The 144,179-nt window shown below is 42.0% G+C and overlaps 3 protein-coding genes across 5 annotated transcripts; 1 reads left to right on the top strand and 2 right to left on the bottom strand.

Annotated features, from left to right (window-relative positions):
• Nucleotides 1-25,054: 25,054 nt before the first annotated feature.
• On the bottom strand, nt 25,055-27,184 carry RPL15 (ribosomal protein L15). Its single transcript, XM_047769144.1, has 4 exons — nt 27,119-27,184; nt 26,371-26,552; nt 26,034-26,170; nt 25,055-25,409 (listed from the first exon to the last, which is right to left on the bottom strand). The coding sequence occupies exons 2-4, from the start codon at nt 26,540-26,542 to the stop codon at nt 25,104-25,106; spliced, it is 615 nt and encodes a 204-aa protein (XP_047625100.1). The 5' UTR covers nt 26,543-26,552; nt 27,119-27,184; the 3' UTR covers nt 25,055-25,103.
• Nucleotides 27,185-27,361: 177 nt separating this feature from the next.
• NKIRAS1 (NFKB inhibitor interacting Ras like 1) lies at nt 27,362-56,616 on the top strand. 3 transcript variants are annotated; one of them, XM_047769153.1, is made up of 5 exons: nt 27,363-27,515; nt 28,612-28,742; nt 35,650-35,760; nt 43,299-43,540; nt 56,052-56,616. In XM_047769153.1, the coding sequence occupies exons 3-5, from the start codon at nt 35,667-35,669 to the stop codon at nt 56,292-56,294; spliced, it is 579 nt and encodes a 192-aa protein (XP_047625109.1). In that variant the 5' UTR covers nt 27,363-27,515; nt 28,612-28,742; nt 35,650-35,666; the 3' UTR covers nt 56,295-56,616. The 3 variants fall into 3 exon arrangements, with proteins under 3 accessions (XP_047625112.1, XP_047625109.1, XP_047625106.1); XM_047769150.1 differs by lacking the exon at nt 28,612-28,742 and having other exon boundaries at nt 27,364-27,515; XM_047769156.1 differs by lacking the exons at nt 28,612-28,742; nt 35,650-35,760 and having other exon boundaries at nt 27,362-27,515.
• A 2,983-nt stretch (nt 56,617-59,599) lies between these two features.
• LOC125120641 (ubiquitin-conjugating enzyme E2 E1) lies at nt 59,600-138,056 on the bottom strand. The gene is made up of 6 exons (XM_047769140.1): nt 137,904-138,056; nt 136,644-136,828; nt 132,564-132,614; nt 63,368-63,500; nt 61,378-61,525; nt 59,600-60,386 (listed from the first exon to the last, which is right to left on the bottom strand). Exons 2-6 carry the CDS (start codon nt 136,793-136,795, stop codon nt 60,289-60,291), a joined length of 582 nt encoding a protein of 193 aa, XP_047625096.1. The 5' UTR covers nt 136,796-136,828; nt 137,904-138,056; the 3' UTR covers nt 59,600-60,288.
• Between the last annotated feature and the right edge of the window lie 6,123 nt (nt 138,057-144,179).

Genomic DNA, 144,179 nt, shown 5'->3' with positions numbered 1-144,179 from the left:
CAATGTCAGATCCTTTGACCCACTGCACCGGCCAAGGATTGAACCCTCAGCTCTGCGGCAACCCTAGCCACTGCTTCGGATTTGTACCCAGCTGTACCACAGCAGGTACTCCACCGGGAGTTTGTTTTCTCTGTCTGTGAGTCTGTTTGTTTTGTAAATTCATTTGTATCATTTTTTTGCAGATTCCATATATAAGTAATATCATATGGATATATTTACTCTTTTGCCAAGTGCATATTGCCAGTAAGTAGATAACTACAATGTGCCATCCCCTCTAACTGAGACAGGCTGGGACCTGAGACCTGGGACCTTTTGCTGCAGTGGCTGCAATACTTGCACCTGGACAAACAGCTCCTCAAGCAACAAAATACACAGAAACTATAAGGGACTAAGAATAACTGTGTGCATGTGCATTTGGGCAAATTATGGGCAGGAAGACACAAAAAGAACAAAAACCCGTCTGCAACTTCTGAGGAACCAGAGAGCAAAAGCAGGAAGCAGGGTATTATGCCTGCTCCCTTCCCACACCACCACCAAAGAAGCGGACAAACAACCCATGCCACCCCTGGACCCACCCATGCCCTCACCCCTTGTAAGGCACCCTCTTGCCAATGCCCCCTCAGCCAGCAAGCAAGCAAGGGAAGCTTGCTTGTTTTCATTCCCCTTGCTGCAGTAGGGGCCCCAATAAAGCCTTGCCAGAATTTCTTGGCTGGCCTGTTAACAATTTCTATTTATTAAGGAAGGCCAAGAACCAAGGTTGGTAACATAACCACTTCCCTGGTCTACCACGATTTTCTCTGTCCTGACAACAGCTTCCTAGTTGATCTCTCTGCCTCTACTCTTGCTCCTCAACAATTCATTCTCAGTTATTTTTTAAAAATCTAAATCAGGAGTTCCCATTGTGGTTCAGCAGTTACGAACCTGACTAGTATCCATGAGGATGCAGGTTCGATCCCTGGCCTTGCTCAGTGGGTTAAGGATCCTGCGTTGCCGTGAGCTGTGATGTAGGTCACAGAGGCAGCTGGGACCAGGCACAGGCTAGCAGCTGCAGCTCCTATTTGACCCCTAACCTGGGAACTTCCAGATGCTGCAAGTATGGCCCTAAAAAATAATAATAAATAAATAAATAACCTAAATCAAACTATGTCCCTTCCCTGCTTAAAACCCTCCAATAGCTCTTCAGTTCACACAGAACAAAATTGAAGGTCTGTGCCATGGCTTCAAAGCTTTCCTGTGGCTTCAAGTGTCCCAAGTTTTGAGGGATGGATAGATAAATGGATGATGTGTAGAAAGAGCTATAATGGAAGAATGAAACAAATGTCATGGAAGGGTCAGAAATGCCATCGCTAGAGGTATCCTGTGGTTGCATGGTGAGTAGAAATTTAGATGGTGGGGGCTGGGCAGTTGAGAAGGGGGCTGAATGGGAGAACAGAGATGAAAGAAAGGTACAAGTGATCCTTAAAGATAGTCTGTGCAAAGTTGTCTAAATGAGAAAGAAGGGAGCAGCTTATTGAGTGGAGAGAGTGCAATATGGTTGACACTTAAATGGTTTCAGGCTCGATGGTTAGCTCAGGGGGTCAGCCCACCCCTTAGGTGGTGTTGTGTGCAGGGGGTAGGCATAGTACCCTGCTTTTGCCACCAACACCCTGCTTTTGCTTTGGGTTCTTCAGAAGTGGCAGTTGGGTTTTTAGGTTTTTTGTAACTCCTTGCCCATAATTTGCCTCAACTGAATGAACCCTGTATGCACTTATTTTTAGTCTCTTATATTAGGGTTTCTTTGTATTTTGTTGATTGTGGAGCTGTTTGTCCAGGTGCAAGGACTGCAACCATTGCAGCATAGGGTCCCAGGTCCCAGGTCCCAGACTGTCTCAGACGGAATTCAGGTTTTCATCAACTGACCTTAAGGAGATTAGCCTGGATTATCTAGGTGAACCCAGTGTAATCGCGAGGGTCCTTTAAATGAGAAAGAGGGGGGCAGAAAGTTCTCATAAGGCAGGCTGAGAAAGACCAGACCCGCCATTGCTGGCTTTGAAGATGCCGGGAGCCACAAGACAAGGAATGGGGGCAACCTCCAAAAACTGGAAAAGACAAAAACCAGATCTTCCTCTTGATGCTCCAGAGGAAACGGCTGCTCTCCAATACCTGGATTTTATGCCAGCAAGACCCACTGTAGATTACTGACCTCCAGAACTGTAAAATAATCAATTTGTATTGTGTTATAACACTAATTGTGGTAACTTGTCACAGAAGTAACAGAGAACAAATACAGGCACCAAAAGGTCACTCCAATAAGATGAGAGAAGGAAAAGCAAAGCTCACAGCTTGAGTTTTCGTTCTGGTGGATAGAAAGGCTTTGATAAGCAGCAAAGAGGCTAGGTTCCATTTTCAGAGTGCTGACTTCACCCAGCTCATCTTGGCTTGCATAATTTCTAAGAACAACATGGAGGATGGAGAAATCTTGAAGATCACATTCAAGGTACAAAAGAAAAAGTGAACGAATTTGGGAGCTCTCTTGTGGCACAGTGGGTTAAAGATCCGGTATTGTCTCTACAGCGGCTTGGGTGGCTGCTGGGGTGTGGGTTCAATCCCTGGCCCAGGAACTTCCACATGCCAGGGGCACAGCCAAAAAAAAAAAAAAAGTTAAAGAATTAGATTGGAGTGGGTCCTGCTGGGCACTCAGCACTATTTTACCTTGCCATTCTTCCAAGACTTAGAAATCATTTATTACATGCATAAGCAATCCCTTACTGATTTTTAGAAAATTTGTTAGAAAATGTCTTCTGATATTCTGATTTTTTTAAAAGAAAGCAAAAATAGATGATTTTGTTGAAAAAAGGGGAATAAAATCGCTAAAGAATGTTTTATTTGCTCAGGAAGATAGGCAAGCTGTGAATAATCACCATTTTGGTAAGCACTAATTCTTGCAGAGTTGGTCGTTATAGGTCAACCAGATCCCTTTCTTTTGCCTTGTAAATTGAGCTGAAATCGGTCCTGCTGACCCAAGAGAGTGCTGGCTGCCTGCCCAGAAGTGCCACCCCTGCAGGCACCGTATAATGAGGCAATCCACAGGGCTGATCTCAGCATAAATAAAAGTTCAAGCTGGAACTTAAATTTTTAGCACATTTGCAGTATGAAAGCAAAATAGCCAGAGGAACTGCAACAGAATGACATCACTTAAATAACTAAATAATCTTTTAATCATTCAAAAAATCAGTATCACAAGTGTTATTATGACAGCATGGCCCAGAGCTGCCTAAGACACATGCTTCTTTGTTAATACCCATGACAAAACATAAGGATACAATTATGTCTAGTGTTTGGTTTGGGTTTGTTGGAGTGGTTTGTTTGGAGGTGAGGAAAGTTAAGATGTTCATTTTTCTTCGAAAAAAATTTCTTCACATAAGTGATGGAAGGGAGGAGAGAACAAATGATACACACATGATATCAAGTCCAAGTTCATACTTGCCCCACACAGCCCAAATAAATAGAAAGATGATTTGTTGGGGCAATGAAATTTATTCAGAAAGCCAGCAACCAAGATGATAGTGGATTAGTGTCCCAAAGAACCATCTTGCCTGAGTTAGAATTCAGGCTTCTTTTTTTCAGAGTGTAAAGTCAAAAACTTTTCCCTGTTCACTCAGTCTCCAGAGAGGGTGTGTTAATTTCTTCCTTCCTGCATTCATTCACAAGTGGACCTGGTCAGGATATTTCCTGTGAGCTAAACAAAGATATTTTAGCTTAAAGCTCATTACCCTGGAGGCAAGTTTCCTAGAGATGGGCCATTATGTATAATTTAAGCTTATAAGCAACATCCCTTTAGTGATTAACTTGTAAGAGAAATGGATCCAATATGGAGTCAGGCTTGTCATTCCCTAGTACACACACACAAACACTCCCCTTTTCTTTTGGACTAATATATAAAGGTCATTACTTCGCCATTTTTTGAGCTAACTTTAAAAATCTCTCTTAAGCATTGTTACTATTATATATATAAGTGCATTTTGAAGTATTGCTTAACAGAAAACAAAAAGTATTATGTGGTGTGAAACTGAAAATATTCTTTTAGAATTTTAGGTATTTGTGGTTCTATATTCATTACTGTGGCATTCTGCTGGATTTTCCTTCTTCAAATTAATGGCCTACCCTAAGAAAAATGAAGAAGAGACAAAAACAAGAAAAACGTCTTAAATTAGAGGTTAGCCGATGAACATTAAATTTGTACATCATCTTGTTTTGGTTTTTTGCTTTTTAGGGCCGCACCTGCAGCAAATGGAAGTTCCTGGGTTAGGGGTTGAATTGGAGATGCAGCTACTGGCCCACGTCACAGCCACAGCAACGCCAGATCCGAGCTGAGTCTACGACCTACACCACAGCTCACAGCAACGCCACATCTTTAACCCGCTGAGTGAGGCCAGTGATCAAACCCAAACCCATGGATACTAGTCAGGTTCATAACCTGCTGAGCCACAAAGGAAACTTACATCATCTTTATGTACATTTTTAAAAATTCACAAGCATGCACTTTTTAAAAAAACGTTCTGGCTTCCCTGCAGGATGTAGAGTTCCCAGGCCAGGGGTTGAATCTGAGTCACAGCTACTGCCTATGCCACAGCTGTGGCAATGCCGGATCCTTTAACCCACTGTGCTGGGCCAGGGATTGAACCTGTGTCCTGGCACTGCAGAGAGGCTACCAATCCCATTGCATCACAGTGGGAACTCCAAGCATGCACATTTAAACATTAATTTACTAGCTTACAAAAACATTTATTCATTATCTGTCCTTTGCTTCACAATACAACTACTCTAATAGTTTATGGGTAAGTTTCCCTTAAACCTTAGCAAAAAAATATTAGAAAAAACAGATCATTATTGGAAGGGATTGATGTTACATTTTAGTATAAGGCAGTGTTTCTCAAACTTTTTTCATTGTCATTCACTTAAGGAGAAAAAAGTTAAATATCATTTAAATTTTCTATAATGGGAGAAATGAAGTACCAAGGAATAAAATTTTTGTCAGGGGGTTGAATTTCAGAGGACCAGAAACTATTGTAATATCTGTATTTCTCCCCCCTCAAGAACCAATTTTCATCCCCTTGGGAGCAATATTATCGTACCCCTTTGAGAATTCGTGGGATAGGTGTTCTCATTGTGGCTCAGCAGGTTAAGAACCCGAATGGTATCCATGAGAATGTGAGTTAGGGATCTAGCATTGCTGAAAGCTGCAGCGTGGGTTGCAGGTACAGCTCAGATCTTGCTTTTCTATGTCTGTGTTTGGGCTGGCAGCTGCAGCTCTGATTTGACCCCTAGCCTGGGAACTTCCATATGCCCCAGGGGCAGCCCTCAAAAAAAAAAAAGAGGAGTTCCCGTTGTGGCGCAGTGGTTAACGAATCCGACTAGGAACCATGAGGTTGCGGGTTCGGTCCCTGCCCTTGCTCAGTGGTTTAACGATCCGGCGTTGCCCTGAACTGTGGTGTAGGTTGCAGACGTGGCTCGGATCACGCGTTGCTGTGGCTCTGGCGTAGGCCGGTGGCTACAGCGCCAATTCAACCCCTAGCCTGGGAACCTCCATATGCCGAGGGAGCGGCCCAAGAAATAGCAACAACAACAACAACAACAACAACAAAGACAAAAGACAAAAAAAAAGAGAGAGAGAGAGAGAGAGAGAGAGAATGCATGGGATACATAAAGTAAGACTCCCCCCTCCAAAAAAAAAAAAAAAAAGGCAGGGAGAGAGAGGGAGAAGAGGGGGAAAGACACAGAATATTTTGAATTCAGGCCCTTATACCCCCAACCCTGTATAGTATACGAATAAGCCGATATATACAGTGAGTAGGCTTTTCTGCTGGAGTGGTGCTATTGGCATTTGGGTCTGGGTAATTCTTTGTTTGGGGAGGGGGAGTTTGTCCTGTGCATTAAAGGACAATTAGCAGCACCCCAGGTTTCTATCTAGAGATGCCATCAGCAAACCTCCCAACCCCCAGTTGTGGCAAAAATCTCTCTAGTCATTGCCACATGTTCCCCTGGAGGACAAAATTGACTTCATCGAGAACCACTGACCTAGAGTGACTCACCAAGTGGCCACAGTGGGGAGAAGCCGGGTTCAGGAGGTGGAGGATGGGATCGAGGATGATGATCCATACAGACAGCAGAGCAATATACTGCAAGAGCGTCTGAGTGCCACTGCAACCTGTGACCACAAACTTAGTGGCTCAACAAAATACATTTACCACTTGACAGTTCTATAGGTCAGAGGTCTAACTCCTCTCTCTCTGGGTGCAAATCAAGGTATCAGCAGGGCTGCAGTTCCTTTCCGAGGCCTCCAGGGAGGAATCTGCTTGCTTCCCACAAGTCTTTGGCTTGTGCTCCTTTTCCATCTCCAGAACCAACAAGGTCAAGCCAGGAGTTCCATGATGGCCTAGTGGTTAAGGATCCAGTGTTGTCATTGCTGTGGCGAGGGTCAATCCCTGGCCCCAGAACTTCCGCATGTCGAGGGCATGGTCAAAAAACCCCCACAAAACTCAAACGACCCCCCGCAAACAGTGCCAGCCCAAGTCCTTCTCACTGTGCCCTCTCTCTGATACTCACACTCCTCTGCCTCCCTCTCATATTTAAAGGATCCTTGTGATCAGACCCTCATGATCAGACTCTCCCCATTACACAAGGTCAGCTTGTTAGCAAAGTTATTCCATCTGCAACTTTCATCCCCCTTTGCTTTGTAATGTAACATATTCACAACTTTCGGTTGTTGGGATGGGACATCTTTGGGAGAGGATGTTATTCTGCTTTCCACCAAGAAGTGAAAGTATGGAACCACCAAGAAGTACAGACTTAGCCCATGAACAGTGGCATTATAGAAAAAGCCCCCCATTATTGAGGAAGAAGTAAAAGTGGAACGCGCTAGTTCCTGCTATTCCCAATGAGAGGCACCTGTAATCCTTTTGGCCCCTTTCTCTGTAAAACAAGTTATGTTTTGGCAGATGATAATATATTGTCCTCAATGGACTGTAAATTGTTTCATTAAGGGTGTACTCTGAGGATGAAATCTCAGATAAAGACAGGAACCTCCTTGGCGTTCCCTAGTAGCTCAGTGGGTTAAGAATCAGGCATTGTCACTGCTGTGGCTCTGGTTACTGCTGTGGCATGGGTTTGATCTTTGGTCCAGGAAGTTCTGCATGCCATGGGCATGGCCCAAAAAAAACAACAAAAAAACAAAAAACAAACAAACAAACAAAAAAATGGACCTCCAGGTATAATTTAGTAGCGTATGGAAATGACTGGAATTTTCATTGCGTAATTTTTGTTTATTGAATACTTTTTTTTTTTTGTCTTTTTGCCATTTCTAGGGCCACTCCTTTGGCATATGGAGGTTCCCAGGCTAAGGGTTGAATCAGAGCTGTAGCCACTGGCCTACGCCATGGCCATAGCAACGCCAGATCTGAGCCGTGTCTGTGACCGACACCACAGTTCATGGCAACGCTGGATCCTTAACCCACTGAGCAAGGTCAGGGATCGAACTCGTAACCTCATGGTTCCTAGTTGGATTCGTTAACCACTGAGCCATGACAGGAACTCCTGAATACTCAATTTTATAGACATTCAACAATAGCTATTATCTATTTACTTATTTATTTATTTGTCTTTTTGCCATTTCTTGGGGCACTCTCGTGGCATATGGAGGTTCCCAGGCTAGGGGTCAAATCGGAGCCATAGCTGCTGGCCTACGCCAGAGCCACAGCAACGTGAGATCTGAGCTGCGTCTGCAACCTACACCACAGCTCACAACAACGCCGGATCCTCAACCCACTGAGCAAGGCCAGAGATCTGACCCGCAACCTCATGGTTCCTAGTCAGATTTGTTAACCACTGCGCCACGATGGGAACTCCAATAGCTATTATTTAAAGGCTGCCACCTGTGACTAACTCAAAACACTCCTCAACAGTTCTGCCATTATCTATAATCACTTCGGACACTTCCATTTATTTGTGAGGTTTGGAGTCCATAAATTCCTCACATTATAAAGAGAATCAAAATCTGTGAGCTGTGCTATTTCTAACCATCTGTAATCAATTGGCTTTGGGGTGTTAGAATTTATGGAGGTTCCTCCATATCTCTCTCCTCAAAATTAACTTCTCAATTCACAAAAGCTTCAAAATCAGTGGCAGGCCCCACTGACCAAAAATAAACATCACCGTGCCAGGCAAAGACTAGGTAGAACGCCCTGTCTCCACCCATTTCCCAGACATATCAGAGTCTTTGGGGCCAGGAACTAACACCCAATGTGTTCCTTTTTTATTTTTTACATTTAATTTAATTTAATTTATTGAAGCATACTATATTGATTTACAATATTACGTCGGTTTCTAGTTTTCAGCAAAGTGATTCGCTTTTACATATATACAGTTTTTTCATATTCGTTTCCATTATGGGTTTATTACAGGATGTTGAACATAGTTCCCTGTGCTCTACAGTAGGACCTTGTTTATCTATTTTATATATAGTAGTGTGTATCTGCTAATCACAAATAACTAATTTTTCCTTTCCAAATCCCCTTACCCCTTTGGTAACCATAAATTTGTTTTCTTTTTTTTTTCTTTTTTTCTTTTTAGGGCCACACCTGCTGCATATTGAGTTTCTCAGGCTAGTGGTCCAATCAGAGTTGAACTTACTGGCCTACACCACAGCCACAGCAATGCCGGATCCGAGTTGCATTTGTGACCTACACCACAGCTCATGGCAACGCCAGATCCTTAACCCCCTGAGCAAGGCCAGGGATCAAACCCCCATCCTCATGGATTCTAGTCAAGTTTTTTACCACTGAGCCACAATGGGAACTCCTTTTTTGTTGTTGTTGTTGTTGGCTTTTTTTTGGTTCTGTAAAGTTTGTTTTCTATGTCTGTGAGTCTGTTTCTGGTTTTGTTTTGTTTTGTTTTGGGCTGCACTCACAGCAGCTTCCCAGGCCAGGGATCAAACATGTACAATAGCAGTGACAATGCCTGATCCTTAACCCAGTGAACTGCCAGGGAACTCCTGTTTCTGTTTCGTAAATAAGTTCATTTGTATCCTGTTTTCAATTCCACATATAAGAAATGTCATATGGTATTTGCCCAATATGTTTTTGAACTCACTGTGGGTAAGAAGATGAATCTGGGTCTCATGACCCCTTGTTACTTCCTGAAGCCCCGCCCTTCTCCCCATCCCTACCCACTTCCTTCCCCTTTGCTGTCCCTGTCCCCTTGCCCTTCCCTCTCTTCCTTAATATTTACTGAGCATTGCAGTGGACAAAACAGACAAGCACCTGACTGTTCCGGGCTTAAAGCCTCTGGGGGTGGAGAGTGGCCAGATAAACAATAAATAAATAAAACAGAGAATGTCAGATGGGGATGCTATGGGGAAAAACAAATCGAGGAAAGAAGAGGGAATGCCAAGGTCGAGGATGAGGGAATTTTTAATTTTAAATAAAGGGTCTAGGAAGTCCTCCCTGAGAAGGTGATGTTTCAGCAAAGTTCTGAGGGAGGTGAAGGGGTGGGTCATTGTCTGTATTTGGGGGGAGAGAATTCCAGGTAGAGAGACAGCCACTACAAAGATCCTAAGCTGGAGTGTATATAAGCCAATCTGAGGAAGAGCAAGGAGGTAAGTGTGGGCTGCAGGGGCGAGAGCAAGGGAAAATGTAGCCGGAAGTGACATCAGGGAGGCAACTTTGATCCATGGGTCAGAGCGATTCTCAAAGGGAGTGGTCCCTCCATCTCAGGTGCATTTTGAAAATTGGTGGGGGTGTTTTTGATTGTCACAATGATGGCAAAGGTGCTCCCGGCATTTTAGGGGTGGGGGCCAGTGATGCCAGAAACCCTGCCAGTGTTTAGGACAGTCCCACTCCCTAGGAAACTGTCATACGCTTAACAGCTTTCAAATATCTTGCTACATTTTCAGAGGAGGAAAAAATCTGTTTTATCATATGAGCCCAGAACTTCATTTCACATATAAGCACAAACTACTTTTTTGCACACTTTTAATATAGACTGTTTCCCAGGAGTATACCTGCCTTATAAATGAAGGGAAACTTGTTGCTGGTTTTGTTTGGAAATTTACCAAGTTTTTAAACCTGTCAGAAATTGGATCACTGAAGGCAACGCTCTTTATGGTATTTGAGTGGCTAATCCCAAACACACAATGTATCAGGTTGGATTTACAGTTTCGGTTTTTTTGTTTTTTGTTTTTGCTTTTTAGGGCCCCACTTGTGGCGTATGGAGGTTTCTAGGCTAGAAGTCAGATCAGAGCTGCAGCTGCCAGCCTACACCACAGCCACAGCAACAGCAACCCCAGATCCAAGATACGTCTGCAACTTACACCACAGCTCACAGCCAACACTGGATCCTTAACCCACTGAGCTAGGCCAGGGATCAAACCCACAGCCTCATGGTTCCTAGTTGGATTAATTTCCGCTGTGCCAAGACGAGAACTCCCACAGTTCTATATAAAGCTATAAATACCCTCTTCATAATACCTTCTGATCTAGTGGTATGCAGAAATTTACATATTGCAGCTCAATTGTTTGAAGATTATTTTTATTTTTCCATCATATTACAGTTTGGGCATTGATTTTTCTGAAAATATATTTGTAGATTAGTTGTATATAAACTTTTTATCAATGATAGTAAAGAGGGCATTATCAATTCCAATTATAAAAAGAGGGTGTTGGGTCCTTTCAACACAAAAATAGGGTTGAAAACAGCTAGTGTAGGGGTCTTATGCTCCTTCTGCTCTTTACAAAAATTTTTTTTCCTTATCTTTTACTCTGAGACTGAAAGTCACTGCAGAGTTCTGAGCAAAAGAATGCTATGATCTGGTTAGTTTCAGAAATGTAACTCTTGCTGCCTTGTGGAGACTAGACTTGGGGGAACCCCAGCCCTAGTATAGAGAGTTTATCAGGACCCTCATCCTGTACTGCTTGTTGGAATTGTATTCTTACGTTTTTATCCCTGCAGCCCACCCAGGCTATCAGTGTGACTAAGCCTCTCTGCCTCTCAGCTACTCCTTCCAGAAGTGGTTCTGAATGCTCCCTCCTTTCTGGATTCCCCTGTGTTAGCCTAGATCTGGGTTCTGTGATTCTCTACTTCTTGTTTTTTACACACACACACACACACACATGCATACACTCTATTCTATATACTTATATTTACTGTATATACTTATATGTGCGTATACATATGTGTGAATGAATATATAAATAGTACTTTATATATATGTAAATTGTGTTCTTCCTTTCTAATTGTCCAGGGAGAGCTTGTCCAAGTTACCTATTCCACCAATTTTTTTTTTCTTTTTTGGCATTTGGAGCTCCAGGGCCAGAGATCAGATCTGAGCCACAGTTGTGATCTAAGCCTCACCTGCAGCAACACCAGATCTTTAACATACCGTGCCAGGCAGGGATCGAACCTGCGTCCCAAGACACTGCCAATCCCATTGCACCACAGTAGGAGCTCCTCCACCAATTATTGATTCCACTATTATGAAAGGTGGAAATTCTATAATGTTTTTTAATTTAAAAAAGAAAAAAGAAACTGGAAGAAAAGAAACCAAAATAGCATGGTTCTGAAGAGTGGAATTCAGATAATTTTGATTTTCAGTATTTTTCAAATTTTTGGTAATTAAAAAAGATTATAGTTAGCATGTTTAAGAAGTTATCATGTTCGGAGTTGCCGTCGTGGCGCAGTGGTTAACGAATCAGACTAGGAACCATGAGGTTGTGGGTTCGGTCCCTGCCCTTGCTCAGTGGGTTAAGGATCCGGTGTTGCCTTGAGCTGTGGTGTAGGTTGCAGATGTGGCTCGGATCCCACGTTGCTGTGGCTCTGGCGTAGGGTGGCTACAGCTCCGATTTGACCCCTAGCCTGGGAACCTCCATATGCCACGGGAGCGGCCCTAGAAAAAGCAAAAAGACAAAAATAAATAAATAAATAAAATAAAAAAGAAGTTATCATGTTCAAAAAGACTGAGAGTCTTGCATATTGTAAGCATATTTAAAAATGGAGGTGTCCCTGTCCTGGCTCAGAGGAAGCGAATCTGACTAGTATCCATGAGGATGCTGGTTCGATCCCTGGCCTCAATCAGTGGGTTAAGGATCCAGAGTTGCCTTGAGCTGTGGGGAAGGTCACAGACGTGGTTTGGATCTGGCATTGCTGTGGCTGTGGCATATAGGCTGGCAGCTGCAGCTCCAATTTGACCCCTAGCCTAGGAACCTCCATATGCCCCGGGTGCGGCCCTAAAAAGACAAAATAAATAAATAAATAATAAAAATGGAGATAATTTTACAGATAATCTAGAACATGGTTTTTAGAGTTAATTTTAATCTACATTTTAAATATTCCCCTAAATAACATTGTGAAAAATTTAAAGCAGTTTACTATTCCTTCCAATATTCTCTGCACTTGATTAGCCAGTGAGTCAAACATGTTTACCGCTTATTTGAAATTAAAGGTGATTTAGGGTAAGCTTGTTAAGAACATTCTCACTCATTTTAAGATATGTGAGATTTTTTGGAACATCCTCAGCCTATAAATTAAAATATTTGGGGAGTTCCCTTTGTGGCTCAGTGGTTAACAAGCCTGACTAGGAACCATGAGGTTGCAGGTTTGACCCTGTCCTCAATTAGTGGGTTAAGGATCCAGTGTTGCTATGAGCTGTGGCATAGGTTGCAGATGTGGTTCGGAACCCACGTGGCTGTGGCTGTGGTGTAGGCCAGCAGCAGTAGCTCTGATTTGACCCCTAGCCTGGGTACTTCCACGTGCTGCAGGTGCGGCCCTAAAAAAAAAAAAAAAAATGTGGTTGACTATTAGAAAATCATTATATATAGGAGAGACTACATCTAATTAAATAATTATCGGAGTTCCTGTCGTGGCTCAGTTGTTAACGAATCCGACTAGGAACCATGAGATTGTGGGTTCGATCCCTGCCCTTGCTCAGTGGGTTAAGGATCCGGCGTTGCCGTGAGCTGTGGTGTAGGTCGCAGATGCGGCTCGGATCCCGCGTTGCTGTGGCTCTGGCATAGGCCGAGGGCTACAGCTCTGATTTGGCCCCTAGCCTGGGAATCTCCGTATGCCGCGGGAGTGCCCCAAGAAATGGCAAAAAGACAAAAAAAAAAAAGAAAAGAAAAGACAAGAAAAGAAAAGAATATTATGCCCCCACTTGAGGCTCAAATGTATTTTGAACCACCATACTTAAATATTTATCTAAAATTGGTTAGTTTTTTTTTAATGACCATATATAGAATTTCCCGGGACAGGGATTGAATCTGAGCTGCAGCTTCAGGACTCCGTATCCTTTAACCCACTGTGTGAGGCTGGGGATCAAACCTAACCCTTCACAGCAACCCAAGCTGCTACAGTTATACTCTTAACCCACTGTGCCACAGTGGGAACTCCTAAAACTGTTTAAGTTTTAAGAGCAGTTCCAAAACATCAAAGGCTAGTTTTTTTCTGTTATTTTTTATTCCTGCTTTATTTATTGATTGATTGTCTTTTTTAAGGCTTGAACCTGGGCATATGGAGATTCCCAGGCTAGGGGTCTAATCAGAGCTGTAGCCACCAGCCTACACCACAGCCACAGCAATGCCAGATCCAAGCTGCGTCTGCACACAACTCACAGCAACACCGGATCTGTAACCCACTGAGCAAGGCCAGGGATTGAATCTGCATCCTCATGGATACTAGTCAGGTTCATTAACTGCTAAGCCACGATGGGAACTCCCCAATTAAACTATAATTCGTGCAAGACTGCTTACTGACTTTCTTACACTTAAAATGTTGGCCAAAGAAATTATGGACAAGGACAATGCTTTCATTTAAAAAACAAAACCCAGTTAGAGAAATAGTGAAATTGCTGTGTTTTTGTGAGACAGACGTTGGTGGTAGTCAGCCAAATGTCTTTATTTATTTATTTCTGTATATTTTTTTGGCATGTACACATGGCATATGGAAGTTCCCAGGCTAGGGGTCAATTCAGAGCTGTGGCTGCCAGCCTACACCACAGCCATAGCAACATGGGATCCAAGCCACGTCTGCAACCTACACCAGAGCTCACGGCAACACTGGATCCTTAACCCATTGAGCAAGGCCAGGGATCAAACCCACATCTTCATGGATACTAGTTGGGATCTTTAACAATGAGCCACAATGGGAACTCCAGCCAGATGTCTTTAGATCTTGTCATTGCTCCTGTGTTTCCATCCACAGCTTCAGTGCGCCTGTGAGTCTCATGGGAGAACACCCTGGAGTCACAGGGGCCACTTTTTCAGCGGGTTTACATTCTCCTGGGGGCAGCCCCAGCACATGACTAGCCGGTGCAGGAGTGTGAAAGCCCAATTTCCTCACCATGTGTTGAGACAATCTCTGAGGCATAACTTCCACTCCAGTGTTCCCTGTGGGATCAATACTGAAATGACCCCCAGTAATTCTGAAACCACACTGGGACTCAGCTTCTCTTTCCCTGTCGACTTCCCCTGAGAGCACTTCTGTGATAAACTTCTAGCACAGGAATCCCCGATTTGGAATCCACTTTTATCTCATATTTCAACTTCCCTAGGGAAATATATTCATATAATTATTTTTTCTGGTGGGATGGATGGGAAGTTTGGGGTTAGTACTTGCAATCTACTGCATTTAGAATGGATAAGCAATGAGGTCCTATGGTATAGCACCGGGAGCTGTATCCACTCTCTTGGGATAGAACATGACGGAAGATAATATAAGAAAAAGAATGTGTATATATGTATGACCGGGTCACTGCTATACAGTGGAAATTGGCACATTGTAAATCAACTATACTTTAATTCAAAAAACCTAAAAACTCTTTTCTCATCATATCAGGATGCAAGAGGATTTGTTTCCTATAGAAGTCAATTATGAAATATATTGAAATTAAAAACATTTCACATATTCGGCAACTTAATGGTAGTTCACTAAGGAATTATTAGGGACCGGAGGGTCAGTGAAAACTTATAATATTCAAACAAGAGCATTTTATTTTTTATTTACTAAAAAAAATCTTTTTGGAGTTCCCAGTGTGTCTCAGTGGGTTAAGAACCCAACTAGTATTCATGAGGATGCAGGTTCGATCCCTGGCCCCACTCAATCGGTTAAGGATGTGGTGTTGCAATGAGTTTGGTCTGGGTTGCAGACACAGCTTGGTTCTACTGTTGCTGTGGCTGTGGCACAGGCTGGCAGCTGCAGCTCTGATTCAACCCCTAACCCAAGAACTTCCATATGCCACAGGTGTGGCCCTGCAAAAAAGAAAAATTTTTTTGGTTGCGCCCATGGCTTGTCTACAGCCAGGGATCAAACCCAAGCCACAGCAGTGACCTGAGCCACAGCTGTGACAATGCTGGGTCCTTAACTTGCTGAGCCACCAGAGAACTCCAGAAAAAGCATTTTATATCAGTGATAAATATTTAAACTGACAATCCAGATCTATGGTCTGCAGAAAAAGAGTTATTCCTGGTCCAGTTAGAAGACCAAATTGATTTTTTTTTCTTTTAGGGCTGCACCCATGGCATATGGAAGTTCCCAGGCTAGGGGTTGAATTGAAACTGTAGCTGCTGGCCTACACCACAACTATAGCAATGCGAGATCCAAGCCTCATCTTCACCCTATACCATAGCTCACTGCAACACTGGATCCCTAACCCAGTAATAGAGAGCGGGGATTGAACCCTCATCCTCATAGATACTAATTGAATTCGTTTCCGCTGCACCACAAAGGGAACTCCAGAAGATTAAATTGTTAAGTGGTTGCTTGGGGAGATGCAGAATTAGAGGGAAGGGAATTGGCTCTTAAGAGAAATTTCACTCAAGCCATCATAACCTAATAGATCTCTTTGTTCCATTATAGAAATATTTCTCTGTACAAAGTCTGACCTAGACATCTAAGTTCTTGGAATATTCCTTATCCCTGGGTAGAACAGGAAAAATACTGACAAACCCTGAGTGTATTGTTTTACCTGCTTTACAAAATGACAAAATTTGCACATAAAGGCTTGAAGCCACTTGCCCAAGATGGTTTGTCCAGGAAATGAGAGTACAGGTGTTTGCACATCCAGCATCCCTGCCCTTAGCTGCTGCCCCACTAATGCAGAGCTTTGTCTCTAGTGTTTATCATGGAAGGTACAGGCACAAGACAAAGAGTCTTGTCTGAGGCGTCAGAGTGGGTCCTAGGAGTTCCTGTTGTTGCTCAGCAGGTTAAGAACCTGATATAGTGTCTGTGAGGATGCGGGTTTGATCCTGGGCCTCACTCAATGGGTTAGGATTCAGCGTTGCTGCAAGCTACAGCGTGGGTTGCACATACAGCTCAGATCTGGTGTTGCTGTGGCTGTGGTGTAGGCCTCAGCTATAGCTCCAATTTGACCCCTAACTGGGGAACTTCCATGTGGGCAGCCTTAAAAAGTAAAAAAAAAAAAAAAAAAAAAAAAGTGTGGGTCCCAAAGAGTTTTCGTTATCTTGCAAAACTAGATTATTGGATAGTTGGATGTATGCCTTGTTCTTTCCTTCCTGTTACTCTCTAGATTCAATCAAATCCTCTTTAAATAATTTCTCCTGGCCCCAGCCCCACTAAAGAGCTTTAAGGAGAGGTCATTGGTGGTGGCAGTGAAAAGGCAAAGGAGTCTTGACTAGTCTAGCTCCCCAACCCCACTTGGAGCCTGTTCCAAATCTGCCAGACCCTGATATGAGAGTTTTATTTTGTTTTATTTTATTTTTTGCTTTTTAGGGCCACACCTGAGGCATATGGAGGTTCCCAGGCCAGGGGTCTAATTGGAGCTGTAGCTGCCAGCCTACACCACAGTCACAGTAAAATGGGATCCTTAACCCAATGAGCAAGGCCAGGGATCGAACCCACAACCTCAAGGTTCCTAGTCGGATTTGTTTCCACTGCACCATGACAGGAACTCCGAGAGTTTTATTTTATTTTAAAAAGGCAACGGTGGCCTTTCTAACACCTGGTGATACTCCCAAGAATAGTGAGAGGAAGAAAACCATTTTGAAACGAGAATGCTGTTGCTCAATGCAATACTTCAGAAGTACTTTACAAATCACACAAAAACAATCAATGATATGGTGGCTTTAGATATATTAGTTTCTACTGTTACATTGTAGGATGGGTTTCATTAGGAAAGCTTTTCACTTGGCAGCTCAGGCTTTTGTGGTGGTTTCTATCTTTGGGGTTGGCCCTTCTGAGGCTTGTCCTAGGCTTTGCTGTTGATGTGACCCAGGGGCCTCCAGTTCTCCTGGAGTGACTGACTGACTGGAAGAAGAGGGAATACTGAGAACAGAGGGGGGACATAGAGGAGTAAATCTATGAGCAGTCATTATACCAACATATCACATGCAAAAACCAGGGTGAATAAATTAGAGAACTACTAAATTGGGAGGGGGGCAGAGCATTTAATCTTCTTTCATTCTAATTGCAGTATTAATACTGGATGTGTTTACAGCAATGGATTCTAAGAGAATCTTCCCCACAGAAACCAGCAGGGAGCCAATGGACTGAATTCTTTAATGTGGGTGACCTTTTTTTAAAAAAAAAATTTTTATTTTTGGCCAACCGATGGCATATGGAACTCCCTGGCCAATGATCAGATCTGAGCCACAGTTGCAACCCAAGCCGCATCTATAGCAACACTGGATCCTTAACCCACTGTCCTGGGTCAGGGATTGAACCTCTGTCCCAGCAATTTCAAGACACCACTGATCCTGTTGCCTCCCAGAAGAGCTCCTGGATGATCATTTTTTAAATTTTCCTTTCTGATAAGTGAAACCTCCTGGCTTAGTTAATAGTAAGCCTCTGGAACCTAAATAATATGTTTATGGGACTTCCTGCTGTGGTGCAGTGGGTTAAGAATCTGATTGCAGTGCCCCAGGTTGATTCGGAGGAGCAGGTTCCATCCCTGGCCTGGGGCTGTGGGTTAAAGAATCAGGCATTGCTGGAGTTCCCATTGTGGCTCAGTGGTTAACGAGTCCGACTAGGAACCATTAGGTTTTGGGTTCTATCCCTGGCCTTGTTCAGTGGGTTAAGGATCTGGCGTTGCCGTGGGCTGTGGTATAGGTCGCAGATGCGGCTTGGATCCCCGTTGCTGTGGCTTTGGCGTGGGCTGGTGGCTATAGCTCCAATTTGACCCCTAGCCTGGGAACCTCCATATGCCGTGGGAGTGGCCCAAAAAATGGCAAAAAACAAAAAGAAAGAAAAAGAAAAAATCAGGCATTGCTGCAGCTGCAGCTTGGATTCAATCCCTGGCCCCTGGAACTTCAATATGCTGTGGTTGTGGCCATACAAATAAATAAATAAAATTTCAAATAAATAAATAAATGTATGCTTACAATCTCAAAAAGATTTCATGATTAGATGACTGATAATTATGTTACTCATCAATTATTGTTTCTAAACCAACTAGGACTGCCAAATAAGGAACTTGTCAAAATGACAAAGCCAACTGCAAGAAAACAAATTCAGGTGGTCATAGCATGCCAATTAAATAATTTATCAATGTCAGGGGGATGGTGAGTTGCCCTTTACCAGGATTTGAGAGTGAGCTCTGAAGTGTGTGTTCTAGATGCTTTAATTATATTTGAGTTCTTTGATAGCGAGTTTTAAAGGTACTGGCTAGAGTTCCCTGGTGGCCAAGTGGTTAAGGATCCAGTGTTGGCACTGCTGTGGCATGGGTTCAATCCCTGGCCTGGGAACTTCCGAATGCTGCAGGCAAGCCTCCCCACCCCCGAAAAAAAAAGAAAGGTACAGGCTAACTATGCTACTTCTGAAGATTCTTTTAAAGGAAACTTGATTAGTGTTTCTTACTAACGACCTCTATTTTAAGTCTATTTTTCCTATATAAAGATGGTTGAGGAGTTCCCGTCGTGGCGCAGGTTGTGGCCCTAATCCGACTAGGAACCACGAGGTTGCGGGTTCGGTCCCTGCCCTTGCTCAGTGGGTTAACAATCTGGCGTTGCCGTGAGCTGTGGTGTAGGTTGCAGACTCGGCTCGGATCCTGCGTTGCTGTGGCTCTGGCGTAGGCTGGTGGCTACAGCTCTGATTGGACCCCTAGCCTGGGAATCTCCACATGCTGTGGGAGCGGCCCAAGAAATAGCAAAAAGACAAAAAAAAAAAAAAAAGATGGTTGAGGAGTTCCCTGGTGGCATAGTGGGTGAAGGATTCTGTGTTGTCACTGCTGTGGCTCAGGTCATTGCTGTGGCATGGGTTCGGTCTCCCTCACCTGGGAACTTCCACATGCCATGGGTGTGAACCCTCCCCAAAAAAGTTTTGGTCCCGTATTTTTTTAAAAATGGTTGCAAACTACAAGTATAGCAATCATATTCACTGCAGCATTAATAACAATAGCTAAAATCTATGAACAATCCAGGAATTCCTGTCATGGCTCAGCGGCTAATGAACCTGACTAGTATCCATGAGGACTCGGGTTTGATCCCTGGCCTCGCTCAGTGGGTTAAGGGTCTTGCATTGCTGTGAGCTGTGGTGTAGATCAGTCACAGCTCAAATCTTGTGTTGCTGTGGCTTTGGCCTAGCCTGGTGGCTGCAGCTCTAATTGGACCCTGAGCCGAGGTTGTGGCCCTAAAAAGACCAAAAAAAAAAAAAAAAATCTACGAACAATCTAAATGTCCAGTCAACATTCCCAAGGCTGATCTGGAAGATGATGGGCTGTGGGAAACAGGGTGCTGGGTAAAAACTATCTGTGGGCTGGCCAACCTGTAGCTTGTGCCTGCATGTCATCTCATTACTGGAATGTCAGGCAGCTTGACACTTCCAGGACAAATCCAAAGAACTGTTTTTTCTCCAAATGAATATTTATAAAACTTGAGTATCCAGCAGGGCCAAATTGAAGCCAGTGGAAAACTAGGTCTTTTTAGACCAAAAGCTTTATTCTTAGAAAATGCCTTGTAGCAGTTCCTTCTTCCGTTTTTGTTTTGTTTTGTTTTGTTTTTTGTTTTTTTCCCCTGGCCTTGACCATGCAAATGGAAGTTCCTGGGCCAGGAATCTAACCCTCAACACAGCATAGACCCAAGAAAGCTGCTGCAGCAACAATGCCGGATCCTTAACCTGCTATTCCACAAAACAACTCCAGTTCCTTCTTTTCTTTTTTTTTTTTTTTTACAGTTAATACTGTTGGGATAAAACTCCTGTTAAAAACTTCTAAAAACCCATGACCAACGCAAAAGGAAGTGGTAATCACACACTTTAAAATTCTGTAGCAACAAATATTATTCAAATATGAAATCAAAAGTTTTGTATGGGAAAACCAGACTTCAGATGCCTCTATTTTATTTATTTATTTATTTGTCTTTTTAGGGTCACACCCGTGGCATATGGAGATTCCCAGGCTAGGGGTCCAATCAGAGCTTCAGCTGCAGGCCTACACCACAGCCACAGCAACATAGGATCCAAGTTGCATCTTCGATCTACACCACAGCTCACAGCAACGCTGGATCCTTAACCTACTGAGCAAGGCCAGGGATCAAACCTACATCCTCATGGATACTAGTCAGGTTTGTTAACCACTGAGCCATGACAGGAACTCCCCTGCCTCTTCTTTATATACTGAGAAATACCACAAGAAAAGGGAGAAAAGAATGTTAAGGGTTTAAAGCAATAGAACTTTCTGTGATGGCTGTCATGTTTTCTGTGCTGTCCAGTGTGGCGGCCAGAGTGGCCATTGAACACTTGAAATGTGGCTAGTGTGACTGAAAGACTAACTCTTAAGTTATTTTTAATTTAAATTTAGTTGCAGGTGATTAGTGGCTACCACAATGAATAGTGCAATTCTATAGTATTTTTCAGTAAACAGCTGTGTGGTTTATAGGAAAGAAGCTGTCACATAACCAAGTGGCAGATAAACTGGTCGCAGAGTTGTGTACAGATAATCCCATTTTGCCTAATGAGTCAACTGAACAAAGGGTTGCCTATAGAGAATTTAAAGACAAAAGAGGACTAAAGATCTGTTTTTAAATTTTGTCATATGCTGACAGTTCTAAGCAATATCAGTGATGAAGTCTTCTCTGCCAGTGTGGAAAGTACCGCTTCCCTGTCCCTCCTTGGTATACAAATGATTCTCCATAACATCTCAAGTGTGCACAGGAATAGAAGGAAATCAAATGGATTAGCTGTTAGGGATGTTCACAGGTATTCGCTTCTCCCTCTCACATAGTGAGATTTCACTTCTCTACACTTTGAATTCAGATATAGCCATGGGACTTGCTTCAGACAGTTTTCTGAGCAAAAGCTCTAAATGCCAAGGCATGCCGTACCATGCTCCACTTGTCATTTGCCATGGATGGCTGGCAATGTTTCAGATAGTGGCTCGTCCCATAGCCTAATTTCTGGAATGAGAACCATGACCAACCCTGAGGGTTGAACATGTAGTATGTTCAAGAAGTAAACATTCACAGTTCCTGTTGTGGCTCAGCAGAGATGAATCTGACTAGCATCCATGAGGTCAAAAGTTCAGTCCCTGGCCTTGCTCAGCAGGTTAAGGACCTGGCGTTGCCGTGAGCTGTGGTGTAGGCCGCACATGCAGCTTGGATCTGGCGTTGCTGTGGCTGTGGTGCAGGCCGGCAGCTATAGCTCCAATTCAACCCCTAGTCTGGGAATCTCCATATGCCCCAGGTTCATGCCCCCCCCCCCAAAAAAAAAAACCCAAAGAAAACCTTTAGGAGTTCCCACCGTGGATCCACAATGGATTCATAGTGAGTTAAGAACTACTGCAGCAGCTCAGGTCACACTGCACAGTTGGGGATGGGGCTCAGGCGTTGATCCTCTGCTAGAGCCGGCATAGCCGGTTAAGGATCTGGAATTGTTGCTGCAGCTGCAACTCTGATTGAGTCCCTGAGCAGAGAACTTGCATATGTTGTGGGTGTGACCATAAAATTTAAAAAAATAAAACTTTATTATTATTGTTGTTGTTGCTGTCTGTGCCCCCCTTCAAGTAAAAGTTCCCAGACCAGGGATGGAATCCGAGCTACAGCAGGGATAATGCTGGACCCTTAACCACTAGGCCACCAGGGGTCTCCTAACCTTTATTATTTTTATTTTTTATTTCTTTTGCTTTTTAGGGGCGCACCCGCAGCATATGGAGATTCCCAGGCTAGGGGTCAAATCAGAGCTACAGCTGCCAGCCTACACCCTATAGCCACAGCAATGCGGGATCCAAGCCGAGTCTTCGACTTACACCACAGCTCATGGCAACGCCAGATCCTTAACCCACTGAGCGAGGCCATGGATAGAACTCACAACCTAATGGTTCCTATTTGGATTCATTTCTGCTGCGCCACGACGTGAACTCCCAAACCTTTATTATTTTAAACTACTGAGATTTGGAGGGTGTTGGTGCAGCTTGAAGAGTGATACTTCTAGGAATTTATCCTACTGACAAATTAAGATATATGCTAAATTTTGTAAAAGCAAAGATTGAAAAAAAGTCTTAAAACATTCATCAGTGCGGGCCACATTAAACAAACTATGGTACATCCATATGATGGAATAACATGCAGTCATAAAAAAGAACAAGGACACTTCCTGACCTGATATAGAGTAAGCTCTGAAATACATTAACTACATGAAAAAGTAAGTGTGCTGAATTGTTTCAGTAAAAAGAAAACCTGTATTATGTTTGTACATTTATGAAAATAGCTTCTAATTGGGCGGAAAAAACCAAACTGATCACACTGATTGCCTCCAGAGAATTAAGGCGCAAGGAGACTTTTACTGCAGACCCCATTTTATCTTTTGAATGTTTAGCCGTCTATGTATTACCTAGTCAAAACCTAAGTTTATATGGGATATGAATTCAGACTGCCACTGTGATCTTAAACAAATGACTCCATCTCTATGCCTACTCATTGATAAAACAGAGGAGTTAAAATTAGAACCTCTGTCTTGTGAGGCTGCAAGAAACAGACTGCTCTGCCTCTGAAGAAAATTCCAGTAATTAATTGGAGTACATTGCAAACACCTGCTGACCTAGAAATGTTAAGCAGGAGATGCTGGGTGGTCAGGGAAAGCCCCTCAGGTGACACTTAGTATCTGCTGTGTTTTCCCATCATAAAGGCATTAGTATGCTTGGTGTCTGAGATCTGAGGAGCCTAGGCTGACAGAATGAGGACACTGTAGGGCATGAGATCACACGGTGGGAGAGGAAGGTCATGGAAGCTGTTGGTAAGACTTTTTAGTTTCCTGTGAGTCCTCCAAATGCTGTGTTAAGACTAAATAGCGTAGCAAGGGAAGAAGCAGGCCCTTCCGTGATATAGGTAATGCTGACCTTGGCCTGAATCCTCCCTCCTCTCCCCAAATCAGCATGTTTATTTGGAAGAAAACCTTAAAATGAACTTTTCTAATTCACATTAAGGACCAAGAACCAAAAGAGGAAAACTGAAGACTGAAGACTAAGCACCTTGTTTTCCCTGAAATTTTTTCTGCCGTTACCTTTTTGTAGATTTGACTTGCTTTTAAAGCACACTAGATGACAAAAGATAACAAAAGGTCCATTTGTTTTAGTGTAAGACATTTATTCTTATATACCTGAACCTCTACACAAAACATGGCTTCACTCTTTTGTTTTTGTCTTTGATTGGGAGAGTTTTGGCGTCAAGAGGTTTTGCAAGCTTTGTTTTCTGGAAACCATTTAAATGGGACTTTTAAAAGACTCCTGAAGAAATGATGAGAAAAATTGGTTCAGGGAAACCAGCAATTATATTTCAAAATTACCTACTGAGAGCAAACCCAGAACTGGACAGAATTGGGGTGATTCCTCTTCTATATTTCCTACACACTCAAATCCACCCTGGGAGACAGAGGCCTAGTCCACTAGAAGACAAAATGCCAACAGGATGTAGTGGTATGCCAAACACTAAGGTGGGCACAGTTAATGGCCTGGCTAGTGTGTGGAATGGTGAGGATCTTAAGGGGAGTTTGAGCAGGAATTAGAAAAATAACTGTAGACAACACATAAAGTTAGATTGGAAACCATGAACTTGTATTGACATCAACTACATAACTTTTCTCAGTAGCCTTTTGGGAATGGATAGTGGCTTTACCAAAGAAAACTTTAACACTGATTAGATTTAGCAGGTATCTTCCCCCCCCCCCCCCCCCCCCCCCCGTGGCTTAGAGAGAGTTCATAATAGTCACAAACTAATACTACAGATAAAACACTTAAAATTTTGATGTAAGTTTTTTCCTGTCCTCCAACACTTGAAAGATAGCTCATGGACACCAATTTCCCAATCCTACCTAGCATTACTAGCTTACAAATCTTAAGGCTAGTAACCCCAATCTCATTTAATGTTCAATTTCCATCAGTTTCAATGTATACCAGTGTAAATACCATGACTACTTTGCAGTATGCTACAGATCGGAGTCATGGGATTAAACCACAAATCCCAACTTCAATGGTTACCATGGAGGCCAAGGCAGTTTAGGTTTACCAGGATTCCTTTCATTTTTAAGAGAATCCTCTCGCAACAGATTTATTCAATTCTCTTAAAAATGCTTGCATTCTTTTACATTTCTCTCTTTTGAAGCAGCAGTTATATAAACAGATTAGATCAAGCCTAAAAAACGTGGGCCCCACTCAACTTTCATTATTTTTCTGCATATGACCATGATAAAGGATCAGGACATCCTTCACATTTTAAAGGAGAACTCAAAATTTACAGTTTGTCCTTGCCAAACTCCATAAATCAGCCACTTTTAGAGTAAACCAGCAGAGCATTGCATCACCCCCAATAAAGCTGTAGGTTTCATCACATGCACCAACAAATCTACACGGCTAGTTTCTGCCTCTTTTACAGAATTTTACACCTATTGTTCCAAACAGCATTTTAAACAGACATATCAACTCCCTAATAAAAGCAAGGCATTTCCCTTATTAGAAACAAGATACATCATCACTTAAGATCTTCAAACATTATTGCACTTTTAACTTTCAAAATTTGACAATGCATTCAATGAAACAATCTGCAAACAACTAGTTTTAACAGACAAATTAAAAAACACTTTTAAGCAGACATGAATGTCCTAAATTGTTTATTAGGTAAGAATTTTACAAAGATTACTTATTAGCGGTAACGGTGGAGCTGGAGAGTATTGCGCCTTCTCCAAGCTGCACGGCGGGAACCACCAATAGTGTGGTGGAACTTGTGGCCCTTCCCAAGGCCGCGGCTCTTTCTGCCTGCAGAAGTCAGCCCTCGCATCTCCCTATGCTTGTGGACTGGTTTGGTGATCCACTGGGTGTCAGGATTTCTTCTGATAGCTTTATGGAATGGATCAATGAGGATAACCTCAAAGAATTTGTATGTAGAATCTTCACCAACCCAGTAAGAATTCAGGACTCTCAGAGCCCCACAGTGGCGTCCAGCTCGCTCCTAGGAGGGAAAAATGGCCCAAGGTCAGCCTCTCACATACACTGGTAGCAAATTAGGAGGCAAGAATTCTCTTTAGTTGTGATCTAGAGGAGAGACTAAGGTTGCTCATTTAAAACTACTCAAATACTCATCAAGCATCTCCCCAGAGGTTGGGACCAAGTAGGATAAGGTAGACATACTGTAACAAATGTAAATATCCTTAGATACACTTTTAGCTCATGGAGGGCACCAGGCCCTTGTCTGCCGACCACTACTACAGAGCACAATTTAACTTACTTGCTAAGACAGACAACTTACTACTGACCACAGGAAATTAGTGACATGAATAAACATAACTTTTTTGACACCTGGGGAAATGTGCTCTTCAAGACAGTGTTTACTGCCATTTGAAAGCTTAGGTTCCACGGGTTCACATTAACTTAAAACACACCCCTTTAAGGGCACGAGTTCCTAATGAAAGCTGAAAAATAATGATATCAACTGTTCAGACTAATAAACTAAAAACATCAACCCCATTTTAAACACAATAGGGCTCACTTAGGTACAAACGATCAGAAAAGTTGCTCAAGTTCTCCTCCACCATCTCCAGGAGACCAATACAAGTGCTTCTCAAAAACCACTTACCTCGGCAACAGACTGAAGGCTTCGAGCAAACTTTAGCTGGTTGACACCATGGTGGACAGGCTTGCCGTAGGTGGCACCCTTAGGAACTGGGCGTTTGCGGCCACCGCGGCGCACACGAATCCGATATATGACATAACCTATTTATTTTTTTATAGAAAGAAAAAAAAGAGAATCCGGAAGTGTGAGCATTAGACTCAATGACTTGTCACTAATGTTCTTACATCAAATGTATTTCAGACCATTGGTCGGATTCTGCCAAAGCCCTATGTGAGAAAGGCTCCTTCTTGAGGACCCGGACAATTAACTATATCTAAGCCTCCAAGCGGAGAACACTCACCTTGCTTGGCCTTGTATCCCAGCCTGCGCGCCTTATCGGGACGGGTGGGGCGGGGGGCCCTGTGGAGAGCGGAGAGCTGGCGGTACTGCCAGCAGCGCACCCGGAGGAGAAAGCGCATGACGTCGGACTGCTTCTTCCTCCATAGCTCCTGGATGTACTTGTACGCGCCCATCTTGGCTTACCTTCAAAATGGATCGGGTGTTAAATGCACCATCCTTTTCAAGTGGAATGAGGATACCCCGGCCGCCCGTCCATCTTCGTTCCCCACCGACCACGAAGAGGCACCGCTGGTGACTTGGCTCTGCACCCACCGCAGGGCACCTATGCGCCCAGAAAAGGCGGCGCTCCGCAATCGTCTGCGGGACCAATTAGCGAGGCTGCCTCGGGAACCAAGGTGGAGGAGGACCGAAGCAGACAACGTCCCAGAGACCTCAGGGGAGGGTGGTGGTAGTGCTCCCTCCGCCCGCTTCGCCTGAGGACGCCCCAGGCCCGAGTCCCCATCCCTCGACCCCCGTGCCTCCCTTTCCTTTCCGTTTGGGGCCCACTCGAATTCCCGCCGCCATCGCAGCATCCCCCAACCCGTTCTGGGGGCCTCCTCTCCACGCCCGCGCTGCCCCGCATCTCGCTTGCACCCGCCCCGCACAAGAGGCAGAAGGAGCTCAGAGTACGCAGGGCTCCCGAGCCTGGATGGCCGAGGAGAAGAGAGATCAGCGGCGGATGGGGTAGGGAATAACACAACACAGCCTACCTGATGGCTGCCGACAGACGGAAAGGAAGAAGCTTTCTCCCACAATCCCTTTTGCGCTCCTCCCCCACCTCGGCGAGTCTCGTTCCGGTGGGAAGCGGCGGCCGCTCAGAGCCTCATGGGACATGTAGTTCTGGTCGGGAGCTGCCGGGCAGAGTTCGGCCGGGATTGGGCCCAACCTCCCCTAGGATCCCGCCCCCTGCTCCTCGAGATTCGCTATTGAGAGGCAGGGGCGAGGCGAAGGCGGAGTTTCGCGGCCGGGCCCCCCGTCTGGACCTCCAGCCGTGGGGAGAAGGCAGCTGGGGGCGGGGCTCCCGGGGCGAGTCTTGCAGTGAGGCTGTGCAGCCGCGGTGGAGCGGTGCAGTTGCGCTGCTCTCCTCGGGCTCGGAGGGGCGTGCAGGTCTGTCGGGGGGCGTGCGGCGGGGTCTCTGCGCTCGCTGGAGCCTCCTTCCCTGTGGAGCTGCTGCGCGCCGCTTTCCTGGCATGGCGCTGCCCCCGTCGCTAAATAGGGCGCTCGTGGTGCGGGGGCTTTGCGGCGGGGGCCCAGCTCCCAGAAATTTTGCCCCCAGAAGGGTTGGGGGGCGGAAGGGTGCGCAGGCGGCTCAGCGTCTTTCTTGGTCCGAGCCTCCCCTGCGTAAAGATTTGGTCCTAGATTTGCTACGTCAGAACCAGGGTTTTTTAGAAAAGCAAAATATTTATATGCCAAAATCTGGTCGGCTGGTGCGAGTATTTCGGTGGGGAGCAGGCGGGGAAGCCGAGAATATGCAAGCATTTTCTGTTGGTTTCTTTATTGACGAACAGTTTGCTCGCTTTTGTGCTTTTCCAGAATATTTTCATTTTTGATAAATCATATGGTTTAGTTCTCTTGCAAATTTTAAGTGTATAAGGGTCTTAGAGAATCATTTATCTTCTAAATTAGTGGATTCTTTAAACCTCATATCCTTTTTTTTTTTTAAATCGCAGCATTACCATTGTAAAAGCCCTCATGTGATTCATTGATCCATTCAGCAAACATTAGTGTTGTCCGTCAGGGCCTTATATGTACCAGGTTGTGGCCCAGCTATAGGGAAGGCAGCCTTGGTCGGTCCAGAATTTCTAGCTTCTTGAAAAAGGGGCGATAAACGTGAGATAAATATTATGTTCTGTATTAAGTGCTAAGGACAACCATTAAAGGACCAGGGGTCGGGGGTGGGGGTGGGGGTGGGAAAGGATAGAGAGGCTGGGTGTAAATTTTGGTTGGAATGTTCATGGTAATGTCACATTAATCGGGTCGCTGCTAGCTGCTTAGAAAATCAAAACTCAAACAGATGTTGGTAGAAAGGGAATCAGAATACAGGTAATCTGGGGAAGTAGTGGACTCAACCTTAGAAACGGCCTCTGCGTGGCTGGGAAAACTTTTAAAGGGAAATAACCTTGGTTAATCGTGGTGTTATGGGGTCAGAGTCACCCTGTCCCCCACTGTGCAAGCTTGTGGACTCCTGGTGATCCTTCTTTAGATGCTGTCTTGTTCACGCAGTTTGTTTGGAAGATTATTGAAGGGGAAGCTTGGAAAAAGAGCTGGTCATCTGTTAATTACTTACTCCTCATTTCCACTTTTATCCTCAGAAGAACAGACAAGTTAGATAAGGTTTTGTGTGATTAAAAGATTTGAATGGGGGCTTGGTCATTAGAGCACAGGGGAGCCTGGTTTAAAAGTTAGAATACAGCTTCGCTCAAGTGACAAGGGAAGGGGCTTCCTGCTGAGGGCCTTTTCTTGAAAAGAACTGCTTACAGTAAGTCTTGAGAAATAACATTTGAGAGAAGACCAGAGCCTTGGCGATGTGGGGACTGCTTTCAGTTAGCCAGAAAAGTGCCATGGCTGGAATATGCCTCTATTGATACAGGGATAGCAAAGAGGCAATGTGACTGGATCAACCAGAAGGGAACCTGGCAGATGACATCAAAGAGGGGAGGGTTTTTTTTGTATGTTTGTTTGTTTGTTTTAATTACTCAAATGAATTTATCACATCTGTAGTTGTATAATGGTCATCACAAGAGGGGAAAGTTCTTATGAGGACTTTGGGTTTTCAAACTTTCTGAGGTTGGAAACCATTGGGAGATTTTGAGCAGAAGGGTGACTATGTAGCCTACATTTTAAAGGATCATTTGAATTGCAACTTGGAGGCTAAAAGGAAGAAAGGAAAAGGGGACAGCAGAGAGACTGTTTAGGAGGTTGCATTAGTTTCCAGTTGCTGCTGTAAGAAATCACAGCATATTTCCTGGCTCAAGGAGTTCCTGTCGTGGTGCAGTGGTTAACGAATCCGACTAGGAATCGTGAGGTTCCGGGTTTGATCCCTGGCCTCCTCCTCAGTGGTTTAAGGATCCGGCATTGCTGTGATCTGTGGTGTAGGTTGCAGACTTGGCTCGGATCCTGCGTTGCTGTGGCTGTGATGTAGGCCGGCAGCTACAGCTCTGGTTGGACCCCTAGCCTGGGAACCTCCATATGCCGAGGGGAGCGGCCCTAGAAAAGGCAAAAAGACAAGAAATAAAAAATATTTACTGGTTCAAGACAGTGCATTTTTATTGTCTTATTCTGTGGGTGAGGAATCTCACTAGGCTGGGAGGCACTGGGAGAGAATCCATTTCCTTACCTTTAGCAGCCTCTGGAGGCCTCCTGCATTCCTTGGCTTCTGACACCTTTATCTTCAAAGCCAACAACATAGCATCTTCAGAGTCTGTCCTCTCACTTTCTGACACTCTTGTCTCCTCCTTATAAAGACTCCTGTGATTAAATTGGGTCTACTCAGGTAATTCAGGATAATCACCCCATCTCAAGGTTCTTAATTTAGTCACAATCACAAAGTCCTTTTTACTATGTAAAGTACAATATTCATGGGTTTGGGGGATTATGATGTGGACCTCTTTGAGAGATCAGGTGAGAAAAGATGGTGTCTTAGATTATTACTTCAGTAGTGATGGAGGTGGTAAGTGGTCCAGCAATGGATGTGTTTCAAAAGTAGTGGATTTTGGAGTTCCCCAGTGGCCTAGCAGGTTAAAGACTACTGTGGCTCAGGTCACTGCTGTAGCGCAGGTTTGATCCCTAGCCTGGGAACTTTTGCATGCCTTGGGCAAGGCTAAAAAAAAAAATAGAGGAATTATTGATGGACCGCAAGTGGAATGTGAGAAAAATTAGTCAAGAATGATTGACTACAGAGTTAGAGAAATCATTTAGAAAGAAGATTTTGGCAATGTGATTAAATCACTGTTAATTTCTTAATTAGCTTTTACAGCTTTGTTTCTTAATGTGCAGTTTGCAGTTTCTCATTTAGCAATTTTGCAAGATTTGGATTGGTATTTTCAATTGATCTGGAGGTGCCTGAGGGCAGGGATCATTTCTGGTTTTGCCCCAGCGTTGTCCCTAATGCCTGATATTGGGGTCAGCCCTCAGTAAATGTTTACTGAATGAATAAAAGAATGGTAAGCTTCAATCTGCTTTTTGTACCTTATTATATGCAATGGTTGCTTGCAAAACTCTTTTAATATATGTATGTAAAGTGTATTCATGTATATTGCACACACTCCATGTTTACATAAACAAATACACCATGTAGAAGTTTTCCTCAGGTGATGCTTATGTAAGATCTATAACATCTCTTTATGAAATTAGCAGTATTTCATATTAATATTTTTCTGGATGCATAAGAAAGTTGTGTTTTACTTTTTTTTTTTTTTTGCTTTTTGGGACCGCACCTCATGGTTTTTAGTTGGATTCGTTTCCACTGCACCATGACGGGAACCCCGTGTTTTACTTTAAAACTAGAATGATGTCCTTAGAAGATCAAAAGGAACAGAAGTACTAATAATACTAATAAGTACTAATAATTTGAAACACCTGTGTTTTTTGGGGTGTCCTTTTTATTTTTTTTTTGTCTTTTCTAGGCCACACTCATGGCATGTGGACGTTTCCAGGCTAGGGGTCTAATCGAAGCTGTAGCCACCGGCTTGTGCCAGAGCCACAGCAACATAGGATCTGAGCCATGTCTGTGACCTACACCACAGCTCATGACAATGCCAGATCCTTAACCCACTGAGCGAGGCCAGAGATCAAACCCGCATCCTCATGGATGCTAGTTGGGTTTGTTAGCTGCTGAGCCACGAAGAGAACTCTTTGAGACACCTGTTTTGATGGCTCTTCCAAGAGCGTATTGATGAAGCTCAGTCTTTCTACCAAATAGGTCAGATCATATTTTTATCCTCTAGCAACACTATTGATTAGCCTGGAAAGCAAAGCAGTATGTACTTAAGACTGCATTGGATTTTGCCTGTTAAGCACGTTCTTTTAATCATTTACTTTGGGATGTCAGGAATTAATAGGTCGCAGATTGAATTTTATTGTCCAGCAGTTTCCTAGGATAGGGACGGACATATAGCCTTAGTGACTGCTTTTTGCATTAACCTCATGTTGATGTAGTTTCTGGATAAGAATTTTCCACTTTCATAGTATTGCACCTTAAAGATTATCCAACTACACTGGAGCCTTTCACATGCTCCAAACCTGGATGTATGTAAGAGGCCAGGATCTATTCCTGTGATTTCCTGCCCTGTCAAACTGCTGCAGATGACCTTCTTTTATATTTGGAAGGAAATGGTGTTTATTGTTATGAGGTGTTGTGAAATATCATAGTGCTCATAGAATTAAGCTTTTAGGAAGTTTTACTTGTGAACTGAATATATATATATATATATATATATATATTATATATATATATAAGTGTGAGAACGACTTCCTTCTACATAGTGAGGGTCCCTACCATTGTGATCATATATAGAGAATAAACTATTTTGTATGTGTATTTAACATTATCCATTCTGAATCTTACATTAGGTATTTTTTAAGAAGTCATACTTCAAAAAATTAATTTTATGGAGGGTATAGTTGATGTACAGTGTGATATGAGTTTCAAATGCAACAACAGTGATTCAAAAATTTTTTTTTCTTATGTAAATCCCGGTTTGGGATTTTTATTTATTTATTTATTTATTTATTTTTTTGTCTTTTTGTCTTTGTTGTTGTTGTTGCTATTTCTTGGGCCGCTCCCGCGGCATATGGAGGTTCCCAGGCTAGGGGTCCAATCGGAGCTGTAGCCACCAGCCTACGCCAGAGCCACAGCAATGCGGGATCCGAGCCGCGTCTGCAACCTACACCACAGCTCACGGCAATGCCGGATCGTTAACCCACTGAGCAAGGGCAGGGACCGAACCCGCAACCTCATGGTTCCTAGTCGGATTCATTAACCACTGCGCCACGACGGGAACTCTGGATTTTTAATTATATTAAAACCTCGTGGTTCCCAGTCCGATTCGTTTACGCTGTGCCACGAGAGGAACTCCCAAAATTTTTAATTATATTCTATTTATACTGGAGTTCTCATTGTGGCGCAGTGGAAACAAATCTGACTAGCATCCATGAGGACGCAAGTTCGATTCCTGGCCTCGCTCAGTGGGTTAAGGATCCCATGTTGCTGTGAGCTGTGGTTGTAGGTCGCAGATCCGGCTCAGATCCTCCAATGCTGTGGCTCTGGGGTAGGCCTGCAGCTACAGCTCCATTTGATCCATAGCCTGGGAACTTCCATATGCTGCTGGTGTGGCCCTTATAAGACAAAAAAAGAAAAAAAATTCTTTTTTATATTTATTATGAAATACTGGCCATATTCCCTGTGCTGTACAGTATAACCTTGTAGCTTATTTATTTTATATGCAGTAGTTTGTACCTCAAGAATACTTTCAAATTGATGGTAAAGCAGGTCATTGATCTTCAGTTTTATGTAGTACTATTATTTCCCAATTGAAGACAACTAGGAATCTAGGTATGCTGGATTTGGGGGGGGGGGTGTTGGGAGGCACCTGTGGGATGTGGAAGTTCCTAGGCTGGGTATTGAACCCACACCACAGCAGCGAAAGCAGTGACCAGAGCCACTGCAGTGATAATGCTGGATCTTTAACTTGCTCTCCCACAAGGGAACTCCTTTATTTATTTTTTTAAGATATACTTTGATTAATCACATTTACCCTCTCATCTTTGTTTTCTTTTTAATGGTATAAAATATTTAACGTGATTTCTTCTGTCTTATTTCCTTATTCCTTTCCTTCTCTCTCCTTCTTAAAAGACTTGAAAATCTTTTTTTTTTTTTTGTCTTTTTTGCTATTTCTTGGGCCACTCCCGCAGCATATGGAGGTTCCCAGGCTAGGGGTCGAATCGGAGCTGTAGCCACCAGCCTACGCCAGAGCCACAGCAACGCAGGATCCGAGCCACGTCTGCAACCTACACCACAGCTCACGGCAACGCCGGATTGTTAACCCACTCACTGAGCAAGGGCAGGAATCAAACCCGCAACCTCATGGTTCCTAGTCGGATTCGTTAACCACTGCGCCACGACGGGAACTCCAGACTTGAAAATCTTTACCTACTGTTTGAGTTACCTCTTTCCAGTTACTTTTACTTTTTGCCTTTGATGACGTCTTCTCTAAAATGAGACACATCCCTCAGTTTATTTTATATACACACAAATACAAATGCATTAAAAATAATGCATATTTGGAGTTCCCATTGTGGCTCAATGGTAACAAACCCGACTAGTATCCATGAGGACTCAAGACTGATCCCTGCCTCACTCGTGGGCTAAGGATCCAGCGTTGCCATGAACTGTGGTGTAGGTTGCAGGCACGGCTCGGATCCTGTGTGGCTGTGGCTATGGCGTGGGCTGGGAACTTCCATGTGCCTAGGGTGTGGCCCTAAAATGACCAAAAGAAAAAAAAATGCATGTTTTAACAAACTTTATCTGCTAATCCTAACATTACAACTCATTAAAGTACGATTGTTAGGTACCACTTCCAAAGCAGATATATTAAGACTATTTCCAAAGGCTCTCAGGAATGTTTGGATTTCTCAGTTTCTCAGGGTTCTGTTGAAATCTTTATTTTTTCAGTTTGCTGCAGTCCCCAGCACTCACATTTGCCCCACTTTCACAGAGGACCTATTGCTGTTAATTATTGGGTGTTTTTTTCTTAAAACTGCTGCTTCACTCAACTGCAGTAGGTACCTGCCCTTTTAAAGGACTTGAGTTTGTTTTTTGAAGATTGGTATAATATGTATATATAATGGTACAATATATGTATTCTTGAAATTGGCCCCATTTAACTTGATTCTTTGCAGGCCTGGTTAGCAGGCTCTCTCACCGTCAGAATGAAATCGTTACAAGGAGGCACTTGGGGTGTGAGAGGCAGAGACTGGGATGGCAAAGGGGAACTGGCAGCTATGCTGGAAGTTCTGGCATGCTTCTTCCAGAATGCTCTCTGCAGTGTAAAGGGACTTATTTTTTTGATCGAACGGGACAAGGTGTATGGGTTGGTATGTAGGAATTCTCCCGAGCCTAAGATATTTTCAGAGGAAGGGAAATAACATTAGAAAAAATCAGAATTTATAGATTCCAACAGCAACCTTTTCTCTTGGCATATTTGTTCTGTGCTGCTGTCACCCTTATCCTCCAGCAAACTTCTTTCTTATCCTCTGGTCTTTCTTATCCATCCCTGGCCTCTCATTTGTTCCTTTAGAGCAATCATGTTACGAGTTTGCTGTATCTCTGCAGAGGTATAAGAATACCTGTATAGGTTTGTTTGTTTTCAAAAAGAATAAACACATTTTATACAAAGAATAATTCTTTTTTTTAATATTGTGGCCATACTCATGGCATATGGAAATTCTCAGGCCAGGGATTGAATCCAAGCCACAGCTGTGAGCTGTGGCAATGCTGGATCCTTTAACCCATTACACCAAGTTGTGTATCAAACCCACACCTCTGCAGCAACCCATACTGCTGCAGTTAGATTCTTTTTTCTTTTTTTTCTCTCTCTCTCTTTTTTTTTTTTTTTTTTGCTTTTTAAGGCTGCACCCATGGCATATGGAGGTACCCAGACTGGGGGTAGAATCAGAGCTGCAGCTGCCTGCCTACACCACAGCCACAGCAACCCCAGATCTGAGCCGTGTCTATGACCTACACCGCAGCTCATGGCAACGCCGGATCCTAACCCACTGAGCGGGGCCAGGGATCAAACCTGAAACCTCAGGGTTCCTAGTCAGATTTGTTTCCACTGCACCATGACGGGAACTCCTGGATTCTTTTTTCTTTCTTTTCTTTTTTTTAACCCTCACCTGCAGCATGTGGGAGTTCCCAGGCTAGGCGTGGAATCAGAACTGCCGCTGTAGGCCTACACCACAGCCACTGCCACATTGGATCTGAGCTGCGTCTGCAACCTACACCACACCTGTGACAACGCCGGATCATTAACCCATTGAGTGAGGCCAGGGATGGAACCTCCATCCTCATAGATACTAATTGGGTTCTTTTCCACTAAGCCACAAGGGGAACTCCTAGATTTTTTATATTTGAAATTTCCCCCTATGTTTGTATTGCTAATTGAATTTAAACATAGAAAGAAGAAGAAAAGGCTGATTTTTGACAGTACACAATTTTAAAGCTCTTCTTTTCTCTTCACAGTGGTAGCCTAAGAGAAGATGGGAAAGGGCTGTAAAGTTGTGGTTTGTGGCTTGTTATCTGTGGGAAAAACAGCAATTTTGGAGCAGCTCCTTTATGGGAATCATACTGTTGGTAAGATTCTTTTTCTCTAGGTTCTGGGACGTGCTCGGGCTAGTTTGTTGGTCATGCTAACCTGAAGATGAGTGATGGTGCCCCAAAGTGAGGTGTAATTGAGAGGGACGGGAAGGGTCATAGAGGTCAACAGAGACTGAGGGGTGGAAAATAGGGGCAAGGGAAAAAACATCTTTATGTTGTGAAATTCAAGAGTGCTTGCTGTCAGTTACAACAGGTAAGGAAAAAGTATGTGGTTTCCAGCGTATTTACATAATGAATGGCATCAGAGTAACTGACTTAAGACATTTGAATCATCTCTCATTTTCGTGTCACACATGACTTGCCAATACAGTTCTGCAGGTTTTAATAATGGAAGAAACAGGTGTTTGCTGCAGGATGACCTAATTTTGTGAATTAGATTCTCTCATTCATTGGTTCATTCATCAAGTTAAATACTGTTGAGTACTTTCTCTTTTTTGTGCGTGTGTCTTTTTTGTCTTTTTAGGGCCACACCCTTGGCATATGAAGGTTCCCAGGCTAGGGGGCAATCAGAGCTGTAGCTGCTGGCCTACACCACTGCCACAGCAACGTGGGATCTGAGCTGCATCTGCAGTCTACACCACAGCTCACGACAACGCCAGATCCTTAACCCACTGAGCAAGGCCAGGGATTGAACCTGAGTCCTCATGGATTCTGGTCGGGTTCGTTAACCACTGAGCCACTATGGGAACTCCTGAATACCTTCTCTATGATACAGGCTGTGATGAGACATGGGGAGGATTCAGAGGTGAAGACAGCATCTCTGGCTTTAAGGCAGTCACAGTTTAGTCAGGAAGGACAGACATAAGCAGATACAATGAAATGAGGCTTATCTTAGAGGGTGAAATAGAATCATAGATCTTTGAAGTATTCATCTCTGGCAAGAGCCTTGGGGCACATTTCTGTCTTTTATGAACCATTGTGATGAGCTCTGCTTCTCTCCCACCTTTCCAAATAATATTTAACAGTTTTGGTTAAGTTCATATTTGGTTTTATTATGATGCCTGTGCCAGAAGTTCTAAAACCTTTTTGGTTTCAAAAAAAAAAAAAACATCCCTCAGAGTTCCCTCAGGTAGCCCAGCGAGTTCAGGACCCAGTGTTGTCACTGCTGTGGTACAGGTTCAGTCCCTACCTTGGGAACTTGCATGCTGCAGGCGAGGCCAAACTGCACCCCCCCAAAAAACAGTTTCCTCCTCTCACAAATGCTGCACTGTTGGTTCTTAGTTTTTTACCTTCAGAGTCTATTTCATGCCTATGCAAAAAATAAATTATGCTCAAGGGGAAAAAAAGAATGCCTTTACCTTTTTAAAACCCCAACAACTTTTGTTTATGTAGGCTATATCTTTTGATCTTTTATTATAGAAATATAATTGAAAAATAATTATTTTTTCAAAAAAAAATTTATGGCGTTCCCATTGTGGCTCAGTGGTTAATGAATCCGACTAGGAACCAGAGGTTACAGGTTTGATCCCTGGCCTCGCTCAGTGGATTAAGGATCCGGCGTTGCTGTGAGTTGTGGTGTAGGTCACAGATGCAGCTCGGATCTGGTGTTGCTGTGGCTGTGGTGTAGGCCAGCAGCTGTAGCTCCAATTAGACCCCTAGCCTGGGAACCTCCATGTGCCGAGGGTGCAGCCCTGGAAAAGACAAAAAGACAAATAAATAAATAAATAAATAAAATTTAGTGAGAAGATGAGCATTGATTCACATTTTTGGAAATCAAATATCCAGTCTAATGGCTGGATTATCATATCTGCTTGCTTTGGAGTCAATCTGTTGTTACATGTTGTTTTAGTTGAACTATGTGAAGAAAATCTGACCTCACACAGATATGTTGCTGAAAGAGGTGGAAGTATTTTAATAGCTTTGCAGGTGATTGTGGATTTTCTTCTTTGGTATTTCAGTAAAACCAGTTTTAAGCTTAATTACTTAAAAATGATTGCAGCGTGGAATATGAAGCCACATCAGTGAATCCTATTTTGTTACATTAAGATCTCATTGATCTGTCTTGCACTTTGGATGGATTTTTTACTCTTTCATGGCTTTTTTAAACATTATGAATTGGTCATTTGGAAAATACTGCTTAACTGAGACAAGTAGCTCTTCCAAAGGACATTTATTAACATCATCACCAACCTCATTAGTATTGGAAAGCTATCAAGTTTATGGTGATGGATACGATTCTGATTTTTCTTGAAACCTCAAATTTTATATTAACAACAGATATGGTCAGTTGTTTCCCTTGAAATGATAGGCTTCCTTTACCTTTGAGAAAATGTTTGTCAAATATCCTGAATAAGCATTTTTTGTCATTCCATTTTTTTTGAAATGAGTAGTTCAGTTTGTAACTCAAACACAAGAGCTTTTCTTCCAGACAATTACTATTATTCTTTAAGCAGAAATACTTTATGCATACATCCCATTAATCACATAGAATATTAAAAAGATGTAAAGATAGATACTTAAGGATTGGGATTCAATACATTTGATAATTTTTCCTGCTTCATCAAGGACATTTTTTTAAAGTCCTCTCTCACAGCATATGGAAATTCCCAGGCTAGGGGTTGAATCAGAGCTGCAGCTGCCAGCTTACATCACAGCCACAGCAACACAGGATCTGAGCCACATCTGTGACCTACACCTCATCTCATGGCAATGCTGAATGTTCAACCCACTGAGCGGAGCCAGGGATCGAACCCATATCTTCATGAATACTAGTCGGGTTTGTTACCGCTGAGCCACAGTGAGAACTCCTCATCAAGGACATTGCTTAAGTGAAAGTGGCTTTTTTTTTTTTTTTTTTTAAACTGCAAGTATGAGGTGGTGAAGAATTCAGCCTCTAGTACAGTTGGTACCGCTGCATTAATTTGTACTAAGGCACCAACAGTTTTAACCACCATTACTTTTGCATTATCAGTGCAAGTGTCAACACAGGGGAAAAGATGTTTATCTTTTTGTGAAGTGTTGTTGTGAAAATAGTTTTGCCCACATGCCCACATGGGTTCCCTGAAAGAAGACCTCAAGGGATCTGCAGATAGAGCGCACTTTGAGAATTGCTGGCACATGAAAATATTCTCAGCTGAGGAGTATTATGTGCTATGATTGTTTCTTTTCTTTTTTCTTTCTTTCTTTTTTTCTTTTTAGGGCCATACCCACAGCATATGGAGGTTCCCAGGCTAGAGGTTGAATTGGAACTACAGCTGCCTGCCTACACCGTAGCCACAGCAACGCAGCATTCAAGCCCGAGTCTGTGACCTACACCATAGCTCATGGCAACACCCACTGAGCAAGGCCAGGGATCAAACCCATGTCCTCATGGATCCTAGTCGAGTTCTATGTCTGCTGAGCCATGAAAGGAACTCCTTTTTTTTCTTTTTACGGAGGCTAATATTTGCTTCATTTGTCATTTCTTCAGGGTTTTTTGTTTTTTTTTTTTCTTCTACAGCCACACCTGCAGCACTTGGAAGTTCCCAGGCTAGGGGTTGAATCAGAACTGCAGCTGCCAGCCACAGCCACACCAAATCTGAGCCTCATCTGCAGCCTACGCCACAGCTCATAGCAGTGCCAGATCCGCAACCCACTGAACGAGGCCAGGGATCGAACCCTCATCCTCATGGATACTAGTTGGGTTCTTAACCGTCTGAACCACAGCAGGAACACACTATCATTTCTTAGCTTTGTTTAGATCTTTTGCTAATTCTTCTACATTTCCGGATGTTTCTCAGTTTTCCATGAGGTCCGCTATATCCAGCAACCCCTCTTCTCCTCCCTGCCTCCCCCCTCTCCCCCCGGCCCCTTTTTGAGATATTCTTCCAGATGCTGTATCCTCTTGTCTAGGCCTATTGCACAGCTGTCACCATGAACTTCCCTTTCTTTTTCTTTCTTCCTGAGTGTGATTTCCTAGGTCTCTTGCCATCTTTTGTTTACAGCCTCCTCCTGGTGGAGCGCATCTTGGAGTACTTTGTGGGGTTGAAAAGGTGGTGTAATGAGATGGGATAGCAGGTGCTGACAGCCCTCAGATGCCCTATGTCCCTGGCACGGGGCAGTAATCCTGGAGCTTCTGATAAAGATATTTACTACTGTCCCTGTGATTCCTTTTACTCTAGTGTGCGATTCTGTTTTCTGCATTCAGTATCTTCCTTCTTCTGTGATTAAGTGCTAATTTTGCCGGAGGGCCTCCCTCCAATAGTTTCCTGAGAAAATATGCATGGTACACATTCTAATGCTTCATGTGTTTGAAAATGTCATTACTATCATCCACAATTGAATTGTAGTTTTGATGGGTGTAGAATTCTAGATGGAGATTAATTTCCTTCCAGCATTTTGAAAGCATTGGTCCATTGTCATCTTGTCTCCTTTTATTGTAAAAGGCACCATACAAAGGGAAAAGTGCATAAAACAAATATATATGGTTTAATGAATAATTATAAAACCTTTGCGTAATCTCCACATGGGTCCCAAAGTAGGAGATTGTGTGTACTCTTTTTAGTTCCCCATGGTCCCCCCTCTCTCTCTCTCTCTTTTTTTTTTTTGGTCTTTTTGTCTTTTTAGGGTCGCATCTACGTTCCTGGGTTAGGGGTCGAATCAGAGCTGCAGCTCCCACCCTATGCCACAGCTCACAGCAACGCTGAATCCTTAACCCACTTAGTGATGCCAGGGATTGAACCCGAATCCTCGTGGATACTAGTCAGGTTCGTTAACTGCTGAGCCAGGACGAGAACTCCCCCCATGGTCCTCTGTTCAGTCAATACTCAGCCCTTCCCTTGACCTTTAGTTAATGCCTTCTTTCCTTTATAGTTTTGCCACCTATGTATGTAGCTCTAAATGATATAGTTTACTTTTGCCCATTGTTGACTTTATATCAGTGGAATCACACTGTATAAATATTTCAGCATTTGGCTTTTTTCATTCAATGCTATATTTGTAAGACTCATTCATGTTGTTTTAGATAGGTGTGGTTTAATTTTCATTGCCTTATAGTATTCTGTTGTATGACTATACCTCAATTTATCTCTCCTTTTTTTGGGGGGGGTCTTTTTGGGGCCACACCTGCTGCATATGGAGGTTTCCAGGATAGGGCTTGAATCAGAGCTGTATCTGTTGTCCTATGCCACAGTCACAGCAACAGGGATCTGAGCTGCGTCTGTGACCTACACTACAGCTCACAGCAATGCCAGATCCTTAACCCACTGAGTGAGGCCAGGGATCAAACCCACATCCTCATGGATGCTAGCCGGATTCATTAACTGCTGAGCCACGATGGGAACTCCTGTGAGCATATTTCTGTTTTGTGACTAAGTTCATTTGTATCATTTTTTAGATTGCACATATAAGTGATATCCTGTGATTTTTGTCTCTCTGTTTTCACTTAGTATGATCATCTCTGTGTCCATCCATGTTGCTGCAAGTGGCATTATTTCATTCTTTTTTATGGCTGGGTAATACTCCATTGTATATATGTACCACATCTTTATCCATTCATCTGTCAATGGATATTTAGGTTGCTTCCATGTCTTGGCTGTTGCAGTTTACCAGATTCTAGTATCTTCTAGTGGTGCTTCTGAGAAGCCAGAAGTCATTATGACTCTTGATGCTTTGGATGTGGAAGCTTTTGTAGGCTTTTCTCTATTGCATGTTCTGAAATTTCATAGTCATGTATCATAGGAGCAGTCTGTGTCCATGTATGGTGTGGGGTACCTGCTGGGCCGTTTCAGAATGGAAATGTGTGTTCTTTTTTTTTTTTAATTTTTTGCCTTTTGTCTTTTTTAGGGCCGCACCTGCGGCATATGGAGGTTCCCAGGCTAGGGGTCCAATTGGAGCTGTTGCTGCCAGCCTATGCCAGAGCCACAGCAACGCAAGATCCGAGCCGCATCTGCGACCTACACCACAGCTCATGGCAATGCTGGATCCTTAACCCATTGAGTGAGGCCAGGGATTGAACCAGCAACTCATGGTTACTACTCAGATTCTTAACCTACTGCGCTACAGCAGGAACTCCTGAAATGCTCATTTAAATCTCTAAGCATGTGGATAAAGTTCATGACTTTGAGCATCATTATAAGGTGATCTGAGTGGGACATTTGCTGGTTAAATATGAAGTTAGCATATTTAAGATTTTTCCTTCTTCACTAGCCAGATTCCCCAGATTTCCCCTGGCTAGAGGATAAAGAGCTGGCTGCCAGCGTTTGGGGAGCAGAGAGAGCGTGTCACTTAATTGCCCAGTGTTCACTATGGAACTCTTACCCTCTTGTCCCACATTGCAAGCAGCCTCTGTTCTACAGTTTCCAGGGATTGCAGCCTTAGTCTCCTGCTGGTACGGAGGAGGGGTAGTTGCCAGGCAGCATGGAGTGGGGCAGGTCAGGGAGCCAATAAGGAGTCATGACTTCACTTGATTTTTAGAGTGACAAAATCTCAAAACAGCTAAGCTTAATGGGGGAAGGAAGCCCACCAGATGGGCTTTTGGTGGATAAAACATCCACCGTGACAAAAGTCTTCGTAGTTTTTACCTTTAAATTTTTTTGTAATCAAAGCCCAAGGAGCTTCTATATTCATGGACACTACTCATTGAAATCTAAAGTGTTCATCTTGGAGTTCCCATCGTGACTCAGTAGAAACTAATCTGATGAGCAGCCATGAGGATACAGGTTCGACTCCTGGCCTTGCTCAGTGGGTTAAGGATCCGGCGTCACCATGAGCTGTGGTATAGGTTGCAGATGTGGCTCGGATCCCTCGTTGCTGTTGCTATGGCTGTGGTGTAGGCTGGCAGCTACAGCTCCCATTCTAACCCCTAGCCTGGGAAACTCCATATGCTGCAGATGCAACCCTAAAAAGACAAATAAAGTTCATCTTTTCACCTTAATCCCTTTATCAACACATGGTTATTGGAAACTTGCTGGGTACACAGAATGGTTGTTTCTCTCGAGGAAGTTATAGATGAGTTGAAGAGGCAAAACTTGCACAAATGGAGCAAAATGAAATGCATCTTATTTTTTTAATTTTTTCAGCTGAGTCTGTGGCTTGCCTGAAGTTCCGGAGCCAGGGATCGAACCCGCGCCACAGCAGTGACAACACTGAATCCTTAACCTGTTGAGCCACTGGGGAATTCCAGTCAACTGCTAAATGATAAGAAAACACTCAAAGATTGATGTTGAGTTATCCAAGAAGAGTAGTAGAATAAGAGTCTTTTAGTTTTATTTATTTTTACTTTATTTTTGGCTGCTCTTACTACATGTGGAAATTCTGGGCCAGGGATTTGAACCTGGACCACAGCAGTGACAACACCGAATTCTTAACCTGCCGAATGACCAGGGAACTCCAGTAATAGCTTTTTATTTACTTATTTTTTTATGGCCTTATTTATTTTCTGTGACCTATACCACAACTCGCAGCAATGCCAGATCCTTAACCCATTTGAGCATTAGTAATAGCTTCTTAAAAAATTGACATAACATTATATTAGTTTAAGGTGAATAATGTTAACAATTTGATATTTGTATATGTAAAATTCTTTTTACTCCCAGGAATGGAAGATTGTGAAACAATGGAAGATGTGTATATGGCCTCAGTGGAAACGGATCGCGGAGTAAAGGAGCAGTTACATCTTTATGACACCAGAGGCCTACAGGAGGGTGTGGAGCTGCCAAAGCATTATTTTTCATTTGCTGATGGCTTTGTTCTTGTGTACAGCGTGAATAACCTTGAATCCTTTCAAAGAGTAGAGCTTCTGAAGAAAGAAATTGATAAGTTCAAAGACAAAAAAGAGGTAAGTGGGTATGTTAAAAATGCCAACTGTGAATGGTAACATTGTTTACCTTGTAGCATAGACTTTTGGCAGTTAAGTAGTTTTAAAAGCATTAAATTGTATTCACAGTATCTGGGATCATCATGATTTTTTGTCTTTTTAGGGCTGCACCCATGGCATATGGAGATTCCCAGGCTAGGGTTGAATCAGAGCTGTGGCCTCCAGCCTACGCCACAGCCACATGGGATCCAAGCCTCGTCTGCAACGCTACACCATAGATAATGGCAACACCAGATCCTTAACCAGGGATTGAACCCACATCCTCCTGGATGCTAATTGGGTTTGTTAACCACTGAGCCATGACCGGAACTCTGATCATCATGATCTTTTTTTTCTTAGCCCAGGAAATACAGGGCTGACCTGAGTTCAACCAGGACCAGTGTTTGACTTTGTGCCTTTGCTCGTTCCCATGTGCAAGTTGAATCTTACTGACTCCATATCTTAAACACCACCTAGTTCATCTCATATTATTTGGGGTCACTGTTTCCTAGGCCTTTTTTTTAACCACATTCGCAGCATGTGAAAGTTGCTGGGCCAGGGATTGACCTGTGTCACAGTAGTGACAATGCTGGATTCTTCACCAGCTGAGCCACCAGGGAACTCCTCCTAGGCTTTTTATTGTCTCCTTGGATAAAAAGGGTTGTCTTCAGTCCTTAAAAAAAAAAAAAAAAAAAAGAAGGCAAAGAAATGAATAATACTACTAATTAATTACTGGATTCTATCCATTTACCATTTGAAAATAAGATTCTTACTATGCCCTAAAAAGTCGGGGATGATCTGTCCACCTCACCTTGAGCATTCGGTTCCTCTGTCACTGTACTCCAGTGACACGGGTCCACTTTGTTTTTCCAGCGTGATAGTTTTGTTCCCCTATCAAGGCACTCCCAGTTGCTGATTCTCCTGCCTGGAACTTTCTTATCACAGATCTTTCTCCAGGTCTGAATGGCTGACTCCTCAGTGTCTTGGGAACCATATAATGAACCAGTTAACAGCACTGGCTAGATATCCGTAACCTAGTTTTTATATTTTTTATGTTACGTTTTTAATGTTGAGATAATTGTAGATTTACATGCTTTAAAAAATTTTTTTACCATAGTTGATTTACAAAATTCTGTCAGTTTCTGCTATACAGCAAAGTGACCCAGTTACATGCTTTTAATAATAGAGATCCCTTACCCATTATCTGATGCTGACATTGTGCAAAACTGTAGTCCAGTAACACAACCAACACTGAAATTTATATAGTCTGGGATGGGGGTGGGGGGACATTTCCATCACTGCCGGGTCCCTCAGATGACCTTTTATGGCCACACACATTTCCCTCCCGTCCCCCCCAGCCATTGACAAACACTAATCTGTTCTCCATTTCTATAACTTTGTCATTTCAGCATAAATGGAATTAGTTTGTAAGCTTTTGATACCACCTTTTTGCACTCAGCATAATTCTCTGGAGAATCATCCAAATTAATGTGTGGATCAGTCTTTCATTCCTTTTTAGTGCTGGGTGGTGGGTGTCCCATGGTGTGTTTATTTAATCATTAAAAGTTTATTTAACCATTCACAAGATAACATTTGAACATTTCAATCCTCGGAAACTATGAAAAGGAAAATAATGACGGGTCCTTTCCACCTATTTCCCATCTTTCCCACCCCAACAGAGAAGTGCCCTTACTATTTGGGGGAGTTCCTCCACATCCCCGCCGCCCAAAATTGAAGGAAAAGTTCAGTGGACACTCGTATCCTCAGGGCTTGAATCTTGGCTCTGCTTCTCAACCTTTCTGCCTCAGTTTCCTTATCTGTAAAATAAGGATAATAATAATACCTTTTGGAGTTCTCTGGTGGTTCTCTGGCACTGTTACTGCTATGGCTCAGGTCACTGCTGGGCTATGGGTTCGATCTGTGCCTCGGAAACCTCCAGGTGCCTTGGGCCTAACCAAAAAATGAAATCGTAGTACCTCTTTCACATGGTTGTTGTGAGGATGGAAGAAGCATGTTCACCCAGCAAATGCTTGTTGAGCCACGTGCCCGTCCTATTCTGGGTGAGGCAAAGAGAATACTACAGACAGTAAAGGAGGCCCTATTCTTGTAAAGCTTCTAGTTGGGAGGTGGCAGAGGGCGAGACAATAATGTATGTATATTGTGAAGAGTGATGCAATGTAGGAAGAAAAGTCAAACAGAATGAGGAGGCAGGAGATTCTTCTATAGGTGATGCCGGAAGGCCTCCCTAATATGGTAACTTTTCCCAGAGATTTGAAGGATGTGAAAGAGGAAGTCAAGCTGATGTCTGGGGTAGTGGGGCTCCAGGTGGTTGCACTAGCTGCAGTAGGGGTAGAGGCAGGAGCCTGGCACACTTGGGAACAGCATGGAGGCCAGAGTGGGCTGGGAGGAGTGTGGGAGATTCGGGCCATGTGGGACTGGAAGCAAAGAAATGACAGGACCTAGCATGTATTTATTTATGCATTTATTTATTTATGCATTCATTTATTTATGCATTCATTTATTTATTTTGTCTTTTTGTCTTTTCTAGGTCTGCACCCGTGAAGGTTCCCAGGCTAGGGGTCTAATCGGAGCTGTAGCCGCTGGCCTACACCATAGCCACAGCAACACAGGATCGGAGCCACGTCTGACCTACATCACAGCTCATGGCAATGCCGGATCCTTAACCCACTGAGCGAGGCCAAGGATCGAACCTGCAACCTCGTGGTTCCCAGTCAGATTTGTTAACCACTGAGCCACGACGGGGAACTCCCTTATTTTCAAGTTTGTAAAAAATTATCAAAAAAAAAGTGAAGTTCCTATTGTGGCTCAGCAAGTTAAGAACCTGACATAGTATCTGTGAGGATCTGCGTTGGATCCCTGGTCTCACTTAGTGGGTTAAGGATCTGGCATTGCTGTGGCTGTGGTGTAGGCTGGCAGCTGCAGCTCTGATTCAACCCCTAGCCTGGGAACTCCCATATGCTGCAGGTGCAGCCCTAAAAAGATAAAATAAAACAGAAAGAAAATTATTTATAAAAAGGATGCCAGTGAACTCTAGTCTTCAACCATCAAGTTCCAATACCTCAAACATGCCTTTTTTGAGAGTTCCCTGGTGGTCTAATGGTTAGGACCCAGCACTTTTACTGATGTGGCTTAGGTTCAGTCTCTGGTCTGGGAACTGAGATCCCACATCAAGCCACTGCACACTGTGGCAAAAAAAAAAAAAAAGCCTTTTTTACATTTTACCACTTTACTAGTTTGGTGCATCCTTACATTACAAAGTTTCTTTATATGAATACAAGCAAGTAGAAGTACACATATTCTTTTCTCTTTGTTATACCAGAGGTAGCATATTGTTCTACACCTTGTATTTTTCAGGTACTATATCCTAGAGTCCTTTCCATAGGAGTACTCAACTTCCTTTTTTTTTTTTTTTTCCTGTCTTTTTGCCATTTCTTGGGCCCCTTCCGTGGCATATGGAGGTTCCCAGGCTAGGGGTCTAGTCAGAGCCATAGCCACCAGCCTATGCCAGAGGTACATCAATGCCGGATCTGAGCTGCATCTGCGACCTACACTACAGCTCACGGCAACGCTGGGTCCTTAACCCACTGAGCAAGGCCAGGGATCGAGCCTGCAACCTGATGGTTCTTAGTCCGATTTGTTAACCACTGAGCCACCACAGGAACTCCTCAGTTTCCTTTTTTTTTTTTTTTTTCAAAAAAAGAACTGGAGTTCCCATCGTGACTTAGTGAAAATGAATCTGGGAGTTCCCATCGTGGCGCAGTGGTTAACAAATCTGACTAGGAACCATGAGGTTGCGGGTTCAGTCCCTGCCCTTGCTCAGTGGGTTAATGATCTGGCATTGCCGTGAGCTGTGGTGTAGGTTGCAGACGCGGCTCGGATCCCGTGTTGCTGTGGCTCTGGCGTAGGCTGGCGGCTGCAGCTCTGATTTGACCCCTAGCCTGGGAACCTCCATATACCGCGGGAGTGGTCCAAGAAATAGCAAAAAGACAAAAAAAAAAAAAAAAGAATAAATAAGAAAATGAATCTGGCTAGGATCCATGAAGACACAGGTTCAATCCCTGGACTCCCTCAGTGGGTTAAGGATCCAGCATTGCCATGAGCTGTGGTGTAGGTTGCAGACTCAGTTTGGATCCCGCATTGCTGTGGCTACAGCTCCAATTTGACCCCTAGCCTGTGAACCTCCATATGCTATAGGCACGGTCCTAAAAGAATAAAAAACAAAAGAACTGATGCATAATTTCATTGTGTGTGTGTATAGATGTGTCATGCTTATTTAACCAGCCTCAAATTGATGGACATTTAGGTTCTCTCCAGTTACTTGATCTTATGAACTATCCCACAGTGAATAATCTTATACAGTTATTATTTTGTACATTTTAGTGTATAGTATAATAAGATCAATCAGCAGAAATAGGGTTCTTGAGTCAAAGATAAATATATTGCCAAGTTACCATTCACAGAAATGGTGTGAAAGTACCTGTTTCTTCAGGCTTGACAACAACATGTGGTTAAATTTTTGGATGTTGTGACTCTTCTGGGTGAAACAATGTTGTTGTAGTTTGATGTTCCCATAATGAAGTTGAGTATTATTGACTTGCTTTTTTTTGGTTTGTTTTTTACGACCATACCCACGGCATGTGAAGTTCCCAGGCTAGGGGTCAAATCAGAGCTGTAGCTGCCAGCCTATGCCGCAGCCACAGCAATGCAGGATCCGAGCCACATCTGCGACCTATATCATATGTCACAGCAACTCGGGTTCCTTAACCCACTGAGCGAGGCCAGGGATTGAACCTGCATCCTTGTGGATCCTAGTTGGGTTCATTAACCACTGAGCCACAAAGGGAACTCTGACTTGTTTTAAAATGATCACTTTGGATGTTGTGCTGACAGCAGACAGTTGAGGGACAAGGGGAGAAGCAGAGTTGAAACGCTCTTGCCCCTAGAGCACATTAACATTCATCAACTGGAGAATTCAGGAGAAACCAGCCAAGGAGCCTGTGAAGTGGCAGATGAAGTAGGAGGAAAACTAAGAGATAAGGGTGTCCCAGAAGGCAAGTCAACACTTTAAAAAGTAGGGAGCAGAGTTGCCTGCGGTGCAGCACGTTAAGGATCTGCTGTTGTCACTGCAGTGGCTCGGTTCGCTACCATGGTGCAGGTTCATTCCCAGGCCTAGGAATTTCCACATGCTCTGGGTGCAGCCAAAAAAAAAAAAAAAAAAAAAGTAGGGAGTGACCAAACTACGTCAGATGCTGAAGATCAAAACCAAGAAGTAGCCGTCAAGAGATCTCAAGATTCTTGAGATCAGTGTTAGTAAAAGCAGTGAGACAGTCTATACTGGATATGAGGCAGGTGAGTAGAGAAAACAGCTCTTGGAAAGAATTTTGAGTCAAACGGTAAATCTCTTGTCCCATCAAGGGGAGCAAAGGAGCTATATCCTTTTTATATAAGGATATATAAAAAGGATTTGTTTGTTTTTCAGGTGAGAGATAGCATTACGTTTTGTATGCTAATGGCAATGATTCGTTAGAAGATTAGTGATGCCGGAGGGAGGGGATAATAGTTGGCGTGACTTCCTTGTCCAGGTTAAAGAGGATGGGGACATGTAGGGCTGTTAGATGTGCTGGGGGAAGCTCGTGGAAGTTCTTGAATTGCTTCTGTGTTCTTGATGCAGTAGTCTGGACCTCGGCTGAGAGGTGAGGGAAGGGAGCGGAAACTTTGGAGGCTGGTGAAGGAGGACCACGATAGATATGTCCAGTTAGAGAGTGAACAGAGGACATGTAATACACTTGCTGGAGAACATCACTTCCCTTGAGGTCTGTGGTTACAAGTTGGGACCAGCCAGCAGGGTTGTGTTCTTCTCCAGTCAATGGTGTAGGCAAAAAGTACAGTTAAGTGAGTACTTAACTGTAGGGAGTGTGTACCATGTGGTCAGGATGTCAAGGGGGTGGGCTAAAAGTATCCGAGCCGAGGACACGAGAAGGGTTGGAAGATAGTGATAAGGTTGTAGAGCTCTGGGTTGTGCGTCCTTGTGGTGTTTAGAATTGCTGCAGTGGGAGTGTGGGTAATGAATGAGGAAGAGGTCCGTTCTGGAGTTAAGGTCGTAGAGGGGGCAGGTATAATGGCAGGAACGAAGACATGTCCCTGGGATCTGGATTGAGGTCTGTAGGATAATTACAGTATCTAGGGAAGTCAAGGAACAGAGGATGAGGTTCCCGGCAGGGTCCATATGGCCAGTGAAATCACTAGGCGTTGGGATGGAGGCAGTATGTGGGGTGACCACGAACCAAGTCTGGGGTGAGCAACAGCAGGTGGGGGTGGAGGCAGAGAGCAGAGCAGCAGCCAGCAGCTTCCTGTGTGAGCAGATTGGGGGAAGGTCATTGGAGGTGACCTCAAGATGAGGACACCTTGCCTCCACCACCCACTCAGGCTGCAGGCTGAGCCAGGTCCAGCCCTGTCTCAGTACAGAGATGGGGGGTGTCAAGGGATTTTGTTGATGTCTTGGGGCAAAGTGGAGCAGCTTCTGCAATTGGGGAAGAGAAGATGAAGGTCAGACTAGGGGATGTACACGTTATCACGGTGAAGAATGCCAGGAGGGCTGGGAGGGACAGTTCCTGCTGAGAAGAATGGAGGATTTGCCAGGAAAACCAGAGCTCTGATGACTGCAGGGCCTTAACTGGGTCATAGAGAGCTCAACTTAAGGCAGGAACACAGCAACAGCCCAAAGGTAACCTAGGTCAAAGCTGTTCCTAATGATACTCTACCCCCTTTTAAAATTTTATTGAAATAGTTTATTTACAATGTTAATTTCTGCTATACAGCAAAGCACAGTTATATGTTCTTTTTCATATTCTTTTCCATTATGGTTTATCACAAGATATTGAACATAGTTCCCTGTGCTGTACAGTGGGACTTGTTTATCTATGCTATATATAAAATTTTGCATCTGCTAATCCCAAACTCCCAGTCCCTCTTCTCCAAACCCGTCCCCCTTGGCAACCACAAGTCTCATCTCTGATTTGTAAATAACTTCATTTGTGTCATATTTTAGATTCTACATGTGATATGTGATATTTGTCTTTCTCTAACATCACTTAGTATGATAGTCTCTAGGTCCATCTGTGTTGCTCCAGATGGCATTATTTCATTCTTTTATGGCTGAATAATATTCCATTGCATACATGTACTACAACTTCTTGATCCATTCATCTGCTGATGGACATTTAGGTTGTTTCCATGTCTTGGCTATTGTAGATAGTGTTAGGAACACAGGAGTACATATATCTTTTCAACTAGAGTTTTGTCTGGATATATGCCCAGGAGTGGAATTGCTGATCATATGGCATCTCTAGTTTTAGTTTTCTTGAGGAACCTCCATACTGTTTTCCATAGTGGCTGCACCAATTTACATTCTCGTGAACAGCATACAAGGGTTCCCTTGACCCTCTGCAGCATTTTTTTTTTTTTAATGGTCTCACCTGTGGCATGTGGAAGTTCCCAGGCTAGGCGTCAAATTGGAGCTGCATCGGCGGACCTACACCACAACCACAGCAACACTGGATCCAGGTCTGCACCTGCGACCTACACCGAAGTATACGGCAGCTGAGCAAGGCCAGGGATCAAATGTGCATCCTCTTGGAGATGTCAGATTCTTAACCCACTGAATGACAACAGGAACTCCCTTATTTGTAGACTTTCTGAATGGCATTCTGACTGGTGTGAGGTGGTACCTCACTGTAGTTTTGATTTGCATTTCTCTAATAATTAAGGATGAGCATCCTTTCATATGCCTGTTGGCCATCTGTATGTGTTCTTTGAAGAAATGTTTATTAAGCCTTCTGCCCATTTTTTGATTGTTTTGTTGTTGTTGAGTAGTATGAGCTGTTTGTATATTTTGGAAATCAATCCCTCTTTGGGCGTATCATTTACAAATATTTTCAGTTCATATCTTTGTTTTGTTTATGGTTTCCTTTGTGGTGCAAAAGCTTGGTTGAGTCCTATTTATTTTTGCTTTTATTTCTATGGCCTTGGTAGACTGACCTAAGAAATGCTGGTATGATTTATGTCAGCATATTTTGCTTATGTTCTCTTCTGGTAGTTTTACTGTGTCATGTCTTGTTTAAGCTATTTGGAGTTTATTATTGTGTATGGTGTGAAGGAGCATTCTAACATCTTTGATTTACATGTAGCTGTCCAGTTTTATCAGCACCATTTGTTAAAGAGACTGGTTTTTTCCCCATTGTATATTCTTGCCTTCTTTATCAATGATTAATTGACTGTAGGTGACATATGGATTAATTTCTAGGTCTGTCTTGTTTCCTTAATCTATGTTTGTTTTTGTGACAATACCATGCAATTTTGCTTACCATAGCTTTGTAGTACTGTTTGAAGTCTGGGAGGGCTATTCTTTTTCTTTTTTTTTTTATTCAACAAAATTCTTGCCACAGCTATCATTCAAGAAAAATAACACAAATTGAAAAGGAAAGAAGTAAAACTGTCACTCTTTGCAGATGGCATAATACTGGAGAGAATCCCCAAGATGCTACCAAAAAAAACTTTACTAGATCCTGATACATTTGGTAAAGTTGCAGGATACAAATCTGTTATATCTCTATACACTAATGACGAAGTATCAGAAAGAAGTTAAGGAAACAGTCCCATTCACCATTATATCAAAAAGAATATACCTAGGAATAAACCTAATGAGGCAAAAAATCTGTAGTCAGAAAACTAAGACACTGATAAAAAAAATTGTATTATCTTCAAACAGATGAAAAGATACTGTGTTCATGGTTTCCAAAAATAGTGTTAAAATGACCATTCTACGCAAGGCAGTCTACAGTTTCAGTGCAATAACTATCAAAATGCCACTAACATTTTTCCAGAACTAGAACAAAGAATTTTTAAATTTTTATGAAAACACAAAAGACCCCAAATAGCCAAAACAATTTTGAGGTAGAACAGACCGGAGTTATGCTCCCAGACTTCAGGCTATACTACAAAGCTACTGTAATCAAAACTGTGGTATTTGCACAAAGATACACAGATCAATGTAACAAGAGTCCAGAAATAAATCCACACACTACTAGTCAATTAATCTATGACAAAGGAGGTGAGAAGGTACAGTGAAGAAAAGAGTCTCTTCAATAAGTGGTGCTAGGAAGACTGAATAGCCACATATAGAAGAATGAAATTAGAACATTCCCTCATAGCATATACAAAAATAAACTCAAAATGGATTAAAGTCTTAGGGATTGGAAACCACAAAACTCCTTGAAGTGAACATAGGCAGAACAGTCTGACATAAATCATAGCATGACATAAATCATAGCAACATCTTTTTGCATCTGTCTGAACACACCAAAAGGGACCTAATTAAATTTAATAGCTTTTGCATAGCAAAGGAAACCAGCAACAACATGGGAAGACAATCTACTGACTGGGAGAAAATATTTGCAAATGATACAAACTATAACGGTTCAATGTCCAAAATTCACCAACAGCTCATACAACTCAAAATCAAAAGAACATGAAGAAAAAATGGGCAGAAGATCTGAATAGGTGTTTTTCATATTTGTTTGTATATCAATTGTAGATTTTTTGTTTGCAGTTATTCTGAAGTTTTGATATGAGTCTATATGTATGCAGGATTGTTTTAAGTTGTTGGTCTCTCAATTGCAAGTTCATCTCCAGTGTCCTGCATTTGTACCCACCTCTTCTCACAATTTCTGATTTTGGTGGCATAATTGTGCATGGATGATTTTGTATCTTTACTGTATATATATTTTTACTGGTGAGCCTTGTCATTTGTGGGATTTTTTGTTTCCTGTTGCTGTCTTCTGCCTAGAGAAGTTCCTTTATGATTTGTTTTAAGGCTGGTTTAGTGTTGCTGAATTCTCTTAGCTTTTGCTTATCTGTGAAGCTTTTGATTTCTCCTTCAAATCTGAATGAGAGCCTTGCTGGGTAAAATAATCTTGGTTGGAGGTTTTTTCCTTTCATCACATTAAGTACATCATGCCACTCCCTTCTGGCCTGTAGAGTTTCTGCTGAAAAATCTGATGATAACCTTATCCTTCCCATGTATGTTATTTGTTTCTTTTCCCTAGCTGCTTTCAAGATTTTCTCTTTGTCTTTTAATTTTGGTCAGTTTGATTAATATGTCTTGGGGTGTTCCTCCTTGGGTTTATTTTATATGGTACTTGTTGTGCTTCCTGGATTTGAGTGAGTGGTTCCTTTCCCATGTTAGGGAAGTTTTCAGCTATTATTTCTTGGAGTATTTTTTCTGTCCTCTTCTCTCTTTTCCTTCTGGCACCCCTATAATATGGAGGTTGGTGTGTTTAACATAGTCCCAGAGTTCTCTGAGACTCTATTCGTTTATTTTCAGTCTTTTTTCTCTTTTCTGTTCTGCATCTGTAATTTCAACTTATCTGTCCTCTACCTCACTTATTCGTTCTTCTGCCTTCTGTATTCTGCTGTTGGCTGCTTCTAATAAATTTTTAATTTCAGCTATTGTCTTATATCTTGTATCTCTTTGCTCAGTGTTTCCTGTAAATTATTCATCTTTGCCTCCAGTTTATTTCCAATGTCTTGGACTATTTTCAGCATCAATAGTCTAAAGTCTTTTCCTGGAGGCTGAGAATTTTATGATCACTTAGCTGATTTTCTGGGGTTTTTCCTTTCCCCCTCATCTGAGTTATAGTTCCCTGTCTTTTCATTTTTATAGGTTTTTGGTGTGGTGACCTCTTTACAGATACTAGAGTCGTAGCCTCTCATACTTCTGGTGTCTGCTCCCCTTGTGGCTGAAGTCAGTATGGGGGCTTGCTGTAGGTTTCCTGATGGGAGGGACTGATGCCTGCCCACTGGTAGGTGGAGCTTGTCTCTGGTGGGTGGGGCTTTGTCTCTGGATGGGATTAGAGGCAGCTGTGTGCCTGGGGGTCTTTAGGCAGCCTGTTTACTGAGGGGCAGGGCTGTGATCCCACCGGGATTGTTGTTTGCCCTGGGGCTTCTCAGCACTGATGGGTGGGGCCAGATTTTCCCAAAATGGCCACCTCCAGAGAAAGGCAGATTGCTGAATACTCCTGAGAGCTTTGCTTCCAGTGTCCTTCCCTCACAATAAGCCTTATTCACCCGTTTTCCCAGGATGTCCTCCAAAAACTGCAGTCAGTTTTGACCCAGATTCCTATGGAGACGGCTTTGCCCTGGGACCCAGTGCACGTGAGTCTGTATGTACCTTTTAAGAATGGGGTCTCTGTTTCCCTCAGTCCTGTGGAGCTCCTGTGCACAAGCTCCACTGGCCTTCAATGCCAGATGCTTCAGGGGCTGTTTCTCCCAGTGCCAGATCCCCACATGTCAGAGTTTGATGTGGGGCTCAGAACTCTCACTCCTGTAGGTGAGTCTCTGTGAATGAGTTAGTTTCCACAGTCTGTGGGGCTTCCCACCTGGGAGGCTTGGGTTGCTTATATCGCATAATCACCCCTCCTACCTCTTGATGTGACCTCCTCTTTGTCTTCTGGAGTAGGATATCTTTTTTAGGGTTTCCAGTCCGTTTGGTTGAAGATTGTTCAGCCTTTAGTTGTGAATTTTGTTGATTTTAGGAGAGAAGTTAAGCTCTAGTCCTTCCGTTCTGCCATCTTAATCCCATCCGGGTTATTCTTTTTCTTTAGGATTGTTTTGGCAATTTTGGGTCTTTTATGGTTCCATATAAATTTTAGGATTACTTGTTTTAGCTCTGTGAAAAATGTCACAGGTAATTTGATTGGGATCACATTCAATCTGTAAATTTAATCAGGTACTTTGCTATGATTAGGAGTCATGTGAACAGAAAGATTCCTGTGCTGGTGGAACTCGGGTCCCAGGAGTGCTGAACACTCACAGCTCTGGAAATCCTGCTGTTGTATTTTCAAGTATGCATTGCAAACTTCCCAAATAGCAGGTGGAGCCACACTGAAATGCAGACATTTCAATCAAATCATCTGTACCCTAGATAGTGATTCTTCAAGTCTCCCTGCATTTGACCTGAGTTGAGTGACCTCACTTGTGTTAACTTTTAAGTTTCACAGTAAGCACCCCATAGGGCATCTGTCTACTTTTATTTTTTGTTTTTTGCTTTTTAGAGCTAGGCCTGCAGCATATGCAAGTTCTCAGGATAGGGGCTGCTTGGAGCAGCAGCTGCCAGCCTATGCCACAGCCACACCAGACCCTTAACCCACTGAGCAAGGACAGGGATCAAACCTGCATCCTCACGGATAGTAGTCGGGTATGTAACTCACTGAACCACAATGGGAACTCCTGTCTGCATTTTTAATAAATTTGAATTGAGGAAGGAGTGAAAATAATGTCATACTATCTTACCATTCAGGTCACATCTGAGTTATCAGTTTTGATGAAGCAGTTATTAAATGGCCAATTTTATTTCTTCATTTCACCTAGGAACTAATCTGGCAAAGTGTGATCTTTTTATCCATTTTCCTTTCAGGTGGCAATTGTCGTATTAGGAAACAAAATTGATCTTTCTGAGCAGAGACAGGTGGACGCAGAAGTGGCACAACAGTGGGCCAGGAGCGAGAAGGTGCGGCTGTGGGAGGTGACAGTCACGGACCGGAAAACTCTGATCGAGCCGTTCACTCTGTTAGCCAGCAAACTCTCCCAGCCCCAGAGCAAATCAAGCTTCCCTCTGCCTGGGAGGAAGAACAAAGGGAATTCTAGCTCTGAGAACTAAAAAGTGGAATGCCACAATCATTTGCTGAATAGTGACTGCCTTTAGGTATCTGTGAACAGACATATTTAAAACAGGACATGTCTACCTTTGGTCTTTAGGAAATCCCTAGGGAATTAATTTAATGCACTTTTAGTTATAATTAAGTTATATGAGCTAATTAAGTTATTATTGCCTGATATGAAATACTAGCTTTCTCATTGTTTGAAACTTGTCCCTGAAACCAGCACCTTTGTTACATTTATGTTGAACTTGTCAAAAGAATAAAGTTTGAGTGGTATGCTACTTATAGTAGCATAAATAAAAGTAGAGTGGTATGCTAAAAGTTTGAGTGGTATGCTACTTATAGTATAAAATAAAAGTTTGAGTGGTATGCTACTTATAGTAGCATAAATAAAGTAGACAGATGCCCTATGGGGTGCTTACTGTGAAACTTAAAAGTTAACACAAGTGAGGTCACTCAACTCAGGTACAAACGCAGGGAGACTTGAAGAATCACTATCTAGGGTACAGATGATTTGATTGAAATGTCTGCATTTCAGTGTGGCTCCACCTGCTATTTGGGAAGTTTGTAATGCATACTATTATCTGGTAGAGATCTTGATAAACAGAACAAAACTTATGAGTGGTATGCTACTTATGAGTAGCTCTCTTTAACCTGTTTCAGAAGCTGTCATTTTGTATAACTAACTATGGAAACTTAGCTCCAATACAGCTTTGTTTTTCACAAGTTCACGAATTTTTTTTTTTTGGGGGGGGGGTTCTTTTTGTCTTTTTAGGGCCACATCTGCAGCTTATGGAGGTTCCCAGGCTAGGGGGTCTAACTGGAGCTAAAGCTGCTGGCCTATGCCACAGCCACAGCAAAACGGGATCTGAGCCACATCTCTGACCTATACCACAGCTCATGTCAATGCCGGGTCCTTAACCCACTGGGCAAGGCCAGGAATCGAACCCACATCCTCATGGATGCTAGCTGGGTTTGTTAACTGCTGAGCCACGACAGGAACGCCAAGTTCACTAATAATCTAACATGTAGGATTATAAATTGACATAGATCATGAACAGTAAACAATGTGGATACTAAGTTAAGCTAAATTTTATCTGGTAGAGATCTTGATAAACAGAACAAAACTTATGATTCAGCTTTGTTCAAATTACATGTAGCATGAATTGAGTAGTAGGTTTCTTTTAGGAACCCACTAAACACTTAAGGACAGTTAAGCATCCATTTTCCACAAGACATACTAACACCTTCTGGAAGATTTTTTTTCCTGCCTGTGTCTGAAGCATGTGCAAATTCCTGGGCCAGGGATTGAACTTGCACTGTAGCAGTGACAACACTGGATCCTTAACCTGCTGTACCACAGAGAACTCCTGGAAAAATTTTCAGGTTAGATATCTGAGTTTGTGCTACGGTTCTCTGAAGATTTTGGCAGGATTTGAGTAATGGGGCTAACTGTATTTTAAGCAGGTTGATAATGTTTTAACTAATTTTAAAAAGTAGGATACAAGCTACTTAGCAGTTTCATCTGTGGAAGCAGTTAACTATTGGTTTTAAATATAAAATATGAGATAAGCTGTCCCACCAAGAAAGGTTATAAAAACATCTGGTAAATAGTTGTATCTCAAATACTTTTTATGGCAAGGTTCAGTAAATTTAAACTCAGTTGGCTCAGTTCAGTGAGTTCAAGCCAAGAACCACTTGCATATAAAAGATATAAAACTTACATAGTGGCAGCACTAGTTGATTTATAGTAATTTAAAATTTGTTTCTCTTGTGGCTCAGCTGGTTAAGGATCTGGTGGTGTTACTGCAGTGGCTTGGGTTTTATTCCTGGCCTAAGAACATCCCCATGCTGAGGGTGTGACCACAAAATAAAATTTCTCATCACAGGTACATTTTTTAGTTAAAAAAAAAAAGTTACTCAGATACGGTTAAGTCATCCCCTTTCACCCAGTTACTGAGTATTTATCTTTTAGGTTTTTAACATGGATATTTTTACAATTATTAAAAAATAATAGACTAGATCTTGCAGTCTGCTCCTCTACTGAATGCAGCCTAGACCATATTCTTTTTATTAATTAATTTTAGGGCCCCACCTGAAGCATATGGAGGTTTCCAGGCTAGGGGTCAAATCGGAGCTGTAGCCACCAGTCACAGCAATACCAGATCCAAGCCACATCTGTGACCTACACCACAGCGACAGCAACGCCAGATCTGAGCCAGGTCTTCAACCTACACCACAGCTCATGGAACACTGGGTCCTTAACCCAATGAGTGAGGCCAGGGATCGAAGTTGTGTCCTCACAGATGCTAGTCAGATTCATTTCCACTGAGCCACGACGGGAATGCCCACATTCTATTTTTTTGCTTTTTAGGGCTGCACCGGCATCATATGGAGGTTCCCAGGTAGGAGTCTAATCAGAGCTACAAGCTGCCAGCCTACACCAGCCACAGCAAGGCCAGACCCGAGTCACGTCTGTGACTTACACCACAGCTCACCTCAAGGCCAGATCCTTAACCCACTGAGCGAGGCCAGGGATCTAACCTGCAACCTCACGGTTCCTAGTCGGATTTGTTTCTGCTGCACCATGACGGGAACTCCTCCCATATTCTTTTTAAATGCTCAGTGAATGTGTATGCACCTTCACACTGGCCTGGGGTGAGTGGACAGGCATATACATGGAGCTACTGCCTGAATGCCCTCTGATGTGGCTGTAGTACTTCTCCAAGAGAACTCACTTCCTGTGTACTACCACCACAGCATCTGCAAACTGGAAAATGCTTTTAAAAAGATGCAATAGAACTCTGTCTTTGAAAGATAGTGAGTTAGATTATTGAACTTCTTCTAAGACACCTCAAAATCTACCCTGCAGGGCTACTGGATAAACTAAGAGTACCAATCCTAACATAGGTGCTGGATAAACAGTACCAGAGTATTCAGTCTGCATTACCTCTATATTGTTTTAGTGCAAAGACCTATCAAGAAGAAAAACTACAGGAGTTCCCGTTGTGGTGCAGTGATAACGGACCCGACTAGTATCCATGAGGATGCAGGTTCCATCCCTGGCCTTGCTCAGTGGGTTAAGGATCCGGCATTGCAGTGAGCTGTGGTAGGTTGAAGATGCAGCTTGGATCTGGCCTTGCTGTGGCTGTGGTGCAGGATGGCAGCTATAGCTCTGATTTGACCCCCAACCTGGTAACTTCCATGTGTTGCAGATGCGGCCATAAAAAGCAAAAAAAAAAAAAGAAAAAGAAATAAAGTACAAAGTAAGAAATAGAAAGTAAAGGAAGACAGTATTAGGTGGTTGTTTTAATATTGTTTATTAGCACAGTAACAAATGCAGACTTAAGTAGTCCACAACATATAACCAATCCACTGGGCAACTCCTAGTCCACGCCTTACAGTTAACAGCTTAAGGTATTTTACTACAGGTTTTACAGGTCCTGATTCAAACCTCTACCTTTTCACAATAAAGTAGATTGGCATTTAAAATAAAATATATAACTACTCATTTCCTACATGGTGTCTTAGAGTTACACGTCCATTTTCTATATATGAGATGACAGTCTCTAAAAGCTGTTAAATATCAACGTTCCCTTACAAGAAGGGAAAACAGATTCCAATTTTTTTTAAACAAAAAAGTGTGTAGTCTTGAAGGACTTTACATAAATGGCCCTGTGTGTGTAACCTGTAAAAAATTAAGCTGTTTTTAAATTTACAGACTACAAGCAACTGAACCCAAATATCTATTCTCTGTATTGCATTTCAGCTAATATTGCAGAACTAATGACAGTTTTAAAAGTTGCTATTACCAATTCTGTCTACTGTAGCAAGATACCTTAAGTTACAACAAAATCTTAGGAAATAAAACTGAATAATATCTGTTATAGAAATACCCTACTCTTTACCAACTCCCACCCTCCCCCACCCCTTCAAAATCATAAGCAGCTCTCTGTGACAGACAAATAATGTAAAGAATTGTGAAAACCCAATTTATGTAGCGTATCTCTTGGTCCACTGTCTGGCCATTCTGTCATGTTCTGCTCTGTTGGTCATATACTGAGTAGCAATACTTCCCACCAAGGGGTCGGCTGGAAGAAAAGAATGTAGATTACTTTGAAGAAAGAGCAAGAACACTAAGTTTTAGCAAATAAGTTAGCGACATGCTCGGGAAGAAATGCAAAAGCAGTTGTGATCAAACCACTCCATTCTGGATAGTTTTCCTTCTAGACTTTAAAAATCAGCATGTGGGGAGAAAAAAACACACAAAAAAGCCCAGCATGTGTGTAGGGGGGATATCCTAATCCAAATAGAGTGCACACGCTTCAGCACTGGTCTGGGTTCATCTCCTTACCTCACTCCATTTCTTGTCCAACAATGATTCCCCAACCCGAACCCCCACACTGGAGGGTTTTTGCTCTTACATGTTAGGGTACGGAACGTTCGAGGCCCTAGACTACAGTGAACATCAGCTGTATTCACGTGACCTTTTGCTGAATGGTATCAATTATGACACTGAATACTGCGATGTCCTCAAGGCTATTGCAATACAACACTATTTACCTCTATACTATTTGCCTAGAAAGTGCCAAACTTTCACTTAAGTTTAGTATTTCTCTGAAACCTCAATAGAATTTTAATAATTTATATTTGGTTTATCTAGGGGAAAAAGTTTTAGTAAGAGGAAATTAAGCCTCCCTGCCACTCTGCTCCCTGCCCCCACCTCCCACTGTCTAAGTTTATAGCAGAGAAAAATTCTCAGAACTGACTGCCACTTTAGTGAGCAGCTATCAACTCACAGGCAGAGGTGAGGCTACTGGGACAGGTAACTCAACATTTCCAAGTATGCGGTTTTAAGAGAACTCTTTGGGAAACAGGCAAAAGAGGGGGGAGGAGAGTGAAAGACTGAAAATGTTAAAACCTAAGGCAGTCTTATATTAAGTCCTCAGCTTAAACTGAACTCTGGATTAGACATTTCTTTGAAAACCAACCAGGTTTTGTCCTTTGAAAGCTTGTACAAAAATAAAATCTGAACTTTTTCTTGAGGAGGAGTAAAATAAGGTAAAGAATTATTAACCTTACCAGGATTACAGTCTGTAAGAAGTGAGCAGATAGAAAGAAGAACTTTAGAGATGGTGAGGGCTGGGCTCCAATTATCTTTCAATATGTCCAAGCAAATAACTCCTTGACTGTTAATATTACAGTGATAGATTCTTGTCCGAAATGTAACCTAAAATATAAGGCACTGTTAAATAAAATTTAAACAGCCAGCAACATAACTTTTTACTAAATTACCTTTTCAGTTTAAACTTCCCTGATTAAAACTTCTAAAGAAATACACGCTTAATTTTTAAAAAAGTAAACAGAGTTAACAGTTTAAGGCTGATAAGAAACAAGTTAGAGACTTTTTTCCTTTTTTTTCTTTTTAGGGCTGCACCTGCGTGGCATATGGAAGTTCTCAAGGCTAGGGGTTGAATCAGAGCTGTGGCCACTGGCCTACACCACAGCCACAGCAACGTGGGATCTGAGCCATGTCTTGAGAGCTACACCACAGCTCGAGGCAATGCCGGATCCCTGGCCCACTAAAGCAAGGCCAGGGATTGAACCTGCATCCTTATGGATACTAGCAGGGTTTGTTTCTGCTGAGCCACAACAGAGACTATTAAAATTGAGATTACCAAGTGTGCATTGATACACTCTCAGGGATTTTCAATTTCATTTAAAAATAATATCCATCAACAAAAGGCAAGGTAACTTCAGTATTTCTGGATTTCATCTTTAGCGGTTTTAATGTTTTGAATATCTTCCTAATGCTTCCAGTTTGAATAGCTAATTGTTTGCTGACCTCTAGTGTTAGCTGGTAGTACTACATGGCTCCAAAGCAAGCTTTAAAGTCATAATCCAAACAACACAGTGGGTCCATAAAGACAAAGTGCTTAGCAAACAATGATCACATATCCTAAAAGCTGAAATATCCACTTGAAGAGGTGTTTCTTCTTTTTCTCACCTTTAAATCAGACCATGCAGCTATCTTGCCTGACTTAAAGCACAGAATTCACTCTACTGGAATCTCCACAGGTGAGGAACCAGAAATGGTAAGGACCACAGACAGCAATGGGCAAATCAACATAAAGGCACATGAGCCTGGGCTATTTCGTATGGTCTTCTAATTGTTACTTGTGATACACTGAATCATTCCAAAGTAAAAGTAACCTAAAACATTACCACTTTTTTAAAAATGGCAGACTTTTAATTACTTCTTGCAGCTGCCACTGCACCTTTATTCAGGGGTACCCTATCCCCAAGAGGAGGTTTTCCTTCTGACTGTGAGAATCACAGTGTGTTGCAGAAGAGTGACTGGAGCAGTCCCCTCCTAACCTAGATGAGAAACTCAAAGCTGGGTAAGGATTTCATGAGACAGGAAAATGATGAGGAACAGAATCCAAGGCTTTGTTTGCCAGGAGTTTCTGATTCTCTATTTTAGTGCATGGATATTCTGACAACATTTTTATCTGTTCAAAAAATGTCTTTTGCAAAGGAAAGGGGATTATTTGTGGGTTGCTGACTATGAGCAGGATTTTAAACAAAGCACTTAGTCTTAATGGTCTCTGCCAAATGAGGCAAAGTCAACCCAAAGAAGCGTTTTGCATATGTTCAAATGTATTTAGAGATTTGTCAAGAGATAAGAGAACTTGGGAGTTCCTGTCGTGGCTCATGGGTAATGAACCCAACTAAAATCCATGAGGATGCCAGTGTAATCCCTGCCCTTGCTCAGTGGGTTAAGGATCCAGCATTGCCGTGACCTGTGGTGTAAGTTGTAGACACAGCTTGGATCTGGCGTTGCTGTGACTGTGGCGTAGGCTGGCAGCTGCAGCTCCAATTAGACCCCTAGCCTGGGAACCTCCATTTGCTGCAAATGCAGCCCTAAAACAACAAAAATAAGTAAATAAATGAATGAATGAATGAGAGAGATAACAGAATTCTACTTTTTTGTGATTAAAAACAATTTTAAAAGCTTCAATTATTCATGGGAATATGTAAATTTTAGCATAAATCATGGGGAATTTCTTACCTTTGGAGGCTTGAAGGGATACTCTGGTGTAAAAGTGATATCAAGGAAGAATACACCACCTTCATACACGGACCCTGGAGGCCCTAGAATGGTTGATCTCCATTCATAGATGTTATCGCCTTTGGGGCCAGCACTGTGAAATAATATATCAGAAGATGAGCAGGTGGTGGCACATCCCAATTTTTATAGTGTTATCCCCCAAAGAGGAAAAGTTTGCCTCTCCCTTTTTGTTTAATGTGTGGATTCTCTCAAAAAACAGAAGTTATCTTTCAGATACACCCTGATGCAGGACTCTAACAACCCATCAGCCTCAGATCAAAGATGTGCTAAAAGAAGGCAAAAACCACAGACTATGTAGCTGTGAAGAAGCAAGAAACCCCTAAATTTTCAAACCCTCGCCTTGGTATAATAAAATGCAAACAAATACCTAAAAAAAAAGAGAGAAGCACCTCTCAGCACACAGAATTATAGTAAGTTAGCAACAAAATTTTCCTCACAGCTATATTACTTCTGATGACCACGTTAAGCACCAAAGCTTCATCTCTGACGCACTGACTGCGGTTCTCCCTTGTTGCTTCTCTGTAATCTTACCCTAAAATGAGTCCAAGAGATTGCAGTTCTCTTTACTGTATAAACCATGTTGGGTGGGGGAAGAAGAAAGATGACAAGTGACAGGTTTCATATCAACATATATATCATATATATATATATATATATGAGTTTGTTTTCTTTTTAGGGCCACACCTGCAGCTTATGGAAGTTCCCAGGCTAGAGGTTAAATCAGAGCTGCAGCTGCTGGCCTACCCCACAGCCACAACAAAGCCAGATCCGAGCCACGCCTGCGACCTACGCCACAGCTTGCAGCCAATGCCAGATCCTCAACCCACTGAGTGAGGCCAGGGATCAAACCCGCATCCTCACAGACACTATGTCAGGTTTTTAACCCCTGAGCCACAACAGGAACTCCTCATTTCAGCATATCTTAGGTTCTCTACATGTTACAGTTGGGATGTTAACCCATCCCTTACCTGCTACCTAGCTGTTACTTTATGCTGTAATGGCCACAATACCCTTCCCCAAAGCATTGTGCTGGCTTATAGAGTGTTCTCTAGTCAACCCCACATTAATAAACAAAAATGTAGAAAATACTTATTCTCTAACTCCATGACCTGTGAAAGCTTAACACACCTGTCCACACGAGTGTTGTACTCTGGGAGAGTTAGGGCCCAAACTGGTCAAGAAGCAGAAAGAACTGAAACACTGATTTGAGCACTTACTAGCTATTTACTCAAACCACCCATCTCACAGGAATGTCTGAGAATCAATATAATGGCATGTGTGTGTGTGCGTGCACACGCATGCGATGACTACTTCCGAGGAACAACACAGGACTCTCTTAAGAGGTCTGATCACCACGGTTACCAATCATCTTCCTAGTCCCACTGGCTCTATTTGGTCCCTTATATCTCCATGTGGTTGAGTATTCCCAAGAACTATTAAGAACATGCTTTACAATGGACATGTGGAAAAATAGATTGTTTATGTTTCAGGAGTTCCCTTGTGGCTCAGTGGGTTAAGGACCAAGCGTTGTTACTGCTGTGTCTCGGGTCATATGCCATAAGTAAGGCCATGTAACAACAGCAGTAACAACAACATCTTTATTAACTCTTACTAAGTCACACTTACATGCACAGACCATCTTCGAATTAAAAAAAAAAGAAAGACTGCTTGTGATTTTGCATGACATCTGCCCATGATTTCCACAAGGCTGGGATGTCAGGAGAGTGCTTAATCAGCCTTACCCCTCTACAAACCTGCAGTGAGTGACCCCTCCAAGTGAAAGGGCACCACCCGGATGACTGCTTCACATCATGAGATCAAAACTGGCCCCCAGGGCCTCCTCAGTTTCCTGCCTATGTCTGCATCCAGCATGTCCTTGGGCAGAAGTCTGCAACTCCTGGCTGATCCAGCTCTGACCCTGTTTACCAGATGGAGGTAACTGAGTGGCCTAAGTGGATGAAGACAGCACTAACACAGACGCTGCAGGTGGAAAGACCAACAGTGTCTCTTGGCTAGTTTGCCAACACCTCAGACCTAAAGGCAAAAGGCTTTTTTTTTTTAAACAGATGAGGAACCAAGGCCAAGGGACGAAGCCAGGCCATCTAAAACACCAGGGCATCAGTAGCCATACTGCTTTCCTCACAGGCAGCTTGGTGATGCTGAGAGACCCAGAAAAAACAGTAGTCAAGTCGGTCTAACCCTAGTGGTGACATGTGGGTGTGGGCCCAATTCTGCTGGCCCCTTAGCGTAAAAAAAAAAAAACAAATAAAAAGAACAAACGTTTAACAACATGCCATGATAAGCAGATTTTATGGATTGTACAAAAAATTGGTGGCTTTCAAATTTCATCATCGAAATAATCTATGGAACTTTAAAAAGCAAAGCTTCTTGACCTTACATCCTAGGCTTACGGAATATAGAATATCTAGAAGGGCCCAAGAATCTACACATTTAAAAAACTCTGGTGATTTTTAAGCAGGTGGTCTGCATTTGGGAACCACCTGTACAGGTTACTAGGAGTAGGACAACCAGTTCAGAACATAAACTCTAACATTTTACAGCTTGTCACCCGTGATATAACTAGAAATCCAAATCAAGATTGCTACTTGTTTGCAATTAGTTTTTGGTTTGGGTGTAAATTTTTCTGAAGTTCAGAAAAAAGTATGGAGAAAAGAGTTCAAGAATCAGGTACAATATAACACTTCAAAAATGCAGAATGAAGGTGGGTTATAATAAGTGAAATAATGTCAAATGCAGTTGTAATCATAAAGCATAAAACAGGAGCTTTGGGAAAGACTCAACAGCATAGATTTCTAACCTGTGGATCCTTAGAAATTACTGTGAAGGTCTGAGAGCCTACCAGAAAGACCAAGCAAGGCTACCTCAACAAAAACTTTAGGTACTCATTTTAAGGCTGTCATTGGATGAATTCACATAGCTCTTTGTCATATGTATTTTCTTAATCACAGAATAAAACAAAAATTATGATCAGGGGCCTGCAGAACTTTTGCCTTTTCAATTCTCACTGGCTCTACTGGTCTATAAGGTGGGTAGACAGACCCACAGTGTTGGGGTGGAGGAGGAAGGCAAAAATTTACAGCTCTCAGAAGCCACTGTCAAAGAGGATCTTTACATGTAACATCTGCAAGCACCCCCTCACTTCTCTACAAGACCACTGACTGGGGTAACCTCAGTTCAGGGTGTGTCCCCTCTCTTTTGGTTTCACAGAAGAAATATAACTCCAATTTTAAACGGTGGTTGAAGCATACTACTCAGTCTAAGTCATTCCAAGGTATGGAAAGTTCTGAACTGGGAGACGGAGGGGGGTTGAATATAAGGTATTAAGAAAAGATGGGAACAAAATACATATATATATACATACTCCTATTTGAAGATACTGGAACCCAGCTGTGATAGGAAGGGTGGCCTGCTGACCAAGAGGCACTCAGGAGGCCAAGGCCTCTCCTCTCTGCCGGCCTTCTCCTACAATCCTAGAGACCCATCTTCTTGCCAGTGACCACTGGACAGGGCAGCTGCAGTGCTTATGTCTCATTAATACTATCTTGGGAATTATACAAAGCAAAGAGCTATCAACAAGTATAACTTTGGCTTAATACATATGGTTCTAAATAGAAGTTGAGCAGTATAAAATAAATAAGTCATTTAAAGGTATAATCCTAAGACATTAATAAAACTAATTTTTAAAACCTGTCATTAGAGCAGTTTTACTACTATAATCTGAGGTGTACTCCAGATTAACTTCAACATTTCCAAGATAACCACATAAGCCAATTCTATAAACTTCATTTTGTTTTGTTTTAAAATCATGCTTTTCTCAGGCATCCCCTATTCCCATCCTCAATATTAATTTACTACACACTATACTATCCTTCCATTTCAACCGTCAGAAATCAAAGTTGCATTTCGATTTCAAAAGGTATCACTGATTTCTCACTAAGAACACCCTGAAAGCAAGGCAAAAATAATGTTTTAAAAAATATTTCTGATTAATTTCTTCCTTCCTTCCTTTTTTTTTTTCTTCTTTTTGCTTTTTAGGGCCACACCCGAGGCCTATGTATGTTCCCAGGCTAGGAGTCAAATTGGAGCTGTAGCCACTGGCCTACACCACAGCCACAGCATCTCGGGATCCAAGCTGAGTCTGAGACTTATACCACAGCTCATGGAAATGCCAGATCCTTAACCCACTGAGCAAGGCCAGGGATGCTAGTTAGATTTGTTAACTGCTGAGCCTGATCAATTAAAAAAAATTTTTTTTAACAGGGGAAGATGATCCTTGCTTATAAAACAAAGAAAACCATTTTAGCATAATCCTAAAAAGCTTAGTTATCTGGTCTAAGTGAGGGATGAGAGGCTGGGAAGATAAACAAATATGCCACAAACAAGCATCTGGGTGGCAGCAGGAAGGTAAAGTGGAAAAAAGGGCAGATTATCAAGTGTGACAGCATATTCCAAAAAAGGGTTGAGCTCAGGATCAACTGAATTAGAAACTCAGTTCTTGGGGGTTTGGGATGGAAATGCTATAAAACTGGGTTGTGATGATCGTTGTACAACTATAAATGTAATAAAATTCATTGAAAAAAATTTTTAAAAAAAGCAGCTCAGTTCTTCCCATCTAAAAAATCCCAAACAATATCTGATATTATCCCACAGCCCCCAAAATAAAAAGTTGCATGAAAATAAAGACTGGCACTTGGAGTATACTTCATTATCCCAGGAAACCAGATGTGGCACACAGGTAGGTGATCGGCTAGTCCCTGTCTTATTTTCTCCCTCCTCTTTGTAGAACCATCATGATAAGGCAAACTGGTTGCTTATATCAAGTGTATCACTCGTATCACAAAATCCCCCAAACACACCACCTTTCAACAGAAGCCTTAGAGCAGTGGTTCTCAATCGGTGATGATGTTACCTCCAAGGAGGCATTCTGCAATGTTGCAACAAGGACAGAGGGTGCTCCTGGCACCTCGTAGATGGAGGACATGGGTGTAGGGTATGTAGCCAGGGACGCAGCTACATACCCTACAATGCCCCAGACAGGCCCCACAGCAAAGAGTTCTCTTGGCCCAAATGTTAATGGTGCCGAAGGTGAGACTCCTTCCTAAGAGAAAAATCTGCTTTAAGTTAAATTAGTAAAGAGAAAAGCTTCAGTGTGCATCCCTACTGTCAGACTCCAGTACCCATCCTCTGATCTATTTTACTGCTCCGTGACTGGTGGAGAAAAACATTCAATATTTATGGTTGTTATTATTAAAATGTGGATCTGCATATGCCGTAGTGTTCTACAGACCAAAGCTACTCAAAGTGTGGTCCCTGGACAAAGCAACAATAGCATCCTCTGGGTGTTTGTTAGAACTACAGACCCTCAGAGTTCACCCCAGACCTAATTCATCAGAATTTGCATTTTTAACAAGATCTCCAAATGATTTCTAAGCACATTAAAGTTTGAGAAGCCAGCTACGGAGGACAATAAGTGGCAGTGAATGCCAAGTTTACTTTCTAATCTTCTAGATTTATTTATTGTCTTTTTAGGGCCACACCCACAGCATATGGAGAGTCCCACGCTAGGGGTCGAATTGGAGCTGCAGCTGCCAGCATACGCCACCGCCACAGCAATGCCAGATCCTTAACCCACTGAGCGAGGCCAGGGATCAAATCTGCGTCCTCATGATACTAGTCAGGTTCATTAGCCACTGAGCCACTATGGAAATTCCTAATCTTCTAGATTTAAACGACCATTTGTATTATCTCGCTCTCTCCTTTACTGTCTATGTGTCTGTTAAGACTGTACCATCAGGGAGTTACCACTGTGGTGCAGTGGAAAGGAATCAGACTAGTATCCACGAGGATGCAGGTTCCATCCCTCCCCTTGCCCAGTGAGTAGGAGATCCAGTGTCGCCATGAGCTGTGGTGTAGGTCGCAGACACGGTTCAGATTCCATGTGGCTATGGCTGTGGCGTAGGCTAGCAGCTGCAGCTCCAATTTGACCCCTAGCCTGGGAAATTCCATATGCCTTGGGTGCGGGCCTACACAGGGGAAAAAAAAAAAAAAAAAAAAAGACTGTAAAGTCAATACTGTATACGGAACTTAAAAATGCTGATAGGAAGACATCCACAATCAAATCTACGTTCCCTACAACAAAAAACATACCACTCAAAATCTTAACTTACTCTTCTTTTGCTAATTCAACAACATGATAGCATGAATCTATTCTCCACCAGAAGAATCCTCACCTCCCACAATTATCTCCTGATAGACATACTACTCTCTAGGGAAGGAGGGCCACCTTCTCCATGAGATCTACTTAACACATCCAGAGGAGCTTCATAAAAACAAAAATGTGTTGTCCTCAGCATCCCTTCATAAAACAGTAATCATCTGTAACCTAAAAGTGAGTGGCAGAAGGAACTTGAAAAATGAGAAAACCTCACTGAAGTAACCAGCAGGCTAGTGACATGGCTTGGGCAGCGCTACTGGAAAGTGGGCAAGACCTCCAGTCCTTCCTACTAACTTGGCTCTGGACTCCTCAGACAAACACCAGGCAGTGCTGCTAGGCATGTAGCATTCTGGTTACCATCTCTTGGAAAGAATTTTCAGACAAGAGCCAACCTAAAGGACTCACCTCAGTGGTCCTTGTGTTCTGTGTATCTAAGCAGTTACTTGAGAATAGAGTGGCTCCAAACATGGGGCACATTTTCTACACATGGGAGGGAGACTAACTCAGACAAACTTTAGAAAAAGAACATGATCCACTGTCCATTAAAAACCTTCCCACAAGCCCCAAGAGCCCTGTCATACCCACACTGGTACCTTGTGTCTTCCTCCAGAAGTATACAAACCTTCAAAGGAGTTTATGATGTGCAAGGCTAATGTGAGGCCTATGGAAGCTAGAGAGTTCATTTTTTAAAGGTGCCCCAAATCAGGAGAGATTTGCCTATAGATTTTTTACACAGAATGCTACAGCTACATGGTACACAATCTATCTTACATCAGATTTTAAGCCTCCAGAGAGTAGTATTTTCCACACATACTAGGCCTGATAATAGCCACCCCCCTTTTTTTTGCTTTCTTTCTTTCTTTCTTTCTTTTTTTTTTTTTTTTTTGCTTTTTAGGGCAACACCCACAGCATATGGAAGTTCCAGGCTAGGGGTCAAATTGGAGCTACAGCTGCTGGCCTGTATCACAGCTCATGGCAATGCCGGATCCTTTAACCCACTTGGGGCCAGAGATCAAACCGTATCCTCATGGATACTAGTCGGGTTAGTTTCCACTGAGCCACAATAGAAATGCCATAATTAACAATATTTAATTAGCTGGTCAAAATATGTACTACTGTTTAGGATTACATGACAATGTTTCCAAATTAGGTGAAATAACAGAACAAAAAAGCTCCATCTTGCCGGCTAGCCATTCAAATGCAGTTTTATCTTACATGCTACTGCTTTAGAAAGAAGCAACAATCCAATCCTTCTGGAAATTCACATTCCGATACTGAAAAAAAAAAAAAAATCAGATGCAAAACGTTTAAAAGAAAACTATTTTCAGGAACAGTGGGTTAATGATCCGGCTCATCTCTATGGCATTGCTGGTTTCAATACTTGGCCTGATGCAGTGAGTTAAAGGTCCGTTGCCATAGCTGTGGCGTAGGTCACAGATGTAGCTCGGATTTGATCCCTGGCATATCAAAACTTCCATATGCCACAGGTGCAGCTGAAAAAGGAAGCGGGGGGGGGGGGGGCGCTATTTTCAAGATATTGAAAGAGACTCTAGTAGAGCCAGTGAAAGAACTGCAGACCTAAAAAGCCAAGGCCATCAGAGGTTCCTTAATCTCAACTAGGGATGGCTGAGTAATGAAAGTTTTTAGTTAACTGAGTTAGGGCTCATGCTTTAACTTCTGAATTACTGGGTACAGAAGTAGGGGGTAGGTATCAAGCAAGTGGAATGACAAACTAGTCCCAAGTCAAGGGCCTAAAAAAATCAGGTGGTGAGGGGGACAACACATAGGAAAGATAACGGAGAATTAAAAGATCAGCACATCCTGTGTCTCAGAAGCCCTTTTCCTACACAAAGTTAAACAGGTAGCCATTCAGGATTAAGAACTACACAAGCCTGACTTGGAACAATTCAGGTCAAGTTCTAAGGCCGTTATTCCTCTAGTCCCACTAAAAAAAGCCTAAGCCAGGGTATTGCCTTTGAGTCAAGTGGTCAAGTCCTGATTTTTTTAGGTGCAGTACTTATATTATTAGCACATATAAAACTGCTACCCTAGTACAGGTGACCCTTGAACAACATGAGTTTGAACTGTGAGGGTCCACTTATGTGTGGATTTTTTTCAATAAACATATTGGATAATTTGGGGGGATTTGCAACGATTTGAAAAAACTGCACAGAAAAAGTTAAGAAAAAGGTATGACCCCTCACACCATACACAAAAATAAACTCAAAATGGCTTAAAGACTTAAACATAAGGTATCATCAAACTCCTAGAAAAGAGAACACATGCGAAATATTCTCTGACATCGACCCTACAAATGTTTTCTTAGGTCACACTCCCAAGGCAACAGAAATAAACCAATGAGACCTAATCAAACTTACAAGCTTTTGGACAGCAAAGGAAACCATAAAAAAACAAAAAGACAACCTACAGAATGGGAGAAAATAGTTTCAACTGACAAGGGCTTAATCTCTAAATTAAACAATTTATACAACCCAACACCAAAAAAAACCAACAGCCCAATTGAAAAATGGACAGAAGACCTGAATAGATATTTCTCCAAAGAAGATATATAGATGGCCAACAAGCACATGAATAAATGCTCAACATCACTGATTATTAGAGAAATGCAAATCAAAACTACAATGAGGTACCACCTCACACTAGTCAGAATGGCCATCATTCATCAGTCCACAAATAACAAATGCTGGAGAGGGTGTGGAGAAAAGGCAACCCTCCTACACTGCTGTGGGAATGTAAACTGGTACAACCACTGTGGAAAACAGTACAGAGGTACCTCAGAAAACTAAATACAGAACTACCATATGACCCAGCAATCCCGCTCTTGGGCATATATCTGGACAAAACTTTCCTTGAAAAAGATACATGTACCTCTATATTCATTGCAGCACTATTCACAATAGCCAAGACATGGAAACAACCTAAATGTCCACTGACAGATGAATGGATTAAGAAGATGTGGTATACATACACAATGGAACATTACTCAGCCATAAAAAAGAACGACATTTACAGCAACATGGAGGGAACTAGAGACTCTCATACTAAGTGAAGTAAGTCAGGAAGAGAAAGACAAAAACCATACAATATCACTTTTATCTGGAACCTAATACACGGCAAAAATAAACCTTTCCACAAAAAAGAAACTCACTGACTTGGAGAACAGACTGTGGGAAGGAGTGATGGACTGGGAATCTGGGGTTAAAAGATGCAAACGACTGCATTTGGAATGGATAAGCAATGAGATCCTACTGTATAGCACTGGGAACTATATCTAGTCACTTGTGATAAAGCACGATGGAGGATTATGTGAGAAAAAGAATGTATATATGTATGTGTGACTGTCGCTTTGCTGTACAGTAGAAAACTGACAGACACTGCAAACCAACTATAATGGAAAAAATAAAAATATTTAAAAAAGAAAAAGGTATGTCATGAATGCATAAAATATAGATATACATACAACACACAAAATGTGTTCATCGATGTTTATGTTATTGGTAAGGCTTTTGGTCAACAGTAGACTATTAGTATTTACATTTGGGGGAGTGAAGAGTTACACCTGGGACCCCACCTAACCCCTGCATTGTTCAAAGGTCAACTGTAAATAGAAATCAGTTATTAATCTGGTTCTGACAGAAATCAGTCCACAGAGTCTACTAAGCATGACCAGCTCTTCTACCTGGATGATAACTGTATTGCAGGTAAATGAGAAACATGGGAGAAAGAGACATTTTGGGAGGTGAAGGCACACGTCCTAACACTTGTACCCTCCACACATTTAGCGCTGACCTCAAAAGCAATAGTGTCGCAAAGAAAAGCTATTTAAAGGACACCAAAATTCTCAAGAGAGAACTTATCAGGTTCACATCTAAGGACATCTCTGGCTATGAAACGATCACATTTGTACTGTGATGTTTTCCTGAGGCTCCATGAGGGATAGATAGTATGGGAAGGGTCTGGATGCAAAAGCAGATAGGATAATCCAGCTATTTTAAGTCAGACTTTAGAGCAATTGGCAATTATGTAAAACAGCACCACTCTTCTAGGTTTTTTAGATTTGGAAAATAGAATTAAATGTTAACACATCTTTTGTTATTTTTAAATGAATTATTAATATTTTAAAATATGTCTGCTTTAATTTTAAATGCAGTAAAAACAATTATCAACCACATAAACAAAAGCTCTTTGGTGTTTGTAATAATTTTTTAAGAGTGTAATCAGATCTTGAAACTTTTTAAAAAGTTTGAGAACTGCTGTGCAGATTATTTTAAAATATTAGCACAATTGGCTAACCAATAAAATAAGTGTTTGACTTACTCTTATATTTAAGAAAAGTATAAAAAGGAACTAGAAGGAAAAGTAAGTGAATAGTTTAATATTTGGGGTGGGGAAGTCTCATCTTGACACCAGTAGCAGAGGCCGCCAGGGCCTCCTCCACACCCCCTCAGGCCTCAGGGTTCTGGAAGGCTTCATCAGCTCCCAGATGCATCTCTGGGCCTAAAAGCTGCTCAGTCAGGAAGCGCAGGTTCATTAACTCCCTGAGGTGATTTTATAACACAGTCCACAGATTATCTGATACTCCTCCAGGAGGTAAAGTCTAATTCCCCTCCCTTTAAATATGGGCCAGTCGTAGGGACATCTAAGGTGACACAGTGTGATTTCCCATGCGAGGTCCTTTTTTAAAAAGGTGAGATCCCCAGCTCCCCATGCAGCTGTCTGCCTCTATGCACTAGTGAATCCTGAGCCTACTCAAGAGACCCCGTGGGCAGAGCACCTACGGCATGAGGGAGGAAGCCTTCAGACAACGTCAGCCCCAGTGAGCCCCAGACATCCGAGGTTGCAATAAACGGGGGCGGTAGTTTTACACTGTTTAGGATGTTCTTGTAAGGCAGAAGTACCTTACTGGAACACTTCTTAAAAGCAGCCTTCACCCAGCGCTGACTGTGGGTGGGGCAGTTCTGAGGCCAGTACTTTACCCAGTCCCCCAGAGCTGCCCCTGGAGCACCAGCCCTGTGGAGCTGGCTAGGAAGGCAGCTCTTATTGACCACCTCTCTCTCCCATGTTCCTTTCCTCTTCTGCCTTTTTCTCCTTCCACTACAAAAAATACTTGTACTCAATTCTCATCTTAAGAGTCTCCTTCTGGGGAAACCAAAGCTGAGACTCCAACAAAGTTACATACACAGAAAAACAGGTACTTCCGTATCATAGTGGTTATTACGTACACCTCGAAACAATGAATATGTGACTACATAAAAAGTGAAGATCCTTAAGAGAAAGGTTTCATGAACGGTTTATCAAAGGGTGGGGGTGAAGATATTTGCAGTACAGGACTAAGGGTTAACATCTTGACTCTGGAAAAACAGTAAACATACTAATAGCCATGAATACAAGCACACAGGCACTTCTCAAAAGAAATCCGTATGGCCAATAAACAAATTCTCAGTCTTACTCAGACTCAAAAGAAATGTAAATTAGACATTTATATTGAGGCACATTTACCTAAAGGACTGGCCAAAACTGAAAGTCTTCTGTGTTAATGGTATGAGGAAACAGGCTCTTTCTTCCATTGTTTGTGGGAAAATAAATTAATAGCCCTTTTAGATTGTAATTAGGTGTAGCATTCAAATATAAATCCAGCATACCCTTTGACACAGAAATTCTGCTTCTCAGAAATTAACCTAAGGAAATAATTGGACATGTGCACACAGCTATAATATTAGGATATTTTTAAGAACCTTATGCACGATAAAAAAATTTTAGGAACAAGGTAAATTACCACCAGGAGACAGATTAAATAAATTGTTGTACAACAACCATATAATGGCACACTATGCAGCTCATTGGTAAAGTATGTGTACTGAACAAAAAGAAATCCATAATGGACAGTTAACTGAAAAAGCAGCTTCCATAACAGTATGTAGAAGACATATCTTACAACCAAACTGTTGATAGTGGTTATACATGCAGGATGAGATGCAGGGGGTTTTATTTTCTCCTTTAAACAGATCTAAATTACTGGTTTTTTTGTTTGTTTGTTTTTGTCTTTTTGCTATTTCTTTGGGCCACTCCCGCAGCATATGGAGGTTCCCAGGCTAGGGGTCGAATCGGAGCTATAGCCATCGGCCTACGCCAGAGCCACAGCAACGCGGGATCCGAGCCGCGTCTGCAACCTACACCACAGCTCACGGCAACGCCAGATCGTTACCCCACTGAGCAAGGGCAGGGACCGAACCCGCAACCTCATGGTTCCTAGTCGGATTCGTTAACCACTGCACCACGACGGGAACTCCAAAATTACTGGGATTTTAAAAAAATGATCATGTTTAACTTTCATAGCAACAATGTATTACCCTTCTACAAAAGGTAAAAGAAATGGAATCTACCCCATGGGGGTAATAGAGAAAGTGACTGAAAAAGTAAAGGAACTGCAGTTACCCTGGGGTGAAGAGGGTTTCTGACTAGAAAGCCAGCCCTTTAAGGGTTTAGGGGATGATGGTTACCCAACCTGGGCTATTTATGCCCAGTTATCATAAACAGAGTTGTTCAGGAGTGGTGGGATGCTTTTGACATGTTCATTCCTGCTTGTCAGGGCCCAAATACATTTTCCACAAGGAACCACAGGGTGATTTATGGCACCTCTGGATGAAGATCTAAAATAGTCATTCATAGGACATACCTGTGACTGCCTCTGTCTCCAACTTACAGCCCTTGATAAAGGCTGCTGTTGACATTTATTTGAAAAGCTGGATCTATCCAGCCAAACGGGCACCATGGCCCTGTTCTGCCTCTCCTCCATTCAGGGGCTTTCCTTAACCCCTTCCTTCTACTGTGTTCCCTACGTGGAGCTGAGACACAGAAGTCAGGGAGAGACTACAAACCCTCCAACAGTGTAAACAGAAGAGGCTCACGTTTATGCCAACAGCAGGAGGCACACTTTTCAAAACAAGGCAGGAGGATCTGACAGACTACTCAGCAGATACATCTATCAAATACCAGCTCTCACCTAAGATGATCTGCTTAACTTGGCTAAAGAATCTACCTAAATAGTCAATTATCTAAAGAGTCAAAATATGAAAGACTTTGAAGTAGGTGAATTTAAACTTATCCAATCATAAGCAAAATGAAGTTTGAATTCAATTTTCCAGAATTTATTAGGTATCAGCTTGTTCTGACCTAATACACATATATTTAAAATACCATTCCGAGTTCCCATTGTAGCTCAGTGGGTTACAAACCTGATATAGGAGTTCCCATTGTGACTGAGAGGAAACAAATCCAACTAGTATCCATGAGGATGCAGGCTCAATCCCTGGCCTCACTCAGTGGGTTAAGGATCTTGCATTGCTGTGGCTGTGGTGTAGGCCAGCAGCTACAGCTACAGCTCTGATTCAACCCCCTAGCCAGAGAACCTTCATATGCTCCGGGTGCAGCCCTAAAAAAATTAAAAAAAAAAAAAAAAAAAAAAAAAAAGAACCTGATACTATAGTGTCTGTGAGGATGTGGGTTCGATCCCTGGTCTCCCTCCCTCAGTGTCACAAGCTTTGGCATAGGTCATACATGCAGCTTGGATCCTAAGCTACTGTGGCTGTGGTGTAGGCCACAGCAGCAGCTCCAATTTGACCCCTGGCCCAAGAACTTCCATACACACCATAAAAAGAAAACAAAAAACTTTAAATAAAAAATTAATTAATTAAATAAAATACCATTCCAAGGAACAACATAAATCAAAAGCAGAAAAAACCCAACATTTGCAAAGAAACAAATCATTTCCATAATTCTTTCACAAATTTTGACTTTGCTCAATCCTTGTATCAGGAGAGGTAACATTATCTTCATTTTAAAGACAGGGGAATAGATTCAGGAGGTTAAGTAATATGTTTGTACAAAGTCCTTAAAGCTAAAAAGTCACAGTTCTGACCAACAAAATCCAGGCTTTCACATTGAAACTCTTTACTACACTGATTCTCTTTCCACAATATCCACAGAGCTTCTAATAAAATTATCTTTGTACTCACTACCAATTTCTTTTTTAAAAAATTTCAGGGAGTTCCCATCGTGGCGCAGTGGTTAACGAATCCAACTAGGAACCATGAGGTTGCGGGTTCAATCCCGCCTTGCTCAGTGGGTTAAGGATCCTGTGTTGCTGTGAGCTGTGATGTAGATTGCAGACACGGCTAGGATCCGGCGTTGCGGTGGCTCTAGCGAAGGCCAGTGGCTATGGCTCCAATTAAACCCCTAGCCTGGGAATCTCCACATGCCATGGAAGCGGCCCTAGAAAAGGCAAAAAGACAAAAAAAAAAAATTTCACTGGCGTATAGTTTACCATTGTCTTAGTAACCAAGAAACGAACCAATAAATATATACATATATCCCTTCTTTTTCCCATATAGGTTATTACAGATCACTAAGTAGACCCCCCTGTGCTATACAGTAGGCCCTTGTCAGTTATTTTATACACAGTACTACATATGTTAATCTCATCCTTCTAGTACCGCCAATTTCATTTAATCACATTTACTAGTTTACCTTTTCCACCTTATTAATTCATCTTTCACATTTAGATGGATACTAGAACTAAAATAGGACCAAGAAAATCGTGATCTGCTAAGAAGTGTTATTAAAATTTCTTAAAACACAAACTGCTTCACTTTATTTGAAGAAATGAATTAACTGAAAATACATATCACACAGTATGTATTTAGTGTGGAGGAGAAGGGATTTTGTTAATAACATAACAATTCCAAAAATGATGAGACTCTCCAGTTTAATGAAAACCAAAGATGGTTTTGGGAAACAAGCATTAGTTCAATCAAGTAATAATCCAAATGCTATGCTCCTAAATTGCAGAGAAAAATACTTTTTTTTTTTCATTAGGGGTAAAAAAGACTAAAAAAGCAGGTATAGAACATGACACCTACTTTTGCAGCTCAGGAGTTAGTTTAGTCCCAGACAGTCCAGAATTCAGATCCACTCCACTCCACTCCATTCTAGTCACAGTGGCTGGCACTGGGAGGCCAAGCAATCATTGAAATGACCTGTGCTGAAATGGAGGTCAGCTCCTGCCTGAGGATACAGTATCACCCACTGCTCAGTGCTCTGTGAAGCTGCAGCCTCTGCAACCTCTTTGTTCCCTCCATCTCCACTTCAGGATCTACAATTCAGAACCTCCAGGAAATCACAGGGTCAGGAGGTAAGCAGAGCTATTTATTGCACATGGAGGGTCACTGGCTTCTTTCTTGGCCCCAGCTGGCCAGGAGAGAGAGGGGAAGGCTGTTTATATTTGCAAAGGACTGAGAGACTGAATGAGTGAGGCTATGCTCTGTGTGTCATATACAGGGCAGAAGCTCGGAGGGGAGGGTCTGGCTTCTTTCTTGCTGAGAAATCTCAGCACCAAATCTCACCAAATCTCACACCCTTCTAGCTGAGTAGTAGAGACAAAAGCTTTAACAAAGTTAGGTGTTGCTAAAGAGGCCCAGGTCTAGGTCTTTATGTGACATTTCAGAGCTGCCCACGTCTCACAAGGCTAGTACTGGGACTGGAGAGCAGATACACAGGAGTATTACCAGTGGCCACTGGCTAGCGACGGTTCTGGTTCGAAAGTTAACAAAGTGCATGCATATGCTAACTGATGCTAAAGTCAGTCACTTCCTAAAATGATTCTAATTATGCAGTACCAAAGGGAGTATAAAGCATTACCCCAAACTGGAAAGGATCCTAACAAAAAATGCCACCTAGTGATTTCCAATTTTATATGAAACATAGTCTCAGAGAACTAACTGCTGAAGTATATACCTATTCAGGATAAGTTTTATTTTAAAAAAGCTGAAAGGCAAGGATAGTTATTAAGAGGAGGAGGCAGTTGCTCCAGGCCCAAGGCAAGGATCTTGGCTAGAGGTACATAATGTGGCTGAGAGCCCACATACAGCACTGGGAAATAAGGTTAAAGGATAGAAAAGTATAAAAAATGAAGTGGGAACTTTTTAACTTCTCATTTTTTCTCTTCTTTGCAGAAAAAAACAAAATCAAACAAAAAAACAAACTCCTAAGTATTGAACCAGAGGAGGAAAAAAGCTATCTCGGAACACATACATGAAGACAGTAGATTGAGGAGTTTCCATTGTGGCTCAGTGGTAACAAACTGACCAGTATCCTTGAGGACGCAGGTTTGATCCCTGGCCTTGCTCAGTGGGTTAAGGATCCAGTGTTGCCATGAGGTGTGGTGTAGGTCGCAGACACGGCTCGGATCTGGTGTTGCTGTGGCCTATAGTGTAGGCTCCAGCTCCGATTTGACCCCTACCCTAAGAACTTCCTTCCACATGTCACAAGTGTGCCCCCCCCCCAAAAAAGACAGTAGATTGAATACAATGTATCAAATTTTACTCCTTCTCCAAGCTTCACCAACATGACAGTAAAGGAATTTTCTAAAAAGGCAAAAACTTAAACCAGAATAGAAAAGAATAATTGAAAAAAAATCTCTGGTATCTAAAAGTGTACGGATAATACAGAAATAGGGAACAAGTTAGTAAACTATAGACATTAAATAATTAATAACTGTGAAAAAAGTATGAGTGGTAAAGTAAAATATTGTTTATAGTTTGGTTAAATGTCAAATGTTTTGAGTATGTAGGATATGTGTAATATTTTATAAAAGGCTGAAATCTAATTTTTTGTTATCAAGATATATGTATGTGTATATACAGTCAACCTAAAAAAATTACCCCAAAAGGGCAAAAACCTACAAAGATGGGAGAACAGGAAAGGAGACAATGTTAACAGACGTTCAGAGGCTAGAAGGCAGACATGGTGAAGGGTTTAACATGGCCAAGACTGGCTGCCAGGAAAGCTAAGATCAAGCCCAGAAATCCACAGTAACATGGGTTATTATACCTCATAAACTCCCTAGGTCCCTGTAGAAGTTAAGAGTGAGGCAGGGGACAGGTATTAAAACAAGGACTGGGGAAGGTGGACCTAAGAAGCACCTGAGCTCTGAGACCTTGAAGACTGGCACCCACACCTCCAAGCCCGCCATCACTGCATGAGATGAGGCTGCATTGATGGGATGTCACTGTCCAGTCTGGAATGTTTCCATGAGGTGTTCTATGACGCTGAGTCTCTGCTAACCAGAGCAAGCCCCCCCTGCTGGCCTCTACGGAGTGGTGCCCACTAGGAGCAGCGACTTCAGTCTTGACCAAGGAGCCAGGAAAAGACCCTGGGTACCCTCAGGACCCACTACCCTGTGCCCTGAACTCAGGCCCCCACTCACTGTAGTACTAAATGTGTGCATTGTTTTGAACGGCCAGCATGGCACTGTGGCAACAGAAATGCTTCCAGACTGAGGCCTATTTCCTGGAGAGGGTATAAGTTGGCATCTCTGAAACCAGGATGCTGATGGGATGTGGCCAAGATGCTGATGGGGGGCCATGCCCATCCAGCCACCTGGGGCCCAGAACACAGCCTCCTCCAGCCCCAGTCAGACTTCTCCTGGGGACAGGAAGAGCCCAGGGGAAAGACCTCCAAAACTGACATCAAAGGCTCCCCCAAGTTATTCCCATCATGGCACAGCAGAAACGAATCTGACTAGGAACCATGAGGTTGCGGGTTTGATCCCCGGCCTTGCTCAGTGGGTTAAGGATCCAGTGCTGCCGTGAGCTGTGGTGTAGGTCACAGACGAGGCTTAGATCTGGTGTTGCTGTGGCTGTGGAATAGGCCAGCAGCTACAACTCCCATTCGACCCCTAGCCTGGGAACCTCCTTATCCCAAGTAATGGGTAAGGCAGGAACATGGCAAAGGATCAAAACAAAAGTGGAAGATGGCCAATTTGAGAAAAGAGCAATTACAAAGAAAACTTCAAAATAAACACCACTAATATCCAGGGAGAAAGAAGATACATCAATGAAATAAGAATATGGTTAAAATGAAACAATATTCAGAAAAGATAAAGGGGGTGGGATGGGATAATGGGTGAAGGCAGTCAAAAAGTACAAACTTAAATAATAAGTCATGGGATGTCATATACAGCATGGTGACTATAGTTAACAATATTGAGTATCTGAGAGCTGCTAAGGGTAGATCTTAAAAAATCTCATCAGGAGTTCCCATCATGGCTCAGAGGTAACAAATCCAAAGAGTATCCATGAGGTTAGGGGTTTGATCCCTGGCCTCGTTCAGAGGGTTAAGGATCCGGCCTTGCCTCGAGCTATGGTGCAGGTTGTAGACGTGGCTCAGATCTAGCGTTGCTGTGGCTGCGGTGTAGGCTGGCAGCTACAGCTCCAATTGGACCCCTAGCCTGGGAACTTCCACATGCCGCCGAAAAAAAAAAAAAAAGTCACTATGTGTGGTGCTAGATTTGAAGGGGTAAACACAGAGGTCAAAAGGTAACTTAAGAAAACTTCCCAGGACACAAGTTTTCAGGGAGAAAAAAAAGAGAAAACGTACAAGAAATCGAACAGCTAGACTGGATTTCAACAGCAACAATGGGAGTGAAAAAGAGAAAAGAAACAAGATTCAGTGGAGAGTAGACAGGACACAAGATAGAATCTCCCTATACACTATGTGAAGAGCCTGGCATGACAGCCTAATGCAGACTTACTGTCTTCTGTCTAGGCTAGAGCAGGTCAGAGGCTCCAGGAAGACTTCAAAAAATATGAAATTCATTTAATACCCAATGCATTTGTCCGTCTTTTGAGGAGGTTTAGACAATGGTGAAAGCATGTGAGGTTTTAAGAATGGAAAGCTCTGGGGTGGGTAGGGAGGGAGACGGCAGCAGGGAAAAGGGAAGAGGAGAGAGAGAAAAATCCACTCCAGCAGAGGAGAAAGAGTTCTATAGGAAACAAAAGGAATCCCAGTTTGCTACCATGCTCCAGGGCAGCACAGTACCACCCAGGGCTGATGATGTAACAACAGTGATATAAACAAAGTTAGCATGGGGGTAGATGGGAGGAAATACCTAAATGTTCACATCATTCATTTTAAGTAGAAGTTATTGCCAAAGACTGAAAACAGCAAGTAGATTCGGACTTATTACCTAAAAACAGGGAGGTAAACGGCAAAATAATCAGCTCGAAGAGGTGCAAGAAGTTGCCTCTAGAAAGCAAAACATGAGAAAGGCTGCCAGAACACTTGTTTCTTTGAAATAAAACTTAAAGAAATATTAGATTCTTTAAACCATATTGGTGCCTAATTTTTTTTTTATCCTGGGCCAGGGATCAAACCTGAGCCACAGCAATGACAATGCTGGATCCTTAACCACTAGGCCACCAGGGAACTCCAGTGTATAACTTTAATAAAAATAAAAACTAAGAAAAGATGGAATGGGAAAACAAAGACAGTATCCTAAAGCCATGCGAAACAGCTTCTTTTTACCAATTCAAGTTCCTCCAAGTACAAAAGTATGTGTGTTAGCTATTTTTCCCATCATCTACTTGGCTCCCAGAAACTAAGCATAAATACTGGCCTAATATTATGGATTCATGACACACTGTACCACATATAGTGTGATGCAAACTAAAATGGTAATAAAAATACAAAACAGGGACAGAGATGGTAACAGAAGTTTATTCTAAGGAGAACTGGGCTGGTTTCATAGCATAATGGTGTGTAAGTTATGCTTAGAGAGCCCAATAGGCTTTTTTCAGGGGAGGGGTGACCAAAATGGAGAACTTTTGGTACAGAGATGTGTGTGATGTGTGTTTCCTGCAAGAAAGTAGTTGAAAATGGAATTGGAAAAACCAAATGAGAACAGATCACAGAGGACCTTAAATGCCTACCAAGCAATTTAGATTTTAGTAGCTTTGCACTGCCTACAGAAGTGTAGTGAGAAAACAGTCATTGTTTCAAGAAGTGGAAAACCCCAAACACTAAAAACATCAAGCTATTCAGAAATATGAAGCTACACATTCAACCTTCAATGAACAAAGCAGAGACCCTGATTAGGAGGCTATGGAGAAGTTCCCACAGTGGCTCAGCAGAAACAAATATGACTAATATCCATGAGGACATAGGTTCGATCCCTAGCCTTGCTCAGTGGGTTAAAGATCCGGCATTGCCATGAGCTGTGGTGTAGGTCCCAGATGTGGTTTGGATCTGGCATTGCTGTGGCTGTAGCACAGACCAGTGGCTACAGCTCTGAATCAACCCCTAGCCTGGGAACCTCCATATGCCATGTGGGCGGCCCTTAAAAAGACCAAAAAAAAAGAGGCTCTGGAATGCATACCACTATATATAACACAGATAATCAACAAGGACCTACTATATAGAGAACTCTACTCAATAATCTATATAATAACCTATAACAGCAAAGAATCTGAAAAAGAATGGGTATATGTATAATTGATTCGCTTTGCTGTACACCTGAAACTAATGCAATATTGTAAATCGACTATATCCCAAATAACAATTTAAATAAAAAAGAGGACACAGAGGAGTTCTCATTGTGGTTCAGTGGTAAGGAACCTGAGTGGTATCCATGAGGACACTGGCCTTGCTCAGTGGGCTAATGATCCAGCGTTGCCATGAGCTATGGTGTAGGTTGCAGACACAGCTCGGATCTGGCATTGCTATAGCTGTGCTGTAGGTGGCAGCTACAACTCTGACTTGACCCCTAGCCCGGGAACTTCCAGATGTGGCTCTAAACTCCCCCCAACCCCCGCCCCCCAAAAGGATATGGGAATCTAACAACCTGAATTAGAGCAATGACAGAACAAAATTCTTTCTGGGGAAATTGCAAGTACTTCATGGTAACTATCCTAAAGAGTTATCAATAAAGAACAGACCCTCTGAATACATCAACACACACAAATTTGGAACCCAACTGTCTCTACCTGGCTTGCCCAGTTTCTCAGCAGTATTGTTGACCAGAAATCCTAAGCATCTTTCCCAACACTACCATATAGCACTTACTTGTTATTTGCTAAATAAACAAACTGTTGAGTTTATGTATATAATTTTGTATGTTAATACACTAACATTTCAAAAGATGATCAAACCATATACCTTAATTTTAGTTCAGAGATTAGCTATATTCTTGACTGATTTGTTTAGCATCACATGTAATAGTTTAAAAATATAGTGCACATGCTATTTTAGGCATTGTCTATGTTTATTTCAAAGAAGTTAAAAAATATCATTTAAAATTCTTTCAAAAACCCTACTTAAATGGATTTATGCCTTACAGCAAATAAAGGTAGAACAATACTGGAAGAAAACAAATTTAAGCAAAATGGATATTTTTGATCAGTTTACCTGGCAGTTTGGGCTGTGCTTTAAGAACCAGGAATTGGAGTTCCTGTTGTAGCTCAGTGGTTAACGAATCCAACCAGGAACCATGAGATTTCAGGTTCGATCCCTGGCCTCGCTCAGTGGGTTAGGGATTCGGCAGTGTTCCTCTGAAGGAAGTCAGGGCAAAGTTGGGGCTCTGGCAGGCAGGGCTGCTGGTATCCGACATGGAAGTGTAACATAAGGTAAATCCCAACCTGCTTTAAGTAGAATCCAATTTAAAATACCTGGTTGGACATTAATACTTGTTCAGTATTGTGTGAGGTCTCACAGGATTGAAAAAAATAGACAAGTTGGTACCCACTTCTATGAAACTGCCAATGAAAAGAGGGGTCAACAACAAATGATTGAAATACAAAGTATCTTTTCAAATTATGTTTTTCTCTTGATAGACGCCCAGGAGTGGGATTGCTGGATCATAAAGTTTTTTGAGGAACCTCCACTGGGTTTTCCATAGTGGTTGTACCAATTTACATTCCCACCAACAGTGTAGGAGGGTTCCCTTTGCTCTGCACCCTCTCCAGCATTTACTGTTTGTATACTTTTTGATGATGGCCACTCTAGCTGATGTAAAATGCTACCTCATTGTAGTTTTGATTTGCATTTTTCTAATAATTAGCAATGTTTAGCAGGTTTTCATGGGGTTTTTTGCCATCTATGTCTTCTTTGGAGAAATGTCTATTTAGCTCTTCTGCCAATGTATTGACTGGATTGTTTGATTTTTGATAATTGAGCTGCATGAGCTATTTATATACTTTGGAGTTAATTCCTTGTCAGTTGCTTCATTTGCAAACATTTTCTCTCATTCTGTAGGCTGTCTGTTTATGGTTTCCTTTGCTGTGCAAAAACTTCTAAATTAGGTCCCATTTGTTTTTTTGTTTGTTTTTATTTTCATTACTCTGTTCACTGAAGCTCTATTTACAAAACAGCTAAGACATGGAAACAATCTAAATGTCTGTCGATGGAGGAATGGGTAGAAGATGTGGTACATATATACAATGGAGTATTATTCAAAACCATAAAAATGAAATAATGCCATTTGCAACAATATGGATGGACCCAGAGATTATCTATCCTACTAAGTGAAGTGGTCAGACAGTAAAAGACAAACATCCTATGATATTACTTGTATGTGGTATTTTAAAAAAGGATACAAAGGAACTTGTTTACAGAACAGAAACAGACTCAGACTCTGAAAACAAACTTATGGTTACCAAAGAGGACAGGTGTGGGGGGATGAACAGGGGGTTTGGGACTGGCCTATGCACACTGAAGTGTATAAGGAATGACCTGCCAATGGGGGCCTGCTATATATATAGCATCAGCAATATTATGTGATAATCTACATGGGGAAAAATTCTGAAAAACGGATGGATGTGTATATATGTATAACTGAATCACTGTTGTACAGCAGAAATTATCACAACCTTGAAAATACTATACTTCAATAAAGCTTTAAAAAATGAAAAAACAAAGAAATAAATATAAGGTAAAACTGTTGGAAGATGGGTAAAAGGAAAGTGGTGTGCAAGCTCAGGTGAGGGGGCTCGGGGCAGGCCCAACACCCACATTTCACATGGCCTTCCACTCACACATGCTGACACTCCCGCTTCCAACAAGAGCTCCTTTACTCTCACTTGTGAGGTTAAGAGGGGAAAAGGAGGACAAGTATTTGGAACAAGGTTCCCCAAACAAGCATCCTCCTTGACATAGATCAGTGGTTCTTACACACAAGTCCAAGACAAAGTTTTCACCAAAGGGTAAAGACTAAGGGGAAAGGGATCAAGTATTATATTTTTCATAAATGTTAATTTATTCAATTAAAGGGTTTTTTTTGGTTCTGATGTCAAGTTCTTCGTATTTTCATTTTTTTTTATTGGCTGTGCCCGTAGCACATAGAAATTCCCAGGTTGGGGATCAAACCCGTGCCACAGCAGTAACAATACTGGATCCTTAAGTGCTAGGCCACCAGGGAACTCCAAGTTGTTCCTATTCTGATTGTTTCTGTTTTACTATTTTAGGGCTGCACCCATGGCATATGGAGGTTCCCAGGCTGGGGGTCGAATTAGAACTGTAGCCGGCGGCCTACACCACAGCCACAGCAATGCAGGATCCGAGCCGCATCTGTGACCTATACCACAGCTCATGGCAATGCTGGATTCTTAATCCACTGAGCAAGGCCCGGGATCGAACCCAAGTCCTCATGGATGCTAGTTGAGTTTGTTAATCGCTGAGCCACAAAGAGAACTCCATGATTTTGTTTTTAAATGTCCTTTCAGGACAAGATAAATGAAACTCCAAGTTCTCCAACTGTCCTAACAGCCCCTGAACAGCCACAGCAGTCTCCATGCAGGAGAGGCCTGTGTCAGCCCAGCACCTCCCACTCAGGTGTCCTCAGACTGCAGCCTCAGAGCCCAGCCAAGTCCACCATCTCTACTCACAGCCATTGGCACCTCCGCCCCCGGTGGACTCAGAGGAAGCCTCAGAGGAAAGCGCACAGGAAGCGGTTTCCCCTGGCATGAGGTGCTCCCAGACCACCAATAGGCTGACAGCAGAGGAAGTGGGGCCTCTGCGTGCCAGACCCCGTCCTAGATAAAGTCAGTGTGACTTTGTCTTGGCTGGTACTCATCTTCAGTCTGACAGGCAACCAAAAGGTTCAGTACTGAACAGGTGGTTTATAAGGATTTCTCACATCTCCCGGAGTCTCCTGCTGCCTCAAACTTTAATTCTTCCACATGAAAATTTCTATCTTCACTTCTTTCTCCCTTTCGTTTCAGAATTATGTGCTTCTTTCCCAAAAATGAGGTCTATCAAGTTTCTCTCTCACTTTATCAATGAATCTAACACTTAGTTACAAAAAGTTCAAACTTTCCAAGCAAAAACTCAACAACGCCTAAAAAAGACCCCTAAACATCTCAACTCCCCACTTCAAGCTACCAGTCCAGCTTTCTCCTGCCCTTTAATAACAATTTTCTAATCCTACCTACACCTACACACACACACCTTTCTACCTGAAGTTTAGTCCTTCTTTACCTCAATAGCCTACAATGAACTATTCTTTTAAAGGTTAACAATGACCTTTCAGTCTCAAAATTAAATTGCATTTCCCACTTTCATCAGCCTTTTTGTCAAGAACCAATTAGCCCTGCCTTCAAACTTTCTTTGCCAATCATGACATTAGTTTTCTGATTCTCTCTTACTTCTAAAACTCTCCACTCCCCTTTCTAAAGTCCATCTCCCTGTTAATCTGTCAAGGCACAGGGACAAAGCCAATAGGAGCTCACTTTGTGATGATATAAAGAGAGGCACCCATTTAAGGGAAAGATTTGGGGCAGCTTTAATGGGCATCAAAAGGAGAAAGGGGGAAAGCAAGTCAGAATCTGTTACAAATTTAGTAAGAAATCTCAGTTCACTCTTAACTGGGCCTTGGTAACACGCTAGAAAAATAACATCTACTACAAAGCACCAAAGACCAAACCATGCTCCAAATGGAGAGAAGGCTTTAAATGTTTCAATTCCCTGAAAGTGGTTTTAAGAAAGAGTTGCACTGCTTTCAAAAGCTTTAAAAATACACTTAATAGTATAATTAAACACACAGGAAACCTGAAAATCACAACAGCATGTAAATCCCAGTTCAACTGTCAGCTTCCTCATCTGAACGTGGCTAATGATACCGTAAACACCATGTCACTGACTTGAACTTTGAGAAGTAAAGGAAGTTATATACACAAGGCACTCTGAACCTTGAAGCACTATTAAACACACAATTATTTTAAAAGCAGTAACTGATAAAAATTCCATAGATATAGTGCTGCTTGAGGATCAATAACAGCTGTCACAAAAATCTACGGCTACATGTTGGCTTTCTAATAATCAAGTTAATCTTTTTACTTCGAAGGTCAAAATTCGAGTAAAATTCTACAAATTAATAAAGATTTTTTACTGAAATCAAGTAACACAGAAGTTAACTTCCATCACATCAATTATTATGGTATATGTACTAATTCAATACAATTAAAAATAAAAAACACTAGTAAGGATGGCAGAAGTTGAGTCCTACTGAAGGTTGCACATTTGCAACCCTTAGTTAACCAAATATGGGCAAAAGGATGTTTCAGAGATCTTTTTAATCCCTAAGACTGCTTTAAGCATGCACACAATTATCTAAGATTTCTATTTTTTTCTATTATAGCTGATTTGCAATGTTCTGTCAACTTCCGCTGTACAATAAAGTGACCTGGTCATACATACACACGTGTGTGTGTGTATGTGTGTGTATATATATATATATATATATATATATATATATATATATATATATACACACATACATATATTTTTTCTCACATTATCCTCCATCATGTTCCTTCACAAGTGACCAGATATAATTTCCTATGCTATACACCAAGATCTCATTGCTTATCCACTCCAACTGCAATCGTTTGCATCTACTAACCCCAAACTCCCTGTCCATCCCACTACCCCCCACCCACCCCCGGCAACCACAAGTCTGTTCTCCACGTCCATGAGTTTGTTTCTTTTCTGTAGATAGATTCATTTGTGCTATATATTAGATTCCAGATATAAGTGGTATCATATGGTCTTTGTCTTTCTCTTTCTTACTTCACTTAGTATAAGAATCTCGAGTCCCATCCATGTTGCACAAATGGCATTATTTTGTTGCTTTTTATGGCTGAGTAGTATTCTGTTGTGTATATGTACCACATCTCCTTAACCCATTCATCTGTCAATGGACATTTAGGTTGTTTCCATGTTTTGGCTATTTTGAATACTGCCACAATGAACATAAGGGTGCATATATCTTTCTGAATGAAAAGTTTTGTCCGGATATATACACCCAGGAGTGAGATTGCTGGATCATATGGTAGCTGTGTATTTAGTTTTCTGAGGTATCTCCATACTGTTTTCCACAGAGGTTGTACCAATTTACATTTCCACCAACAGTGCAGGAGGGTCCCCTTTTCTCCACACCCTCTCCAACATTTGTTATTTGTGGACTTATTAATGGTGGCCATTCTGACTAGTGTGAGGTGGTACCTCATTGTAGTTTTGATTTGCATTTCTCTAATAATCAGTGATGTTGAGCATTTTTTCATGTGCTTGTTGGCCATTTGTATATCTTCTCTGGAGAAATATCTATTCAGGTCTTCTGTCCATTTTTCAATTGGGCTGTTGGGTTGTATAAATTGTTTGTATATTTTAGAGATTAAGCCCTTGTCGACTGCATCACTTGAAACTATTTTCTCCCATTCTGTAGGTTGTCTTTTTGTGTGTATGTGTGGGTTTTTTTTTTATAGTTTCCTTTGCTGTCCAAAAGCTTGTTAGTTTGATTAGGTCCCATTGGTTTATTTTTGCTTTTATTACAATTAACTCTATTTCTGCATCAGGTACATACGCCAAAATAACTGCTCTATGAATCTGCAAATTGAAAAATATTTCTCACTTTAATTTCAAGCTACTGTCTTACACAATAATTATCCTAAAGTAATAAAAATTATCCTGGAAAATCCTCACCTGTTGAGGGAACAATCCACCTTTATAAATGTGAAGCCTTTATTATGCATTTAATTCTCCCATAAAATATCAAAGTTGGTCAAATGAATAATTGATCCATATATTCATTGAAAGCAGACACTTAAAAGATATACTTCTCAGTTAATTCTCATTTAGCCTTCATACTTAAATTCAGTCTTTCACAAAAGCAGTATCATGATCCTAGGTATTTAGTGTGATCTCCTAGCTTCTTTAAAAACCACAAGGAATTGCTTTAGCCCACAGCACACACACAGAGAAGTTACTGCTCCTCTACTACACATCTGCTAATAAGATAATCCCAACTTATTTGAAATCCCTACATATTAAACATTTACTTGAGAAGATTATTATTTTATTAGTTGGGGTTTTTTCAGTTATAAGCACAAATACCCGACTTATAGGAGCCTGAGCCAAAAGGAGAATTCACTGGCTGACATAACTGAAAAGGATAAGGGAGGGTGTCAGACAAGAGCAGACCCACGTGAACACAGTCAACAAGAGCATCTCACCTCAACTCTGGGTGACTTCATTTGGAGACAAGCTCCCCACACATGATGGCTTGGGAAAGACAGACACAAGAAGCTTAAGACAGCTACCAGAGGAAAAGGGACAACCTTTTATACAGCCCTCTCTATCACCAGGTGAGGCTGTAAAAAGAAAAAACATAGCCCTCCCCAATATTTCTGCCACAGCTCCAATCAGTTCAGATCTGGTCAAACACTCCACTCTGAAGACATCACTGCTGTTAGGATTCAGAGCTCTGGAGGATGGGGCTTAAGTAATGCACCAACCACTACTGGGCAAGGGGAGACTGGCTGGAACAAAAAGGATTATTATAAAACGAGAGGTGTTGGTATCCCAAGGGGATGTCAGGTGGACAAATGACATGACCATCTATTTCTTGTCTTTTGCCTTTTTTTTTAAGGGCCCCACCCATGGCATATGGAGGTTCCCAGGCTAGGGGTCTAATAAGAGCTGCTGCTGCCGGCCTATGCCAGAGCCACAGCAATGCCGGATTCAAGCCACGTCTGCAACTTACACCACAGCTCACGGCAATGCCGGATCCTTAACCCACTGAGCAAGGCCAGGCAACAAACCCTCAATCTCATGGTTCCTAGTCAGATTCGTTTCTGCTGTGCCACAATGGGAACTCCTACATGACCATCTATGATGGTCACGGGTAGTGTTTCTCAACAAACATCACCAGGGTTTTCTAAGGACCACTGGCAGGCTATCAAATGCAAAAACTGTAAAAGCAGTTTATGTGTATTTAGTTATCTCATCAATTTACTCATTACTAAGAAACAAATAATTAGCAACAAGTATCTCCCTCCCCCTGTCAACTCTTTGATATGCATTTAATCTTAAAAACTGAACACACCTAAAATTAAGAGTTAAAACTCTGACACTGCTAGAGGAAGCATAGGAGAAATCTTTATAATTCTGGGGTAGGTAAAGAATTCCCAGGACACAAGAAGCATGAACCCAAGAAAAACTAACAGACTGGACTTCATCAATTTAAAACTGTGGCTCTTAGAAAGATACTACTGATGAAAGACTTAAACGTGCTGAGAAGTATAAAACATTGATAAAGGAAACTGAAGATGATCCATGATCTTGGATTGAAAGAATTAAATATAGTTTAAAAGGCCAAAGCAATCTATAGATTTAATACAATCCCTATCAAATTGCCCATAACATTTTTCACAGTACTAGAACAAGAAATCCTAAAATCTATATGGAACCACAAAAGACCCAGAATGATCAAAGCAATTCTGTGGAAAAATAACAAAGCAAGAGGCATAACCCTCTCAGACTTCAGACAATCCTACAAAGCTACAGTAATCAAAACTGTGTGGCAGTGGCACAAAGATAGATGTATGGATCAATGGAACAGAACAGAGAGCCCAGAAATAAACCCACATGCATATGGTCAATTAATCTTCAACAAAGGAGGCAAGAATAGACAATGAGGAAAAGACAGTCTCTTCAATAAGTGGTGCTGGGGGGAAACTGGACAGCTACATGCAAAAGAATTAGAACATTATCTTATACAATATACAAAAATAAACTCAAAACGGATTAGGACTTAAATTTAAGACTGGATACTATAAAACTCCTAGACAAAACACAGGTAGAACACTCTTTGGCATAAAATCACAGCCAATGTTTTTTTGAATCTATCTCCTAGAGAATGGAAATAAAAGTGAAATGAACAAGTTGGACCTAAATAAGCTTAGAAAGCTTTTGCACAGCAAAGAAAACCATAAACAAAATGAAAAGACAACTACAGAATGGGAGAAAATATCTGCAAATGATGTGACCAACAAGGGATTAATCTCCAGAATATACAAATAGCTCATACAGTTCAATTAAAAAAAAAAAAAAAAAAAACCCAATCAAAATATGGGCAGAAGACCTAAACAGACATTTCTTCAAAGAGGATACACAGATGACCAACAGGCCACATGAAAAGATGCTAAACATCATTAGCCATTAGAAAAATGCAGATCAAAATTACTAAATCACTATGCTGTACACTTGAAATTAATGTTACAAATCAACTATACTTTAATAAAAAAATGCAAGTCGAAGCTACAATGATATACTACTCCATACCCACTCTAGATTGGCTATAATAAAACACAGATAACAGTAAGTATTGGCTAGATGAGAAGGTAAAACAGAACAACCACTTGGGAAAACAGTTTTGTATTTCCTCAAAATGTTGAGTTACTTTATGACCTGCCTATTCCACTTAGTGGAATATTTACTCAAGAGAAATCATGCATGTCCACACAAAACCTTGTACACAAATGTTCATAACAACATTATTCATAATAGTCAAAGGTAGGTATAACCTAAATATCCGTCAGATGATGAGTGGATAAACAGATGTGGTGTATCCTCACAGTGGAGTATTACTTAGCCATAAAAAGGAATGAGGTACGGATACATACAGAAACATGGATGAACTTGGAGCACCCTGTGCTAAGTGAAGGAAACCAGTTACAAAAGGCCACATGGCACTGCAGGCATCCCACTACCTATTAGTCCACCAGCTTACCAACACCTCCCACTCTGGTTCCAGTGATAACTTTTTTGCTCTTTCTCTCTCCCTTTAAATGTAGCTCCCTGCTTCCCACCCTGCCCCCTGCCACCCAGGGAAGGGGGCCCAGCTTTGGCCTTCCCCTATTTTACTACATTTTTCTGAAAAATTTCCCTTACTACCCTCTGACTTCTCCCATGTCTGATCTGTCAGGACAGTTACTGATCCTATCATATCATATTTGGCTATTTTAATTAATAGTCTTACTGTTTTTCCTGAAGTTGTGCTATGATTACCTCCCTCCAAGCTTAATGATAAGGACATATCTGGCCAAGGGAATGTGATGGGACCCAACATTTATTAAATACCTGCTTAGCTAAACACTTAATATACACTACCTTTAAAATAGAGCCTGGATTTTTTCACTTATAGATCAGGATACTACCACTAATGCCTGTTGCGAAAAGTGGGACAAGTCCAAGATATCTTAAGTGAAAAAAGCAAGGTATGGAACAGTGTCTGAAATATATTACAATTTGTATTTATAAAAAAATGGAGGTAAGGAACATGTGTGTGTCTATCTATAGGTTAAACATACCTAAAGTAACCTGTACAGGATGCATGGGAAATTGACAACAGCAACTGCTTTGGGGGCTGGACAAGGGAAAACTTCTCCTTTTCTACTGTTTGAATTGTCTATAATGTCTACCTCCAAAATAAAATTTTAAAAAATTCTATGTGTACATACCCACAAACACACAGATGCATGAAATATATTCTTTAAATACTAAAGCCACAGAGTGTTTCTACCCTTGAGGGAAAAAAGAAACTTCATTTCAGTTGTAGTTACCTTGCTAATATTTATCACCATCCTTAATCGTTTTGACATCACCATGTACTACTGAAACATGGTATTAATGGACATCTTTTCATCTAGTTTAAGAGGCCGATTCATCCTTTAATAGTACTGTATGTGTCTGGTGAACAAGGTCACACTACACATCCTGGTTTGCCCAGGATAATCCTAGTTTATACCTATTGCTCCGCTATAACTACCAATAAGAGCTATATGGTCACCCTACTGATGAATGGAGGAGAAATTTTTTCTTCTTGTAACATTAATTAGAAAGACCAGTCCACCAAGCTAAGGGAGAAATTATGTATGACAATTTTGCATAGTAAATTTCTCTCTTGAAAGCTTCAAGTGTATTACAACGTGGTTTAACATTTGACCCCACAAAGAGCACCTGGTTTCTGTCCTTAGACTATTTCAAGGTAGCAGTTATTTATTCATCCTGATAAATCAACTTTTAAAGAAAAAAAAATAGGCACATCATTATCACTACTTCAGATTTAAAAAAAAAAAAGGCTACTTCTATTCTCATTCATTTCTAACAAATGTATCTTAGATGGTACACTTCAGGACATAGTAATACAGCTTAAACACTCCAGTTTCCCTTTCCACCACCATTCATGAATGTTTAAGAAGTGATCTTTTAAAAAATCGGGAGTTCCCTGGTGGCTCAGAGGGTGATGGAATAAAAAGTAATAATCTGTTACTAGAGTATGTAACAAGCATCAGCGGTAGCACCGAGGTGTGTGTGCACGTGTGTGTTGTGGTTGGGGTGATCTCCCTAAGGTGCAGACTACATAGCTAGTGTGGTGCTTGTCAGTGCTCCCTCTACCCCCTCCAAACAGTCGAAAGTTTGTATAACCTAGGTTCCTTTTCCTCCTCTTTCCTTCTTATTTTATTCTATTTTATCCTCATTTTCCACTCCTATTAACTCCCAGAGGACCATTCTAATGTGTTTCAGTCTATCATCAGTAAGTGCTCCTGCCAATGCATTTAGTGTGCTTGTATTTTTAACTTATACAAACGATATCTCATTTTCTCTCCTACTTCTTTACTAAGCACAGTGTTCTAAGCTCTCTTGCTGTTGCTAGGCATAAAGGGCTAAGTCACTGCCTTGGGTCTGCTTCACAGTATTCCATAGGGTATACCCATTCCACCTGCACAAGTCCAGGCTGCTTCCAGCTCTATCACCACTGGCAGAGCAACAGCAAGCTTTCTAGTATGTATCCTTCTATGAACCTCTGTAATGATTTATCCAAATCGCAGGGGGTCTTAGTTTGCTTAAATTTAAGTTGTGCCAGGTAGCTTTCCAGAAAGGCTGTACCCGTCTCCGTGCCCACCAATAACAGGACATGGGACTTCTCTCATCTCAACAGCCCCTTGGCATGTTCTGATTTTCTAGTTTTTGCCAGTGTACAAGCATGAGGTTGGTTCTTATGGTCTAATATGTAGTTCCTGGATTATACCACTTGTTAGCCTTGTCATATACTTGTTAGACTTTTGTGTATCTTGTTCTGTGTACTGCCTAATCATTTGTCCACTTTAGTATTTTTTTTTTTTGCTTTTTAGGGCTGCACCTCGGCATATGCGGGTTCCCAAGCTAGGGGTCGGATGGAGCTACAGCTGCCGCCCTACGCCACAGCCGCAGCAACGTGGGATCCGAGCTGCGTCTGCAACCTACACCACAGCTCACAGCAACACCAGATCCTTAACCCACTGAGCGAGGCCAGGGATTAAACCTGCAAACCTCATGGGTCCTAGTCGGATTCCTTTCCAATGGGCCAAACGGGAACTCCCCACTCTTCTATTGAAGTTCTTTTTGATACCTTACATAGTAAACTAAAAATTAAACATGCAACTTTATGTACATATGCCACCAAACAGTAGCAGTGGGCACCAAACATTTAAGACAAATTTCTGCAAGCAAAGAATTAAGAAACTATAGAGTGTCATTATGTGAATGGTGCTCCACGCAGAGAGCAGTACAATTCAGGGGCCTGACTCACTTTTATTAACAGTAAACACTATGCACAATTTAGAATGTCAATCAATAAACATTTAACATCTACTATGTGCTAGACAGTATGTTAGGATTGCACACCCTGTGGTTACCAAGACTGGCATTAAACTCATAATTACAGAGACTAAGTCAAGGTATTATGGCAACTTAACAGCCTCCCCACTGTCCCTCTCTCCACTCCCTGCAAAACGTCCTCTGGGGTGACAGAAAGTCAATTTTAATCTTAGAAATCTGAAGAAAGTTGTCCTCAAACTAAACTCCTGCCAGAAAAACAGTTTTATGCCATGCTTTATATTCCTACAGTTTTAAAAATACATATTTATATAGAAAATATGTAATAGACATACTATGGTATATAACAGTAATAAGTAGTACTATACACAGTATTAAACATATACATTATATAGTTTTATATATATATTTTATATATACACACACACACCGTGTTAGAGTCATACATAGCATGTTTTATGGTAGTTTTACTGTAACTATACTGCCACAAAGTTCTTCACTTTTTTACTTAAGTAAAATAAGCCATTGTATTCCTCAGAGGTCATAATTAGACATCAAGTAAGGAAAAAGTAAAGCTTTTGAGCCCCTATTCCAGGGAAAGTCTTAAGTTGTAAATGTCTATTCTGAGTGATCCTCTTCAGTAAGGAATCTCCATTCCCTGAAAAAGTGTAAAATTTTATGTATGACTTGAAGAATCAAAATTTTTAAAATCTAAAAATATACTTACAATTTTTGTGACTTCATATCACAAAAACTGCTGTTCATCCCAAACCAAAAATGCCTCAATGGGCTATGAAATAGTTCAAATCTACCTTCTTACCCAATCCTAACATAAAGCCTATTAAATCTGAGGTTTACCACTGATTGCAGTAAAACTAAAATTATACCGTGTTTATTACTTTTATCTACTTACAATATATGTTTTAAGGTAAATTAATTTTCTGGTACTAAATCCTGTGTCTCAAGCCTTGAACAGAGACTCTTATTTTTTTGCCCCCTACAACAGTTACCCTCACCACCGACCCAGAATGCTTGCAGCCCTCTCCTCCCGGAACTCCAAACCACTACCACCCAAACACACTCCCACAAACAAAAAGATCTAGGACAGTGATATAAAACTGGGACTCTCAGCTGCATGTGGCTCTTTCATTCACCAACCTGTCGGATTTCAAATTTCTGTCAGAACAGCACAGTACCATTCTGTGTTCAAAACAGTAGTGGTGTGGGTTTTTTTGGCTAATGGTAACTACAAATGTAGCTCAAGAATCCCACAATTCAATGGCACTGGTTTAGAAAAGACAATTTTTAAAAATGAAAATGTGCAAGAGATGGGAATGTGGCAATTACATTTTCTCCCTATCAGATTCAAAATATTTCATTTGCAAATCCAACAGAAATTTGTGGAAAACAGAAGTGTAATCTGTAACAATGTGGCCATTTAAGTCCTATTACAATCACACACATATAATTTTCAGATGTGGCCTGACTTATAATCATATTAGAAATAGTATGTACCAAAGTACACTTAATCCTAAATCAGTAAGACTAGAAGAGTAAAAAATAAAGTCTAAAACAACAAAAAATTCTAATTACAAAGTACAGTTGGAGAGAAATAATACCAGTATCCAAATACGCAGGATCCGAGCCGCATCTGCAACCTACACCACAGCTCACGGCAACGCCAGATCGTTAACCCACTGAGCAAGGGCAGGGACCGAACCCGCAACTTCATGGTTCCTAGTCGGATTCGTTAACCACTGCGCCACGACGGGAACTCCAAATATCAAGATGAATTTTTAATAAAATCTATTTAAAGCAGATAAAATTTGAAAACACAAGCCATTTAAGATGAGCTTAATTCCTATCCCCTGGTCATTATGACAAGAATCCAATAACTATATATTTTCAATCTTTTCAAACAGTTCACTCATATTTCTAAAAGCAGTTATAACAAATGTATAAAAACTGGAATCACATAAAAGTACTGCTTTTTAGAGTTCCATGGTAGCATGGCAGGTTAAGGACCTGGCACCATTACTGTAGTGGCTCAGGTCATTATTGTGGCATGGGTTGATCCCTGGCCTGGGAACTTCTACATGCCACAGGTGCAGCTAAAAACTAAAAAATAAAATAAAGTACCACTTTCTTATAACTAATTTTTATTTACAAAAAAATGTCCTGGCCTTTTAAAGTCACTTCAGCTTCTGGACAAGACAGATAAGAGGGACCAAATTTACCCTACCACTTTAAACAGGTGGAAAAAAAAATAATAACAAAATACATGAAACATGAATTTTCTAACCACTAGACATCACCAGACAGCTCAGGACAGTGATTCCTTGAGAAAAAAATGCACACAGGAAGGCCCCTGTGGTGCAGAGAGAGAGAGAGAAGTAAAGTGGCCAGAGCTCACAAGTACTGAAAAGAACTCCAGAGTCCTGATTGAGCGCTTATCAGCACATGCAGAGAAAGACACCAAACGCAACCCAATGCCAAGAGACGAACACCACAAGGGAGAGAAGGAGCAGCCAGGGCTCCGTTAAAAGTGTTCCCACTTATGGAGTTCCCGTCATGGCACAGTGGTTAACGAATCCGACTAGGAACCATGAGGTTGCGGGTTCGGTCCCTGCCCTTGCTCAGTGGGTTAACGATCCGGCGTTGCCGTGAGCTGTAGTGTAGGTTGCAGACGTGGCTCGGATCCCGCGTGCTGTGGCTCTGGTGTAGGCCGGTGGCTACAGCTCCGATTCAACCCCTAGCCTGGGAACCTCCATATGCCGCGGGAGCGGCCCAAGAAATAGCAACAACAACAACAATAACAACCCAAAAAAAAAAAAAAGTGTTCCCACTTGTTAGAGAAGAAAATCTATTCCCAGGGCATTGGGCAAAATACTAAGAATGGTATTGCTGCTGCAAAGGGGAAAGGTAAGCCTTTTTTTTTTTTTTTTGCTTTTAGGGCCACACTTTCAGCATATGGATGTATGGATGTTCCAAGGCTAGGGGTCGAACAGAAGCTGGAGCCTCCGGCCTCTGGCCTACGCCACAGCAATGAGGGGTCTGAGCCATGTCTGCTACCTACACCACAGCTCACAGCAACACCAGATCCTTAACCCATTGAGTGAGGCTGGGGATCCAACCTGCATCCTCATGGATACTAGTCATATTTGTTTCTGCTGAGCCACAATGGGAACTCCCCTCTGATTACTCTTAACAAAGCTTAAAAGCAAGTCTCCAAAGGATCAGACTATTTCCAAGGAACTTGAACTGCATCTCAACCACAAAGCTCAAGAATACATTTGAGAATACAAAAGTACCCAAAAAAAGGTGAAATTCACATCTAGTATTCAATAAAAGAAAAAAAAAGTTTGGAAATGTGATGGGGAAAAATAATCAACAAAAACAGATGCAGAAAGGACACAGATAATAAAATTGACAAAGACAATAAATGTTGTCTTTTCTGTAAGTTCTAAATGAATGACAAATACCTAAGTGTGTTAGGTGGAGTCATGGCAATTATAGAACTCAAACCAAACTTCTAAATATAAAAAATATAATACCTGAGTATCTGGAAAATACACTGGATGGGATTAATGGTATATTAAATATTGCAAAAGATAAATATACCTGAAAACATAGCACTAGAAATTTTCAAAATGAAACAAAAGTAAAAAAATAAAAGACTTTGAACAGAACATCAGTGAGCTGTGGAATGACTTTAATAACCTAATATACAAAGGGGAAAGGGGCAGAAAAAATATTTGAAAAAATTAACGGCCCCCAAATTTTCCAAATATATTGAAAACTATAAACTCACAACAATCCCCAAGCACAAGAAATATGAAAAAACTACAAGGCAGATCATAATTAAACTGCATAAAACCAGAAATAAACAGTACATTCTAAAAGCAGCCAAGCGGCGGGAGACAATATACGCAGGATCAAAGACAAGGATGGTGGCAGACTTCTCCTAGGAAACAATGCAAGCCACAGGACAGCTGAACAACATCCTCCAGTATTTTTTTTTTAATTTTTTTTATTACTCAATGAATTTATTAACATCCTCCAATATTGAATAAAAGAATTGTTATCACAAAATTCGACACCCAGCAAAAATGCTTCAAAACAAAGGCAAAATAAAGATTTTTTTTCAGATTACAAAAACTGAAGGATTCATCACCAGCAGACCTAATTGTTAAGAAATGTCAAAAGGCAGTCTTTCAGGTGGAAGGAAATGATAATAGGTGTGTATCTGGAATTATACAAAGAATAAAAAACACCAGAAAAAGTAATATACTTGGAAAAAATAAATGTCTTACTTCTTAAATCTCTCTAAAAGATAAGTATTTAAAGCAAAAATAATAAGTATTATGGAAATACTTTATTATAGAAATAAAATTTTTTGACAAGAATAGCCTATCAACTAGGATGAAATGTTGAAGGATCCTGTACCACAAAGGGGCATAATATCACTTGAAGGCAGACTGTAAATGCTGAAGATGTATTTTATAAGCTCTAAAGAAACCACTAATAAACAAAAGCATAGCCAGTAATCCAACAGAGTATATGATCACTAAAGATGACCAAATAAACTCAACCCAAAAGAAAGCATGAAAAAAGAAAATAGGGAATAAGGAACAGGTGAGGCAAATCAGGAAACAAATAGTAATAAGACAACAAATGTAAACCCAATCACATCAACAATAACATTAAATGTAAATGGTCCAAACGTTCCAATTCAAATACAAAGACTGGGAGTTCCTGTCGTGCATGGCTCAGCGGTTAATGAATCTGACTAAGAACCATGAGGTTGCAGGTTCAATCCCTGGCCTTGCTCAGTGGGTTAAGGATCTGGCGTTGCCATGAGCTGAGGTATAGGTCACAGACGTGGCTTAAATCCCGAGTTTCTGTGGTTGTGGCATAGGCCAGCACCTACAACTCCAATCAGACCCCTAGCCTGGGAATCTCCATATGCCACGGGTGCGGCCTTAAAAAAGACAAAATACATACATACATACAATGACTGTCAGATTGGAAAAGAAGTCCCAACTATACGCTGCTTAAAATAAACCCATATTAAATATTTTTAAAGTCATGTACCAGCTATCGCTTGTTAAGACACTAATCAGTAGAAAAAACTTTTCCTGCAGGGACTTAAAAGTATCAATGTGTAGTACAAAGCAACAAAGATTCATGGACAGGTGGAGAGAAAGGGAAATATACAAGAGAATGATAAAGATTTATTAAGTTTCAATTCTCCACATTACTGGAGTCTGTATATATCAAATTCTATTTGCTCCTCTCTATGGCAAAAGCTCTTCTCAAAAGCCTGCGGTTGGGGAGTTCCCATTGTGGTGCAATGGAAATGAATACAACCAGTATCCATGAGGACTTGGGTTCCATCCCTGGCCTCGCTCATTGGGTTAGGGATCCGGTGCTGACTGAGCTGTGGTGTAGTTCACAGACACGGCTTGGATCCCCCGTTGCTGTGGCAGTGGCTAGCAGCTGCATCTCCAATTCGACCCTCACCTGGAAACGCCCAGATGCCGTGGGTGCGGCCCTAAAAAAAAAAAAAAAAAAAAAAAAAAAAAAAAAAAACAGGGATTGGTAAAAATGCAGTTTATCAGAATTATAGATAACCTTGCAGCACTCTGGGTTAAGGACCTGGTGTTATCACTGCAGTGGCTCAGGTCACTGCTGTGGGATGGGTTTGATTCCTGACCTGGGAACTTCCACAGGCCATGGGTATAGCCAAAAAAAAAAAAAAAAAAAAAAAAGCTGCTTATCCAATAAACTATTCTCATTCAGATCAGACGTAGGCTACTCCTTCTATTAAAAAACAAAACAAAAAGCAACCAAATACTATGTCCATGCTTTATAAAATGCAACAAGACACGTGATTTTCAACACACCAGAAATCCTTTGAATTTCAAGTTGGGATCCACCATGGCTAAAAATAAATATATGGTAAGCTGGACTTGGGTAAAGCAGGCAACATTCCCCAAATTTAGTCCCTGCTCTTCAGAAAAAAGCAAATCTATCACTTAATATTCCACAGTTAACACATTACTATCATTCTGGGACACCAATGTCCTGGAATTCTGAGAGATTTTCTAATACTGTGATAAGTCTGGAATACGCTCTAGCTCAGTCCCCCTAAATCTAAAGAGATGCTGATTAGACTCCCTGTTTTTATATTCTGGCTCCTGGTATGATCATGGTCAATTACTTAACTTTATGCTTCAACTTCCTCAGCTGTAATAAAACAGAGGAAAACAGAACAGTGTAATTTTTTTTGAAGAATACTTTTTATAGTAATAATTGCTATTATATATTGAGAGTTCCCTCTGAGCAGAGCACTACTCTCAGGGCTGTATGTAAGTATATATTTAAATCCTAAAAAACCTATGAGGTAACAAGCATTTTCATCTCAATTTTATAGATAAGGAAACCGAGGTGGAGAGATTTACATTTCTCCCAAATTTACATACTATGAACTATTTAGTGATAAGAGCTTTATCCTCTTCATTTTGAGTAATCCCAGCTTCTAGCACAAAGAGCATAAAACATTTCAATGGAAGTTGCTGAATGAATTCTGGCATGGTCCTGTTTGTTTGTCTATACATCAGTTACTCGTGCATGGGTAGGAATCAGAAGTCTGGTGTTCTCTCCCAACCACACCAGTCTTCAGCTAAGTCACATTACCTCCCTAGATCTGAGTGTCCTCATTTGTAAAATGAGGAATTGAACTAGATCTAAGTACCCTTTCAACTCAAAAATTTCCAAGAAAAGCCAATATTGCTCTTTGGAAGAAAAAGAGTTGCCCCTGACTAAGTGAGTGGAAGAACCTCGAAATTTTCAGAATAACATTTAGAATTCTTTTTTTTTTTTTGCCCCCCCCCCCCCCCCGGCATATGGAATTACAGAGCCAGGGATCAGATCTGAGCCGCAATTGCAACCTAAGCCGAAGGTGCAGCAATGCAGGATCCTTAACCCACTGTGCCGGGCTGGGGATTAAACCTGTGTTTCAATGCTCCCAAGAAGCCGTCAATTCTACTGCTGCGCCACAGAGGGAACTTCTTTTTTTTTTACTTCATTTTCTTTTTTCTTTTTTTTAAGGGCAGCAGCTGCGGCATATGGAAGTCCCAGGCTAGGGGTTGAATCAGAGCTGCAGCTGCTGGCCTACACCACAGCCACAGCAACACAGGATTCAAGCCTCGTCTGCAACCTACACCACAGCTCATGGCAAGACCAGATACTTAACCTGCTGATCGAGGCCAGGGATTGAACTCGTGTCCTCATGGATAGTAGTCAGATTTGTTTCCGCTGAGCCACAATGGGAACTCCCTACATCTACTGTTTGATGAGTGAATGCATTACAGATGAAAACTTACGAGCAATAAGTAAAATGAGGAACTATTTTTAATGCAGCACTCTAATCAGTTGTTTTCTAAATTCCATAAATGGATGGCTAATTTAATTACCTGGACATTCCTTTTAGATTTACTTATTTGCTTTAGTTACAAAAACTGTGTGGTATTCTCTTGTGGTGCAGCTGGTTAAGGAACCAGCAGTTGTCACTCCAGCAGCGTGGGTCACTGCTGTAGCTCATGTCTGATCCCTGGCCAGGGAACTTTCCACATGCCGCAGGTGTAGCCAAAAAAAAAAAAAAAAAAAAAAAACAAACCACACAAACCCAAATGCTGTGCTTTAAAGATGTGTTCACAAGATTCTACAATGCTTTAGATCTTGCTGTTTCAATATATTTCACCTACATATGAATAGCTTTTGTTCCAAAAGGCCCATGGAACATAAAAAGTAATATTCGCAATAGTACATGCTCAAAACTTTTTTCTGAAATACATATATCTTATCTGTGCTACAACTAGACGATAAAAGCAGTAGCTAAAACGTCATCAGAAACAGTTTCATCTCAGAGGAACAGACACTGAACCCCTCCCCTTCCTAACGCCTTTAAATATAATGCTATTATTGTATGCTGAAAAAACCATTTATTTTGAGGATTATTTCTGTAGATGATACATAGTGCCACATACTGGAATTTAACCGTCTAAACTCACCACAGTTCTTTAAACAATTATTTATGAATCTTTTGGAGTTGCCGTCATAGCTCAAGGGTAACGAACCCAACTAGGATCCATGAGGATGCGGGTTTGATCCCTGGCCTCACTCAGAATGTTAAAGATCTGGCATTGCTGTGGCTGTGGTGTAGGCCAGAAGCTACAGCTCCAATTTGACCCCTAGCCTGGAAACTTCCATATGCTGCGGGTGCAGCCCTAAAAAGACAAAAAAATAAAAATGACATATAACTGAGGCAGCAGCAGGATTGAGAACCACTACACTAAACATACAACACTGGTAATGTTAGACTGCCTTAAGCAACTACCTCAAGTTAAGTAAGTAACTCAGTATCTTTTCCTAAATTTTAAGTATTATCAATTGGAGCAGTGATTCCTCACACTGATTTGTATGCATTTCAGGAAATGCCACAAATCTAAAAACAAAATTCAGTATAAATTGACTTTAACTTTAAAAAGAAATCCCCTCACTTAAAAGAAGAGAAAGGGAATGGAGTATCTCCTTTATAAAGCTCCGAACAGACAAGACAGAAGTCAACAGCTTTAGGAAACCCAAAGCTAACTAACCATACCTGGCCATAATTATCCCTACAACTAAGTTTCTGAAGTATGTCCTCCTCATACATTACAAAGTTAGAAAAGAAACAGGCTCGACGCCTAGCCTGTTTTTCTGCTTATGTACTGGGTAGACATACTGACTCACAATGGAAAGAAAGGCTATGAGCACTGCAAGGCCATGAGCTCATAGACATGATCCTATTTGAAGAAACTGTCCACAAAGTGAATTCTCCCATCATATAAATATCTTCAGTTGAAATATTTATGAAGTACAACTGTAAGGGAAAAAAGAATCCAATTTCCAATCCCAAATGGAAGAGTAAAGCAGAGGAAGGGAGGGTAGCAGTGGATTCAGAAGAGGAGGATGGACAGAATGGAGACACAACACAGAGGCTCCTAAAAAGGAGAGGGAGGACGTGACGTGAGAAAGGAAAATAACCTGACATGCTTTAGAAAACCTGCCCTAATTGGTAAAAAACATCTGCTCTCTGAAGAGTTTGATAGGGGTTATTACCTCCAATTTATAGATGACAACATCAAGTAGCAAGGGGTTCAGTCATCTGCTCAAGGTTACAGTGCTGCTAAGAGGCAGCGTTAAGATTTGAACAAGCACCGTGAGACTCAAAACCAGGGTCTTCTTAAAGCAAAGGAAACTGCGTGACTACATCATAATGAAGCAGTATGGACCTTGTCCAAAGCTATTTCCACAAATGTCTGCACATGACCAAGAGTTAATCTGTTAAGTCATCTATCAAAAGCTGAAATTTTCTTTCACTAATTTTTAGAGAAATGCAAATCAAAACTACAATGAGGTACAACCTCACACCACTCAGAATGGCCATCATTCATAAGTCCACAAATAACAAATGCTGGAGAGGGTGTGGAGAAAAGGGAACCCTCCTACACTGTTGGTGGGAACGTAAATTGGTACGACCACTGTGTAAAGCAGCACGGAGGTATCTCAGAAAACTAAATATACAACTACCATATGACCCAGCAATCCCACTCCCAGGCATGTATCCAGACAAAACTTTCATTCAAAAAGATACATGCAACCCTATGTTCACTGCAGCCCTATTCACAATAGCGAAGACATGGAAACAACCTAAACATCCATCAACAGATGAATGGATTAAGGAGAGGTGGTACATATACACAATGGAATACCACTCAGCCATAAAAAAAGAACAATAAAGCCATTTGCAGCAACATGGATGAAACTACAGACTCTCATGCTAAGTGAAGTAAATCAGAAAGAGAAGGAGGAGGAGTTCCTGTCGTGGCTCAGTGGTTAACGAATCCGACTGGGAATCATGAGGTTGTGGGTTCAATCCCTGGCCTCGCTCGGTGGGTTAAGGATCCAGAGTTGCTGTGAGCTGTGGTGTAGGTCGCAGACGTGGCTTGGATCCTGAGTTACTGGGGCTGTGGCGTAGGTCAGCAGATGTAGCTCCGATTTGACCCCTAGTCTGGGAAGCTTCATATGCCACAGATGTGGTCCTAAAAAAGCAAAAAAAAAAAAACCCAACAACAACAAAAAAAACACTTTTGGTATCTTAAGTCAGCCTTTCTTTAGTCATCCCTATGGTTTTCTTTACATAGGCAACAAAATTTGCTGTAAAAAAACAAAATGAACCCTCCCTCTAGCTTTGCAAACACTGCCACTGCTTTCTAACACCCTTCTTTTTTTTTTCCTGTCTTTTTAGAGCCACACCCACAGCATATGAAAGTTCCCAGGCCAGGGGCTGAATCAGAGCTGCAGCTGCCACAGCTCTACAGCAATGTTGGATCCTTAACCCACTAAGTGGGGCCAGGGATCCAACCTACATCCTCATGGATACTAGTTGGATTCTTAACCTGCTGAGCCACAAGGGAAACTCCCTAACACCCTTCTTTACTGCATTAAATTGAGTATTTTATCTACTGGTTCAAGATGGCATTCGGACCACATGTGGCTTTTGGAATCACTGTGTTAATCTAAAAACAGGGGAAAACAAATTATTGTCTAAAATAATAAACCAAATTAAATTGTGTATTACATGTAAATTAATTAATTAATTAATGTAGCTGCTTCCAAAGGTGTCTAGGAAACAAATCTCTCCTTCTGGGATAGTCTATTAAATTCTTATTTTTTTATACATGACTACCAAATGGATCGTTCTCAAGGGAGGCACACCCACTACTTATTTTTGGGTTAGGAAAAGGCAACAAAATCTTCCATTTAAAAAATAAAAAACAATGGAGATCCTGTTGTGGCTCAGTGGTTAACGAACCTGACTAGTATCCATGAGGATGCAGGTTCAATGCCTGACCTTGCTTAGTGGGTTAAGGTTCCAGCATTGCCAAGACTGTGGTGTAGGTCGCAGATTCAGCTCAGATCCTCTGTTGCTGTGGCCAGCAGCTATAGCTCTGATTTGACCCCTAGCCTGGGAACTTCCATATGCCGCAGGTGCGGCCCTAAAAGACAAAAAGAAAAAAAAGAAAAAAACAGGAGTTCCATTTGTGGCGCAGCGGAAACAAATCCAACCAGTATCCATGAGGATGTGGGTTCGATCCCTGGACTCAATCAGTGGGTCAGCGATCCAGCCTTGCCATGAGCTGTGGTGTAAGTTGCAGACATGACTTGGATCCCACGTTGCTGTGGTTGTGGTGTAGGCCAGCAGCTGCAGCTCCAATTCAACCCCTAGTCTGGGAACTTCCATATGCCTCAGGTACGGCCCTAAAAAAGCAAAAAACACAAAACAAGTATCTCCATTTTATGCTCTGCTGAGAGATAAAGGAGGTAAGGAGAATAATAGGCAGTACTGAGAGACGAACATATACTGAGGAAAAAGGGGAGGAAGAGGAAAGAAACAGGAGGTTCAGTGCTATAGAGTTAAAATAAACATTAATATTTCACAACCCAGGAAAAACAGTTTCTTCTCTCTTGCTAAAAATGTTCCGACTATTTGTATCTATGCCATTCCCTGGACAACCATCAGAAAACTGACTGGTTCTATTTTCAGAAGTGTTCCTTTTTCAGGAAAATTATTCATTTATTCCTTCGTTCATTCATTAAACATCTCAGCAGTTACCCATTTTCCAAGCATTGTGCTGCTAGGTGGCAGGCAGGGTCCCTTCCACAGAGAGCTTTGAGCACAGAGAAAACTCAATGGTGAGTTATGAAGAGCCAAATGAACAGGTTTCTTCAATTCTGTGAAATTAACTATCAAAACCGGTGTCATTTGGATCGGTTACCAAATTAGTTGTTTGGTCCAGAAGTCAATCAAAATGCACTAAATGGTCCTCAGCCAGAATTTTAGAATTCAGGGTGGGGGAAGGGCGTGTTAGCTTCTCTGAGTGCTGTGGTCTTGTTCCTCCAGGGAGGCTGTGAGCAGCCAGTAGCAACATGCACTATGAGAAAAACAAGGTACACCTGCAGAGAGAGGCAGAGATGGCAATACACAGAGACTCCCTGGCTTCTGCTATTTGCTACCCAGAACATCTCAGTTATCAGACTGATAAAGTCACATACCTTCATATCCTTATAATCATCTTTTAATTTAAATGAGTTAGAAAGTGGACTTGCGTTACTTGCAACACAGTCTTAACTAAGGAGTCCCCGTTGAGTCTCAGTGGATTAAGAACCCGACTAGGATCCATGAGGATATAAGTTTGATCCCTGGCTTTGTTCAGTGGGTTAAGGATCCAACGTTGCCCTGAGCTGCAGTGTTGGTCGCAGATGTGTCCCAGATGTGGCTCAGATGTGGAGTTGATGTGGCTGTGGCGTAGGCTGGCAGGTGAAGCTCCAATTGGACCCCTAGCCTGGGAACTTCCATATGTTGTGGGTGCAGCCTTAAAAGAGAAAACAAAAAACAAACAAACAAAAGTCTGGGAGTTCCTGTCGTAACTCAGGGGTTAGCAAACCCAACTAGCATCCATCCATGAGGATTCAGGTTCGATCCCTGGCCTCACCCAGCGGGTTAAGGATCCGGCATTGCCATAAGCTGTGATGTAGGTCCCAGATGCGGCTCAGATCACAAGTTGCTATGGCTATGGCATAGGCCGGCAGCTTCAGCACCGACTGGATGCCTAGCCTGGGAACCTCCACATACATTTGGTGTGGCCCTAAAAAGCCCTCCCGCCAAAAAAAAATCAGAGTCAACTAATAACAAAAGTGGTATCAGATCAAACTCCCTAACTCCTCAAAGTGAAGTGGTTGAGAACATGGGCTCTGGAGTCAGACTGCCTGGGTTCCTCTTCTGGCTCCTTCACGTACTAATTCTATAGAGCCTGTGCCTTGATTTCATCATCTGTAAAATGGGCACAACAGTACTGCCCAACAGGGATGGTTTATATGTTAAATGAGTTTCTACACTTAAAGCAAAGCTTTCCCCAGAGTAACTACCTAAGAGGAGTTACTGCTTTTGTTGTTCCATTAGCACAACTCGATGGGGAGCTAATGCTCTGTGACCAGTCACTTGGCTCCAGACATTCCCTTCGGAATGACGGGATCACATCTGTGTTAATGGAGGAGACTGGAGGAGAAGAGCAGCAGTGCTCCAGGCACCACACAATCAGAATCCCAAACTGCCCCCACTCCAACGTTTAGTCACACTGCTCTTCCTTCTGTCCTGTTGGTTTTCTAAACCTAAAGATTTCTGCATGTTTTCAGAGTCAACAGGCGATTTCAGCTTGCCACAAAAATTACCCGACTAGTATAAACCTTTCAATTCTTCATTATTTGTGACTTTTATTCTTACATGTAATGGGAATTGGACAATTAGGCTACTGACTTGTGTGAAACATTCATCTATTTATAACATGTAACAACCGAGACACTCTATACACCCACGGTCCTGTGAAGGACACAGTAGAAGACTTCACGTAAAAAGTTTAAAATAAATTTGAATACCATCCTGAACAGCTTATTGAACTAGGACTAAGCATGGCCCAGAGATAAAGCACCTGCATTTAAGAAAGAGGGTTCTGGAGTTCCCGTCGTGGCGCAGTGATTAACGAATCCGACTAGGAACCATGAGGTTGCGGGTTCGGTCCCTGCCCTTGCTCAGTGGGATAACGATCCGGCGTTGCGGTGAGCTGTGGTGTAGGTTGCAGATGCGGCTCGGATCCCGCGTTGCTGTGGCTCTGGCGTAGGCCGGAGGCTACAGCTCCAATTGGACCCCTGGCCTGGGAACCTCCATATGCCGCAGGAGCGGCCCAAGAAATAGCAAAAAGACAAAAAAAAAAAAAAGAAAGAGGGTTCTAATATATAAACAGCTGATAAAACTCAGTATCAAAAAAACCACCCCATTGGAGCTCCTGCTGTGGTGCAACAGGATTAACAGCGTCTTGGGAGTGCTGGGACACAGGTTCAATCCCTGGTCTGGCACAGTGGAGATCCAGCATTGCTGCAGCTGTGGTTTAGGTAGCAACTTCAGCTTGGATCTGATTCCTGGCCCAGGAACTCTCTATGTCACCAAAAAAGAAAAAAACCCCCACCAAAAAAACCCAAACAAAAATAACTCCATTAAAAATGGAGGAGTTCCCGTTGTGGCTCAGTGGTTAACAATCTGACTAGGAACCATGAGGTTGCAGGTTCGATCCCTGGCCTCACTCAGTGGGTTAAGGATCCGGCGTTGCCGTGAGCTGTGGTGTAGGTCGAAGACTCAGCTTGGATCTAGCATTGCTGTGGCCCTGGCGTAGGTCAGCAGCTACAGCTCAGATTGGACCCCTAGCCTGGGAACCTCCATATGCCGCTGGTGAGGTCATAGAAAAGGCAAAAAGACAAAAAAAAAAAAAGGAAAGAAGACCTAAACAGACATTTTTCCAAAGAAGACATACTGATTGTCAAGAGGCACATGAAAAGGTGCTCATCATATCCAACCATCAAAAAAATGCAAATCAAAACCCACAGAGTGAGTTCCTGTCATGGATCAGCGGAAATGATTCTGACTAATATCCATAAGGATGCAGGTTCCATCCCTGGCCTCGCTCAGTGGGTTAAGGATCTGGCATTACAGTGGGCTGTGGTAGAGGTTGCAGACATGGGTCTGATCTGGCACTGCTGTGGCTGTGGCGTAGGTCAGCAGCTACTGCTACGATTCGGCCCCTAGCCTGGGAACCTTCATATGCCATGTGTGTGGCCCTTAAAAAAAAAAAGACACCCCTCCCCCAAAACCCACAGTGAGATTATGAACTCACATCTCTCAGAATGACTACCATCAGAAAGTCTGTAGATAATGAATACTGGAGAGGATGTGGAGAAAAGGGTATCTCCTGCATTGTTCGTGGGAATGTAAATTTGGTGCAGCCACCATGGAAAACAGTATGAACATCCCTCAGAAAACTAAAAATAGAGCTACCATATGATCCAGCAATTCCACTCCCAGCTATTTATTTAAGGAAAATAAAACATCAATTTGAAAATCTACATGCACCCCCCCCAACCTCCACCCCCGTGTTCACTGCAGAATCATTTACAATAGCCAAGGTATGGCAACAACCTAAGTGCCCATCAACAGATGAATGGATAATGATGTAGTATATGTACAATAGAATATTACTGAGCCATAAAAAAAGAACAAAATTCTTCCATCTGCAACAACATGGATGGATCTAGAGGGTGCCATGTCTAGGGAAGTAAGTCAAAGACAAATACTCTATAACTTACGTACGGAACCTAAAAAATAAAACAAATCACTGTATATAATCAAAACAGAAACAAACTGACAGATACAGAGAACAAACTAGTGGACATCAGTGAGAAGGAAGCAGGGAGGGGCAAGATAGGGGACGAGGACTACTGTGTATAAAACAGATAATAACAATATATTATACAATACAGGGAATATAGCCATTACTTTGTAAAAACTTTAAATGCACTATAAGTTATAAAAATGTTGAGTTACCATGTTGTGTATCTGAAACTAGAATATCGTGCATGAACCATACTTCCATTTAAAAATAATAAGGGTTCTACCGTGTGTATACTGTTGGTGAAAATGAAAACAGGTGGTGAGAAAGGAGGGTCCTCAAAAAACTAAAAATAGCACTATCATATGATCTGATTAATTCCATCTCTAGTTATGTACCCAAAGAAAATGAAAACACCCAACTGAAAAAGCTTTCTGCACGCTCACATTAATTGCAAAATAGCCAAGATACAGAAACAAAGTATGTATCAGACAGATGACTGAAGATGTGGTGTGGCAAGAGGGACACAGGGGTACACGCCCACGCACACACAGAGGAATATTATTCTGCTACAAAAAAGAATGAAATCTTCCATTTGCAACAATGTGGATGGACCTTGAGAGCATTATGCTTAATGAAATAAGACAGAGAAAGACAAATACTATACATCTCATTTATATGTGAAATCCATAAAACAAAACAAACAAAAACCAAAATCAAGCTCATTGGTGATTGTGATGGGGTGGGGAAGGAAGAGAGCTAAGAGTAGTCAAAAAGCACAAACTTTCAACAATAAAATAAATAGGCCATAGGAATGTCATACACAGCATGGATACTACAACTGGCACTGTACTGCATCCTGAAAGCTGCTAAGAGAGTAGATCTTAAAAGTTCTCATTATAAAAAAAAAATTCTGTAACTATGTATGGTGACAAATGCTAAATGAACTTATTGTGGTGATCATTTCACAATATAAACAAATATCCAATCATCACACCATACACCTGAAACTAATATAATATGTCAATTATATGCAGGAAGGAAGGAAGGAGGATTCTGAAACGCCAGGAAGCAGTTTAAAAAAAAATATATATATATATATATATATATATATATATATACATGATTTTTTCCAAAGGTATTTTCTTGGCAAAAATGTCTTTTAAATTATTCCAGGTGTGTAGTCAGTAAGGTAGTAAAAAGGAGAGGGGAGACAGGAAGCCATGTAGCATATCCACATTCTTACAACACCAAGGCTTCTCTAGAAATTCTGAAAAAATGGCAAGCTCTGGCGCTTCTCTTCCTAGGAACCCAGGTCCAGCAGAGCCAATCAATCCATGGTTCCTCCTCTGCTTTTTTTTGCTTCTCTTTCAGATGTATCTTATTTGTATAAAATAACAAATGTGGGGTTGTAAAAGCAGCCTGTGGGGAAACACAAGCAAGACCCCATTTTCTAACCTCAAGAGAAGTTATGTCATCTCTTCTAGACCCCTCTCCCTTCAAAGGCCTTGACCTTTCCCTCTGCTCCCTCAGTCTGTAACCCTCCACTTCAGCACCTCCTTCCCTCATTTCACCCCGAGGAAGAAAAGGAGGGGCTGTCTCTCAGGATACTACTCTCCTATCTCTAAGACTCCAATCTTTCACTTCTTCCACAGCACCCCTGGCCAACTGCTTGGTCTTTCCCTCCTCTGCCCCCAGCCCCGAAAGCAAGCCGGTTACAGGTGGGCTCTCCTCTCTTCCCGTGTGCTGGGATGAGGTAGGATTGGGAACCACTGCAATCACATGACACAGTCAAACACAATTATATCTTAGGTCACTAATGACCTTGACATAGGGTGTCTTGTTCACTACCTGTTGTATGTCATTTTATGTTGAGCGCACCTATCACTTTTGCATCTCCACACAATCCAATTCATTGTGCTATACACAAGCGCAAACACACATAAATGCTCAACTTACAAATTTCTGTCAAAAATTTTTCAAGTCTTTTTTTCTGATGGTGGCTGTTACTCTAACATTTTATTGCAAAAGTAACTTACATTTATCTATAATGCAGCAATGTCAATCCCTGTGCCACAAATGCTTCAACTAGCATTGGTATACATCCAAATGATGATCCCATTTTCTCATATTGTAAAATTGATCTAGGAGTTCCTGTGAGGAGGCTCTTCAGGTTAAGTATCTGGCATTGTCACTGCTGCGGCTCTGGTTACAGCTGTGGCACAGGTTGGATCCCTGGCCCATGAACTTCCATATATGCCATGGGAATGACCCCCAAAAAACCCCCAAACTGACCTAAATCTTAAATCACTAGGTACAACACAGTATTCCTTAAAAATTAAATCTATATTAAAATCTTAAGGATAAATTTACATAAAGTAGCAGAAATAGTTTTGTTTTTACCAATGAAAGATTAAAACTGACTTTGTGGTTTAATCACTTCAACTCGACTGTAATTTCTTAGTGACCAATGTTATCATCTAAAGAAACATTTATACAGGAGTTTCTGTCGTGGCTCAGTGGTTAACAAATCCAACTAGGAACCATGAGGTTGCAGGTTCGATCCCTGGCCTCACTCAGTGGGTTAAGGATCCAGCATTGCCGTGAGCTGTGGTGTAGGTCGCAGACTCGGCTTGGATCTGGCATTGCCGTGGCTCTGGTTCAGGACAGGAACTGCAGTTCTGATTAAACCCCTAGCCTGCAAACTTCCACATGCTGCAGGTGCGGCCCTAAGAAGCAAAAATAAATAAACAAATAAATAAATAAATAATAAAATGGTTAAGGATGAAAAAAAAATACTGTAACTTGTTTCACTAATCATTCAAACGTTTTAGGCATCTCCTTGTGTTAGGCACAAGATTTGAAAGAAAATACAAAGGACCCTGAGCGTTAAATGTTGTAAAGTGGTATATATTAAGTGCCATGGGGCACAGATTAGAGAGCTGTGTGAGGTGAATCATTTTTGTCTAAGCTTTGAAGAGTATTAAGGATAGAAACTGGGAAAGGGGACATTCCAGAAATAGACTGAATATAGTTAAGTTCCAGTGGGTTAGAAGTAACAAGATGGGCATCTTGTCGACTGGAATCAGGCAGTAAAGGATTCCTACATCGCATAAAGAATTTCAGGAGTTCTGTGGTAGCCTAGCAGGTTAAGGATCTGGTGGTGTCACTGCTGTGACATGGGTCTGATCCCTGGCCCGAAAACTTCCTCATGCCAAAAAGAAAATAAAGTATTTGGGGTACCTTAATTCTAAGGGCAATTAGAATCTGTCGATTTTAAAAAGAGAAGTGCCATGGTGATCAAACCTATGTTGGAGTACATAGTGAGGGGTAAATGGGCCAGGCTGAAGAAACAATGTCAGTGGCTAAGCTACGAAATAAGTCTAAATCTAAACACAGTTCTGCTGGGAAAAAACTGAACAACAGGCAATAACGTGAAGCAAGGTCTACAATTCAGAGGTTCTGAGAGAGCACAATGTTTGGGGGCAAGCAGGCTCTGACGGCTAGGGCCTAAACACCAGCTCTCCCAGTAGGAGCCAGGTGACCTTGGGCAAACTACTCAACCATTTTAAGATTCTATGTCCTCATCTGGAAAATGAGAATAACAGTCATACTGACATAAGTGTTAGCTTCTATGATCATTATTTAAGTTTAATTCTATTTTTAAAATCCCCACAGCACAGAATATGAAGCAAAAAGGAGCTAAAGAATGGCCCAGAATATCATAAATCAGGCTTCCCACTGTTTCTTCATTATTTTGCATAATGTGAGTACTCAGAATATTGGGCACATATCATTTAAAACATAACTACCAAAATTCATTTCAAAGTCAAACATAAATGACTTGCAGGTTTTTTTGTATTTTGATTATTTTGTATTATTGGTGTAGTTTCCCTCTGAGAAAATACCCATGTTATGTTTGCAATGAAATTCTGTTTCCTTAAGAATTTAGAATGACATGTGTAATTTTTTCTGTAATGGTAAGTGGAAAAAAAAAATTTCCTAGGGGGCTCTTAGTTACTTCCTATTAGTTCAGTGGAAAAACATCATTAAGAACTAGTCCTTCAGTTAGTAAAGCACCTTTCTGTAAGAAATGATGTAATTTCTCATCAATGCAGCTCCAAACCTCCTGTAATCATTTATTTAGATATGCTGGAATTACTTTTCATTTTACAAATTACTTCTATAGCATAAAGGACAATTCAAAACAGAATTTTAGTAACTTTTTTTTTCTTTTCTTCTTAGGGTCACACCTGCAGCATATGGAAGGTCCCAGGCTGGTGTGGAATTAGAGCTACAGCTGACAGTCTATGCCCTGATCCAAGCCACATCTATGACCTACGCTGCAGCTTGCGGCAACACCAGATCCTTAAGCCACTGAGGCCAGGGACTAAACTGACATCCTCACAAAGACTACATCGGATTCTTAACCCACTGCACCACAACAGGAACTCCAAGTTTTAGTAACTTTGGTTTCAAATAAACACCTAAGAACGATTACATCACTACTCAAATCTGTTTACTAGCCTGTGTTAGGCCTAGCTGTCCCCTTTTAGTCCAAATATTTCAGCTATTATAACTAAAAAAACTGGCAAAATTATTACTCCACAAGAGAATCTACCAAATCAAGGAAACCATAAAGCATGCTACACAGTCTGATCACATGGAGGTGGGGCTTCACACTGCGGAAGTTAGTCTTGGTTACTGTCACAGGCAACCAAGTGGGGGCTGAAGGGAGATCCAGCAAGCTGCCCCCCAGACCCTGAGAATCCCGCATGGCTTCCCCAGCTCTCTCACCTGCTGTTTCTGCCCTGAAAAGGCAGAAACCACTCTTGATGCGCCCATACAGGCACTCAGGCTACCTGCACTTCAGCCACAGACAGGCAAGCAGACTACAGACAAGTGAAGAGGCTGCTTTCACTGGCTCAGAATGCTCCATGGAAATTACAAAGCACTCACACTTCCACCTCATCAGTATGTCAAGACAAGCTGAGCATAGTTATACTTCCCCTCACAGGTTCAGACACAAATTTGGGGTACCATCCCTTTAATTTTTATAAAATGTATAGATGTTATAGATATACGATATCTAAATATAATAGCCATGCTAGATCTATTGATTATACCCTATATAATTGAAACGCTATACAAAGAAATGTCAGTGTACCTATTCATAAGTCCAAAGTGGGAGGAAGGGGATTACAAAGAGCAAACCCATTTGATGAGTTAGAATCTTGCGTGAATAGAGGCCAGGCAGGGTGGTCAATCACTCCTCTACTCTGATGGATGGCTTTCTACTGAAATCATAAAATCTGACTCCTTCCTGCCTGCCTGTCTCCCACTACTCTCAATCCTCACTCATTACGTCCAGGCTTCTGTTTGTTGTCCTTGTGGACTAAAAATGCCCTCGTTATGGCTGGGTCCTTGTCATCATTCAGGGCCATCTCCCCAAAATGGCATTAACCAATGCCCCAACCTGCCCAGTCACTCACTATGCCATTATCCTGTTTTAATTTCTCAGTATTGTTAACTGAAATTACCTTTTGTACATTTTTCTTCCCATTTTATTGAGAGATAGCTGACATATAGCACTGTATAAATTTAAAGTGTATAGCATAATTATTTGATTTACATATATCATGAAATAATTACATGTAAGTTTAGTCAACATTCATTATCTCGTAACAGATACAAAACTAAACAGAAAAAAAGTTTTTTCTCATGATGAGAATTGTTTTATACATTTTTAAATTGTCCCTCCCTCCCTATGAATGTAACCTCCATGAGGGCTCTCACATTGCTCTATCTTCAGTACCTGGCACAAGAGGAAATGCCCAATAAACATTGGAATGAAGGGCTGAGTATCTTAAATCAAAGGGCCACACAATGGATAAGCCAGAGCAGGTGCAGACCAAGGTATTAGCAGTGTTGTCAGCGATTTAAATTGCTCAACCCAGGGAGTTCCTGTCGTGGCTCAGTGGAAGTGAATCTGACTAGCATCATGAGGACACAGGTTCAATCCCCGGCCTTGCTCAGTGGGATAAGGATCTGATGTTGCTGTGAGTTGTGGTGTAGACTGCAGATGCAGCTCGGATTCGGCATTACTGTGGCTGTGGTGTAGGCCCGTGGCTACAGCTCCGATTCAAGCCCTGGCCTGGGAACCTCCATATGCCACAGGTGTGTCCCAACCGCCCCCCCCCCCCCCAAAAAAGATAAATTGCTCAGTCTTGGTCACAGTAAAACACGTGAGAGGAACACAGGTGGGGCAGGCAGGAGATGGCCTTGCCCACCCCAGCTGAGTCACTGATAATGTGCCAGGACTCAATACACTTGCAAAACTAGTAATAAGATTTAAATGGAACAAACAAAAATCTGTTTACTATATGAGGCAAATGGTGTGTTCAGTATGTTATATATTTTAAAAACTCATTCAAGGAATAAAATTACTAATCTACTGGGCTTGGTAAATACCTGCTAGGGAATGAATCATTCAAAGTTTAGGCCAACAGGAATTCATATATATATATATATATATATATGTATATATATACATATATATATATATATATATATATATATTCTGGGATACACACAATCATATCTCTTACTCAAAAAGTCAGGTGTCGCAAACTGTATTTTCTGGCTCAACTGCATATATTCAGAAAAAACTTTTGAGAAAACTTCACCCAACTGGCTCTTTTGTTCCTAAAGGGACAGGGAAGAAACACAGCCCTGCTTTCCTCTCAACCAGAAAGGAAAACGCAAATTAAGCCTGCAGAAATGTCATTAGGCATCTGAGATCTGACTTAGCCCCATTAAACAAGACAGCACTTCAGGTCAAATGGCGATTAGGAAAGGTTACCATTCTCAAACCTTACACTACATTGAGGGATTGTCAGGTATTAGAGAAGCTTCACAACTGTAAGCTGACTGTTCTGGAGGGGCTTACTACCAGGCTGGAAGGTTTAAATCTTTGGAAAGCAATGAGAATTGGACTATAACAAACCATTAAATGCAGAAAGGTTTCAAGAGTGGCTCTGGAAAAGGAAAAGACACCCGTCATCTGTGGATGAAAATTTACTCACCTATACACATCTCACAGTAAACAAGACAGAGAGACAGAGAAGGGAGCATCCAATCCTTTAAGCTAAAACATTTCCATCACAGCAATTAACTTGGGTTCCAAGCCATAGCTTTTTAGTTTTTTTAATAGTCATGTGCTTTAACTTACAGGTACCACAGTGCAGCATTTCCTCCCAGTATATCTAAATGTACATAGTTTCAGTAGAATGTAGTAGAAGAAATCTACACAGAATCCAGCAGTATGGCCAGAGAGAATTGAAAACCAGCCAGAGAGAATTGAAAACCAATTTCAAATTTCACTTCTAACGAGAACTGTGTCCTTAACATATGGTTTATTTTAGGGTTGGTCCATACCACTTGACAATGTTTATTATGTAATAAATACATTTTGGATGTAAAAACATCTCAGACTACTAAGCTACTAAGAAGAAACACTTTGCCGGAGGGTCAGGCGCTGCCAGTCTAGCCAAAGAACGCTATACATTCTGAGGGCTTTCATAGAAAAGGTTCCTCAGAAAAAAGACCAAGACCAAAGCAGTATCACGTACTATTAAGTGATATATGGCACTGCTATCTTTACTGCCAGTCTCTCCTCACACATTACTATAATCACTTACATACATTTGTTGAAATATTTACTTAGGTTCGAGTAAAATTATCTTTCAAGTTTACATAAAAGAATCCTCCTGGGTGCTTATTATAAAATAAATGTTTTAGAGTCTTTGATGTATACCAATTCAATGATCTCTTGTTTTTTTCAGGATAAATGTGTTCTAGCAAGAAATAAAATTTTTTACAGCAAATTCCAACAAATACCTTAAAAAACTGAGGCGTTACTCCCATAAAGGAGGAAGTGCTATGTGTGGTGAGAGCAAAGTTCCATGGAGCCTAAACATTTGTGGTTCTACAAGAGACCATTTACTACCCTCTGGCAGTACCTAATGCTTTTTTTTGAATTAGCAGAATGTTTCCCCATCCTGAAAATTTCCTAATTCTACCATCAATGCTTCCAGAAGTCTGCTCTCATTTTCCAGTCTGCATCACTAATGCAAACAATACAATCAATTTACTGGCTATTCTATCTCATCAAGTGACCCAGCACCAGTCTGAACCATAACGTTACATAAATAAAAATGATTTCTCTGTGTCGTTAATTTTTTTTTTCCTTTTTACAGCCATATCTACAGCATACAGAACTTCCTGGTTGAATTCGGATGCAGGTAGAGCGTACAGCACAGCCACAGCAACATCTGCAACCTATACCCCGGCTCATGGCAACTCTGGATCCTCAACCCACTGAGCAAGGCCAGGGATCAAACCCATATCCTCAGACACTGCATCGGATTCTTAACCCACTGAGCCACAATGGGAACTCTCTTTGTTGTCAATTTTAATTTAGAAATCTGTCAAAGTTACTGGAATGAGATCGCATAAATAATTTCTCCTCCAAATATTTATTTACTATTAGAAGATAACTTCTAATTGTTTTAAAATGTGGAAAATATCAATCATAACCCAAAAAACCCACTTTTAAACAAAGCTAATATCAATGAAATACACCAGGGAGTTCCTGTTGTGGTACAGTTGGAAACAAATCTGACTATTTACCATAAGAATTCGGGTTCGATCCCTGGCCTCGTTCAGTGGGTGAAGGATCTAGTGTTGTCGTGAGCTGTGGTGTAGGTCGCAGACAGGGCTCGGATCTGGTGTGGCTGTGGCGTAGGTCAGCAGCTACAGCTCTAATTCAACTCCAGCCTGGGAACTTCCATGTGCCACACATGGAGCCCTTGAAAAAAAAAGAAAGAAAGAAAAGAAATATACCATATTTTTGAGACTAAAAATGTAGTGCCTTGACAGCAATTTTTGTGATGTGAAATAAAGACACAAACTAGATCACTTAAGATATTTGTGCACTTTCCCAACTCCCCCAACCCGCTCTAAATCTGAATGGGAATGTGGCATCTGAATTCTTCTACAAAGCTGCTATGTAAACTTACTGCTCTGATGGGAAGAACTAAAATAAACATTTTCATTGTGGGACATTCTCTATGAAATTGTTAACCACATTCAGCAATAACTCTAAGTGCCTGGCCTACTGCGTGTAATTTACAAGGATGTGTCTTGAGAACCAATCTCAGAAAAAGGGACAATCTCAATTATCAAAGTACACAGGACCAAGAGTACCTGGGATAATCTGACAAATTAATAAAACGTGATGGGTAGATGACTGGAAAGATGATACTCATATGATGCTTTAAGAGTTCCATGTACAGTCACTGTAAAACATTAACATAACAGTCAACCTTAAAAGGATGAAAAAATTTGATGGAGTTCCCATCGTGGCTCAGTGGTTAACGAATCTGACTAGGAACGATGAGGTTGCTGGTTCGATCCCTGGCCTCAATCAGTGGGTTAAGGATCCAGCCTTGCCATGAACTGCAGTGTAGGTTGAAGAGGTAGCTCAGACCTGGCTTTGCTGTGGCTGTGGCCAGAGGCTACAGCTCCAATTCGACCCTTAACCTGGGAACCTCCATATGCCTTGAGTGTGACACTAAGAAGATTAAAAAAAAGTAAAGATGTAATACATGAACTGCACACTATTTACACATGGTATCCATACTACATTGTTAGCCGTAAAGATTACAAATGGGAGCTTCATGGTGGCCTAGAGGTTAAGGACTCAGTGTTGTCACCGCTGTGGTGTGGGTTCCATCCCTAGCCTGGGAGTGTCTACATGCAACACGCACAGCCAAAAGTAAATAAAAAAGTCGTTTGTAATAACGACTTAAATCTAGTAAGGCAGAAGTTAACTTTTTCTGGTGGAGGGAGAGAAAAGAAACTGTATCCACATAGCAAGTAACACATAATGCCTCCACATAGCAAGGAGGGTGGGAAAAGACTTTCAAATCATTACTGAAATAATGTCACTTCCTTGCTCCAAAACCCTGAATGGCTCCTCCTTGTTCCTAGAACGAAATCCAAATTCTACCATAGTTTACATGACCCCACATCATGTGGATCTCCCCAGCACACAGCCTGTGTTCCTGCTGCTGTCTGTGCTGCTCTTTCCAGGGATGTGTTGTGATTTTCACTTTCTTGCCTTTGCTTAAATGTCCTTTTAAGTCTTCAAGTTCCCCTCACCTAAGTGTTCTCCATCACAGCACTGTTAATTTCTCTCCTTCGAACCAATACAACCTGTACTTACTAGTCCTCTAATCTGGTTACTGTCTATACTGCCTACTAAAACTCAGGCTATACAAGCCCGAGGCCAGGTCTGTTTCCACTGCCCACAGAGCCTAGCACACGAAAGACACACCTTGGAGATATTGCCAGTTCATATCCAGACCACCTTTGTAAAGCAAATATCACAACACAGCGAGCCACACACATTTTTTGGTTTTCCAGAGCATATATAAGTTACCTTTATGCTATACTGCAGTCAAACTGTGCAACAGCATCATGTCTACAAAAAGTCATGTACACACCTTAAACAATAACTATTGCTAAAAAAGGCTATCACCTGACAATGCAGAGTTGCCACAAATCTTCGATCCGCAAAAACCATGCTATCTGTGGATCATAATCAAGAAGAAGCACAATAAAAAGTCTGTGTGCATTTTAAATGAATGTGATCTGATTCACTCATCTGCTTGTACTCTTGTACTCTTGTACAGCACTGCTTCCTGATGATAATTCTTTTTGAACTGTGTCCTCTCTAAAACTTTTCTCTAAGTAAAGTCATTCCATGCGGCTCTATCTATTTGAAAATGTGCTTCAATGTCTTTTTCTACAGAACTTACTTGGTTCCATCCCACATTAGTTTTCCATCTATCAATTTAAACAGATACAAACACCCAACATCCAGATCTTATACATAAACGACCATGATTCAACGCTGGTAGATCCCACCTGGACTTCTCATTGACTCTGTCCTTTTAAAATTTAGTACTGACGGAGGTCAGTACAGGCAAGTCAGATGTGACACCTGTGGTAAACACAATGCTGAATGCCATGTGAGAGGTGGGTAATATCATCCCTTTATTTTGACCTGGTATTTCATTTTGTTATGTACAGGTTCTTTAGAAGGCAGACAGAATTCAGTTTTTGCTACATTGTTAATTAAATTATTAGGGAGGGAGTTCCCATTGTAGCACAGCTGAAATGGATTTGACAAGTAACCCTGAGGTTGCGAGTTCGATCCCTGGCCTCGCTCAGTGGGTTAAGGTGTAGTCACAGATGTGGCTTGGATCCTGCATTGCTGTGGCCATGGCACAGGCCAGCAGCTGTAGCTCTGATTCGACCCCTAGCCTGGGAACCTCCATATGCCTAGAATACGGCCCTAAAAAGCAAAAAAGTATTAGGGAGCAGTATATTGCTCCAGGTAGTAAAACCAGGTGATAACTTTTAATTGTGTTTGGCATATGAAACTTTGGCCTTGTAGGACTTTCCCGAGTGAGCCATCACCATGGTCTTCCCACAAGTATATCATCTATGCTGTGTGGCATGCACGCTACACAATCCAGAATCACTTGCATGTACTTTTCAAGAAATGAGCCATTAGCATACAGCAGTTCCTGGATTACAGAGCTCAGACAAGGAGCTTTGATGAGCTTCTCAGCCTATAGGGCAGGAAGTTTCCCAGAGGATTAGAAGCATATTCTGACACCAGTTACTAGGGGTTTGTTTCACTTTAGAGCATGGCTGTGTAAGGGAGGCTGAATAAGAATGGGCTTATTATGAAAGCCAGCTTCACTCCACTGGTGATGGGGAATTTGTCAGATGTCTCAGGCGGGTGCCAGCATCACCAACATAACCCCCTCTCTGGAACAGCTCTGGGATGTGGGGGAACATCTCCAGGAAACCCAATTTACTTAGTGCCCCCGGACCCACTCCCAATTGTGGGCAAACAATAATCTTAGAAAGCCAAAACACGTGATTCGAAGGCATTGCTATGTTCTGTATACATCTTCTCAGTCTTGCCCACAGCACTCTTTTGTATCATACTGCAGTCCAGAGCTCCGCTATGACTCCGGGAAGGTAAAAATTGCCAAATGTGCTTGGGCAACAACTCAGAAAGACCGCCAGCAATGGACAGCCCTAAAATGCAACAGAAACTGCCTCAGCTCTTTCCATTTTTTTTCTGAAGAGGGTAATGAGGATGTTCTGTTAAACTAGCAAACCAAATTAGGTTTCTGTGTTTGTATTTTAACACACATGTATTGTTTATCTCCCGTCTCTTGGACAAGGTAGAGATGCAAGACATAATCCCTGCTCTCAAGGAACTTAAAGTCTACCCAGAAAGAACAAACCGAAGGACACTGGGGACAGATGCTGCTTCTTTTCAAGTAGCTGGAGTGTTACTCAAGGACCCCAAATGACTCCAATCCTCTAGAAACTGTTCATTCCATTGTCAAGTTCAGGCTACCAGGCTTCCAAAATGCACGCACTCCACTTAGGACCTCAGTTCTATCACTTTTCTCTACAATCATGTTCAAAAAACACATCTCCCTTTCTTGCCTTTCCACTTGTTTCCTCTCAGTCTACAAGCACTCTTAACTTTATACTTTAAAGCCCACAGGAAAAACTCCCTTGACTCTCCCTAGGGCTTGCCACTCTCCTCCCACTTTGTGTCTTTTTCTAGGTCCTCTCAGCTTTCCCAGGCTTCATCTGTAGCATCCTCAGAGCACAACTGTCAATTCCCTTCCCCTCACCAATGGGGTGTACTTTATCACCCACTTTCCAATCTAACAGAGACACTCAAGGCCAATTTCAGCCTCAGGACCCTGCCAGACCAGCTCTGACTCAATGTGTAGAAACCTAAACACATGAGCGTCATGACACCTGAAGCACACTTTCAAATGGTTCCACAAAGTAAACATATAAGATAAGACAGACAAAGCAAACATGATGAAACTTTAACAGCTGATGAATCAAGGCAAAGGCTAGGAGGTCCCTGTTGTATTCTTTCACCTCCTCTGTAGTTTGAAAATTTTCAAACAGGAGTTCCCACTGTGGCACAATGGGATTGGTGGCATCTCTGCAGCACTGGGACAAAACTTAACCCTCAGCACAGTGGGTTATGGATCCAGCATTGCTGCAGCTGCGTGTGGGGAGGTCTGCAACTGCAGCTCGGATCTGATCCCTGGCTGAGGAACTTCATGTGCAATGGGGCGGCCAAAAAAAGAAAACAAATAAACAAAAAGTTGTTGGGAGAGGAGTTTCTGTTGGGGCTCAGCGGTAATGAATCTGACCAGTATCCATGAAGACTCAGGTTCCATCCCTGGCCTTGATCAGGAGGTTAAGGATCAGGTGTTGCCATAAGCTGTGGTGTAGGTCACAGATGCAGATGTGGCTCGGATCCAACATTGCTGTGGCTGTGGTCTAGGCCTGCAGCTACGGCTTTGATTCAACCTCTGGCCTGGGAACTTCCATATGCCACAGGTGACGCCATAAAAAGAAAAGAAAAAAAAATTGTTGGAAGGAAAAAACATGTAGGATCAGAATCAAAGACAGAAATAATGGTCCGTGGCTTTCAGGGAGTTTATAATCTAATTTGTCTAATCTAAAAGTTGACTGGGTAACTCTGAGAGTTCAATGGCATTAATAATCAGCTTAACTGTGTAATCAAAATGCAAATATTTACTGAGGGCCTACTAAGTGGTAGCAATATGTGATGCACCGTATGTAGTCAACAAAGCAGAACATTAAACCTTGGAAGCAGGACCCCATCTCACTCAAGCCAGTCCATCCAGTCTATATACCTGCCCCAGTTACTTTTTTTTTTTTTTTAGGGCCACACCCGTGGCATATGGAGGTTCCCAGGGTCCCAGGGGTCGAATCAGAGCTGTAGCTGCTGGCCTACGCCACAGCCATAGCAACACCAGATCTGAGCTACGTCTGCAACCTATACCACAGCTCACGGCAACACCAGATCCTTAACCCACTGAGCGAGGCCAGGGATCAACCCAAGAAACTTCATGGTTCCTAGTCAGGTTCATTTCTGCTATACCACAATGGGAACTCTTTTTTTTTTTTTTTTTTAATTTTTTTTTCCTGCCTCGGTTACTTCTGTCACAGGCACCACCATCTTCCACTGCTTCCCTCCTCTCTCACCTTTCCACTTTGTTGGCTACCACCTGTTCCCCGAAAGGCCCACTTGGCCTCCCACCTGGAGTGAACTACCTCCAAGTCTCCTGGTGCCCAAGGAGCCCAGAGACTCAGCTCTAACTGAATTATACTATAAGCAAAAGCATTTCAATAATTCTCCATTATCTGTAGAACATATTCAAAGCCAAGGCCCAACACTGAGGAACACACGTTGTTCATTCTCCCACTCTCTTACTCTTCAGCCACAGGGCTTACTCACTCCTTTACAGAAATCCCTGATGACTGAAGTGGTGCCTCCTAAACTATAAGCAATTTTCCCTCAAAATACTAGTAATGTTTTAACAGTGGTATAGTCTTATTTTTTTTTAAGCTTTTTTTTGGTGTGGTAAAGCATATAACATAAATTTTGCCATTTTTAACCTTTTTTTTTTTGTCTTTTTGCCTTTTCCAGGGCCGCCGCCCACGGCATATGGAAGTTCCCAGGCTAGGGGTCTAATTGGACCTACACCAGAGCCACAGCAATGTGGGATCCAAGCTGCGTCTGCAACCTATACCACAGCTCACGGCAATGCCAGATCCTTAACCCACTGAGCAAGGCCAGGGATCGAACCCGAAACCTCATGGCTCCTAGTCAGATTCATTAACTACTGAGGCGCGACGGGAACTCCCATTTTCAACCATTTTAGAGTGTAAAATTTAGTGCTATTCATTACACTGACAATGTTGTGCAACACTGCAAAATTTTCACCTCCCCAAACAGAAACACTGTACCCATTAAGAAATAACTACCTATTCTCTGCTCCCTCTCTAGACCCTGGAAACCTCTAATCTTTCTGTCTCTATGAATTTGTCTATTCTAGATATTTCGTGTAAGTGGAATTATACTATATTTGTCCTTTTGTGTCTAGCTCATTTTTCTTAGCATTTTCAAGTTCATTCATGGTGTACCATGTATCAGAACTTCATTTCTTTTCAGGGCTGAATAATATTCCATTGTTTATATTGACCATATCCTGTTTATCTATTCATGTGCTGATGGACACATGGCTGTTTCCGCTTTTTGGAACACTGACTTGATTTTTGTTTTGAGTCCTTGTTTTCAATCCTTTTGAGACTATACTCAAAAGCAGAACTGCTGGGTCATATGAACATCCTTATGTTTAATGAGAAACAACAGCAGTATAGTTTTACAGTCCACATATGTGGTCTTCTGGTACGTACAACAGCCACAAGAGTTCCTATGCATTTAGGAAACAATTCACTTTTGGAGAGATTTCCTTCCTTGGGGTACTCACATCCCAAGTGATCACCTTATTTCGAGGAACCTGACTCTGGTTTGGGTGCTACTTTGACTGTCCTGGCACTCCAGTTTCCCAGTTCTCACAATTTTTTCCACGCTATTTTTTCCACATAAAGGAAAGTACCCTGTAGTAGTAACTCTCCAAATGAACATTATGATGACAATAAACATCATTCAGATATTGAAGTCACATTCATATTCTTAATGTATCTAATAACATCAGATGAGTGAAAGATACATAAGAGGAAGGGTATTTTTGAGCAGGTAAGATGATAAAGGGTTTTTATAAAGGATGACTTCTCCTGAACCCATTTCTTAAACCCAGACAAACATTTAAAGCATGCTAAACTTGGACTAGATGTATAAGCCTTTACTGTTGTAAGGGAAGGATCTCTTTTCATTCCAAGGTTAGCAGCCTGGGATTTCTAAACTGACATTATTACCCCCAATGCCAAGAGGTCTTATAAAACTACAAAATACAACAATGTCAATTCAGAGAAATGATCTGTGCTAACTTGGAACATTTCTAACTTGGAGCACCTCAGTGCAAAGGGCAGGATCAGAAGAAGTCAGGAGGAGAATATTTTTACTTTTTATTCAACTCTTGCATTTCAAATACTTTTCAAAAATATGCATCCTTATGTAATTGTGTAATGGCCTAAAATTGTATTTAAAATAAAGCAATAAAAGGCCAGGTAAGGAAAAAAGATAAGCTATTAAAAGGAGCTACACAGGCAGTTCTAATAATATCACCATCTAACACAATCAGAGAACTCTAATCTCGCTTGAACTTTACAACACTATGAGGTAGGCATTTTAGTAAATGAAGAAAAGAAGGTTGAGAAAACCTCTTAGATAACTGCATTACATTCTTTATAATGCTCTCTTCATGTTAGCCTTGATATATATCATCTTCAAGAAAGTGAGATTTGGCTATAAAACTTTACAATCCACTATACCTGATTACATAATAGTTCTCCCCCCAAAATAAAAAGCATTCACTAAGTTGGATTTACATATTTAGGAAACAAAAAAAATGGTCAAGATGTAGTAAAGTCATATAAAAGGAAATTTTACTTTTATTATTCTCCACCATATTTGGATTGTCTAATGACTTCTCAAAGACATTTCGTCCTAAAAGAGCACCCCCGCCAAAAAAAAACCTTAATTTTTATGTTTTAAGGGACTAAATGAGTATCTACTCATAATTCCAACATATCTATTAAGTAAAATCTGAAATTTAAAGGACTTGGGCAAAATATGTCATTTATTACATGCAGACATACTGCCTACAGACATTTATGGGTACGGGTTAGTTATATAGCTATAACTAGTCAATTTAGCTAAGCTTGAGCCTCAGGCTATAAATAACAGCTACAAAACTGACTCTAGTGGCCCAGAGCTCACCAGCTATCTAAAAGACATAATTTTACAATCCAATGCTTTAGGAAATCATTACAATAGTTAAGACAGCATTTTTTCCTAAATAAAAGACAAAATGAAAGGGAAAAGCCTAACCAAATGCCCGCACAGTGCATGAGTTAGGAGATTATTTCATCTGTATACAACCAAAGAATTCAGAGATACCAAGAAATTTAATTTAAATGGCAATATAAAGCAACTTTTAAAATTCACTTAAAATACTTTTCACCTGGTTATTCAATGTATTCTGCCTTTGTCCTAAAAAAGTCTGCTCAAAAAACATAAAAACACTAAGGATTTAACTTGATGTGCTCATACATTCTAACTGAGCAATTGAATTTCACACAAATTATGAAGTTCAATAACTTCAAATTCAAATATTTTGCCAAGCACTAAAATTACTGAACACACCCAGTGAGCCTTCAAGAGAAGCAATTCCCCCACTGATTTTCAATAATCAATGATGTGAGAGGTTACTATGTGTTAATTGCTCTATTTTAATAAAATAATGTGTTTAAATTTAAAACTACACACTGAATACTGATTGAAGGCAGTTCTACAAAATATTAATACTTAAGATATATTAATTGAAAGCCAATTTCTTTTTTCCTTGTCTTTTCTAAGGCTGCACCCATGGCACATGGAGGTTCCCAGGCTAGGGGTCTAATTGGAGCTGTAGTCGCCGGCCTACACCACAGCCACAGCCGGATCCTTAACCCACTGAGTGAGGCCAGGGATCGAACCCAAAACCTCATGGTTCCTAGTCGGATTCATTAACCACTGTGCCACGAAAGGATCTCCGAAAGACAATTATTTAACTCAAAACATAATTTATAGTTAATGAAATTACAATTTCATAAGAACCAAGCTATCACGCTTTCATGCTGGTAACATTAAAAAATTATTAAAAGTAAACATGCATACGTTCAATATATCATTTAATTTACACATTTTAATTGGAAGCTAACTTTAAAAAGTATCCCCAAATTATCCATTTCCTCTCAAATGATAATACACATTAAAATATTAAAAAATCCACTCCTATAAGGTACCAACACAAAACATTAAACTCATTTAAGTTAGCTCAATACTGAGGCTACTGTCAGTAACACTAGTAAGCCAGCCAAAAGTAGAAATTGCAGTTTGTACTACTTAAGCAGCCCTACTGAAAAAAAAAAATTGCCTTCAGAAATAAAGCAGATTTTTCTTTTAAAAGCCAATATAATATACATTCCTCATGGAAGATAAAAATGCCTGGTGTTTCCTCTGAAATTGATTTTTTTTTTTTTTGTCTTTTTGCTATTTCTTTGGGCCGCTCCCGCGGCATATGGAGGTTCCCAGGCTAGGGGTCAAATCGGAGCTGCAGCCACCGGCCTACACCAGAGCCACAGCAACGCACAGCAACGCAGGATCTGAGCCGCGTCTGCAACCTACACCACAGCTCACGGCGACGCCGGATCGTTAACCCACTGAGCAAGGGCAGGGACCAAACCCGCAACCTCATGGTTCCTAGTCGGATTCGTTAACCACTGCACCACGACGGGAACTCCCTGAAATTGATATATTTTTTCAAAATGTTTAAGTATGTCCAAGTTTGTCTCCCAAACTTAGTATTCATCACCAACCACTCAGTATTCATCCAGGTTAGTGCTTCACCTGACCCACGGGATTTTTCAGGAATAAGAAGTTCTACATGTTCAGCAGCACAAATCTGTGACACATGAACTTGGCTAAAATGGTATGAAAGCAAAGTGTACTTATCTGATTTTTTAAAAGTGATTAATCCCATGAAAACCTCCAAATTGTTTACAATTTTAAATTTGACTGCACTTACAAATAAGGCGGTTATGTTTTGATCGATGTTATTAGTTTTGAAACTGTGCTTTAAAAACTTGGTAATTTGAGGAGTTCCTATTGTGGCTCAGTGGTTAACAAATCCAACTAGGAACCATGAGATTGCGGTTCGATCCCTGGCTTTGCTCAGTGGGTCAGGATCCGGCGTTGCCGTGAGCTGTGGTGTAAGGTTGCAGAAGCAGCTCAGATGCCACGCTGCTGTGGTTGTGGTATAGGCCAGGGGCTACAGCTCCAATTAGACCCCTAGCCTAGGAATCTCCATATGCCGTGGGTGTGGCCCTAGAAAACACAAAAAGACAAAAAACAAAAAAACAACAACAACAAAACTTGGTAATTTGACAAGCTAAAGATGCCTGAACTCACAAGAGACACACATAGAAGAGACTCTACAATGAACAGGGGCAACACTACACAGCACACAGATCTACCCCAGGGTGGACCCATGCCCTCTACACAACCAACCAGGGGAAGAACAGGCCTCCATCAGAACCATGACTCCACTAAAATAAAAAAGGAAAACAGGAGTTCCCGTCGTGGCGCAGTGGTTAACGAATCCCACTAGGAACCATGAGGTTGCGGGTTCGGTCCCTGCCCTTGCTCAGTGGGTTAAAGATCCGGCATTGCCGTGAGCTGTGGTGTAGGTTGCAGACGCGGCTCGGATCCCGCGTTGCTGTGGCTCTGGCGTAGGCCGGTGGCTACAGCTCCGATTCAACCCCTAGCCTGGGAACCTCCATATGCCTCGGGAGCGGCCCAAGAAATAGCAACAACAACAACAACAAAAAAAAAAAAAAAGAAAAAAAAAGGAAAACATCACAGCCCTAAGCCTTACTCATTTCTCCACTGCCCAGAAAAACAGTCTGAAAAGATTCTTAGCATCCATGAGAGAAATCCTCCAGAATGATTAAGTGGTTACAAACTACGGTTTAAGAGCATTTCAAACGAAAAATGATTTACTTTTTTTACAAGCAGGACAAAACTTTACCAAAGAGCATCCCACAACTGACTGACATTAAGATGGCAATATTAAAGTTTCAAAAGTTTTGAAAGTTCAGTGTTGATAAGCAAAATATTTCATTTAGCTTTTCAACCTGAGTATTTCCACAGGCTCATTTTAAATTCTGGGTATAACCACTGAATGAATACCTTTTTGTCACTAAGAACTTCTACCTCTACTTCTAAGTTTAGTTCACTTCTAAAATCTCACATCCCATTCCAATGTCAATCCTGAGAACTGAGAATTAGGTTAACTATTGTACAATTATGGGAGTAATAGAACTGAACAATTAATCTCTAGTAAAAGGCTCTATTGTAACATACAAGTCCATCCTCACTTCATTGTTGATTTAGTAAAATCATCAAGTTTTCCACCTTGACTCAACAGCAGCCAATTAAATAAAATCATCAACAAATCCTTCAAACGTTGGTATCAATTTATTCTGAAACTGAAACACACGTGTGTATACAGTCTGAGTAAAGCAATTTCAAGGAGAAACATCCCTATGGAAGAGCATAAATCTGTAAAATAATCTAAAGCAAAACCTTTTTATCAAAACCACAAATTATTTCCTGAACTGGTCTGCCCCAAGTCCAACACAAAATATATACAAAATATGTTTGACTCTATGCTCTACTAGTTTAGTAGAGAGCCTGAATAACAGATTAAGTTAATAAAGCAACTTTCTAAACTAAAACGTGCCTAAGTATCTTTTAAAAAGGTTTTAACATTATGCTTAATGTCCTATCAAAGATCCATGACTAGGGAGAATACATCTTTGAATTCATTTTATAGTTTTGTTTTGTGTATGTAAAAGTGTCCACTCCAAATAAAATCCATTACTTCTCTCCAACACATTACTGAAATGGTCAGAGGCTCATCAAAACACCATACTCAAGTTATCAAACGTCAGCTGTTAACTTACGTTAGTACCCAAACAAGCATTAACCGAGAACAAAAACCAAAGTTTATAATAAGAAAAACACTAAAAGTTTAAAAAGAGAGAAAAAAAAAAAAAAGGAAAGGGACCTCACCTGCAGTTAGGAGGCGGGTCTAAAGTGATGTCTGCCAATTCCTTCTGAATCCTGCAGAGAGAGGACAGGGAAAGACATTAAGACGTGGGCGGCCTCCACCCGCAGGCAGATGAGCCCAGCTGCCCGCAACCAGGAAGAAAGAACCTTCCCACTATCCCACCCAGGAAGAGTCCCGCCTCCCGCCCTGGGCCTCTTCAACCTCCAGGCCTAGGTTCGAATCCCGACTCGCACATGAGGACACTGGTGTTTCTCTAAGTTTTCCATTTAGCAAATCATTTTGAAGCTCCTCACTCGCCGCTAGTTTCCCAATTGTATCAGAAGGGTGGGGCGCGCGCCGTCCACCTCGTACGGAGGACTCAGAATCTGGGGTGGGGAAGTCGCACCTCCAAGCCCCACCCCCGCACCTAGGGTTGTCCGCTCCCGCCACACCCCCTACGGCCGAGCCCTTCCCCAGGCCACCCCGCCACCTTGGATGTCCCCACCCCCCGCGAAGAGTACCCCCCCCCCCCACCGGCAGCCCGCGTCCCGGGGGACGAAGCCAACATGGCCGCTCCCCGCGGGGCCCCGCAGACGCTGACGATCTGCCGCCGTCGGGGTAGGAGCGGAGCAGGCGGGTCGCCCCGGGCCGCCATCTGGCCCCCGCCCCACCCCGCGCCGAAGTTTCAAGCAGGCTGGCTCCGGGACCGGGACCCCGCAGCCAGCCCCTCCGCGTCCGGCCCAGACACCCGCGCCAGCGGCCCGCACAGGTGCACCAGCCGCCCGCTCGGCTCGGACTCCCGGCCCACCTGCCCGACCTGCTCTCTCCAGGACCCCCCTCTCTCTTCCCTCGGGTCTGCCCCAGCCTTCTGCACCCCACATTGACACAGAACGCGGGATCCACCCCCCTCCCATTTCCTATCTCCGCACCAACCCACGGCTTCACAAAGCGCCCATCCCCACCCCTAGGCCGACGCCACCAGGCAGTTCACACCAAGCCCTGGCCTTTGTCTTCAGCTTACCTAGGCGCTTAGAGCATCGATTAATACGACAAAGTTTGAGGCCTTTAAACCTCTTCCACCTTCTAAAAACGGTGCCTTCTATTTTTATAACCTTTCCTGCTCTTATCATATTAAGCCCTAAAGGGCTATGTTACAACTTAAAATCTCACAGAGGCAGCACGGTAGTTTAAAAAAAAAAAAAAAAAACCGTCACGTACACACATACATCCTAAAAGCAATCGATCGCAATGGAAGCTTTTCTCTTTCCAAAGGTTTTCTGGATTAGGAAGACAGGCTGACAGGATGGGATGGGGAATAGGTTTTAGGAGGCACTGTTTTTTCCATTTTTAAGATAAATTTACTAAGATTGAGGTAGTGATTCAGGAAGCTCTTTAAACTTTCCTATCGGAGGACATCTCCTGTCCCATACGAACCTGGTCAACTTTAGAATGGGGTTTGCTCACTGACATCTACTTATCTATGTCCTGCTCAATTCTATTTTCAGTCTGAAATATTCGAATCCCTACTGTTCACCTCATTACTGTGTGTTAGACTAAAAGTTTGGACACTGGTTTTCCTGATACTTAGCCTGCATCTACTAGAATGACTTTATATGTTAAGACCTATGTACCTACATGGGCAAAAATATCCTCCCCCTGAGCAACCTGTATAAAAATACATATTGACTTCACTTCTCCTTCTTAACCCAAGCTCTCCTATAAAGTGTTCACTGTAAAGGTAGTTGCTTCTTTAATACCTAAAAAGTGTAATACCAGAGAGCTTTATCCACTTCATCTCTACAACTAAGATTTGCATTTCTAGAGAACTGGTACAAAATTTTTAAGAGTAACCCACACATATGTTCCACAGAGTAATCCTTGTCCAGACCACCCACAAAAGTGGCTTTCCTCTACCCATGGACTAGAAACCAATATGCAGTTTCCAATATGCAGTTAGGTAATCTTCCGTCTGCCAACTGAGGCTTCTTTTCATCCCATCTCCTGGTACATGTGCCTTTTCAAATTCTATGGGAAACGCCTACCTTCCAAATCAGTCTAATTCCCAGAGCAGGGTCGGTAGGATCCCTTTTCCCCTTATTCATTCCAGGATACACCATCCCTCTCCATTCTTCACCTCACTATTAACCATTACACTAACTTTACATTAACAGCCACTCTTTCAGCAAGATTCCCAGGAAAGTAAAGCTGATGTTAACTTTATAGGTACAATTACGGTCAGTAGCTTCTCACCTTTTTTTTTCCACCTACCATCTCTTTCCCATGCATTTCCAAATGAGTTTTTGACCCCCCTAGAGTAAATGGACAAATTGTATCTAATGATAAATCCCCCTCTGTAATTTGCTGACACAAAGCAGACTAATATTTGACACCTGTGCATCATCCCCAAATATTCATGTACACCAGAAATATCCAGCAAAATATAAAAATACTAATGACCTAAAAGCAAATATTCCACCTTAGGTCAGCTTGGATAAGGAGTTTAGATGCTGGGAAGGAGTTGGGAGGAAGATTAAGGAAGGCCCCATCCAAAGTGGGCAGGAGTAGATGCCAGGTTCTGAAAGACACAGCACAGGGCTAAACCAAAAGGACCAGTTAGGACTTCCATAAAGTTGAGGTGCAATCAAACTAACCCCTGAAAACAAGAACAATCTTACCAAAGGATCTTGCCACTTAACTCTACACCTCTACACTATTTAAAATAAGCGCAAGTCATCCCTTCATCCTCCTAGGGTTAGGTCACCAAAACACTGTACCAACCTTCCAAATTTCAAGTCAGGGAGAGTAACAGGACAAACTTTCAAACTCTATTTGGCACACTACTCAGTGAAGAGATTTAAAGCATCAAGTTCCATTTTACTTTACATTGTTTAAGAAAGGTATCTCGGCGTTCCCTCAGGGGCTCAGCGGAATCATATCTGACTAGCATCCTGAGGACACAGATTTAATCCCTGGCCTCGTTCAGTTCATTAAGGACCCGCTCCGTTCCCTCCTTCCTGTGGCTATGGTGAAGGCCAGCAGCTACAGCTCTGAATGGACCCCTAGCCTAGGAACCTCCATATGCCAAGGGTGCGGCCCTAAAAAAAAAAAAAAAAAAAAAAAAAAAGTAAAAAGAAAAAAGAAAGGTATCTCCAGCTAACCCACCATTTGGATTCCTTACTATCTTTCTGGTTTGCCACCTTAAAGTTTAATGACTCTACACTCGACAGCAGGATTTATAAAATATAGGGGTTCCCAGGAATCTACTATAGATTACTTTAAGGATCATGGGAATCAGAGGACGCTACTGAAGGATAATGGAGGTTAAAAAGTAGCTTCTTCCAGAGACATAAGAGGAAGAGAGAAAAGAAAAAGAACCACTGCTTGAATTCAACTTAAAAATCAACAATGAAATACCATGAAAAAAATTTGAGTTTCCCTGAAATTTGGTAAATTGAGGTTCTCAAAGAGAACAACAAAGAATCCCCAAAATAGCCTAGAATAGCCATTTACATCACCTATTGATTCATTCACTTGCCTCAACTCTCTAAATCTAAAAAATCTCTTTAAATTCCATCCGAAAACATCTCTCTCTACCCATTAGAGTTTTTACTCTGCCAAAATGAGTTATTTATTCCTCATGCAATTTGTGGAGAAAGCTCTATTCAAAACAGTTCATAAGTGCAACAGGTGAGAAGTAAGACCGTAATAGAATTCATTGTGATAGAACTGTCTGGGTAGGTATTAGTAAGAAGTGGGATGACAGCCTTGAAGAGGGTCACAGATTAGTGATTAACAGGACAAGTAATGTGAAATCAGATTCGGTGGTCACTAATACTAGTAATGAAAATTCCTTACAAACTTCAGCAAGATATGGGAGAGGCAAGCCACAACAGCTGCATGTGGACAGTGATTAAAAGAAAAAAACAGAAGAAGGCACCGAGAAAAATAATTAGGGCCTCCAAGGCCCCTTTTCTCCTCTTTAAGAACATATAAACCATGAGGAGCGGTTAAGCTACCCTCATGGAGGCAGACCAAATGCAGCAAGAGGCAGTTTGGGAAATAGGAAGCCTGCTGGGGGTGGGGGTGGGGAGGGGGTACCGTACCTCTTGGCGCTGGTGGAGAGGAGTTTGGAGTTTTTGCTCATGCTGACTTTACTCTCCTTCTTCTTGGGGGTGTTTGTTTCTTTCTCGGTTTGCTGGTTGGAGGACGAAGATGAGGAGGAGCTGGTGCTGGCCCTCGAATCGTCATCCGACATAGCGAACCCCCCACCCCACCCCGCAAACAGCCCCTGCAGGGGGAGGGAAACAAAACAGAAACACAAACCATGCAGCCAGTGTAAATAAGGAACTCGGGCGCTGTCAGGAGGGCTTCGGCCGGGGGTGCACCCAGCCGCCCACCGCCCTCCACTCGCTTTTCAAAGTCTTCGGGCCCATCATGGCTTTTGCAAATTGGACGCGGCTTGTTTGTTTATTCGGGGCCCCATGTGGGGGACGTGGTGGGAAAACGGTTGGGAGGGCAGAGAGCAGCCCCTCCCCTCGCCCCCCGGGGCTCCCCTCCGGGCGGGGAGAGGAGCAGCCGGCGGGCGGGGGTGTGGGGCGCCCGGCCGGGGCGGGCAGGGAAGGTCCCGGCGGCTAGCCGGCCTCGGCTGTTTTCGGCGGCTTTCCGGGGGTCGTAAGGGAGCTGGGGGCCAGCAGCCGAGTTTGGCGAGGTCAGGAGGAGAGGAGGGCGGAGAGGAGTAAGAGAGGAAGCCGAAACGGGGGGACGGAGGCGGGCAGCGGGGGCCCGCGTGGGGGAAGGGAGAGGCCGGAGGGGGTAGGAGCGACGAGGCCCGAGGCCCCCGCCGCGCCCCGACGCCCCTTGCCAGCCAGCCCCCGGACCGTGCGGGTCGGGTCTGCGCGGCCCGGGCGGGGGGTCCCAGGCACACGCCCGATCGGCACCCCGGGTGGGGGCGGGGGTGAGGGGGGGACTCGGCCTCCTCTGCTGAGGAATAACAATGAGCCCGTGCGCCCCGGAGGGGTTAATCCCACGGGCCCCCGCCCCAGGGGAAAACGGGGCTCCCCGCCTCCCCTCCCCGTTCCCGGCCCCTCGGCGGCCAGCGGGGGGCTCCCGGGGCAGCGCTGACAGTTCGAGCCCTAGTGCCCCCCCGCCCCCGACGCGGGCGGCCCCGCACCCCACGCGGCCCGGGGGCCCTGCCCATCCCCCGCGGGCGGGCCCGGACCCCCGGAGCTCCCTAGCCCCTCTCCGCGCCCCCGGCCCCGTGCCCGGCGGCCCGGGCGGCGCGGGTCGGGGGCGGCGGCGAGGGGTGTCCCCGAAGCCCGGCGGCGCGGCCGGGGGGCGGCAGGCGGCGGGGGGGATCCCCGTACCTCTCTTTGTGTCTGGCTGCTCCGTGCCGCCGCGGCGGCTGCTGCTGCGGCTGCGGCTGGGCCTGGCCACTCGTGTCTCTCTCGCGGGAGAGAAGCGGAAGTGCAGCAACAGCAACTATTAAACAGGCAATGGCTTCCCCCAGCCACACACGCTCGCACACACACTCCTCCTCCCCCTCCCCCACCCCGTCCGGCCGGTCCCACCCACCCGCGCTCCCCTCCCCGGGCACACCTCCGGGGGGGCGCAAGGAGCACCCGGGGACCCCGGGAAGCCCTGCCCCTCCCGCCCCACCCCCACCCCGGCGCCTCGTCGGGACGCGGGGCCAGGGGGCAAGGGCTGTGAATTTCTCTGGAGGAGTCTGGGGGACCCCTGGATCCTGGGCTGAAGAGGGGAAGCCGTCCCGAGACCGGGGGCGCTGGGAACTGTCGGGAATAGGGCGACCGCGAGGGGAAGTTCTTACCAAAAGGGCTTTGGGAAAGCGGGGGCAGTTTGGTAAAAAAAGATGGTAATCTGGTGCCAGGACTTTGGACTAGTGAATACCGAGGGAACTCCTCCTAAAAAGTGATCAGTTTAAGGGAGAAAAAAAGAAATCCCACAACAGGTTTCCTTTGGGCTGACCCTGGCTTCCCCCTCTGGCAATTTACCTGCTAGGAGCAGAGGTCGGTTTAGGCACGCCTGTGAGAAAATCCCAAGATTGGAGTTTTCTGCTCAGGCACGTGCAATTTTACAATTTTCGATTCTTCCAGTCACTTTTTATAGAAAGAAGTGTTTTATAAAAGTGATACAGTGGATTTCGTGACAGGTAAAACCAACCAACGTGTAAGAGGCTTTCTAATGTGAGAAATCAATGGGAATAAACCCTCTACTACTGAATTAGACTGGATTTAGAATTTTTGCTGTCGGAAATTATATTAAAAGTTTTGAGGACTGCTGTAGCTTCTTCAGCGACAATATAAATGCTATTCAAATCATAATATTTTAATAATAATCCCTCTAATTCTTCGGAACTCTTCTTTATTTATCGTGTTTACCAAGATTAATTTTTTTAGTTAAGCCATCAAATTACAATTCAGTTTCTCACTTATTTGTCATTTCAGTTGCAGGAAACTGAAGAGATATGTGTAGTGTAACATATACTAGGTGTGGTACACTAAGCAACTGCCAGATTTCCCTGGGCCACTCTAAATTATCCCAATCCTTTTCCATAGCAACAGTGTGGCTTCGTTTACCACGGGACAACAGAAGACATAAAGCCAGTGGCATATCCAACTAACCAGGAAAACAAGAATTCTTACCACCCACCTAAACCTCTTCTAGTCCTCAACATGAAACTCCAACTTTTTAAGAGTCATAAAGTAATTGTGCAGACTTCTTGCTCAGTCCTTTCGGGGAAACCTGTATCTGTCTACTTGCAGAAATTGTCATAGACCCAAGGGGTCCAAAAACTGGAAAAAAAACCACTTCAGTCATCATTTCAGCCTCCAGCCTCCTACCTCCAGACAGAGCTATCCCTCAATCACTCAAATGTCTAGAAATTTGAAAAGATCCTAGAGGTGAGAGTTTGATTTCAAGAATCCTGGTAGACAATACAAAAATAAAGACCTCTGCTGCATGTTATTTGAAAACAAACAAAAAAAAACCTCCTTAAACCAGGTTGTATACTTTTTGTCCTTCTGATGATAAAGACATAAATTCAAGAGAAAACAACAAGCAAGCCTGAAATAAACTCAGATGGGATGACAAAAATAATCTAAAGACTGTTATAAAAATGGAGACTTCCTCTTACAAAAATTTGGGTTCCTGATACTTACAAATACTTTTCTACAGGATGAGCACAACCAGGAAAAATTCATGTATGATGAAGACAAGAGCTGGCAGAGAATACAGGAAAATAAAAGGTTAATTTGCTGATGTGACTGGGACGGTGGGTGAATTTTTTTCTTTAATTTTGGTTTGCATAAATCGTACATTTGGATACTAATTAAATCTTTTTTAAAAATTGAACATAGTATGTTGTGTTTCATCCTTGATGCTTGGATTGGACTGGTTCCTGAAGAAAGCAAGGGCTCCCCCTCTATAGGGAAGTGCTTTCCCAACCACCAGTCTGGAGGGACACTACCCCTCTTTTGTGTGCTAGTTCTTTCTTATCTCTAACCCTGGTTAGTGCTTTATGGTTTGGGAATGACCTACTAAAGGGGAAATAAAAACTTCAAAATGTTTAGAAAAGCATCCACTGCTCTCAAAAGACTATTCCTTACGTCAGATTATTTTAAATATACAGTTGTCTCAGTTATAAAGAAATAATAATTCCTTTCTAATCTTCTTCTGGTTATTAGCTACAAGGCCTAAGGAGCTAAACTGACCTAAGCCTCACTTTCCTCATCTGTGAAGTGCAATACCTGCGCTGACTGGCCGGTTTTAAGGAGGATCAAATGTATATCTATAATATGGTTTATTAACTGTTACGCAAAGTCAAGTATTAATCATCCCACCCTGATCCCACTTCTCAGGAATTTTATTAGGACACAGCATGTTTATGACTAGAATTGAGGACAATATAAGAAGCCTCCTAAGAGAAAGATAGGGTCAAAGAATCAAAGGATTTTATTTACTAGAAAGGGCCTAAGATATCAAACGCCTCATTTTACAGGTGAAGAAATTAAGGCAAAGAAAGCCACTGTGGGAGTTCCCATCTCTGCTCAGCGGTTAACGAACCTGACTAGTATCCATGAGGACTCAGGTTTGATCTCTGGCCTTGCTCAGTGGGTTAAGGATCTAGCGTTGCCAAGAGCTGTGGTGTAGGTCGCAGATGTGGCTGCGGCTGGGATCCCGAGTTGCTGTGGCTGTGGTGTAGGCCGGCAGCAGTAGCTCCAATTCGACCCTCTAGCCTTGGAAATTTCATATGCCAAGGGTTTGGCCCAAAAGACAAAAAATAAAAAAGATAAATAAAGAAAGCCAGTGTGTCTTGTCCAAGGTCAAGCAGTAAGTCAGTGGCAGAACTGTAGCTGTGGCCCATGATGCCCACAGAGGATTTTGCCAGTTTGAGCTTTATCGGGGTATGGGGAAGAATCTCAGTTACATCGAAGAAAATATGTTAAATAGAAAAGAACTCTGGTAATGTTTTCAAGAGCATTTTAACAATCAAGACAGAAAAGTGGAGAAAACGGAAGCAAGTGAAAGAAATCACTAATTTTGTAACATTTACTTGAACCACTTAATGACCGCTATTGAAGTTTTCTACTCCCCATTCTGAAAATAATTCTTATTATTTCATATTTATGGGTCTATTTTAAGTACGTAATACATTCTGGCACTACATTATCCTGAAGAAACCCAAGTGTAAGCCATGAAAATAGCCCTCTGCCCCTCCCCCAACTCTGTGGTAGAGGACAAGCAATGCGCATATATAGTGGCTGCTTTGATAGGAATGTTCAATCTACATTTAAAAGACACTTTCAGCCACCCAGCCCATGTGGTGCGACACTGTGACTTCCCTGGGCTTCGGAACCCACCCGTGGGCTCCAGTTTGTGTTAATGCCTATTCCTGATTTGCTGAATGATCCAATTTTCTCCTTCAAGCCCTCTTTAAAATATCAAGTACATTTCAGTAAAAGCTCTTGAAGATCAAGGTGTTGACCTGTTCGTAGGAGGTGAAATGACACAGTTGATTGAAGAGAAAGAGATCCCGTCTAAACTTTGAGCACCCAATTTTTGGCCTGTTGCTTACACTGCACTTCAAATATTTCGTAAGGGTGGCCATTCTCTTTGGCCAAGTTCACATCCAAAGAATTGTCAAGCAAACGAACATTTGTTAATTCGGTTTTTAAAAAGTTACCTTATGGCTGGATAGAAAGGAATTCCTTTTTTTTTTTTTTTTTTGTCGAAAAAAAAAACAAAACCCTTAAGTTTGGAATGTAAAAAGAATTTCTATAAAGCTTTTCTGAAAAGATGGGCTCACTGTGGATTTCAGTGCACTTGTTTTATTTTACGATGCTCCTTTGCCTGAAAAAGCCATTCCTTATACAGAAGGATAAGGAAGGTTTAACAAAGAAGGGGCAATTCCATGAAGCCTAATGAGATCTGGGGCTTTTATCTTCAATTCAGGTGGTTTTTCCAACAAACAAAAAAATAGAAAAACAAAAAAACATTGATCCCTTTGAAGGACCCTAAGCATTGTCAGACTGTTTTGGTCCTGAATGTTGCTATCACGAAGCTAGGACAGAGCTAACTTATTTTTTCTACCACATGGAGGCATTGAACAACCATGTGATTTTCAAAATTTACCAAGATGTGATAAGAGTCTAAAGCTTTCTCTCCGGCAAGGGCAAAAAGGTGGTTTGATGTCGACACATGGAGGAAAGCATTCTCAGTTTGTAAATCAGCATCTCCTCTGAGGGGCCTATTCTCTAAACTAGCCTTCAGCCTCCTATACATTGATAACAAAAGGACAAAACTGCATTCAAATATTAGATTGCAGCTTGAGTAGTTTGGTTCATTGTCTCCGAAACTTTTTCTTTCTTTCTTTTTGGCCACACCTTCTGCATGCGGAAGTTCCTAGGGCCAGGGATTGAACCCCAGCCGAAGCAGTAACAGCTCTGGGTCCTTAACCCTAGGCCACCAGGGGATTCATCCGAAAACTTTTCTTGAACTTAACACTTTTTCAGGTTACTGAAATTGGGAGGAATGAAATAGTAGGGAAAATTACTTTTATTTCACGCTTTTTTTTTTTAAGCTGCACTTACAGTACACAGAAATTCCAGGGCCAGGGATTGAACCCTCGTCATAGCAAGCCACAGCAGTGACAACACCAGATCAGCAACCTGCTAAACCACATGAAAACTCCTTTTTCAGACTCTTAATTATCTATTGGGAAACTTGAAAAAAAAGTATCAACTTACCACAGTTCCATGGTGTGGCAAATCTATACTTGAGGATCCAGTTTCGAATCCAAAATTCACCTCCATAATTGCCAACCCCAGAAGCAATGGGCAGGAATGACACCATTTTCAACTTGCTAAGCCTACTTGATGAGTTCTGTCTTTGCAGCAGATAGTACTCTTGTCTCAGCCCCAAAGTAATTAATCAACAAATATGTATTAAGTGTACTGTGTATACTAAGCACAGTGCGGGGTGCTGTGGCAGAAGTAAAGTCTGAGGCGTACTCTCTGGCCTCCAGCAAAGGTTAGGGGAGAGGAGATTATATAGCTGAGCCTCAAACAAGTAGGATTTGGATTGAAGGAAAAGCTTTATAAGGCATTGAAATGACATTTTAAAAGATATTGAAAATGTCAGGCATTTTATTTATTACTATTATTTTAAAACATAAATATATGTGTAGGAGTTCCTGTTGTGGCTCAGTGGTTAACAAACCTGACTAGAATCCATGAGGACCTGGGTTTGCTCCCCGGCCTTGCTCAGTGGGTTATGCATCTGGTGTTGCTGTGGCTGTGGTATAGGCCAGCAGCTACAGCTCCAATTCAACCCCTAGCCTGGGAACCTCTATATGCCTCAGGTATGGACCTAAAAAGACAAAAGACAAATAAACAAAAATAAATAAATAAATAAATATATGTGTTATCAAACAGAAATTTTGTTTATTAAAATCTTTTTATTTTACTAAAAATTAAGAGGATTTCCCTGGTGGCTTAGCAGTTAAGGACCCAGTGTTGTAACCATTGTGGTTTGGGTCACTGCTGTGGCGAGGGTTTGATCCCTGACCTGGGAATTTCCACATGCCACAGGTGTGGCCAAAAAAATAAATAAATAAAAAATAAAAGAAAGAACTGGCCTTTGTTCTTCAAAAATGTCACTGGCATGAAAGACAAAGACAAATGGAGTTTCCAGATTAAAGGCTACTACAGAAGCATGAGAACTAAATGTAATGTAATAATATATGATCCTGGAACAGATCTTGCACTGGATGAGAAAAAAAAATTATAAAGACATTAATTGGGTCAATTGAAAAAATTAGAGTATGGGTGATAGATTAGATAAATGTATTGTATCTACTATGTTCAATTTCCTGAGGTTGACAACTATTCTGAGGATATTCTTGTTTTTAGGACGTACACCATGAAAAACATTAAGGGGTAAAGAGGCATGATATCTGACTATTGTAATAGCTCAGAGAAATAGCTAACAATATGTGGGGGTGGGGAGAGGGAGGGAAAGAGGGAAAGGAAGATAAGGAATGTGCCTATATGTTACAAATGGTGAATCTGGGTAAAGGATGGATGGATGGATGTTTGCTACATCAGTCATTCTTGTGACTTTCC

Source organism: Phacochoerus africanus, chromosome 1 (genome assembly GCF_016906955.1).
Source record: "Phacochoerus africanus isolate WHEZ1 chromosome 1, ROS_Pafr_v1, whole genome shotgun sequence".
Taxonomy (NCBI): Eukaryota; Metazoa; Chordata; class Mammalia; order Artiodactyla; family Suidae; genus Phacochoerus; species Phacochoerus africanus.
This window is presented reverse-complemented; position numbering and strand designations above follow the sequence as displayed.

What these genes read in the sequence shown, in the direction of transcription:
- LOC125120641 (XM_047769140.1), bottom strand. Translation starts at nt 136,795, where the DNA reads ATGTCGGATGACGATTCGAGGGCCAGCACCAGCTCCTCCTCATCTTCG. An exon ending in GACCCGCCTCCTAACTGCAG is followed by an intron (nt 63,501 to 132,563) that starts GTGAGGTCCCTT and finishes ATTATTTCACAG; the next exon opens with TGCTGGCCCCAAAGGCGATA. An exon ending in ATCCCTTCAAGCCTCCAAAG is followed by an intron (nt 61,526 to 63,367) that starts GTAAGAAATTCC and finishes CTTATATTTTAG; the next exon opens with GTTACATTTCGGACAAGAAT.
- NKIRAS1 (XM_047769153.1), top strand. Translation starts at nt 35,667, where the DNA reads ATGGGAAAGGGCTGTAAAGTTGTGGTTTGTGGCTTGTTATCTGTGGGA. An exon ending in TTATGGGAATCATACTGTTG is followed by an intron (nt 35,761 to 43,298) that starts GTAAGATTCTTT and finishes TTTTACTCCCAG; the next exon opens with GAATGGAAGATTGTGAAACA. An exon ending in AGTTCAAAGACAAAAAAGAG is followed by an intron (nt 43,541 to 56,051) that starts GTAAGTGGGTAT and finishes TTTTCCTTTCAG; the next exon opens with GTGGCAATTGTCGTATTAGG.
- RPL15 (XM_047769144.1), bottom strand. Translation starts at nt 26,542, where the DNA reads ATGGGCGCGTACAAGTACATCCAGGAGCTATGGAGGAAGAAGCAGTCC. An exon ending in GGGATACAAGGCCAAGCAAG is followed by an intron (nt 26,171 to 26,370) that starts GTGAGTGTTCTC and finishes AAAAATAAATAG; the next exon opens with GTTATGTCATATATCGGATT. An exon ending in GCCTTCAGTCTGTTGCCGAG is followed by an intron (nt 25,410 to 26,033) that starts GTAAGTGGTTTT and finishes TTTCCCTCCTAG; the next exon opens with GAGCGAGCTGGACGCCACTG.